General features: G+C 45.8%; 2 protein-coding genes across 3 annotated transcripts in view; both read left to right on the top strand.

The window, feature by feature from the left end:
- Window positions 1-46,823: 46,823 nt before the first annotated feature.
- On the top strand, window positions 46,824-106,030 carry Dsk (Drosulfakinin). Of its 2 annotated transcripts, none has more exons than XM_069330417.1 (3): window positions 46,824-46,904; window positions 96,345-96,492; window positions 104,140-106,030. In XM_069330417.1, the coding sequence occupies exons 2-3, from the start codon at window positions 96,370-96,372 to the stop codon at window positions 104,359-104,361; spliced, it is 345 nt and encodes a 114-aa protein (XP_069186518.1). In that variant the 5' UTR covers window positions 46,824-46,904; window positions 96,345-96,369; the 3' UTR covers window positions 104,362-106,030. The 2 variants fall into 2 exon arrangements, with proteins under 2 accessions (XP_069186518.1, XP_069186519.1); XM_069330418.1 differs by having other exon boundaries at window positions 46,872-46,904; window positions 96,348-96,492.
- A 37,303-nt stretch (window positions 106,031-143,333) lies between these two features.
- LOC138367990 (testis-specific expressed protein 55-like) overlaps window positions 143,334-144,179 on the top strand; it is a 6,125-nt gene continuing 5,279 nt past the window's right edge. Inside the window, exon 1 of the mRNA XM_069330280.1 lies at window positions 143,334-143,532. Within this exon, the coding sequence (XP_069186381.1) occupies window positions 143,334-143,532 (199 nt within the window). The remainder of the gene's footprint in view (window positions 143,533-144,179) is intronic.

Genomic DNA, 144,179 nt, shown 5'->3' with positions numbered 1-144,179 from the left:
TCTAGACAATATAATTCAACACCAAAGTGGAACAGTAGCAGTGTGGGCGTATATGCAGTGGGACCCTCCAAGCCTATAGTTACTGTGTCACCCAAGAACGTGACACCAAAGGGTACTGGAAGCTATGGAACATGTTTGTTCTGCAATGAGAAACATTCAATGTACCACTGCTCTAATTATCCTGATAGTGACGCCCGTGTTGAGCGACTCAAAGATTTGCAACATTGCACGAGGTGCCTCAGGAAACATAACATCAAGGATTGTGATACCCAATTACACCCTTGTAATTGGTGTAACAAAGGTCAACACCATGCAGCATTGTGCAGAGACACCAAAACAATGTCTCCAAACCCCAAGGTGGAAGATAGCATTCCCACCACAGTACAGTACTGCAAGGTGCAACAAACAAAGAGTGTCCAATCGGCAAAGTCTAAAGGTAATACGACTTTGCCTACTGCCCAAATTACCATCCTGAATAAGAGGGCCAAGGTCCATACCCGTGGGTTGTTTGACCATGGATCCCAGAGAACATTTGTCACTAAAAAGTTGGCAGATGAACTACAATTAAGGCCTGTAGCCCAGACGTCATTCAACATCTCAGGGTTTGTAACAGATGCAGGACCTCAAGTCTACCAGGTGGTACAACCATCAGTACGCTTAGGCAGGTACGTCTGTCGAGTACAAGCCATTGTGGTGGACAAAATACCAGTAGACCTACAAGTTCAAGGTCTGAGAGCAACAGCCAAATTCCTGAGAAATAGAGGAATAAAATTGGCAGATAATATTAAGTCTGATCACCTCACCGACTTCGGTCTCCTTGTAGGGACAGACTATTGTCATCGATTCATCGGTAGCCCTACTAAATATCAGGGTATAACCATGTTAAACTCTGCAGGAGGTAAATTACTCTCAGGCCCAGTATCAAGCCTGAGGAGACCTATGGCTGCAGATAAACAATACCAATAGAAATCTAAATTTGTCAGCTGATTATATTTCTCCAGTAGCATTATACTAAGGAGATAACAGCTGACTATAGTAACAGAGGTTGATGTTAGTATCATCATTTGAAGCTGAAGATGAGTTCATGAGGCCTCAGTGGCAAATCAGTGAACAGTAGCCTAAAACAGCTACAAGTCACTGCGACCAATGTCACTGAACCCACTGCAGTCTCAGAACCATACTTTACTTTAATGATGAGCTATTCAATCTTCTGAATCAATTAACTAAATTAAACCCCAATAAATTTGATGACTGATTTGATACATTTATTATTTAATCAAGATGTATTCCATGGGCCTCAGTGTTTATATATCAGTGACCAGTTACCTGAACAAACTTCAAGTTATATCTAATGTCACTGATCTCACTGCAGTCCCTGAATCATACTTGACTGTAGTACTTGATCACATTCAGTCTTCTGGGTTAAATAATATGTAATAAGGCTTGAATATTAGCCTTTCAAGAGTTAACAGGGAAATGAAATCGCATTAGACTTCTAACCCCTGCAACTCTAGTACGGGACATCCGTCCTGTACGAACAGACGCACAAATGTGTGATTACTAACTACTAACATCAAATTAATCAAATAATTTGAAGGAGGAGTATCGGTGTTCGGCTGTTCTAAATAGGACTTCGACCCGTGAGCAGCCCCTGGGGAATTATGTCGGAAAATCCGACACCATTTTATATCATACAGATAATAGCTGTATTACCAACAAGTTACCCATAGAAAACGTAACTTGTAGTGGAATTACCGTCTATAGAAAACGGGATATCATCACCACATACTATTATAAATCACCACCTATTATGGTGGGAATTATTCTTAAATACATTAGTCTTTGGACTTTACCATCATAAAAACATCTTATATAAATTAACTTAATTATCAATATTAAAGTAGAGTAAATGTGACCCTTCTATCACTTTCTGTCATGTGGACAATGTAAGCCAGGTGTCAGTGGGGAAGGAGGGCAGCCATTGTTGTGTCACATCCGAGACGCGTGGAGCAAATTCGGCTCCTATCATATCTGGACAATGTCGGCCAGGCGTCAATAGTATGGAGTGTTAGACGCAGCCATTGTTGAGACTAGACCAGAGGCTCACACGGGAGCAAATTCGGCTCCTGTTAATTTACTTGGACGTAGTGTTATGGAAACCAGAAGTGTACCATTATCAACACGCTGTCTACAAATCAAGTTAAGTGTTCTTTCCGAAACCCATTATCTTTCATTTATGGCCATTAATGTCATTATATAGGGTTGCCCGGTTAGAGCACGACATAGCCTCAAACTAAAGGTAATTAAGCCAGGTCTTTATTGTTCCATGTATAGTGTTTTCTCTGATATAGCGTGTCATATATAGGATTCTGGCTTCACAGCTAGCGCACTTTTGACAGGTCAAGACGAGGAAGCAAGGCTTTGTACATCAGTTACCTGGGTGATGAAAGCTACCTCAAAGAGGATAATTTGGTGTCTACACCCTAGTTATACCTGGTGGACTAACCTGCTGTACTATAAGATAAGGAACCTTTTCAATGTATGTAGTTACTGTAGTTTGATTGGCTGCATATATATTAATTTAATAACCCCCCCTAATGTGTAGAGGATCGATTTGTGAGATTAAGAGATTATTGCAGAAATACAGTCCACTTATCATTATACAAATTGCTATCGAAGTATATAAATTAACGTAAATATAAATTCATATAAATTAAACAAATATAAATCTCACAGGTCGGTTCCCACAGGGGGGGTATTGCTAGAACTTCATATACATCTAGGAACTAGTGTGGTTCGCCACCAGTTCATTGCTGAGTAAATTATATTATAAATCTTAACTGCTACAGATTCAAATATGTGAACTCAAATTGTGAATATTAATGATTATTAAATTACTGAGCAACAATCAAAGTAAACACATGAATTACCAATCATCATTTCTGGTAATAATCTATTCAATATAATGATTCTACAAAATTGTATAAGAATCAAATTAGGGGAATTAAATTTGTACGAAAGGAGTCTTAGCTTTAAGACGATTTCTATGACATCGTTTCGTCATTCGTCCTCGTGATCACAGGATCTCCACATAGAAGGAATTAGAGGTGAATAGCTCGAATTAAGAAAAAGCGACTCGATGACTCCTCACATACGGGCTGAAATTTAAAGAATATTAAGTAGCATTGGAATAGGCTACTTTTAAGCTCAATATTCATGAAATAGAAGAAATGTCGAATTGGTACTAACGTTGGATTTGGGGTCTTCTCACTATGTAACGACAGACTACTCACAAATATACAATCTTAGATGATGCATCAAGAAAGAAACCTATATTTAACGTGAGTGTATGGAATATTGAAGTCTGCCGATATCGCGTCTGCCAGTCCCAGACGTTCACTGCGTTGTACGCGTATTTGTGGGGTTTGGCTTTAATTGTAGACGCGTAATTGGCCTGCTGGGCACTATAGAGCACGTGGAGGAATAATTATTCACTATTAGTTGGGTATCAGCGTAATTCTTGCCGATAACTCCCAATCACCACGTGTCTCGCCACTCTTCACGCCAGGACCCTCCTCTCTCGCACACTGTCGTCTCCACAATGGCGTATCCGCCTTCCCCAACCCGGCTCTCGCATTCACCACAGAAATTATTAATCACGAATAATTATTTTCCGCGCGATTATGGATGAAATGCGTTAATGAGGACTGGGTTGCAATTATAGGGGTTTACATATTATCATATTCTCGTATTATGGTGTTAAACCAGAAATGGAGAAGATTTTAGTTTCCTCCATGGCATTCGCGCATGACAGAAAAAACTATTACTTGATAAAAATTGTAACTAATAACTCACGGTTTGAGATTATTGGGAGTTATATTATCCGTAAGTAATTATTACACAGAATACTGATGATTTTAGAGAACCACATTCAATTCTCTAACCCATTGGTAATAAACGTGTCTAACTAGACATTATCTGACGCAATGTTGCTACTCTATTTCATGAGATTTCTACCATTAATACGCAGATGCAATGGTTAGTTTATGTTGACACGACTGTTAGTAAAATTAGTAACTACTGTAGTTAGTATATAATGATAATGATTTATTATAATACAATAGTAGTGGATTAGTGTTGGAAATTTCTAACAGTGGTCTTGGCTCATGAAACGTTAGAAGATAGTCGAGGCTCATGAAACGTTAGAAGGTCGTCGTGGCTCATGAAACATTGGAAGGTGAGTGTGGCTTATGAAACATTAGATTGCGGGTGTGGCTCGTGAAGCATTATAAGGTGTCAGTGGCTCATGAAATATTATAAGGTTGGCGTGGCTCAAGAAACATTAGAAGGTGGAAGTGGCTCATGAATCAATAGAGGGTGGGCGTGGCTCATGGAACATTAGAAGGTGGGTGTGGCTCATGGAACATTAGAAGGTGGGTGTGGCTCTTGAAACATTAGAAGGTAGCTGTGGCTCATGAAAAATTAGAATCTGGGCGTGGCTCACGAAACATTAAAATGTGGTCGTGGTTCATGAAACATTAGGTGGTCGTGGCACATGAAACATTAGAAGGTGGTAGTAGCTCATAAAATATTAGGAGGTGGGCGTCGCTCATGAAACATTAGATTGTGGTCATGGCTCATAAAACATTAGAAGGTAGTCGTGGCTCATGAAATATTAGACGGTGGTCGTGGCTTATGAAATATTAGAAGGTGGGTGTGGTTCAAGAAACATTATAAGGCAGTCGTGGGTCATGAAACATTAAAAGGTAGTTGTGGCTCATGAAAAAAAATTGACGGTGGTTGTGCCTAATGAAACATTAGAAGGTGGGCGTGAGTAATGAGACATTAGAAGGTGGGCGTGGGTAATGAGACATTAGAAGGTGGGCGTGACTCATGAAACATTAGAAGGTGGGCGTGGGTAATGAGACATCAGAAGGTGGGCGTGAGTAATGAGACATTAGAAGGTGGGCGTGGGTAATGAGACATTAGAAGGTGGGAGTGGCTCATAAAACATTAGAAGGTGGGTTTAGCTCATTAAAAATTTGAATGGCGGCATGAGTCATGAAACATTAATATGTGGTCCTGGGTCATGAAACATTTAAAAGTGGTCGTGGCTCATGAAACATTAATAGATGGGATTGGCTCATGAAACATTAGAAGGTGGGCGTGGCTCAAGAAACATTAGCAGGTGAGTGTAGCTCATTAAAAGTTTGAATGTGGTCCTGGGTCATGAAACATTGAAAAGTGGTCGTGGCTCATGAAACATTAAAAGATGGGATTGGCTCATGAAACATTAGAAGGTGGGCGTGGCTAATGAAACATAAGGTGAGCATGGCTCATGAAACAATTTAAGGTGGTCGTGTTTGATGAAACATTAAAAGGTGGTCATTGCTCATGAAACACTAGAAGGTGGGCATGGCTCATGAAACATTCGAAGGTGGAGTGGCTCATGAAACACTAGAAGGTGGGCGTGGCTCATGAAACACTAGAAGGTGGGAGTGGCTCATGAAATATTAGGTGGGCGTGGCTCATGAAACATTTTATGGTGGTCGTGGGTCATGGAACATTGGAAGGTGGTCGTAACTCATGAAATATTAGAAGGTGGGCGTGGCTCATGAAACATTAGAAGATGGTCGTTGCTCATGAAACACTAGATAGTGGGCATGGCTCATGAAACACTACAGGGTGGGCGTGACTCACGAAACACTAGAAGGTGGACGTGGCTCATGAAACTCTAGAAGGTGGGCGTGGCTCATGAAACATTAGAAGGTGGTCGTGGCTCATGAAATATTAAAACGTGGTCGTGGCTCATGAAACACTAGATGGTTGGCGTGGCTCATTAAAAATTAGGAGGTGGGTGTGGCTCATGGAACATAAGAAGGTAGGCGTGGCACATGAAAAATTTGAATGTGCGCGTGGCTCATGAAACGTTAGGTGGGAGTGGTTCTTCAAACATTAGAAGGTGGGCGTGGCTCATGAAAAATTAGAATGCGGGCGTGGCTCATGAAATATTAGAAGGTGGGTGTGGCTCATGGAACTTTGGTAGGTGGCTGTGGCTTTTAAAACATTAGAAGGTAGGTATGGCTCATGAAAAAATAGAATCTGGGCGTGGCTCATGAAACATTAGAAGGTGGGTGTGTATCATGGAACATTTGAAGGTAGGAGTGGCTCATGAAAAATTAGAATGTGGGCGTGGCTCATGAAATATTAGGTGGGCGTGGCTCATGAAACACTAGAAGGTGGGCGTGACTTACGAAACACTAGGAGGTGGGCGTGGCTCATGAAACACTAGAAGGTGGGCGTAGCTTATTAAACATTACAATGTTGTAGTGGCTCATGAAATATAAAAAGGTGGTCGTGGTTCATGAAACATTAGAAGGTGGGAGTGGCTCATGAAAAATTAGAAGGTGGATGTGGCTCATGGAACATTAAAAGGTGGGCGTGGCACATAAAAAATTAGAATGTGGGCGTGGCTCATGAAATATTAGAAGGTGGTCGCGGCTCATGAAACACTAGGTGTGCGTGACTCATGAAACACTAGAAGGTGGGCGTGGCTCAAGAAACATTAGAAGGTTGTCGTGGTTCATGAAACATTACAATTTGGGCGTGGCTCATGAAAAATTATAAGGTGGTCGTTCCTCATAAAGATTAGAAGGTGGTCGTAGCTCATGACACATTAGAAGTTAGTCGTGGCTCATGAAACATTAGAAGGAGGGTGTGGCTCATGAAACATAAAAAGGTGGTCGTCACTAATGAAACATTAGAAGGTGGGCGTAGGTCATGAAAAATTAAAATTTGGTCGAGGACCATGAAACATTAAAAGGTGGTCGTGGTTCATGCAAAATTAAAAGGTGGTCGTGGCTTATGAAACATTAAAAGGTGGTCGTGTCTCATGAAATATTAGAAGGTGGTCGAGACTTATGAAACATTAAAAGGTGGGCGTGGCTCATGAAACATTAGAAGGTTTTCGTGGCTTATGAAACATTAAAAGGTGTTCGTGACTCAAGAAAGATTAAAAAAGTGGTCGTTGCTCATGAAACATTGAAAGGTGGTTGTGGCTCATGAAACAATAGAAGGTGTTACTGGCTCAAAAAATATTAGAAGGTGGGCGTGGCTCATGAAATATTGGAAGGTGGTCGTGACTCATGGAATATTAGAAGGTGGTCGTGACTCATGGAATATTAGAAGGTGTTCGTGGCTCATGAAACATTAAAAAGTGGTCGTAGCTCATGAAACATGAAAAGATGGTCGTGGCTAATGAAACATTAGGTGGGAGTGACTCATGGAAAATTAGGAGGTGGGTGTGGCTCATGGAACATTAGAAGGTGGGCGTGGAACATGAAAAATTTGAATGTGGGCGTGGCTCATGAAACGTTAGAAGGTGGGAGTGGTTCCTGAAACATTAGATGGTGGGAGTGGCTCATGAAAAATTAGAATGTGGGCTTGGCTCATGAAATATTAGATGGTCCGTGTGGCTCATGGAACATTAGAAGGTGGGTGTGCCTCAGGAAACTTTAGAATTTTGGCGTGGTTCATGAAAAATTAAAAGGTGGTCTTTCTTTATAAACATTAGAAGGTGGTCGTGGCTCATGAAACATTAGAAGGTCGCCATAGCGCACGAACCATTAGAAGGTGGTTGTGGCTCATGAACCATTAGGAGGAGTGTGTGGCTCATGAAACATAAAAAGGTGAGCGTCGCTAATGAAACATTAGAAGGTGGTCATGGTTCATGACACATTAAAAGATCGTCGAGGCTCATGAAACATTAAAAAGGTAGTCGGTGCTCATGAAACTTTAGAAGGTGTTATTATCTCATGAAATATTAGAAGGTGGGCGTGGCTCACGAAACATTAAAAGGTGGTCGTGGCTTATGAAACATTAAAAGTTGGTCGCAGCTCATGCAGCATTAATAGGTGGTCGTGGCTCATGAAACATTTAAAAGGTGGTCGTTGTTCACGAAACATTAAAAGGTGGTCGTGGCTCATGAAATATTCGAAGGTGGTCGTAGTTTATGAAACATTATAAGGGGGGCGTGGCTCATGAAATATTAGAAGGTGGTCGTGGCTTATGAAACATTAAAAGGTGGTCGTGGCTCATGAAACATTAAAAAGGTGGTCGTTGCTCATGGAACATTAAAAGGTGGTCGTGGCTCATGAAACATTAGGTGTTAGTATCTCATGAAATATTAGAAAGTAGGCGTGGATGACGAAAAATTAGGTGGTCGTGGCTCATGACACATTAGAAGGTGGTCGTGGCTCATGAAATATTAGAAGCTGGGCGTTGATCATGAAATATCAGAAGGTTGACGTGGTTCATGAAATATTAGAAGGTGGTCGTGGCTCATGAAACAATAGAAGGTGGTCGTGACTCGTGAAATATAAGAAGGTGGACGTGGCTCATGAAATATTAGAAGGTGTTCGTGGCTCATGAAACATTGGAATGTGTGCGTGACTCATAAAATATTAGAAGGAGGTCGTCGCTCATGAAACACTCGAAGGTGGGCTTTGCTCACGAAACACTAAAAGATGGGCGTGGATCACGAAACATTAGAAGGTGGGAGTGGCTCATGAAACATAAGAAGTTGGGCGTGGCACATGAAAAATTAGAATGTGGGCGTGGCTCATGAAACGTTAGAAGGTGGGAGTGGCTCTTGAAACATTAGAAGGAGGGAGTGACTCATGAAAAATTAGAATGTGGGCGTGGCTCATGAAATATTAGAAGGTGGGTGTGGCTCATGGAACATTGGAGGTGGGTATGGCTCTTGAAACATTAGAAGGTGGGTGTGGCTCATGGAACATTGGAGGTGGGTATGGCTCATGGAACATTAGAACGTGAGACTGGCTCATAAAAAATTAGAATGTGGGCGTGGTTCATGAAACATTAGAAGGTGGGTGTGGCTAATGAAACATTAGAAGGTAGGCATGGTTCATGAAATATTAAAATGTGGTCGTAGTTCATGAAACATTAGAAGGTGGTCGTGGCTCATGTACCATTAGAAGCTGGTCGTGGCTCATGAACCATTAGGAGGAGGGTGTAACTCATGAAACATAAAAAGTTGAGCGTCGCTAGTGAAACATTAGAAGGTGGGCGTGGCTCATGTAAAATTAATATGTGGTCGTGGTTCATGAAACATTAGAAGGTGGTCGTGGCTCATTAAACATTGAAAGGTGGTCGTGGCTCATGAAATATTGAAAGGTGGTCGTGGCTCATGAAACATTGAAAGGTGGTCGTGGCTCTTGCAACATTAAAAGATGGTCGTTGCTCATGAAACATTAAAAAGGTGGTCGTGGCTCATGAAACATTAAAAGTTGGTCGTAGCTTATGCAGCATTAAAAGGTGGTCGTGGCTAATGAAACATTTAAAAGGTGGTCGTTGTTCATGAAATATTAAAAGGTGGTCGTGGCTCATGAAATATTAGAAGGTGGTCGTAGCTTATGAAACATTAAAAGGTGGGCGTGGCTCATGAAATATTAGAAGGTGGTCGTGGCTTATGAAACATTAAAAGGAGGTCGTGGCTCATGAAACATTAGAGGGTGGTCGCTACTCATGAAACATTAAAAGGTGGTCATGGCTCATGAAACATTAAAAAGGTGGTCGTTGCTCATGAAACATTAAAAGGTGGTCGTGGCTTATGAAACATTAGAAGGTGTTAGTATCTCATGAAATATTAGAAGGTGGGCGTTGATCATGAAATATCAGAATGTGGGCGTGGCTCCCGAAATATTAGAAGGTGGTCGTGGCTCATGAAATATAAGAAGGTGGACGTGGCTCATGAAATATTAGGTGTTCGTGGCTCATGAAACATTGGAAGGTGTGCGTGACTCATGGAACATTAGAAGGTGGGAATGGCTCATGAAAAATTAGGAGGTAGGTGTGGCTCATGAGACATTGGAAGGTAGGCGTGGCACATGAAAAATTAGAATGTGTGCGTGGCTTATGAAATATTAAGTAGGCGTGGCTCATGAAACATTAGAAGGTGGGTGTGGCTCATGAAAAGTTTGAATCTGGGCGTGGCTCATGAAACATTAGAAGGTGGGTGTTACTCATGGAATATTGGAGGTGGGTGTGGCTCTTGAAACATTAGAAGGTGGGTGTGGCTCATGAAAAATTTGAATCTGGGAGTGGCTCATGAAACATTAGAAGGTGGGTGTGGCTCATGGAACATTAGAAGGTGGGAATGGCTCATGAAAAATTAGGAGGTAGGTGTGGCTCATGAGACATTGGAAAGTGGTCGTGGCTCATGAATCACTAGAAGGTGGGCGTGGCTCTTGAAACACTAGAAGGTGGGCGTGGCTCATGAAACACTAGAAGGTGGTCGTGGCTCATGAAACATTAGAAGGTTGTCGTTGCTCATGAAACATAAAATGATGGGAGTCGCTTATGAAACATTAGAAGGTTGGCGTTGCCCAAGAAAAATTAAAATGTGGTCGTGGTTCATGAAACATTAGAAGGTGGAGTGGCTCATGAAAAATTAGAAGGTGGTCGAGGCTCATGAATCACTTGAAGGTGGGCGTGGCTCTTGAAACACTAGAAGGTGGGCGTGGCTCATGAAACACTAGAAGGTGGTCGTGGCTCATGAAACATTTGAAGGTTGTCGTAGCTCATGAAACATAAAATGGTGGGAGTCGCTTATGAAACATTAGAAGGTTGGCGTTGCCCAAGAAAAATTAAAATGTGGTCGAGGTTCATGAAACATAAGAAGGTGGAGTGGCTCATGAAAAATTAGAAGGTGGGTGTGGCTGAAGGAACATTAGAAGGTGGGCGTGGCACATAAGAAATTAGAAGGTGGCCGTGGCTCATGAAACACTAGAAGGTATGCGTGGCTCATGAAACACTAGAAGATGGGCGTGGCTCACGAAACACTGGAAGGTGGGCGTGGCTCATGAAACACTGGAAGTTAGGCATGGCTCATGAAACATTAGAAGGTGCACGTGACTCATGAATTATTTGAAGGGGGGCGTGGCTCATAAAACATTAGAAGGTGGTCGTGGCTCATGAAACACTAGCAGGTGGGCGTGGCTCATGAAACACTAGAAGGTGGGAGTGACTCATGAAACACTTGAAGGTGGGCGTGGCTAATGAAACATTTGATGGTGGTCGTGGCTCATAAAATATTAGAAGGTGGGCGTGGCTCATGAAACACTAGCAGGTGGGCGTTGCTAATGAAACACTAGAAGGTGGGAATGACTCATGAAACACTTGAAGGTGGGCGTGGCTAATGAAACATTTGATGGTGGTCGTGGCTCATGAAACATTGGAAGGTGGGCGTGGCTCATGAAATATTAGAAGGTGGGCGTGGCTCATGAAACATTAGAAGGTGGTCGTAGCTCATGAAACATTAGATGGTGGGCGTGGCTCATAAAACACTAGAAGGTGGGCGTGGCTCACGAAACACTAGAAGGGGGTCGTTGCTCATGAAACATTAAAAGGTGGTCGTGGCTCATAAAATACTAGAAGGTGGGCGTGGCTCACGAAACACTAGAAGGTGGTCGTGGCTCATGAAACAATAGAAGGTGGTCGTGACTCGTGAAATATAAGAAGGTGGACGTGGCTCATGAAATATTAGAAGGTGTTCGTGGCTCATGAAACATTGGAATGTGTGCGTGACTCATAAAATATTAGAAGGAGGTCGTCGCTCATGAAACACTCGAAGGTGGGCTTTGCTCACGAAACACTAAAAGATGGGCGTGGATCACGAAACATTAGAAGGTGGGAGTGGCTCATGAAACATAAGAAGTTGGGCGTGGCACATGAAAAATTAGAATGTGGGCGTGGCTCATGAAACGTTAGAAGGTGGGAGTGGCTCTTGAAACATTAGAAGGAGGGAGTGACTCATGAAAAATTAGAATGTGGGCGTGGCTCATGAAATATTAGAAGGTGGGTGTGGCTCATGGAACATTGGAGGAGGGTATGGCTCTTGAAACATTAGAAGGTGGGTGTGGCTCATGGAACATTGGAGGTGGGTATGGCTCATGGAACATTAGAACGTGAGACTGGCTCATAAAAAATTAGAATGTGGGCGTGGTTCATGAAACATTAGAAGGTGGGTGTGGCTAATGAAACATTAGAAGGTAGGCATGGTTCATGAAAAATTAAAATGTGGTCGTAGTTCATGAAACATTAGAAGGTGGTCGTGGCTCATGTACCATTAGAAGCTGGTCGTGGCTCATGAACCATTAGGAGGAGGGTGTAACTCATGAAACATAAAAAGTTGAGCGTCGCTAGTGAAACATTAGAAGGTGGGCGTGGCTCATGTAAAATTAATATGTGGTCGTGGTTCATGAAACATTAGAAGGTGGTCGTGGCTCATTAAACATTGAAAGGTGGTCGTGGCTCATGAAATATTGAAAGGTGGTCGTGGCTCATGAAACATTGAAAGGTGGTCGTGGCTCTTGCAACATTAAAAGGTGGTCGTTGCTCATGAAACATTAAAAAGGTGGTCGTGGCTCATGAAACATTAAAAGTTGGTCGTAGCTTATGCAGCATTAAAAGGTGGTCGTGGCTAATGAAACATTTAAAAGGTGGTCGTTGTTCATGAAATATTAAAAGGTGGTCGTGGCTCATGAAATATTAGAAGGTGGTCGTAGCTTATGAAACATTAAAAGGTGGGCGTGGCTCATGAAATATTAGAAGGTGGTCGTGGCTTATGAAACATTAAAAGGAGGTCGTGGCTCATGAAACATTAGAGGGTGGTCGCTACTCATGAAACATTAAAAGGTGGTCATGGCTCATGAAACATTAAAAAGGTGGTCGTTGCTCATGAAACATTAAAAGGTGGTCGTACCTTATGAAACATTAGAAGGTGTTAGTATCTCATGAAATATTAGAAGGTGGGCGTTGATCATGAAATATCAGAATGTGGGCGTGGCTCCCGAAATATTAGAAGGTGGTCGTGGCTCATGAAATATAAGAAGGTGGACGTGGCTCATGAAATATTAGGTGTTCGTGGCTCATGAAACATTGGAAGGTGTGCGTGACTCATGGAACATTAGAAGGTGGGAATGGCTCATGAAAAATTAGGAGGTAGGTGTGGCTCATGAGACATTGGAAGGTAGGCGTGGCACATGAAAAATTAGAATGTGTGCGTGGCTTATGAAATATTAAGTAGGCGTGGCTCATGAAACATTAGAAGGTGGGTGTGGCTCATGAAAAGTTTGAATCTGGGCGTGGCTCATGAAACATTAGAAGGTGGGTGTTACTCATGGAATATTGGAGGTGGGTGTGGCTCTTGAAACATTAGAAGGTGGGTGTGGCTCATGAAAAATTTGAATCTGGGAGTGGCTCATGAAACATTAGAAGGTGGGTGTGGCTCATGGAACATTAGAAGGTGGGAATGGCTCATGAAAAATTAGGAGGTAGGTGTGGCTCATGAGACATTGGAAAGTGGTCGTGGCTCATGAATCACTAGAAGGTGGGCGTGGCTCTTGAAACACTAGAAGGTGGGCGTGGCTCATGAAACACTAGAAGGTGGTCGTGGCTCATGAAACATTAGAAGGTTGTCGTTGCTCATGAAACATAAAATGATGGGAGTCGCTTATGAAACATTAGAAGGTTGGCGTTGCCCAAGAAAAATTAAAATGTGGTCGTGGTTCATGAAACATTAGAAGGTGGAGTGGCTCATGAAAAATTAGAAGGTGGTCGAGGCTCATGAATCACTTGAAGGTGGGCGTGGCTCTTGAAACACTAGAAGGTGGGCGTGGCTCATGAAACACTAGAAGGTGGTCGTGGCTCATGAAACATTTGAAGGTTGTCGTAGCTCATGAAACATAAAATGGTGGGAGTCGCTTATGAAACATTAGAAGGTTGGCGTTGCCCAAGAAAAATTAAAATGTGGTCGAGGTTCATGAAACATAAGAAGGTGGAGTGGCTCATGAAAAATTAGAAGGTGGGTGTGGCTGAAGGAACATTAGAAGGTGGGCGTGGCACATAAGAAATTAGAAGGTGGCCGTGGCTCATGAAACACTAGAAGGTATGCGTGGCTCATGAAACACTAGAAGGTATGCGTGGCTCATGAAACACTAGAAGATGGGCGTGGCTCACGAAACACTGGAAGGTGGGCGTGGCTCATGAAACACTGGAAGGTAGGCATGGCTCATGAAACATTAGAAGGTGCACGTGACTCATGAATTATTTGAAGGGGGGCGTGGCTCATAAAACATTAGAAGGTGGTCGTGGCTCATGAAACACTAGCAGGTGGGCGTGGCTCATGAAACACTAGAAGGTGGGAGTGACTCATGAAACACTTGAAGGTGGGCGTGGCTAATGAAACATTTGATGGTGGTCGTGGCTCATAAAATATTAGAAGGTGGGCGTGGCTCATGAAACACTAGCAGGTGGGCGTTGCTAATGAAACACTAGAAGGTGGGAATGACTCATGAAACACTTGAAGGTGGGCGTGGCTAATGAAACATTTGATGGTGGTCGTGGCTCATGAAACATTGGAAGGTGGGCGTGGCTCATGAAATATTAGAAGGTGGGCGTGGCTCATGAAACATTAGAAGGTGGTCGTAGCTCATGAAACATTAGATGGTGGGCGTGGCTCATAAAACACTAGAAGGTGGGCGTGGCTCACGAAACACTAGAAGGGGGTCGTTGCTCATGAAACATTAAAAGGTGGTCGTGGCTCATAAAATACTAGAAGGTGGGCGTGGCTCACGAAACACTAGAAGGTGGTCGTGGCTCATGAAACATTAAAAGTGGTCGTGGCTCATGAAACATTAAAAGTGGTCGTGGCTCATGAAACATGAAAAATTGGTCGTGGCTCATGAAACATTAGAAGGTGGGAGTGGCTCATGAAATATTAGGAAGTGAATGTGTCTCATGAAAAATTAGAATGTGGGCTTGGTTCATGAAACATTAGAAGGTGGGTGTGGCTAATGAAACATTTGAAGGTGGTTGTGGGATATCTGGGGCTTGACTCAATTATTCAATTATTTACTTATTTGATTTAATAAACGAAGGACCACCCACTTTTGAGAAAAGAGGGAAAACTAATAAAAGTGATCATTAAAATAATACTAGAGAACCAGTGTCTATGGATAATTGTTAAAGGGATAATCACTTGAAATAATGAATGGACTGTATGATTAATTAATTAAAGTCAGAGCCTCAAACACCTACATTGGAGGAGGGGTGGGGGTATTGCTAGAACTTCATATACGTCTAGGAACTAGTGTGGTTCGCCACCAGTTCATTGCTGAGTAAATTATATTATAAATCTTAACTGCTACAGATTCAAATATGTGAACTCAAATTGTGAATATTAATGATTATTAAATTACTGAGCAACAATCAAAGTAAACACATGAATTACCAATCATCATTTCTGGTAATAATCTATTCAATATAATGATTCTACAAAATTGTATAAGAATCAAATTAGGGGAATTAAATTTGTACGAAAGGAGTCTTAGCTTTAAGACGATTTATATGATATCGTTTCGTCATTCGTCCTCGTGATCACAGGATCTCCACATAGAAGGAATTAGAGGTGAATAGCTCGAATTAAGAAAAAGCGACTCGATGACTCCTCACATACGGGCTGAAATTTAAAGAATATTAAGTAGCATTGGAATAGGCTACTTTTAAGCTCAATATTCATGAAATAGAAGAAATGTCGAATTGGTACTAACGTTGGATTTGGGGTCTTCTCACTATGTAACGACAGACTACTCACAAATATACAATCTTAGATGATGCATCAAGAAAGAAACCTATACTTAACGTGAGTGTATGGAATATTGAAGTCTGCCGATATCGCGTCTGCCAGTCCCAGACGTTCACTGCGTTGTACGCGTATTTGTGGGGTTTGGCTTTAATTGTAGACGCGTTATTGGCTGGATGGGCACTATAGAGCACGTGGAGGAATAATTATTCACTATTAGTTGGGTATCAGCGTAATTCTTGCTGATAACTCCCAATCACCACGTGTCTCGCCACTCTTCACGCCAGGACCCTCTTCTCTCGCACGCTGTCGTCTCCACAATGGCGTCGCCGCCTTCCCCAACCCGGCTCTCGCATTCACCACAGAAATTATTAATCACGAATAATTATTTTCCGCGCGATTATGGATGAAATGCGTTAATGAGGTCTGGGTTGCAATTATAGGGGTTTAAATATTATCATATTCTCGTTTTATGGTGTTAAACGAGAAATGGAGAAGATTTTAGTTTTCTCCATGGCATTTGCGTGTGACAGAAAAAAATAATACTTGATAACAATTGTAACTAATAAATCTCGGTTTGAGATTATTGGGAGTTATATTATCTGTAAGTAATTATTACACAGAATACTGATGATTTTAGAGAACCACATTCAATTCTCTAACCCATTGGTAATAAACGTGTCTAACTAGACATTATCTGACGCAATGTTGCTACTCTATTTCATGAGAATTCTAGCATTAATACATAGATGCAATGGTTAGTTTATGTTGACACGACTGTTAGTAAAATTAGTAACTACTGTAGTTAGTATATAATGATAATGATTTATTATAATACTATAGTAGTTTATTAGTGTTGGAAATTTCCAACATAACTCCGGGGGGAGAATTCTCGGGTCGCAGTGCAATGTTGAGTACTGACGTACCTATCCCGAAGTTAGTATTAATGTTAGTATGTTAGTACACACATAACGGATGTCCCGTAATTGTCAAGGACATACAAGAAATTTAAGTCTTGTAAAGGAAATCATGTTGAATGAAACATGGAATTGTGAATCATCTAAAGTTAATGACTAATAAAGCTTACAAAATACTCTGTGACTGGTGTCGCTATGACATGTAACGGTTATGTTATTAAGTCTTAAAGTTTTATAAACACTTAGATACTCTAGATGAAATAATGGTATAGTTGATAGCCTATACTAACAAATTAAGGATTAAATCATACAATTTAAAGTAACTGAGAATCCACTGTGAGGTGAATGTCTTGGGTCATTGTGACTTGTAACTGATTTGTTACTTGACATCACAACACAGCATCATCATGATTACTCAAATTGGATGGGAAATTATTTGCTCCTAGTCAGAGCTATAATAGGCTTGCAGTTTCCGTTTGCATTGTTGAGCAGCTGCTCTAGTGGGGCGGGTGCTCGGTGGAACTGAATTGAAATATTAGATGACATTATTATACAGCAAAGTATTATTGGGTCATTCAAGATCAAGGAGACTCTGACACTACGGTAAGGTCACTGTCTAGGGTCGCTGTGACTTGTAACTATTGAGTTACTAGACAATAACATCACGGAGCATCACGATCACCCCAAAATCAAATGATGAAATTTAATTTAATATGTACTGCCGTGCAGTAGTCATCCTGACTGATGGTATAACTAAGTTGCTAACTAGCTAAAACAGTGTAATATTAGAGAACTGAAAAGGTTTATTCATTAAAATCAAGGAAGATTCTGAGTCGACAGTGAGATTAGTAGCCGTCATTCTGACTTATGAGCTAATTGAATTGCAGCTCATAGGTTTGACACTGTAAACTCATTAATACATCCTCAACCTTTAAATGAAAATTGAGTTTATCAAATCAGTCTCTTTAAGTATAGTCAACTGTAATTAATTGTGAGTACAGACTAGGCTAGTACTCAGTTGACACTAACTAAAGTCCCTAAACCTACCTAAATAAATGGTTTAAATTTCTAACCTACCTAAGTAGAGGACTAAGCTAATTGTGATAACCCACTAATTCTTAGTGAAGTTACTCTAGCTAAATTGTGAGCAACAATGTACTCAAATTAACATTGGGAGCTGTATTGAACTCGTGAACAGGTTGAGCTATATTGAGCTCGTTAACATTGTGAGCTATATTGAGCTCGTTAACAGTTAACAGTGAGCTATATTGAGCTCGTTATTAACATGGTGAGCTATATTGAGCTCGAACTAACAGGGTGAGCTATATTGAGCTCGTTAACAGAGTTAACTGAGTGAGCTATAATGAGCTCGTTAACAGAGTGAGCTATATTGAGCTCGTTAACAGTTAACAGGGTGAGCTATATTGAGCTCGTTAACAGTTAACAGGGTGAGCTATATTGAGCTCGTTAACAGAGTGAGCTATATTGAGCTCCTTAACAGTTAACAGAGTGAGCTATATTGAGCTCGAACTAACGAGGTGGAGTATTGTAGCGTTCAATTATCATGGCGAGCAATATTGAGCTCGTATTCGCATGGGGAACAATAAAGCACTCAATTATTACGTTAATTCACAGGTGAGCTGTAAGATCAACTCGGGTTATTAGTGCAAGATCCTTGTTGAAGAATAGCTAAGCACAGAATCTAGGCAGATTCTCTGGTGAGCAGTGCTCGAATTAGCGCGGGGAGCATTGTATCGTTCAATTATCATGGCGAGCAGTTCTCGTATTAGCATGGGGAACATTAAAGCGCTCATTTGTTACGCTAACTCAGGGTGAGTTATATTGAACTCGAATTAACGAGGTGGAGCATTGTATCGTTCAATTATCATGGCGAGCAGTGCTCGTATTAGCATGGGGAACATTAAAGCGCTCAAATGTTACGTTAACTCAAAGGTGAGCTATATTGAGCTCATTAAGCATGTTAAGTAACAATGCTGATGTTTAATGATAATGCATTAAACAAAGGGAAACCTAAGGTTGCTGGAAATTAAATTACTGCCACGATTAATCCTATTCAAAGATAATTTGTAACATTTTCCCAACCTAAACGTTTCACGGGTTATTAGTTCTCTGTAGACTCACTTACTTATTGGTAAGTTTGCAAGTTTGTTCGTGCTGCGCTCCTACAATAATTAAGCAGAAACGAAAGAAAAACAACTCAAAAATTGATGCAAGTATTTATCACTAACTCTTAGTGCAGAAAACATTGTATTAATAAGGTTTTCTTGGCAAACCTTAAGCGCAGGTATTTTGGACCTTGGTCCCAGTGGATTTATAATTATAGAAGTTGCTTGATGACTTCATAGTATTGCTAAATTCAGGAAATGCTAGATGCATTGAGTGCTAGATTCTCTAGCCTAATATTATTAATTACCTAAGAAGTGCTAGATTCTCTAGCCTAATATTATCAATTACCTAGGGAGACTGAGTGTGGTCAATTATTACTTGTCGAGAATAATTCTAGGTCTGCAGTGGATTCAATGGCTCGGTCACTGTGACTTGTACTTGTTTAGGTACGGACCACTGGTTTTCCACTGAGAGCTATGAAACATCTCGGCGAGTACTAACTGTACTACATTCAATCTGGGTTTATTACTCAGCTGTGTTTCTCATTTTAGCTGGCTGCTGGAGAATTGATTTACTGCTCACTAATTTATTATTGTTAGCAGGTTTAGGCTTGTTCACATTAAGAACTTTACCGGTAAGTAAGTAGCCACCTGCAGATTGGAGCATATTTATGCCCAATCGTTTAACATGTCCAGTTATGAACTGGTAATAGTAGTCTGCTCCTACTAGTACATCTACATTGTTAAGGCGTTCAGACGTTAACTTGTTGTCAGCCAAATTAATTTCACGTTCCTGCAGGAAGTGGGCTGTGTACCCCAGACCCTTAATATTTAGGTCAAAAGGTATTTGATCTACAACAATGGCTTGGATAGCCTTGACATGACTACCTAGTCGTACAAGCGGTTGAACTACTGAGTTTTCATGGGTTCCTCGATTTATCATGAACCCTGACAAGTTTAAGTTTACCTGTCTGATAGGTTGTAAATTGAGTGCCTCTGCTGCCTTTTGAGTAATGAAAGTTCTTTGGGATCCTTGATCAAATAGCCCACGAGTGGTGATCTTGGCTCCTTTGTTCCTTACTTGAAGTTGGGCAGTAGGCAAAGTTGCATCCACTTGAGATGCTGGTGAAATTACGCTGTACACATCTCGCACCTTGCAGCACTGTACAGGTGTAGATTCACTACCTCCTATTCTAGGATTGCCATAATTTGTCCTAACTAATTTGCACAGTGCAGCATGATGCTTGCCCCTTCTACACCTATTGCAGGTGTTCAGTGGGGTGTCACAGCTATTAACATTATGTGATTTGAGACACCTAGTACATTTGTGTAACTGTTTGAGTCGTCTGACTCTTGTGTCTCTATTAGGGTAATTGGTACATTTGTACAGAGAATGTTTTTGATTGCAAAACAAGCATATTCCCCATCCTACAGCTCGTTTAGGGGTTACCGGTTTAGGTAAAGCAGTACCTGCAGGTTGTGATGGTTTTGTTGCTTGCATTTGCTTGTTATTTATTCTCTTGTGAGTACTTGGTATACTCTGGGGAGCAATTACTGGACTCTTGGGCGTGCTCTTTGGACTATTAGGTCTCTTAGGAGCACCTGTGGGGCTCTTGGGCCTTACTGATGAATCAGTGTTTGACTTATTGTTATTACATCGATTATTAGTACCTTTATTACTTAGTGATAGTGTCACTTTAGGAGTTCCAGGTAAGGAAACTGATGTGGGTACAGTTTCGGTGCATTCAGAAGAGGCATTAAGTGCCTGGTTTGCTGAATGATTGCTTATATTGCGCAAACCTGCAAATATATCCTGCATTGACAGGGTATTACCATTCTGGTATACCTATAATTTATTGAGAGTGTCACCAGACAATTTTCTTTGGATGATAATTTTAGTCATCCACTCAGCAGTTGGGTGATCCACCTCTTTACTGAAGGAATTTAACAGTGACTCAAGCTGAAAACTAAAGGCTTGTAAAGAGTCAACTGATTGTTCTGGTGGAGATAAATCTAGTAATTGGTGTACAAGGTTTATAACAGTCTTCTCATTGTTAGCACTTACTCTAGAAGGCTGGTGTGAGTAATTGTGACCATTACTTGTATTGCTCGAGGCTTCTTGCCTAGCCTCAGCTTTAATTACAGCTTCGGCTGCTGGAGCAGCATTAGCTTTATCATTTTCTGGTTCAGATTCACTGATTATTGCAGCTTCACTAAGAGTTTCATCTGCAGCTTCACTTGTTTCTCTGGGTTCCTGTGAGGAGCTAGTTAATTCAGTAGCCTCATGCATTGAATTTATAGAATCCAGGGAACATTGAGAAGAGCTGTCTGAAAATTGATCAGACTCTGTAAATAAATTATTACGTGAAGTTGTATTAGATGAGATGGTAGAAAATGAAGGTTGAACTTCAGTTGTTAATCCTGTGTAGTGATCAGTATTGATTAGAGGATTCTCCTCATTTTGAGGTAGCTCAAGTATTTCATCTGAGCTGGGTGCTTGCTTGGGTGTAGGTCTACTACAAAAATGTTCTATCCACTCAGTAGCATTTTGTGTCGCAAGCACTTTGTTATATTGATCTAACTTATCTTGTCTTGAATTATATTTTCATAGTCGGCAAGGTCAGATTCTATCAGACGCAATTCGTCTGGGTCAGTATTACTGCTAAGGAGTATGTTCCTATAAGACTCGATTATATCATTCACCTGGACATATTTTTGGCTAGCCACCTTTGTGGAAATGTTTAACTCGAAGAAGTCAACTGAGTTGGTTCCTAAACAGTTGTCACATTTGTCAAGTAGTCTTGATAGGTGATTTTGAAGACCTCTCAGGCCAATACAGGTTCTCCTTAATTGTTCAGGAGTAGCCATTCTGGCTGTAAGTTTGAGCCTTAAAGGGCTTATATAGCTACTTGGACAGCTATGGCACTTGCTCCTTTATGTAGAGCAGGTATAATTATTGACAGCCTGATATTTTCTTGAGGCTGATTGTAATTTACCTCATTTAGAGGTTAGCTACCTACCTAATAATAAGCAACTAAGATTTGAGTGGTACCTTGGTCTCACTACAGGTGTTCCTTAGCTTAGCTCAGCTCTTCAAAATCAGCCTTGGATGGGTAGTGAACTTACAGTAACACTCAAAGATGTACATAGAAATATGTAATAAAATATAATTACACAATAAATGGTTAATCCCACCCATTAGGGTCAGCACTACATAAATTAATAATGCACCAGCACTGTCTAACAGTACTAGTTAGGTAATAATCCTACCTATTAATGCAGCTAATGGTGTAGAATGAATTTGTACAAATCTTAGTACCGTGACAGTCTGAAATATCCTACCTCTGTTGAATTGACATAATAACTACAATAAATGTGGTGCAATAATGTGCAAATAGTGCTATGTTTTTGGATTTTGTAATTTTATATAATATATACACTGGTAGAAATTATGTGTATAAGAAATTAAATGAACACAAGATAATTAATTGTGTTTGGCAAGTATTCTACTGCCATAAATAATATTAACACCTGACTGTACTTCCTAATTGTGGAACATAATGTTATCAGGGTTAGTAATGATTAATTAGTATGAAATCAGCAATTTGTATTAGTATACTGGATCCTAAAATGTTAATGAATCCACTGACTTGAGTGAATCAGTAATTATGGATTGAATTTAGGCTATAATGGACAGTCTGCTGACAGCCGTAAATTGAAATATTTGTATAGCCCAAATGGTTAACACATAATTGGTGTTAGTGATTAATTAATATTCATCCGGTTCGAAGTCGACCAAAATGTGGGATATCTGGGGCTTGACTCAATTATTCAATTATTTACTTATTTGAATTAATAAACGAAGGACCACCCACTTTTGAGAAAAGAGGGAAAACTAATAAAAATGATCATTAAAATAATACTAGAGAACCAGTGTCTATGGATAATTGTTAAAGGGATAATCACTTGAAATAATGAATGGACTGTATGATTAATTAATTAAAGTCAGAGCCTCAAACACCTACATTGGAGGAGGGGGGGGGGGTATTGCTAGAACTTCATATACGTCTAGGAACTAGTGTGGTTCGCCACCAGGACCTAGATTCAGGAAGCTCTGTGTATTTCTTCGTAAGTGGGTTTGCTACGAAAGTTCCTAAGTGCGCCCTAAGAAGATGCTTAGGTGCGATTCAATAAGGTATACTTAGGAAGAAAATTGTTGGTTCACCTGCGTGCCGATAGAGGTCACTACTGTGTTTCGTTTGGCCAATCAGAGAGCAGCAACATTCTTCATATTAAAGATTTAGCGCTGGCTTATCGGAGCTCTACTGCCTCCTATTTACGTCGAATTTTCTTATAAAATTAGTATATTTCGAAGTAAAACAATGTTTTTTCAACTTCTACAGCCAGCACCGACATTGTAGTAAACAAATATGTTACATTTGTTGTTTACCTACGTAATTCTAAGAGATACTGTGTAGCTGTCCTTGTTGCTCGGAAGATGCGCTGACAATTATTGTATATATTTACTGAATTTACCCAAGGGCCACTAACTATCTAGTGACCTCGAAGAGGACAGAAAGCCGGCGGCTTGTTAAAGGGCCCGCCAATTGTCTTAATGATATTTTTTAGCTGGAATTTGGCATTTACGGCTTCAGCGGGTAGGCGGTTCCATGGGTTTATAGTCCTCTTGGTGGAAAAAAAAACATCTGTTTTCAGTCCTACTTGAGAGAACATACTCTCCAACACTATATCTGTGATTGTCCTGTTATCAGTGACTTCATACCAAATGGTATGAGGTATTTTGAGCTCTGTAATTACTTCATACACTCAGGAATATTGGAAGATATTCTTGTGCTGCACCCAGATTTTGCCAGTGGAGGCTAATAGATCAGCATTAAGTATTTTGTTCTCTCCTAATTCCATGTATGACTGGCCATCCTGTGAGGTGAGGATGTTGGGTGAGCTTGTAGCTGGTTTTTGATCTACACTGTGTGGTCCTTTATACAGAATAGGGAAGCAGCACATTGCTGTGTATACCTAAACATGTTTAAAAATACATTGTTTGAGAGGAGTTTTGTAGAAACTGGTAAGAGTAATTATAATATAATGTTTCCATGATTCAGTGCTTACCTCTTGTGAAAATTGCTTAGAGTTGTTTAGTCAGGGTTGATTTGTTTTTTGTATTGAGGCTGGTATTTTCTAAATTGATTCCATGTACAGTATGTCTAACCATCCTGTGAGATGGGAGTATTAGATAAATTTATAGCTAGTTTTTTATCTACACTGTGTAATATTCCATATAGACTACGGTAGCAGCACATTGCTGTGTATACCTAATCTTCTTAATAAAAAAAATCAGTAATAAAGATTTTAAATTATAGTTTGTATTACAAATACAGTACTGTATTATCCTTATTAAATCATGTTGACCATGGATCATTAAGATCTCATGTTGATATGTAATACAAGTCATATTTCTTTTGAACTGCTAATCATTCATTAAATTGTGCATTGTCTCAATTTTTCACTTCCTTGGATATACTGTACAGTACAAAAAGATAGGATAAAAATAAACCAGTAATATTTCTTTCATTATATTTTTCATTTAAATAACTGCATCAATATTTTTACAGCTGACAGGATTTGTTTTCCCATACAGGTGCATTATTTGTTAAAAAAAATTTGGTTTATTGTTACACACAATGGTGCTACATAGCCTTCCCAGCTTGGTGCCTTCTTTTAATACTTACTGATTAAAAAATAAATAATAAATACATTTTATTCAGGAAAAGTACATACAGTTGATTTACAAACATAATGATGGATTTATAGGCAGAGCTAGTACATACAATACCTAAAGCCACTAATACTCATAGCATTTCGGGCAAGGTGTGGGGGAAAAAAAACACAGAGTAAAACTTAATAGTAATCGGGATTAGGTATAAATTGTGTTGAAAGAAGGAATAAAAAATACAAAAAGGGGGTTAACATAGCATAAATCAGCAATTGCACATGTTGGTGAACAGCGTTGTTTAAAAAATAGCAAGACATGGGTTGACATTTAGGAGGTAAGTTAGGTTACATGGAGTTGATTTGGCAGTACTTGGTTTAACTCTTAAACTGGTTGAGAGAGGTACAGCCTTTGACATGATTCGGGAGGTCATTCCACATTCTGGGTCCCTTGATTTGTAGAGCACTTCTAGTTTGGTTACACACAGCCAAATTGAGTAACAGGAAGAGGTCTTGGACACAAATTTGTTCCATGCTAAATGTAGAGGAATCAGCTGAGTATTCCTCAAATAAAATAAGTTGCCTCAGCTTATAAGGTAAATAAAATAAGCATTTCTCAAATAAGTAGCTGCCTCACCTCACTGCCTTACTGCTACATAGCCTTCCCGGCATGGTGCCTTCTTTTGATAATTACTTGTTCCACACCCAAATTGTATAACAGGAAGAGGTCTTGGACCCCTACTTCCCTCTCTCTCTTTTTTAATAATCTATATAGTCATAATTATAGCTTTAAGTATTCAATGAATAAAGTTTTTGACATTTTTACCCTTTTCCTTACCTAACATCATTTGTGCAGCATATTTTTATTTTATGTCTCACCCAGATTTAATTTCAAAATAAAACCAAACTAAATAAATTTGAAATAGGTATGTATAGCTAAGGTACACCCTTACTACTAGGTGAACAGGTGCATTTGGTGATAGTAAATGATCCCATCAGGCAGGGCTCATCACCTTCTCTCATATTTCATGTTCACCAGTGTTTATTTACTTAATAACTACTGGTATTATATCTTGCTATTATAAAACTAATTCTACTATCATCAAACACATATTTGCTTCAAGTTTCAAGCAGAGAATGCATATATAACTAACACGAAGGATTCCTCTTCACTAGATTCACCAGCTATAATATTTTGGTCATGTTCCAATATCATAAATCGATCCCAGTGTTATGTAGTAGAGAAAAAATTACTTATATCCAGTTTACGTAAAGCTACGAGTGGTCGAAACCACACTTAAATCCCGGAATGAACTTACGAAGGTTTTTCCACTTAGGGTAGTTAATTGAATACGGACGTAGCCGCCACGAAGGCGCTAAGACGGAAAACGCTCTTAGCTAAGAGGAAAAACCTTCGTAAGTACCTTCCTGAATCCGGCCCCAGTTCATTGCTGAGTAAATTATATTATAAATCTTAACTGCTACAGATTCAAATATGTGAACTCAAATTGTGAATATTAATGATTATTAAATTACTGAGCAACAATCAAAGTAAACACATGAATTACCAATCATCATTTCTGGTAATAATCTATTCAATATAATGATTCTACAAAATTGTATAAGAATCAAATTAGGGGAATTAAATTTGTACGAAAGGAGTCTTAGCTTTAACACGATTTCTATGATATCGTTTCGTCATTCGTCCTCGTGATCACAGGATCTCCACATAGAAGGAATTAGAGGTGAATAGCTCGAATGAAGAAAAAGCGACTCGATGACTCCTCACATACGGGCTGAAATTTAAAGAATATTAAGTAGCATTGGAATAGGCTACTTTTAAGCTCAATATTCATGAAATAGAAGAAATGTCGAATTGGTACTAACGTTGGATTTGGGGTCTTCTCACTATGTAACGACAGACTACTCACAAATATACAATCTTAGATGATGCATCAAGAAAGAAACCTATACTTAACGTGAGTGTATGGAATATTGAAGTCTGCCGATATCGCGTCTGCCAGTCCCAGACGTTCACTGCGTTGTACGCGTATTTGTGGGGTTTGGCTTTAATTGTAGACGCGTTATTGGCTGGCTGGGCACTATAGAGCACGTGGAGGAATAATTATTCACTATTAGTTGGGTATCAGCGTAATTCTTGCCGATAACTCCCAATCACCACGTGTCTCGCCACTCTTCACGCCAGGACCCTCCTCTCTCGCACGCTGTCGTCTCCACAATGGCGTCGCCGCCTTCCCCAACCCGGCTCTCGAATTCACCACAGAAATTATTAATCACGAATAATTCTTTTCCGCGCGATTATGGATGAAATGCGTTAATGAGGACTGGGTTGCAATTATAGGGGTTTAAATATTATCATATTCTCGTATTATGGTGTTAAACGAGAAATGGAGAAGATTTTAGTTTTCTCCATGGCATTCGCGCATGACAGAAAAAACTATTACTTGATAACAATTGCAACTAATAACTCACGGTTTGAGATTATTGGGAGTTATATTATCCGTAAGTAATTATTACACGGAATACTGATGATTTTAGAGAACCACATTCAATTCTCTAACCCATTGGTAATAAACGTGTCTAACTAGACATTATCTGACGCAATGTTGCTACTCTATTATGAGAATTCTAGCATTAATACGCAGATGCAATGGTTACTTTATGTTGACACGACTGTTAGTAAAATTAGTAACTACTGTAGTTAGTATATAATGATAATGATTTATTATAATACAATAGTAGTGGATTAGTGTTGGAAATTTCTAACAGTGGTCTTGGCTCATGAAACGTTAGAAGATAGTCGAGGCTCATGAAACGTTAGAAGGTCGTCGTGGCTCATGAAACATTGGAAGGTGAGTGTGGCTCATGGAACATTAGAAGGTGGGTGTGGCTCGTGAAGCATTATAAGATGTCAGTGGCTCATGAAATATTATAAGGTTGGCGTGGCTCAAGAAACATTAGAAGGTGGAAGTGGCTCATGAATCAATAGAGGGTGGGCGTGGCTCATGGAACATTAGAAGGTGGGTGTGGCTCATGGAACATTAGAAGGTGGGTGTGGCTCTTGAAACCTTAGAAGGTAGGTGTGGCTCATGAAAAATTAGAATCTGGGCGTGGCTCACGAAACGTGGTCGTGGTTCATGAAACATTAGAAGGTGGTCGTGGCACATGAAACATTAGAAGGTGGTAGTAGCTCATAAAATGTTAGGAGGTGGGCGTCGCTCATGAAACATTAGATTGTGGTCATGGCTCATAAAACATTAGAAGGTAGTCGTGGCTCATGAAATATTAGAAGGTGGTCGTAGCTTATGAAATATTAGAAGGTGGGTGTGGTTCAAGAAACATAATAAGGCAGTCGTGGGTCATGAAACATTAAAAGGTAGTTGTGGCTCATGAAAAAAAAATTGACGGTGGTTGTGCCTAATGAAACATTAGAAGGTGGGCGTGAGTAATGAGACATTAGAAGGTGGGCGTGGGTAATGAGACATTAGAAGGTGGGCGTGGGTAATGAGACATTAGAAGGTGGGCGTGACTCATGAAACATTAGAAGGTGGGCGAGGGTAATGAGACATTAGAAGGTGGGCGTGAGTAATGAGACATTAGAAGGTGGGAGTGGCTCATGAAACATTATAAGGTGGGTTTAGCTCATTAAAAATTTGAATGGCGGCGTGAGTCATGAAACATTAATATGTGGTCCTGGGTCATGAAACATTTAAAAGTGGTCGTGGCTCATGAAACATTAATAGATGGGATTGGCTCATGAAACATTAGAAGGTGGGCGTGGCTCAAGAAACATTAGCAGGTGAGTGTAGCTCATTAAAAGTTTGAATGTGGTCCTGGGTCATGAAACATTGAAAAGTGGTCGTGGCTCATGAAACATTAAAAGATGGGATTGGCTCATGAAACATTAGAAGGTGGGCGTTGCTAATGAAACATAAGGTGAGCATGGCTCATGAAACAATTTAAGGTGGTCGTGTTTGATGAAACATTAAAAGGTGGTCATTGCTCATGAAACATTAGAAGTTGGTCGTGGCTCATGAAAAATTAGAAGTTGGTCGTGGCTCATAAAAATATAGTGTGTGGGCGTGGCTCATGAAACATAATAAGGTAGGAGTGGCTCATGAAAAATTAGAAGGTGAATGTGTCTCATGAAAAATAAGAATGTGGGTGTGGTTCATGAAACATTAGAAGGTGGGTGTGTCTCAAGAAATATTTAAAGGTGGCGTGGCTCTTGAAACATTTGAATGTTGTCGTGGCTCATGAAACATTAGAAGGTGGTCGTAGCTAATTAAACATTAGAAGGTGGGAGTGGCTTATGAAACATTAGAAGGTGGGAGTGACTCATGAAACATTAGAAGGTGGTCTTGGCTCATGAAATATTAGAAGGTGGGCATGGCTCATGAAACATTAGAAGTTGGTCGTGGCTCATGAAATATTAGAAGGTGGGCGTGGCTCATGAAACATTAGAAGGTGGTCGTGGCTCATGAAATATTAGGTGGGCGTGGCTCATGAAACATTAGAAGGTGGGCGTGGCTCGTGAAACATTAGAAGGTGGTCGTGGCTCGTGAAACATTAGAAAGTGTGCGTGGCTCATGAAATACAATGTTATCCCAGCTGTCAGCTGTCACTCAAGTCAGGTGCGGGTAGTACGAGACCCCCTGTACTGTCCGTAGTTGGCTGAGGACGGAAATGGAACTTCCAGACGACCAGGATCTTCAAGCAACATGAGGTAGTCGCCGGAATCTACAGCAACGAGATGTCACCAGGAAAGAACTATAGAACTTCTTTATAGAAAAGTTTCTTATAAAAAATCAATTATATTAATTTAGTAAACGGTGTTAACTCGGAACAATTAGTTCAACTTTTCATTTTCCATCTGATAAGTAAAGCACCTACACACCTTCGGAAAGTTCTCTGGAACAGTATTAAATGTTGAAAACTAGAACTAGTGAAATAGAGAAATACATCTAGAAAGAGAACATCTAGAAAATTGTTCATAGAAAATTACCCTGTCTCTTGATAAGTTGTGAGAGTGAACTGGTTTGAGAACCATCTAGTAGGGTCTCTAGAAACGTTGATCAGTGGGGAACTTTATCTAGATTTTTCTGGATCCTAGATACTGATAGTTATATATATATATATATATATATATATATATATATATATATATATATATATATATATATATATATATATATATATATATATATATATATATATATATATATATACCTTCCTTCAGTATCATTGTAACTATATACCTAGCCAGAGCTTGTCGACATGGGACGTCGACTTGGTAGCGTGTCCGAGCGGTGTTATACTCAAATTCTATGTCAGTTGAAACATAACCAATCACAGGCAAGTAGGCCTCTGACGTCATGCCAGACAGAGGAGCACCAGCCATTGCTCCCAGCAGCCTTAGTTCTCCTCACAGACTCAGAGTAGGTGGACCTCGGCTGGCTAGTTATACACCTGTTTGCCTCACTCAATAAATATACAGAAGCAACTACTGTGTCTACCTTCAACCCGAACAAGGCAAACGAATATATATATATATATATATATATATATATATATATATATATATATATATATATATATATATATATATATATATATATATATATGTATGTCGTACCTAGTAGCCAGAACGCACTTCTCAGCCTACTAATCAAGGCCCGATTTGCCTAATAAGCCAAGTTTTAACGAATTAATATATTTTCTCTATTTTTTTTCCTATGAAATGATAAAGCTACCCATTTCATTATGTATGAGGTCAATTTTTTTTTATTGGAGTTAAAATTAACGTAGACATATGACCGAACCTAACCAACCCTACCTAACCTAACCTAACATATCTTTATAGGTTAGGTTAGGTTAGGTAGCCGAAAAAGTTAGGTTAGGTTAGGTTAGGTAGGTTAGGTGGTCGAAAAACAATTAATTCATGAAAACTTGGCTTATTAGGCAAATCAGGCCTTGCATAGTAGGCTCAGAAGTACGTTTTGGCTACTAGGTACGACATATATATATATATATATATATATATATATATTATTATAATTTGTGTGTGTTGGTTGGTGTTGTCGTCGTTGATCCTTCTCTACGGACAACCCAACCCACAACTCGGTAGAGTGCTTATACCTCAGTAGGAGATCACCCTGGGCGCTTCTGGCTCTTGGAGAGGGGCTCAACGTCACACGTTTAGGGGATGCGGCTCCAATACTTAGCCGCTGTGACTCCCCATTCTCTCCTTAGTTGATATGATCTCCTCAATCCCCTCTAACTTACTAATCTTCCATCCTATCCTGTCCACAGCGGTGGTTCTTGGTTCTTTCTCTCTCTCTTCCTTTACTATTTCCTGGGAAGCCTCACTAGGACAAGGGCAAACACCAGCAAATTGTAATACATTTACTGGACAAAGCACATACACAATACATACACACATATAATAATAATGAATCCTTTGCTCTATACTATTACAATCAGGTTGCACTCCAACATCATCAGAACTCTATCATCATCTTATCAAGTGGTATCCTATCTTCTGGTTCACCACCTGATACTATCAACCTCCTCAAGTAGATCAAGTCTACATATACTGTTGCACTATCAACAAGAGAAATATATATATATATATATATATATATATATATATATATATATATATATATATATATATATATATATATATATATATATAAATGTGTACAATGAAAATCAGCATGTGAATGCAATAACATATATCAGCATAAATGTTCCTTGATACACCGCAATGATCAATCGATCACCCTATCAGTCCTAGAACACATACATCTGTAGGTAATCCAGCCTACGACTGTAACTCTAAACTTCAGTATAAAACACTCCTTGACATAAGAATGCAAACAGTCACCCACCTCTCACTGCGTCTTGCACACTAATGACAACCAAACACTCGATTACCTCCCTACAAGTAATCCACCAGAACTTCCCTTCCACCTCTGGAAGTTCACTACCCTGATATCTTCAGGTTCTTCCGTGCTTAACTACCAGGATCCTCTGCAGCTCCTCCAGGCTGTTACCATGAAGTTTTCCTTGAGTAACTATGGTGCTTCACTCTTCTGCTAGAGTCCTCCACAGCTCTCCTGGCTGCTACACCATGAAGTTCCCTCGAGCAACTATGGTGCTTCACCACCTCTACAGAAGCACGTGACACTCCTCTTCACTGCTTCTCCTCACAGCTCGAGGTCCTCTGCTCCACTACCTTGGAGTCTCATCAACTACTCCCTCTGTGCTGGCTTCGAAGTTCTCAGCAACTTCTTCCCCAAAGACAAACCACAGATTGTCTCGTCGAGGGCGCTCCTCCCTCTGACAGAGCCTGGTCAGGGCGATTCCACAGCCCACGAAAATGTCTCTGGGCGGCTTAATACTCTCCTCGTCGACCAGGACTTGAAACCACAACGTTCCCAGCTCGATTCTACAGCTGGTACGTCTACACACTTCTCTTCTCTTGGAGATATATCACTAGGGGTTCCTTTCTGACGGGAGCTCAAAAAGAGACCGGCTTTCCCCCTGCGATGTCTGGCCTCAAGTGAGGTCAAAGCCCTCCACAAGCGAGCCTCACGCCTCCAGCAAAATGTCCACATCTCCTAGCCAGTCATTTATCTGTTTTCTTCTTCACTGCCCATAATCTTAAATTGTTCATCATATCCAACCAGCTATTTTACATATGTGTTATCACCTCTATATTTCTTAGACCTTCTGGTTAGGTCAGGCTTGCTGAATAACTCTCAAGGGGGGAGACTCGTTTCTCCTGTAGGCTGATATATATATATATATATATATATATATATATATATATATATATATATATATATATATATATATATATATATATATATATATATATATATATATATATTATTAAATATGACCGAAAAAGTAAGATTAATAATTCTAACACGAATTTTCTCAATCTTTCGTACATTACGCTTCACTGTTGGAGGTAAATCAAAAATCAATTCTCCAAAATTCATTTTTATTTCTAGTCTGACGCGACACGGGCGCGTTTCGTAAAACTTATTACATTTTCAAAGACTTTAGTTCACAAATACACAACTGAATAGAACTTACGTATCTCCGATTTTATATCTACATTTGAGTGAGGTGGAAGGGGTGATGTGGCATTAACACAAGACAGAACAAAATGTGGTATTAATAGGGTATTAATTTCATCAACACAAGACAGAACAAGAGTATTAATAGGGTATTAATTTCATCAACACAAGACAGAACACGAAACAATGGATATTGAATAGAAGTGTTTGTAGAAAGCCTATTGGTCCATATTTCTTGATGCTTCTATATTGGAGCGGAGTCTTGAGGTGGGTAGAATATAGTTGTGCAATAATTGGCTGTTGATTGCTGGTGTTGACTTCTTGATGTGTAGTGCCTCACAAACGTCAAGCCGCCTGCTATCGCTGTATCTATCGATGATTTCTGTGTTGTTTACTAGGATTTCTCTGGCGATGGTTTGGTTGTGGGAAGAGATTATATGTTCCTTAATGGAGCCCTGTTGCTTATGCATCGTTAAACGCCTAGAAACAGATGTTGTTGTCTTGCCTATATACTGGGTTTTTTGGAGCTTACAGTCCCCAAGTGGGCATTTGAAGGCATAGACGACGTTAGTCTCTTTTAAAGCGTTCTGTTTTGTGTCTGGAGAGTTTCTCATGAGTAGGCTGGCCGTTTTTCTGGTTTTATAGTAAATCGTCAGTTGTATCCTCTGATTTTTGTCTGTAGGGATAACGTTTCTATTAACAATATCTTTCAGGACCCTTTCCTCCGTTTTATGAGCTGTAGAAAAGAAGTTCCTGTAAAATAGTCTAATAGGGGGTATAGGTGTTGTGTTAGTTGTTTCTTCAGAGGTTGCATGGCTTTTCACTTTCCTTCTTATGATGTCTTCGACGAAACCATTGGAGAAGCCGTTATTGACTAGGACCTGCCTTACCCTACAGAGTTCTTCGTCGACTTGCTTCCATTCTGAGCTGTGGCTGAGAGCACGGTCGACATATGCGTTAACAACACTCCTCTTGTACCTGTCTGGGCAGTCGCTGTTGGCATTTAGGCACATTCCTATGTTTGTTTCCTTAGTGTAGACTGCAGTGTGGAAACCTCCGCCCTTTTCCATGACTGTTACATCTAGAAAGGGCAGCTTCCCATCCTTTTCCATCTCGTAAGTGAAACGCAGCACGGAACTCTAGTCTAAACTCTATTTCTAGTCTAAACTAGACTAGAAATAAAAATGAATTTTGGAGAATTGATTTTTGATTTACCTCCAACAGTGAAGCGTAATGTACGAAAGATTGAGAAAATTCGTGTTAGAATTATTAATCTTACTTTTTCGGCTTGTTCGCATTTGTGTTCCTCACGTGTGCCCCAAAGAATGAGGTGATTTGGTAAAATGCTATGCCCAAGATTACTATCCGAGTGCCGGCGGTGGGGTGGTTCAAATAGCCTCGGCTATCACCTCATTATGTCCGGTCGTGATGGTCAAGTGGATTAAGGCGTCTTGTACATACCAGTTGCGTTGCTCCTGGGAGTATGGGTTCGAGTCACTTCTGGGGTGTGAGTTTTCAGTTGCATATTGTCCTGGGGACCATTCAGGCTTGTTCGCATTTGTGTTCCTCACGTGTGCCCCAAAGAATGAGGTGATTTGGTAAAATGCTATGCCCAAGATTACTATCCGAGTGCCGGCGGTGGGGTGGTTCAAATAGCCTCGGCTATCACCTCATTATGTCCGGTCGTGATGGTCAAGTGGATTAAGGCGTCTTGTACATACCAGTTGCGTTGCTCCTGGGAGTATGGGTTCGAGTCACTTCTGGGGTGTGAGTTTTCAGTTGCATATTGTCCTGGGGACCATTCAGGCTTGTTCGCATTTGTGTTCCTCACGTGTGCCCCAAAGAATGAGGTGATTTGGTAAAATGCTATGTCCAAGATTACTATCCGAGTGCGGGCGGTGGGGTGGTTCAAATAGCCTCGGCTATCACCTCATTATGTCCGGTCGTGATGGTCAAGTGGATTAAGGCGTCTTGTACATACCAGTTGCGTTGCTCCTGGGAGTATGGGTTCGAGTCACTTCTGGGGTGTGAGTTTTCAGTTGCATATTGTCCTGGGGACCATTCAGGCTTGTTCGCATATATATATATATATATATATATATATATATATATATATATATATATATATATATATATATATATATATATATATATATATATATATATATATATATATATTTGTGGTTTACTAGACAATAAGGGTGTGGTACACAGTCTGAAAAATGTATTCACCTGCTGTTGTTGTGGACTTAAGTATGAACTCTGAGATATTAGGAGTTTGAGGAACTCATATCCAGTGTGTTGTGTTGGTTAAGAGACATGTCTGTGGACATTGAATTTTTTTTAATAAAAATATTTTTGTGTATTTTATTTAGATTTTAAGGATCTGGATACGCTGTGGTGGGCAGTCGCCACAGGTGTGGAGTGGAACACGAGGACCCTGAAGGGTAGTGTTCTTTATTGGATTTTTTAAAATTGTTAATGACATTTTTTTTTTCTTTTTAATGTTTCTATGTGACGTGATGTGATGTGTTTGATCTTTATTCCAGGAGGAATACTGGGATAGCTGAAGGCTATCGAATTATTTTAGCTAGTGTAAGTTGTTAGGTATGGATCTTTACAGTTATTTGTTACTATATCAGGATAGGTATAGGATGTTTTGTCTTTCAGGTAGTTGGAAGGGTACGGGGCTGCATCCAAGTTGGACAGTCAGGATTATAAGGACGGTCTCTGTCCTTATGTTTTAGGTTTTATTGCTGTTGTTTTGTTATGTAGGCATGCATGCTGGGCACACCTTTTGGGGGTGCCATTATTGTTGTTGGAGGATTGGATATAATTAGTTAGGATTAGATAACTTCTTGTGTTTTTGAGGCATTGGGTTAATATATTGTTGGGTTAGAAATGTTGTTTTTGTTAATGGTTATGGTAGGGCAGGATTTCCGGATAAGAAAAGTGTGCTATAAATTTCTTTACACACAAATTTCTTAATTTCCGAGGAGGGGGAGTTGTAATGATCTGGTTTTCAGATCATTGGTTCTTCCCTCTCCCCTCCTTCCTTCTCCCTTTCTCCCATTTTCTCCCCTCCCCATGCCCGTCTTTCGTCTCCCCCTCTTCACCCCTCCCCCTTCGACCATTTGTCAAGGGCCAAGAGGTTGACCTGAGGGTGGTCTGGCTAATTGGCCCTCGTGGTACCTTGCTTCCCAACTCAATTCTCCCCACTCAGATTTCCCTCTCCATCCACCTCTCATTTCCCTCTCTTCCCCTCTCACTGGTTCCTTCCCCATACCAAGCGAGTCAAATGTCCCTACTCTTTATCTTGGAGGAGACAGGCTTGAACATAATATATCAGTTTGGTAAACATTGCTCGGAGGTGCACTAGGCTCCATAGAGGCGCCTTGTTCCCTTCGAATAGCTGGAGAGAGCTGACTCAATCTTCAAGAATTTCATGCATCCTTCCACGGCAGATCATGGAAGGTGATTGGCAGTAGATAAGTGCCAAGTCCTTATTGGCCATAGAGAGCCAGATCACAGGCCTAGTGTTAAATGGTTGGCCATTGCCAAAAGAATGGGTGGAACCCTAGGGTTATATTAGATGGTGGGAGGAGCAATCCTTTCCACCGGTAAGCTGGTAAAACAAAATTTTGGTAGTGTGTCTTGGGAGTGTGTTGGGAATAGGGACTCGGCCCGCATCCAAGGGGCTGAGGGCCGCCATCGACATCTTGGCCTCGTGCGGTTTTGAGGTACTATGCACTTGAGTATTCATGTCCCCAGTAGATATCCACTTTACCTCTGTAGGTCATAGAGTAGGGTATATGTTCCTTTGATTTCAATATATGTTTTAAATTTATTTAATTTAAATAAAGTATTAAATCAGTTTTGGTTGGTTATTAATCTCGGTCCCTTCTGTTATTAAAGTTTTGCAGTTTCTGTTTGGGTATATACATGTGTGGTATTTGGAAACCCCATGTTCTCCTCCATTTAATAGATATTAAAGTTGCCCGTGGATTTAAATAAGCAAAGTAAATTAAACAAACTATTTTCCAAATTTTATTACTGAAGTTCCCATTACCCGGGAGTTCCATGATTACTGATTCCTTGCCTTCCTGGGGGATCGGTGATAGACACATTCAGGTATGGATCAACGGGAAGGTGGTGGCAGTGTTTTAATGATTTTAAGTATAAGTTATAAATCAATAACCCCTATCCATGTGGTGTCCTCCTCATCTAATGCTCAGCTTATATTCGTGGCAGTCCAGTGAGGGGACATACTGGACTGTAACAGTGTTAAGCTGGAGTATTGGATGTAGGGAAAGAGTTGACTGAAGAAGAAGAAAGATTTATTCAAGGCGAGATTCAGGGTTATTACAATAAGAAGGTGGGCTTGGCTCATGAAACATTAGAAAGTGGTCGAGGCTCATGAAACATTAGAAGGAGGTCGTGGTTCATGAAACATTAGAAGGTGGTCGTAGCTCATGAAATATTAGAAGGTGGGCGTCACTGATGAAGTATTCGAAGGTAGGCGTGGCTCATGAAACATTATAAGGTGGGCGTGGCTCATGAAACACTAGAAGATGGGCGTGGCTCATGAAATATTAGAAAGTGGGCATGGCTCATGAAACATTAGAAGGTGGGCGTGGCTCATGAAATATTAGAAAGTGGGCATAGCTCATGAAACATTAAAAGGTGGGCATGGCTCATGAAACACTAGAAGGTGGGCGTGACTCATGAAACACTAGAAGGTGGGCGTGGCTCATGAAACACTAGAAGGTGGGCGTGGCTCATGAAACATTAGAAGGTGGTCGTGCCTCATGAATCATTGGAAGATGGGCGTGGCTCATGAAACATTAGAAAGTGGTCGAGGCTCATGAAACATTAGAATGTGGTCGTGGCTCATGAAACATTAGAAGGAGGTCGTGGTTCATGAAACATTAGAAGGAGGTCGTGGCTCATGAAACATTAGAAGGTGGTCGTGCCTCATGAATCATTAGAAGATGGGCGTGGCTCATGAAATATTAGAAAGTGGGCATGGCTCATGAAACATTAAAAAGTGGTCGTGGTCCATAAAACATTTGAAGGGGGTCGTGGCTCATGCAACATTAAAAGGAGGTCGTGGCTCACGAAATATTAGAAGGTGGGCGTTGCTCAGGAAACATTAGAAGATGGTCGTTCCTCATAAACATTAGAAGGTGGTCGTGGCTCATGCAACATTAGAAGGTGGGCGAGGCTCATGAAATATTAGAAAGTGGGCATGGCTCATGAAACACTAGAAGGTAGGCGTGGCTCATAAAACATTAGAAGGTTGTCGTGCCTCATGAAACATTAAAAGGTGTTCGTTGCTCATGAAACATTAAAAGGTGGTCGTGGCTCATGAAACATTAAAAAGTGGTCGTGGCTCATTAAACATTAAAAAGTGATCGTGGCTCATGAAACATTAAAAGGGGGTCGTGGCTCATGAAAAATTAGAAGTTGGGAGTGGCTCATGAAAAATTAGAAGGTGGGTGTGGCTCATGAAAAATTAGGATGTGGGCGTGGATCATGACACATTAGAATGTGGGTGTGGCTAATGAAACATCAGAAAGTTGTCGTGTCTCATGAAACATTAAAAGGTGGTCGTGGCCCATGAAACATTAAAAGTTGGGAGTGGCTCATGAAACATTAGAATTTATGAGTGGCTAATGATACATTAGAAGGTGGGCGTGACTCATAAAACATTAGAAGGTGGGTGTGGCTCATGAAACATTAGAAGGTGGGCGTAGTTAATGAAACATTAGAAGGTGGGTGTGTTACGGACCCGAGTCCAGCATCGGAGCACGGAGCAGTGACGACAACGCCATCTGAGTCCGCTCCTGAAACCCACTCCAAATGCACAACGCCATCTAGTGAGGACGGGATATACCGGCCACAGGTGCTGGATTCCCGTCTTAATCAGCTCATAACATAGCCGCTGCTGACCTCTGGTGATGTGGCGCTTAGACAGCAACGCCATCTATGGAATGAAGAGGTGGACGTTTGTGTCTAAGCCTGTAAGTGAGGTTCCCTAGAGCGTCCCAGTATTGATGACGTGTCTGATTGCAGAGTCGACCTGGGACTGCTGTATTGGATGATGGATTAGTCTACCCAAGGCAGCCAAGGTCTCTTCACGAGTCTGCTTTGAAGAAGCTGTGAGTCACCCCCGGACGAACTCTGTTGAGAGTATTAGCCTGCCTGTGGCGTGGCAGTGTTGGGAATCGCCTTATCCGGGGCTGGCTGGTGGAAAAGACTAGCCACTGTGGTGCTTAGTGAAGAGAGTGATCAGCCGGATCACACGAGGCTCCTGCCTAGGGCTCGCAACCCTAGTATCGGTCGTGGAGTGGCCTACACAGCGGAGCTGATCAGTACCTGCCAGCTACAGGCTGGATTGTGGTTGAAGGCCTCCACGACGAAGCACCCAGTGGGACTGTGATTTGGCTGGCCTTTGGCCAGGGTAGATTCGTTGTAGAATCATAGTGGATTCATCGCGGGTGTTACGGACCCGAGTCCAGCGTCCGAGCACGGAGCAGTGACGACAACGCCATCTGTGGGTCAGCTCCCGAAACCCCCTCCAAATGGACGACGCCATCTAGTGAGGACGAGATATACCGGCCACAGGGGCTGGTTTCCCGTCCTAATCAGCTCGTGACATAGCCGCTGCTGACCTCTGGTGAGGTGACGCTTAGACAGCAACGCCATCTACGGAGTGGATAGGTGGGCGTTTGTGTCTAAGCCTGTAAGTGAGGTGCCCTAGTGTGTCCCTAGTACTGATGACGTGTCTGGTTACAGAGTCGATCTGGGACTGCTGTATCCGATGATGGGCAGTCTACCCAAGGCAGCCATAGTCTCTCCACGTGTTTGCTGCAGAAGCTGTGAGTTGCTCCCGGACGAACACTGCTGAGAGTGTTAGCCTGCCTGTGACGTGGTAGAGTTGAGGAATCGTCGTACCTGGGGGTTGACTGGTGGAAGAGACTAGCCACTGTGGTGCTATAGAGAGGAGAGTGATCAGCGGAATCACACGAGGCTCCTGCCTAGGGCTCGCAACCCTAGTATCGGTCGTGGAGTGGCCTACTCAGCGGAGCTGATTGGAACCTGCCAGCTACAGGCTGGATTTGTGGTTGAAGGCCTCCACGACGGTGCACCCAGTGGGACTGTGATTTGGCTGGCCTGTGGCCAGGGTAGATTCGCCTAGAGAATCAAAGGATTCATCGTAAGGCCACGAGAAGAGAACCAGGGCTACTCATCTTGAGCACCGTAGAGCATCCCGTGTCTTTGGAGGAAGACCAGTTATTGTATTTAAGTGTAGTTATAGTCCCAGCGAGTGACTGTGAGATATTTATTTATGGTGGTGGTTAATATATATATTTAAATTGGTGTATTTGTATCCCTTTCCCTTTAATTTACTTGCGTTATGAAACACATCCCTTGAAAGCCACTACTAGCTTGGGGCCGGATACCCAAACGCTAATAACATCAGAGAAGAACCCGTTTGCGACCCAATAGGGCCGTAATAGTGGGCCACGGAAGAAGGAACCAGGGCAACCCAGAGTGAGCACCGTTGAGTATCCAGTGTCTTCGCAGGAAGACGAACCTGTACATAATCATGTAGTGATAACCCCCGTGTGTGACTGATATTTATTTATGGTGGTGGTAAATATATACATAAATTGGAACATTTGTATCCCTCCCCCTTTAATTTAACTTGCGTTACGAAACACACCCCTTGAAAGCCTCTACTAACTTGGGGCCGGATTCCCAAACTCTACTACCATCAGAGAAGAACCCGGTTGCGTCCCAGTAGGGCCGTAACAGGGTGTGGCTCATGAAACATAAAAAGGTGGATGTAGCTCATTAAAAATTTGAATGTTAGCGTGGGTCATGAAACATTAATATGTGGTCCTGGCTCATGGAACATTAAACGGTAGTCGTGGGTCATGAAACATTAGAAGGAGGTCGTGGCTCATGAAACATTAGAAAGTGGGCAAGGCTCATAAAACATTAAAAGGTGGGCATGGATCATGAAACACTAGAAGGTGGGCATGGTTCATAAAACATTAGAAGGAGGTCGTGGCTCATGAAATATTAGAAGGTGGTCATGGCTCATGAAAAAACTAGAAGGTGGTTGTGGCTAATGAAACATTAGAAGGAGAGTGTGGCTCATGAAACTTTAGAAGGCGGGCGTTGCTCATGAAACATTAGTAGGTGGACGTGGCTCATGAAACATTAGAAGGTGGTCGTGGCTCATGAAACATTAGAAGGTGGTCGTGGCTCATGAAAAATTAGAAAGTGGTCGTGGCTCATGAAACATTAGAAGGTGGTCGTAGCTCATGAAACATTAGAAGGTGGTCGTGGCGCATGAAAAATTAGAAAGTGGTCGTGGTTCATGAAACATTAGAAGGGGGGTCGTGGCTCATGAAACTTTAGAAGGAGGTCGTGGCTCATGAAACATTAGAAGGTGGTCGTGGCTCATGAAATATTAGAAGGTGGGCGTGGCCCATGAAACATTAGAAGGTGGAAGCGGCTCATGAAATATTAGAAGATGGTCGTGGCTCATGAAACATTAGAAGGAGGTCGTGGCTCATGAAACATTAACAGGAGGTCGTGGCTCATAAAAGATTAGAAGATGGTCGTGGCTCATGAAAAAATTAGAAGGTGGTTGTGGCTAATGAAACATTAGAAGGAGAGTGTGGCTCATGAAACTTTTGAAGGTGGGCACTGCTAATGAGACATTAGAAGGTGGGCGTGGCTCGTGAAATATTTGAAAGTGGGCGTGGCTCATGAAAGATTAGAGGGATAGCGTGGCTCATGAAACATTAGAAGGTGGGCGTGGCTCGTGAAATATTTGAAAGTGGGCGTGGCTCATGAAAGATTAGAGGGATAGCGTGGCTCATGAAACATTAGAAGGTGGGCGAGGCTCAAGAAATATTAGAAGGAAGTCGTGGTTCATGAAACATTAGAAGGTGGTCATGGCTCATAAATCATTAGAAGTTGGGCGTGGCTCATGAAACATTAGAAGGTGGGAGTGGCTCAGGAAACATTAGAAGGCGGGCGTTGCTCATGAAACATTAGAAGGTGGTCGTGGCTCATTAAACATTAGAAGGTGGGCTTGGCTCATGAAACGCTAGAAGGTGGGCATGGCTCATAAAACATAATAAAGTGGGCGTGGTTCATGAAATATTAGAAGGTGGGCGTGGCTCATAAAACATTAGGTGGGCGTGGCTCAAGAAATATTAGGTGGGCGTAGCTAATGAATATTAGGTGGGCGTGGCTCATGAATTATTAGAAGGTGGGCATGGATCATGAAACATTAGTAGGTGGTCATTGCTCATGAAACATTAGTAGGTGGGCGAGTCTCATGAAACATTAGAAGGTGGTCGTGGCTCATGAAAAATTAGAATGTGGTCGAGGCTCATGAAACATTAGAAGGAGGTCGTGGTTCATTAAACATTAGAAGGTGGTCGTGGCACATGAAACATTAGAAGGTGGGCTTGGCTCATGAAACACTAGAAGGTGGGCTTGGCTCATGAAACATTAAAAGGAGGTCGTGGCTCATGAAACATTAGAAGGTGGTCGTGGCTCATGAAACATTGGAAGGTGGGCGTGGCTCGTGAAATATTAGAAGGTGGGCGTGGCTCGTGAAATATTATAAGGTGGTCGTGGCTCATGAATCATTAGAAGGTGGTCGTGGCTCATGAAACATTAGAAGGTGGGCGTGGCTCGTGAAATATTAGAAGGTGGGCGTGGCTCGTGAAATATTAGAAGGTGGTCGTGGCTCATGAAACACTAGAAGGTGGGCTTGGCTCATGAAACATTAGAAGGTGGTCGTGGCTCATGAAACATTAGAAGGTGGTCGTGGCTCATGAAACATTAGAAGGTGGGCGTTGCACATGAAACATTAAAAGGTGGTCGTGGCTCATGAAACATAAGAAGGTGGGCATGGCTCATGAAACACTAGAAGGTGGGCATGGCTTATGAAACATTATAAAGAGGCGTGGTTCATGAAATATTAGGTGGGCGTGACTCATGTGACACTAGGCGGGCGTGGATCATGAAACAATAGAAGGTGGGCGTGGCTCTTGAAATATTAGGTGGGCGTGGCTCAGGAAATATTAGATGGGCGTGTCTCATGAAATATTGGTAGGTGGGCTTGGATCATTAAACATTAGAAGGTGGTCGAAGCTAATGAAACATTAGAAGGTGGTCGAAGCTAATGAAAGATTAGAAGGTGGGCGTGGCTCATGAAACACCAGAAGGTGGGCGTGGCTCATGAAACAGCAGAAGGTGGCCGTGGCTCACGAAACAGCAGAAGGTGGGCGTGGCTCACGAAACAGCAGAAGGTGGGCGTGGCTCACGAAACAGCAGAAGGTGGGCGTGGCTCATGAAACACCAGAAGGTGGGCGTGGCTCATGAAACACCAGAAGGTGGGCGTGGCTCCTGAAACACCAGAAGGTGGGCGTGGCTCATGAAACACCAGATGGTGGGCGTGGCTCATGAAACAGCAGAAGGTGGGCGTTGCTCATGAAACAGCAGAAGGTGGGCGTGGCTCATGAAACAGCAGAAGGTGGGCGTGGCTCATGAATCAGCAGAAGGTGGGCGTGGCTCATGAAACAGCAGAAGGTGGGCGTGGCTCATGAAACAGCAGAAGGTGGGCGTGGCTCATGATACACCAGAAGGTGGGCGTGGCTCATGAAACATTAGAAGGTGGGCGTGGCTCATGAAACATTAGGTGGGCGTGGCTCATGAAACACCAGAAGGTGGGCGTGGCTCATGAAACATTAGAAGATGGGCGTGGCTCATGAAACACCAGAAGGTGGGCGTTGCTCATGAAACAGCAGAAGGTGGGCGTGGCTCATGAAACACCAGAAGGTGGGCGTGGCTCATGAAACACCATAAGGTGGGCGTGGCTCATGAAACAGCAGAAGGTGGGCGTGGCTCATGAAACACCAGAAGGTGGGCGTGGCTCATGAAACAGCAGAAGGTGGGCGTGGCTCATGAAACACCAGAAGGTGGGCGTGGCTCATGAAACAGCAGAAGGTGGGCGTGGCTCATGAAACAGCAGAAGGTGGGCGTGGCTCATGAAACACCAAAAGGTGCGCGTGGGTCATGAAACAGCAGAAGGTGGGCGTGGGTCATGAAACAGCAGAAGGTGGGCGTGGCTCATGAAACACCAGAAGGTGGGCGTGGCTAATGAAACACCAGAAGGTGGGCGTGGCTCATGAAACAGCAGAAGGTGGGCGTGGCTCATGAAACAGCAGAAGGTGGGCGTGGCTCATGAAACAGCAGAAGGTGGGCGTGGCTCATGAAACAGCAGAAGGTGGGCGTGGCTCATGAAACAGCAGAAGGTGGGCGTGGCTCATGAAACAGCAGAAGGTGGGCGTGGCTCATGAAACAGCAGAAGGTGGGCGTGGCTCATGAAACACCAGAAGGTGGGCGTGGCTCTTGAAACACCAGAAGGTGGGCGTGGCTCATGAAACAGCAGAAGGTGGGCGTGGCTCATGAAACAGCAGAAGGTGGGCGTGGCTCATGAAACACCAAAAGGTGCGCGTGGGTCATGAAACAGCAGAAGGTGGGCGTGGGTCATGAAACAGCAGAAGGTGGGCGTGGCTCATGAAACACCAGAAGGTGGGCGTGGCTCATGAAACACCAGAAGGTGGGCGTGGCTCATGAAACAGCAGAAGGTGGGCGTGGCTCTTGAAACAGCAGAAGGTGGGCGTGGCTCATGAAACAGCAGAAGGTGGGCGTGGCTCATGAAACAGCAGAAGGTGGGCGTGGCTCATGAAACAGCAGAAGGTGGGCGTGGCTCATGAAACAGCAGAAGGTGGGCGTGGCTCATGAAACAGCAGAAGGTGGGCGTGGCTCATGAAACACCAGAAGGTGGGCGTGGCTCTTGAAACACCAGAAGGTGGGCGTGGCTCATGAAACACCAGAAGGTGGGCGTGGCTCATGAAACACCAGAAGGTGGGCGTGGCTCATGAAACATTAGAAGGTGGGCGTTGCTCATGAAACACCAGAAGGTGGGCGTGGCTCATGAAACACCAGAAGGTGGGCGTGGCTCATGAAACACCAGAAGGTGGGCGTGGCTCATGAAACAGCAGAAGGTGGGCGTGGCTCATGAAACATTAGAAGGTGGGCGTGGCTAATGAAACATAAGAAGGTGGGCGTGGCTCATGAAACAGCAGAAGGTGGGCGTGGCTCATGAAACAGCAGAAGGTGGGCGTGGCTCATGAAACAGCAGATGGTGGGCGTGCCTCATGAAACAGCAGAAGGTGGGCGTGGCTCATGAAACAGCAGAAGGTGGGCGTGGCTCATGAAACAGGAGAAGGTGGGCGTGGCTCATGAAACAGCAGAAGGTGGGCGTGGCTCATGAAACAGCAGAAGGTGGGCGTGGCTCATGAAACAGCAGAAGGTGGGCGTGGCTCATGAAACAGCAGAAGGTGGGCGTGTCTCATGAAACAGCAGAAGGTGGGCGTGGCTCATGAAACAGCAGAAGGTGGGCGTGGCTCATGAAACACCAGAAGGTGGGCGTGGCTCATGAAACAGCAGAAGGTGGGCGTGGCTCATGAAACAGGAGAAGGTGGGCGTGGCTCATGAAACAGCAGAAGGTGGGCGTGGCTCATGAAACAGCAGAAGGTGGGCGTGGCTCATGAAACAGGAGAAGGTGGGCGTGGGTCATGAAACAGCAGAAGGTGGGCGTGGCTCATGAAACACCAGAAGGTGGGCGTGGCTCATGAAACACCAGAAGGTGGGCGTGGCTCATGAAACAGCAGAAGGTGGGCGTGGCTCATGAAACAGCAGAAGGTGGGCGTGGCTCATGAAACACCAGAAGGTGGGCGTGGCTCATGAAACACCAGAAGGTGGGCGTGGCTCATGAAACAGCAGAAGGTGGGCGTGGCTCATGAAACAGCAGAAGGTGGGCGTGGCTCATGAAACACCAGAAGGTGGGCGTGGCTCATGAAACACCAGAAGGTGGGCGTGGCTCATGAAACACCAGAAGGTGGGCGTGGCTCATGAAACACCAGAAGGTGGGCGTGGCTCATGAAACATTAGAAGGTGGGCGTGGCTCATGAAACACCAGAAGGTGGGCGTGGCTCATGAAACACCAGAAGGTGGGCGTGGCTCATGAAACACCAGAAGGTGGGCGTGGCTCATGAAACAGCAGAAGGTGGGCGTGGCTCATGAAACATTAGAAGGTGGGCGTGGCTCATGAAACAGCAGAAGGTGTGCGTGGCTCATGAAACAGGAGAAGGTGGGCGTAGCTCTTGAAACAGCAGAAGGTGGGCGTGGCTCATGAAACAGCAGAAGGTGGGCGTGGCTCATGAAACACCAGAAGGTGGGCGTGGCTCATGAAACGGCAGAAGGTGGGCGTGGCTCATGAAACAGCAGAAGGTGGGCGTGGCTCATGAAACAGGAGAAGGTGGGCGTGGCTCATGAAACACCAGAAGGTGGGCGTGGCTCATGAAACAGCAGAAGGTGGGCGTGGCTCATGAAACACCAGAAGGTGGGCGTGGCTCATGAAACAGGAGAAGGTGGGCGTGGCTCATGAAACACCAGAAGGTGGGCGTGGCTCATGAAACACCAGAAGGTGGGCGTGGCTCATGAAACACCAGAAGGTGGGCGTGGCTCATGAAACAGCAGAAGGTGGGCGTGGCTCATGAAACAGCAGAAGGTGGGCGTGGCTCATGAAACAGCAGAAGGTGGGCGTGGCTCATGAAACAGCAGAAGGTGGGCGTGGCTCATGAAACAGGAGAAGGTGGGCGTGGCTCATGAAACAGCAGAAGGTGGGCGTGGCTCATGAAACAGCAGAAGGTGGGCGTGGCTCATGAAACAGCAGAAGGTGGGCGTGGCTCATGAAACAGCAGAAGGTGGGCGTGGCTCATGAAACAGCAGAAGGTGGGCGTGGCTCATGAAACAGGAGAAGGTGGGCGTGGCTCATGAAACACCAGAAGGTGGGCGTGGCTCATGAAACAGCAGAAGGTGGGCGTGGCTCATGAAACACCAGAAGGTGGGCGTGGCTCATGAAACAGGAGAAGGTGGGCGTGGCTCATGAAACACCAGAAGGTGGGCGTGGCTCATGAAACACCAGAAGGTGGGCGTGGCTTATGAAACACCAGAAGGTGGGCGTGGCTCATGAAACAGCAGAAGGTGGGCGTGGCTCATGAAACAGCAGAAGGTGGGCGTGGGGTTCAGAAACAGAATACACTCTTGGGTGGAAGTTAAGGAGAACAAATTATGTGAAAGATAAGGTGGGTGAGGAGTGATGACGTCACTGGTGGGGGTATATATACCGGTGGAGGAGAAGGTGAGCGGCCAGCACGGCGCCAGCACCCAGCACCTCCACACCCCGGTGAGACCTCCCGCCTCCTCTGCCGCCACCTGTGTCTCTCTTCCTGGCCGCCACCCGTGTCTGTCTTCCTGGCCGCCACCCGTGTCTGTCTTCCTGGCCGCCACCCGTGTCTGTCTTCCTGGCCGCCACCCGTGTCTCTCTTCCTCGCCGCTACCCGTGTGTCTCTTCCTGGCCGCCACCCGTGTCTGTCTTCCTCGCCGCTACCCGTGTGTCTCTTCCTGGCCGCCACCCGTGTCTGTCTTCCTGGCCGCTACCCGTGTGTCTCTTCCTGGCCGCCACCCGTGTCTGTCTTCCTGGCCGCCACCCGTGTCTCTCTTCCTCGCCGCCACCCGTGTCTCTCTTCCTCGCCGCCACCCGTGTCTGTCTTCTACACCAGTGTCTACCTTCTACACCCGTGTCTACCTTCTACACCCGTGTCTACCTTCTACACCCGTGTCTACCTTCTACACCCGTGTCTACCTTCTACACCCGTGTCTACCTTCTACCACCGTGTCTACCTTCTACACCCGTGTCTACCTTCTACACCAGTGTCTACCTTCTACACCCGTGTCTACCTTCTACACCAGTGTCTACCTTCTACACCAGTGTCTACCTTCTACACCAGTGTCTACCTTCTACACCAGTGTCTACCTTCTACACCAGTGTCTACCTTCTACACCCGTGTCTACCTTCTACACCAGTGTCTACCTTCTACACCAGTGTCTACCTTCTACACCAGTGTCTACCTTCTACACCCGTGTCTACCTTCTACACCCGTGTCTACCTTCTACACCAGTGTCTACCTTCTACACCCGTGTCTACCTTCTACCACCGTGTCTACCTTCTACACCCGTGTCTACCTTCTACACCAGTGTCTACCTTCTACACCCGTGTCTACCTTCTACACCAGTGTCTACCTTCTACACCCGTGTCTACCTTCTACACCAGTGTCTACCTTCTACACCAGTGTCTACCTTCTACACCAGTGTCTACCTTCTACACCAGTGTCTACCTTCTACACCAGTGTCTACCTTCTACACCAGTGTCTACCTTCTACACCAGTGTCTACCTTCTACACTAGTGTCTACCTTCTACACCAGTGGGTGAAGTTCACACAGTCTACCGTGTGAACACTGTACAGTGTACTCACCTAGTTGTGCTTGCGGGAGTTGAGCTTTGGCTCTTTGGTCCCGCCTCTCAACCGTCAATCAACTGATGTACAGATTCCTGAGCCTACTGGGCTCTATCATATCTACATTTAAAACTGTGTATGGAGTCAGCCTCCACCACATCACTGCCTAATGCATTCCATCCGTTAACTACTCTGACACTGAAAAAGTTCCTTCTAACGTCTCTGTGGCTCATGTGGGTACTCAGTTTCCACCTGTGTCCTCTTGTTCGCGTCCCACCATTGCTGAATAGTTTATCCTTGTCAACCCAGTCGATTCCCCTGAGGATTTGTAAGTAGTGATCATGTCCCCCCTTACTCTTCTGTCTTCCAGTGTTGAGAGGTGCATTTCCCGCAGCCTTTCCTCGTAACTCATGCCTCTTAGTTCTGGGACTAGTTTAGTGGCATACCTTTGAACTTTCTCCAGCTTCGTCTTGTGCTTCACAAGGTACGGGCTCCATGCCCGTACCTTGGGGCGCATATTCAAGGATTGGTCTTACATACGTGTTATAACAGATTCTGAATGATTCCTTACACAGGTTCCTGAACGCTGTTCTGATATTAGCCAGCCTCGCATGTGCCGCAGACGTTATTCTCTTTATGTGGGCTTCAGGAGACAGGTTTAGTGTGATATCAACTCCTTGATCTTTCTCTCTGTCTGTTTCATTAAGTACTTCATCTCCTATTCTGTATCCTGTGTCTGGCCTCCTGTTTCCACTGCCTAGTTTCATTACTTTGCATTTACTCGGGTTGAAAACAACAGCCATTTGTTGGACCATTCACTCAGTCTGTCTAGGTCATCTTGTAGCCTCCTACTATCAGCCTCTGTTTCAGTCCTCATAATTTTTGCATCATTAAAAACATTTAGAGAAACGAATCTATACGCTCTGGGAGATCATTTACACATATAAGAAACAGTATAGGTTCAAGGACTGACCCCTGTCGGGACTCCACTCGTAACGTTTCGCCAATTTGAGACCTTACCCCTCACACTGACTCGTTGTCTCCTGTTGCTTAGGTACTCCTTATTCCAATGGAGTACCTTCCCTTTCACTCCAGCCTGCATCTCCAGCTTTTTCACTAGCCTCTTGTGTGGTACTGTACCAAGGGCTTTCTGATAATCCAAAAACATGCAGTCTGCCCACCCTTCTCTTCCTTGCCTGATTTTTGTTGCCTGGTCGTAGAATTCAAGTAACCCTGTGAGGCAGGATTTGCCATCCCTGAACCCATGTTGATGCTGTGTTACAAAGTTCTTTCGCTCAAGGTGCTACACTAGCTTTCTTCGCACAATCTTCTCCATCAGCTTGCATGGTATGCAGGTTAGGGACAATGGCCTGTAGTTCAGTGCCTCCTGTCTATCCCCTTTTTTGTATATCGGGAAAACGTTAGCTGCTTCTCCAAATTTCTGGCAGTTCCCCTGTTGCCAGTGATTTGTTATACACTATGGAGAGTGGTAGGCACAGTTCTTCTGCTCCTTCCTTTAGTATCCAAGGGGAGATTCCATCTGGGCCTATAGCCTTTGTCACATCCAACTCTAGTAAACACTTCCTTACTTCCCCGCTGGTAATCTCAAACTCTTCCAGTGGTTCCTGGTTAACTATTCACTCTCTTATCTCTGGAATTTCTCCTTGCTCTAAGGTGAAGACCTCCTGGAATTTCTTATTCAGTTCCTCACACACTTCCTTGTCGTTTGTAGTGAATCCTTCTGCCCCTATCCTTAATTTCATAACCTGTTCCTTTACTGTTGTTTTTCTCCTGATGTGGCTGTGTAGCAATTTAGGCTGAATCTTTGTCTTGCTTGCGATGTCATTTTCGTATTGTCTTTCTGCCTCTCTTCTCATCCTGACATATTCATTCCTGGCATTCTGGTATCTTTCTCTGCTCTCCAATGTCCTGTTATTCCTATAGTTTCTCCATGCCCTTTTACTTTGCTGCTTAGCTAGCTTACATCTCTGATTAAACCATGGGTTTCTCATCTTCATTTCACTGTTTTCCTTTTGGACTGGGACAAACTAGTTTGCTGCTTCCTTGCACTTCTGCGTGATGTAGTCCATCATGTCTTGGGCCGTCTTTCCCCTGAGCTCTGTTTCCCATGCTATAACTGTTAGGAATTTTCTTATCTCCTCATAGTTTCCCTTTTGGAATGCCAGTCTTTTGTTTTCAGTATCCCTTCCAGAGTTCAATAACCCTTCTTCAATCAGGTACTCAAACGCCAGTACACTGTGGTCGCTCATTCCTACTGGGGCCTCAAAACAGATTTCTTTTATGTCGGAGTCGATCAGAGTGAAGACTAGGTCGAGTCTCGCTGGTTCGTCATTTCCTCTCATCTCTTGTGGGTTCTCCGTGTGAACACTGTACCGTGCTTACGGGGGTTGAGCTCTGGCTCTTTGGTCCCGCCTCTCAACTGCCAATCAACAATTGTACAGGTTCCTGAGCCTACTGGGCTCTATCATATATACATTTGAAGCTGTGTATGGAGACTGCCTCCACCATCACTTCCTAGTGCATTCTATTTGTCTACTACTTTGACACTAACAAAATTTTTCTAACGTCTCGGTGCCTCATTTGGGCACTCAATTTCCACCTGTGTCCCCAAGTGCGTGTGCCCCTTGTGTAAAATAGTCTGTCTTTATCAACCCATTCAATTCCTCTGAGAATCTTGTATGTGGTGATCATGTCACCTCTAACTCTTCTGTCTCCCAGTGACGTTAGGTTTAATTCCCGTAGTCTCTCCTCGTAGCTCATACCTCTCAGCTCGGGTACTAGTCTGGTGGCAAACCTTTGAACCTTTTCCAGTTTAGTTTTATGCTTGACTACGAATGGACTGCATGCTGGAGCCGCATGATCCAGGATTGGTCTGACATATGTTGCTAACTGTACCGTGTGAACACTGTACCGTGTGTGAACACTGTACCGTGTGTGAGCACTGTACCGTGTGAACACTGTACCGTGTGTGAACACTGTACCGTGTGTGAACACTGTACCGTGTGTGAAGTGTACCATGTGAACACTGTACTGTGTGTGAGCACTGTACCGTGTGAACACTGTACCGTGTGTGAACACTGTACCGTGTGTGAGCACTGTACCGTGTGAACACTGTACCGTGTGTGAACACTGTACCGTGTGTGAACACTGTACCGTGTGTGAACAGTGTACCATGTGAACACTGTACCGTGTGTGAGCACTGTACCGTGTGAACACTGTACCGTGTGTGAACACTGTACCGTGTGTGAACACTGTACCGTGTGTGAACACTGTACCGTGTGTGAGCACTGTACCGTGTGAACACTGTACCGTGTGTGAACACTGTACCGTGTGTGAGCACTGTACCGTGTGAACACTGTACCGTGTGTGAACACTGTACCGTGTGTGAACACTGTACCGTGTGTGAACACTGTACCGTGTGTGAGCACTGTACCGTGTGAACACTGTACCGTGTGAACACTGTACCGTGTGTGAACACTGTACCGTGTGTGAGCACTGTACCGTGTGAACACTGTACCGTGTGAACACTGTACCGTGTGTGAACACTGTACCGTGTGTGAACACTGTACCGTGTGTGAACACTGTACCGTGTGTGAACACTGTACCGTGTGTGAACACTGTACTGTGTGTGAACACTGTACCGTGTGAACACTGTACCGTGTGTGAACACTGTACCGTGTGTGAACACTGTACCGTGTGAACACTGTACTGTGTGTGAACACTGTACCGTGTGAACACTGTACCGTGTGAACACTGTACCGTGTGTGAACACTGTACTGTGTGTGAACACTGTACTGTGTGTGAACACTGTACTGTGTGTGAACACTGTACCGTGTGTGAACACTGTACTGTGTGTGAACACTGTACTGTGTGTGAACACTGTACCGTGTGTGAACACTGTACTGTGTGTGAACACTGTACTGTGTGTGAACACTGTACTGTGTGTGAACACTGTACTGTGTGTGAACACTGTACTGTGTGTGAACACTGTACTGTGTGTGAACACTGTACCGTGTGTGAACACTGTACTGTGTGTGAACACTGTACTGTGTGTGAACACTGTACCGTGTGAACACTGTACCGTGTGTGAACACTGTACTGTGTGTGAACACTGTACTGTGTGTGAACACTGTACTGTGTGTGAACACTGTACTGTGTGTGAACACTGTACTGTGTGTGAACACTGTACTGTGTGTGAACACTGTACCGTGTGAACACTGTACTGTGTGTGAACACTGTACTGTGTGTGAACACTGTACCGTGTGAACACTGTACCGTGTGAACACTGTACCGTGTGAACACTGTACTGTGTGTGAACACTGTACCGTGTGAACACTGTACTGTGTGTGAACACTGTACTGTGTGTGAACACTGTACCGTGTGAACACTGTACCGTGTGAACACTGTACCGTGTGTGAACACTGTACTGTGTGTGAACACTGTACTGTGTGTGAACACTGTACTGTGTGTGAACACTGTACTGTGTGTGAACACTGTACTGTGTGTGAACACTGTACTGTGTGTGAACACTGTACCGTGTGAACACTGTACCGTGTGAACACTGTACTGTGTGTGAACACTGTACTGTGTGTGAACACTGTACTGTGTGTGAACACTGTACTGTGTGTGAACACTGTACTGTGTGTGAACACTGTACTGTGTGTGAACACTGTACTGTGTGTGAACTCTGTACTGTGTGTGAACACTGTACCGTGTGAACACTGTACCGTGTGAACACTGTACCGTGTGTGAACACTGTACTGTGTGTGAACACTGTACTGTGTGTACACACTGTACTGTGTGTGAACACTGTACTGTGTGTGAACACTGTACTGTGTGTGAACACTGTACTGTGTGTGAACACTGTACCGTGTGAACACTGTACTGTGTGTGAACACTGTACTGTGTGTGAACACTGTACCGTGTGAACACTGTACCGTGTGAACACTGTACCGTGTGAACACTGTACTGTGTGTGAACACTGTACCGTGTGAACACTGTACTGTGTGTGAACACTGTACTGTGTGTGAACACTGTACCGTGTGAACACTGTACCGTGTGAACACTGTACCGTGTGTGAACACTGTACTGTGTGTGAACACTGTACTGTGTGTGAACACTGTACCGTGTGAACACTGTACCGTGTGTGAACACTGTACTGTGTGTGAACACTGTACTGTGTGTGAACACTGTACCGTGTGAACACTGTACTGTGTGTGAACACTGTACTGTGTGTGAACACTGTACTGTGTGTGAACACTGTACCGTGTGTGAACACTGTACCGTGTGAACACTGTACCGTGTGTGAACACTGTACTGTGTGTGAACACTGTACTGTGTGTGAACACTGTACCGTGTGAACACTGTACTGTGTGTGAACACTGTACTGTGTGTGAACACTGTACTGTGTGTGAACACTGTACCGTGTGTGAACACTGTACCGTGTGAACACTGTACCGTGTGTGAACACTGTACCGTGTGAACACTGTACCGTGTGAACACTGTACCGTGTGAACACTGTACCGTGTGTGAACACTGTACCGTGTGTGAACACTGTACCGTGTGTGAACACTGTACCGTGTGAACACTGTACTGTGTGTGAACACTGTACCGTGTGAACACTGTACCGTGTGTGAACACTGTACCGTGTGAACACTGTACCGTGTGTGAACACTGTACTGTGTGTGAACACTGTACTGTGTGTGAACACTGTACCGTGTGAACACTGTACTGTGTGTGAACACTGTACTGTGTGTGAACACTGTACTGTGTGTGAACACTGTACCGTGTGTGAACACTGTACCGTGTGAACACTGTACCGTGTGTGAACACTGTACTGTGTGTGAACACTGTACTGTGTGTGAACACTGTACCGTGTGAACACTGTACTGTGTGTGAACACTGTACTGTGTGTGAACACTGTACTGTGTGTGAACACTGTATCGTGTGTGAACACTGTACCGTGTGAACACTGTACCGTGTGTGAACACTGTACCGTGTGAACACTGTACCGTGTGAACACTGTACCGTGTGAACACTGTACCGTGTGTGAACACTGTACCGTGTGTGAACACTGTACCGTGTGTGAACACTGTACCGTGTGAACACTGTACTGTGTGTGAACACTGTACCGTGTGAACACTGTACCGTGTGTGAACACTGTACCGTGTGAACACTGTACCGTGTGTGAACACTGTACCGTGTGAACACTGTACCGTGTGAACACTGTACCGTGTGAACACTGTACCGTGTGAACACTGTACCGTGTGTGAACACTGTACCGTGTGTGAACACTGTACCGTGTGAACACTGTACCGTGTGAACACTGTACCGTGTGAACACTGTACCGTGTGAACACTGTACTGTGTGTGAACACTGTACCGTGTGAACACTGTACCGTGTGTGAACACTGTACCGTGTGAACACTGTACCGTGTGTGAACACTGTACCGTGTGTGAACACTGTACCGTGTGAACACTGTACCGTGTGAACACTGTACCGTGTGTGAACACTGTACCGTGTGAACACTGTACCGTGTGAACACTGTACCGTGTGTGAACACTGTACCGTGTGAACACTGTACCGTGTGAACACTGTACCGTGTGAACACTGTACCGTGTGAACACTGTACTGTGTGTGAACACTGTACCGTGTGAACACTGTACTGTGTGTGAACACTGTACCGTGTGAACACTGTACCGTGTGAACACTGTACCGTGTGAACACTGTACCGTGTGAACACTGTACCGTGTGTGAACACTGTACCGTGTGAACACTGTACCGTGTGAACACTGTACCGTGTGTGAACACTGTACCGTGTGAACACTGTACCGTGTGACTGTTATGGTTGTGGGATTTATTGTATAATGATATTAATCAAATTGAACAAACATATATAATGTTTATAATGGACGAGAGAGAGAGAGAGAGAGAGAGAGAGAGAGAGAGAGAGAGAGAGAGAGAGAGAGAGAGAGAGAGAGAGAGAGAGAGAGAGAGAGAGAGAGACAGAGAGAGAGAGAGAGAGAGAGAGAGAGAGACAAGGAGAGAGAGAGAGAGAGAGAGAGAGAGAGAGAGAGAGAGAGAGAGAGAGAGAGAGAGAGAGAGAGAGAGACAGAGAGAGAGAGAGAGGGAGAGAGAGACAGAGAGAGAGAGAGACAGAGAGAGAGAGAGAGAGAGAGAGAGAGAGACAGAGAGAGAGAGAGAGAGGAGAGAGAGAGACAGAGAGAGAGAGAGACAGAGAGAGAGAGAGAGAGACAGAGAGAGAGAGAGACAGAGAGAGTTCTCTTCTGGATAAATGTATTTAAAGGTTATAGAGCCATATTGTATGCGTTTTATTAGTAACAAAAATATCTGGTGACATTATTGAGACAGGTTGCAGTTAGGTTTTGTTGGAGAAAATGTATTTTGATGAGTGTTAGAAACCTGCTGTGACCGTCGCCAGGAGGCCATGGGGGTCACAGGAAGGAGGTGGTCGTTATAACACGACCACTGGGCGTGGTGTGAAGGGCTGTAGGGTCAGTAGTGTATGGGTGGGTGAGGCAGTGAGTGAGGCGGCTTCTCTCACTCGTCAACACCACACCAGCTCATTATTACCACGAGGGGCGAGTATATTGGGCAGCGTCACTCATCCTGTGAGTGGACACACCGCCATAGTGACAGTATTGGGCAGCGCCACTCATCCTGTGAGTGAACACACCACCATAGTGACAGTATTGGGCAGCGTCACTCATCCTGTGAGTGGACACACCACAATAGTGACAGTATTGGGCAGCGCCACTCATCCTGTGAGTGGACACACCGCCATAATGACAGTATTGGGCAGCGCCACTCATCCTGTGAGTGGACACACCACCATAGTGACAGTATTGGGCAGCGCCACTCATCCTGTGAGTGGACACACCACCATAGTGACAGAATTGGGCAGCGCCACTCATCCTGTGAGTGGACACACTGCCATAGTGACAGTATTGGGCAGCGCCACTCATCCTGTGAGTGAACACACCGCCATAGTGACAGTATTGGGCAGCGCCACTCATCCTGTGAGTGGACACACCGCCATAGTGACAGTATTGGGCAGTGCTACTCAGTCCTGTGAGTGAACACACCGCCATAGTGACAATATTGGCAGCGCCACTCATCCTGTGAGTGAACACACCGCCATAGTGACAGTATTGGGCAGCGCCACTCATCCTGTGAGTGGACACACCACCGTAGTGACAGTATTGGGCAGCGCCACTCATCCTGTGAGTGAACACACCGCCATAGTGACAGTATTGGGCAGCGCCACTCATCCTGTGAGTGGACACACCGCCATAGTGACAGTATTGGGCAGCGCCACTCATCCTGTGAGTGGACACACCGCCATAGTGACAGTATTGGGCAGCGCCACTCATCCTGTGAGTGGACACACCGCCATAGTGACAGTATTGGGCAGCGCCACTCATCCTGTGAGTGGACACACCGCCATAGTGACAGTATTGGGCAGCGCCACTCATCCTGTGAGTGGACACACCGCCATAATGACAGTATTGGGCAGCGAAACTCATCCTGTGAGTGGACACACCGCCATAGTGACAGTATTGGGCAGCGCCACTCATCCTGTGAGTGGACACACCGCCATAGTGACAGTATTGGCAGCGCCACTCATCCTGTGAGTGGACACACCGCCATAGTGACAGTATTGGGCAGCGCCACTCATCTTGTGAGTGGACACACCGCCATAGTGACAGTATTGGGCAGTGCTACTCATCCTGTGAGTGAACACACCGCCATAGTGACAATATTGGCAGCGCCACTCATCCTGTGAGTGAACACACCGCCATAGTGACAGTATTGGGCAGCGCCACTCATCCTGTGAGTGGACACACCACCGTAGTGACAGTATTGGGCAGCGCCACTCATCCTGTGAGTGAACACACCGCCATAGTGACAGTATTGGGCAGCGCCACTCATCCTGTGAGTGGACACACCGCCATAGTGACAGTATTGGGCAGCGCCACTCATCCTGTGAGTGGACACACCGCCATAGTGACAGTATTGGGCAGCGCCACTCATCCTGTGAGTGGACACACCGCCATAGTGACAGTATTGGGCAGCGCCACTCATCCTGTGAGTGGACACACCGCCATAGTGACAGTATTGGGCAGCGCCACTCATCCTGTGAGTGGACACACCGCCATAATGACAGTATTGGGCAGGCGCCACTCATCCTGTGAGTGGACACACCGCCATAGTGACAGTATTGGGCAGCGCCACTCATCCTGTGAGTGGACACACCGCCATAGTGACAGTATTGGCAGCGCCACTCATCCTGTGAGTGGACACACCGCCATAGTGACAGTATTGGGCAGCGCCACTCATCCTGTGAGTGGACACACCGCCATAGTGACAGTATTGGGCAACGCCACTCATCCTGTGAGTGGACACACCCCCATAGTGACAGTATTGGGCAACGCCACTCATCCTGTGAGTGGACACACCGCCATAGTGACAGTATTGGGCAGCGCCACTCATCCTGTGAGTGGACACACCGCCATAGCAGCATGTACAACACTCCCAATAGAAAGAAAACCCGCTGGGTTGTTCATCCTGTCACTTGCACCCAGACACCAGTGGGTCTGGAGGTCGTGAGAGACACATGTGTGTCAGTGGAGGTGTCACTGAAGTGTACAGAGACATGAAACATAGTGTCTTGTCAGAGGAGTGCACACAGAGGCGGTGATCCAGTACATAGTGAGCTCCTCTAGCGGTAGACCAGTTAAGAAGAATTTAAAGTTGGGAGGCAACATCAGCGCCATATTGTGGGACAGTAAACAACAGGACCACGTGGGGACAGTAAACAACAGGACCACGTGGGACAGTAAACAACAGGTCCACTTGGGGACAGTAAACAACAGGACCACGTGGGGACAGTAAACAACAGGACCACGTGGGGACAGTAAACAACAGGACCACGTGGGGACAGTAAACAACAGGACCACGTGGGGACAGTAAACAACAGGACCACGTGGGGACAGACAGCCGACCAGCAGAGGAGAGGACCGCCGACCCTCTCATATGGACACCACCTGAAACTGGCTTAGTGTGTGCTTGCTCGGAGTGAGCAGGTACTATCTCTAGGTCACCAATAAGGTGTACAGAGTGACTTAAGATGAGTAATTTAAACTATATCTGAAATATTTAGACCTACAGTTCCAGGTGGCTCATTTTGGGTAGACGTTTTTGACACCTATATGGGACAGACCCTCGTGACCCCCTCTCACCCCCTACCCCCTAGCCTCCCACACCCCCACACACACAAAACACCCCTTCCCCTCCCCCTATGCATAAACCCTCACAGTGGAACACCCACACCCACTACTTGCACTCATACAGACACCCCCACACACTCTCACCCAGCAAAAGTACAAACGCACACTCTGGTATTAGGCTGCCGCCGGTGAGAGATACAAGTTTTAGTGGGGTCTGCGGAGAAACGTCAAATAGTCGGGACATTAAAGGAGTATAGAGGCTAGATCATAGTATTTGGCCTCTCGCAGTGAGAAGCAAGCAGGGTGCAACATATCATAGGGAAATTGCAAGCGATAGAACGAAGAAACAAAATTGGAGCAAGTGACATCACCAGAAAATACACAGAGGAGCGACCGCGTGGAGCCTGACCTGACGGCCTCTGCGTAGGACGACCCGTGTAACTGCCTGGTTGTGCTTTCTGGGTGGTGACTGGTAAGTGCCCCTCTCTCTGAAGTCTTCAACAGTGTGCAAGGTTTATATAATACCATAAAGTAATCACATATAATGCATTTCATTTGGTAATAGAATAGCAATCTTGATAGGTTGGTAGAGAATGAGGAGGGAACCTCACTGTGAGCTCAACTTGGGAACTGAATTGTTGTGCTGTTAATACCTACATACACACAAGTCAGGGTCAAAAACTTGTCACTCAACTGTGACAAGTGAAGGGTTAGCGACCACCTCACTCCTCACTCCTACACTCCCCAAAATACCGCCCCTCCCCTTCCCGCCCTACACGTCAATTGGATACCATAGATTTAGTGACCTAAAATCTCCCTCCTCTCCCCCGCACTCCCCCCCCCTCTCTCTCTCTCTCTCTCTCTCTCTCCTCTCTCTCTCTCTCTCTCTCCTCTCTCTCTCTCTCTCTCTCTCTCTCTCCCCCCCCCCTCTCTCTCTCTCTCTCTCTCTCTCTCTCTCTCTCTCTATCTCTCTCTCTCTCTCTCTCTCTCTCTCTCTCTCTCTCTCTCTCTCCCCTCTCTCTCTCTCTCTCTCTCTCTCTCTCTCTCTCTCCTCTCTCTCTCTCTCTCTCTCTCTCTCTCTCTCTCTCTCCCCCCCCCCTCTCTCTCTCTCTCTCTCTCTCTCTCTCTCTCTCTCTCTCTCCTCTCTCTCTCTCTCTCTTGCCCTCGCCCTCTCCCTCTCTCCCTCCCCTCTCCCTCACCCTCCCCCTCTCTATCTCGCCCTCCTTCCCTCTCTCTCTCGCCCTCAATCCCTCTCTCTTGCCCTCCCTCTCTCACCCTTCCTCTCTTGCCCTCTCCCTCTCTCTCTTGCTCTCTTTCTCTCTCATTCTCTCTTGCTCTCTCTGGCTCTCTCTCTCTCTCTCTCTCTCTCTCTCTCTCTCTCTCTCTCTCTCTTGCTCCTCTCTCACTTGCTCTCTGACGTTTTTGCTCTTTGTCTGGCTGTCTGTCTGTCTGTCTGTCTCTCTCTCTCTCTCTCTCTCTCTCTCTCTCTCTCTCTCTCTCTCTCTCTCTCTCTCTCTCTCTCTCTCTCTCTCCCCCTCTTCCTTCCTCTCTGCCCTCGTTGCCTAACCCTACAAAACATATCAGGAAAAGGGACAAGATGGCAGGAGGACGCAACAGGGACACAGGGAATAGACAAAGTGACTAAATGAAGGAAATGTTAGCCCAAGTTTTGGAGGAATTCAGGAGGGAGATACATGAAATGAAGAATACAATTAACAACCTGCAAAGTGCACTGGCAGCAGCAAGGGAGGAGATCAAATCCCCCACTGAGAAAAATAATGAGACAGAGCATCAGATATTCAAAGGGAAGATGGAGTTTTTGCATTGGAAGGAAATGCCTCTGTACCTGAATCATTTGCAGAAATACTAAGAAAGAGCACAGAAGCAGTGGCCACAGCAAGGGAGGTAGCCATGCAAGCAGCTACCTCACAGGAAGCAGCAAGGTGTATCAGTCAGCTGCTGGAAAGAAAATGATCAGTGATTGCTGTAGACATTAAAAAACTGGAAGGATCCAATAGGCAAGAATGGAATAGCAAGGGCAGAGAGGCAGTAAATGGGATACTAAAGGGGTTAAGGATGGGAGGGGCTGAACAAAACATTGAGAAGGTTTTCAGGTTGGGCTGGTACAACAAGGACAGAGACCGCCTGGTGAAGAGAGTGTTTAAAAACGAGACCATAAAGGAGGTTATTCTAGAAAGGAAGAGTCATCTGCAGTATGTGGAGGAATACAAAAAAAATATTCCTCCAGAGGGATAGGATGAAGGAGGAAAGAGCCAGGGCACCAGAGGCAAGGAGGAAGCGCAGGGAGAGAGGAGCAAACCAGGAAATCACAGCCCCACACACAACAGTCCCAGAGACAAGAGGGGAACCCAAGACCAGCATCCCAGCAACACCAGAGGGGAGGGCGACACCACCACCCCCTTCTGCATAGAAACCCTCCCTTCCCCCTCACTTTACCTGCCCTCACCCAAATGCTCACTCAACTCTCCCTCCTCCGCCACCCCATTCCAACCCTGTCAACCCTCACCTATTCAAACCATGTCTCCCCTTCCCCCTTTACCCCCTCCCCCTTAATCCCATACCCTCCCTATCAATCCTCCCTCTTCACCCTGTATCCTCCATGTCCCCCCTACCTCCTTACCCCATACCCTACCTGTCCCCCCTTCCCTTGAACTCCCACCTTCAAACCCAGAACCCACTGTGACCCTGTTAACCACCTCACAGATCTTCACACCTATTGAACAGCTACCTCCATCAGCAGAATGTTCACCAAGAAGGGGACAAGAGAATGAACAGAAGAAAGTGAGCTTCAAGGCAATGTACACTAACACAGATGGGATTACGAATAAAACAAGTGAACTTGGAGAATGGGCACTAGTAGAAAACCAGGCCATAATAGCACTCACAGAAACAAAGCTAACGAAAACCATAACAAATGCAGTGTTTCCACAGGACTACTATGTAGTGAGGAAAGAGAGAAGGAGGAAGAGGAGGTGGTGGTGTAGCTTTGGTGATAAGAAAAGACTGGAGTTTTGAAGAGATGGTTGTTCAGGGCTGTGAAGATTTCAGTAACTACATATCAGGCACCATAGCAATTGGAGGACAAAAAATTATAGTAGTAGTCATATATAACCCCCCACCAAATGACAGAAGACCCAGACAGGAATATAATAGAAACAACTTGGCCACCATTAGTATAATAGAGAGAGCAGCTTCTGTAGTTATCAGGAACGGATCCAGACTACTAATCATGAAAGACTTCAACCATGGGAAGATAAATTGGGAGAACAGAGACCCACATGGAGGACCGGACACATGGAGAGCTAAGCTGCTGGATGTGGCAACAAGAAACTTTCTGAGCCAACACATCAAGGGACCGTCAAGAATGAGAGGAGGGGATGAACCAGCCTTGCTTGATCTGATATTTACCCTAAATGAGTCGGATATAAGGGAAGTTAAGTTGGAAGTTCCCTTGGGAATGAGTGACCATAGTGTATTGATCTTTGAGTACCTGGTAGAGCTTGGAATTATTTCCCCCCAAAAAAGAACTGGGCAACAAAGGGCTGGCGTACCGATAGGGAAATTATGAGATGAGAAAATTCCTAGGGGATATACCATGGGACACAGAACTCACAACTAAGTCCATACAAGACATGATGGACTATGTCACCCAAAAGTGTCAGGAGGCAGTGAACAGGTTTATCCCGGCCCGACAGGAAAAAAATGAGAAGCGAAAGAAGAACCTGTGGTTTAATAGGGAATGTATGAAAACAAAAAAACTGAACAAAAGGGCATGGAGGAACTTCCGTAATAACAGAACAGCAGAAAGTATAGAGAGATACCAGAGAACCAGGAACGAGTATGTTAGTGAGAGAAGAGAAGCAGAGAAAAAGTATGAAAATGATATAGCTAATAAAGCCAAGATCGAACGAAAGCTACTATGCAGTCACATCAGGAGGGAAAACAACAGTGAAGGAACAGGTGATGAAACTTAGAATGCAGAAGGACAGGTACACAGTGAGAATGACAAAGAGGTGTGTGAAGAACTCAACAAGAGGTTCCAGGAGGTCTTCACAATAGCACGAGGAGAGGTCACTGCGCTAGGAGATGTGGCAGTAAACCAGGCGGCCTTGGAAAGGTTCCAAGAGATGAGGTCAAGAAGCACTTGTTGGAGCTGGACCGGAGAAAGGCTTCACTGGACCAGACGGAATCTCACCATGGGTATTGAAAGATTGTGTAGGAGCGCTCTGTTGCCATTCTCCATAGTGCATAGTAAGTCACTGGAGACGGGAGACCTACCAGAAATATGGAGGACTGCTAATGTAGTCCCAATATACAAAAAGGGTGACAGACAAGAGGCACTGAACTACAGGCCAGTGTCCTTAACTTGTATACCATGCAAGGTGATGGAGAAGATCGTGAGAGAAAACCTAGTAACACATCTGGAGAGAAGAGACTTCGTGACAACCCATCAACATGGGTTCGTGGAGGGTAAATCTTGCCTTACAGGCTTAATAGAATTCTACAATCAGGTGACAAAGATTAAGCAAGAAAGAGAAGGATGGGCGGACTGCATTTTTTTGGATTGTCGGAAAGCCTTTGACACAGTACCCCATAAAAGGTTGATGCATAAGCTGGAGAAACAGGCAGGACTAACTGGTAGGGCGCTCTAGTGTATAAGGGAGTACCTAAGCAATAGGAAGCAGAGAGTTACGGTGAGGGGTGAGACCTCAGATTGGCGTGAAGTCACCAGTGGAGTCCCACAGGGCTCTGAACTTGGACTTATCTTGTTTCTGATATACGTAAAGGATCTCCTAGAGGGCATAGACTCATTCCTCTCAATGTTTACTGACGACGCCAAAATTATTAGAAGGATTAAGACAGAGGAGGACAGCTTGAGGCTTCAAGAAGACCTGGACAAGCTGCAGGAATGGTCGAACAAATGGTTGTTAGAGTTTAACCCAAGCAAATGCAATGTAATGAAGATAGGTGTAGGGAGCAGGAGACCAGATAAAAGGTATCATTTGGGAGATGAAATACTTCAAGAGTCTAGGAGAGAGAAAGACCTGGGGGTTGATATCACGCCAGATCTGTCCCCTGAAGCTCATATCAAGAGGATAACATCAGCAGCATATGCCAGGCTAACATAAGAACGGCCTTTAGAAGCTTGTGTAAGGAATCTTTCAGAACTTTGTATATCACATATGTCAGACCAATCCTGGAGTATGCGGCTCCAGCATGGAGTCCATATCTAGTCAAGCATAAGACTAAACTGGAAAAGGTTCAAAGGTTTGCCACCAGACTAGTACCCGAACTAATTGGTATGAGTTACGAGGAGAGACTACGGGAATTAATCCTCACGTCACTGGGAGACAGAAGAGTTAGAAGGAACATGATCATCACATACAAGATTCTCAGAGGAATTTATAGGGTAGATAAAGACAGGCAATTTACCACAAGGGGAACACACACTAGGGGACACAGGTTGAAATTTAGTGCCCAAATGAGCCATAGAGACGTTAGAAAGAATTTTTCAGTGTCAGAGTAGTAGACAAATGGAATGCATTAGGAAGTAATGTGGTGGAGGCTGACTCCATACTCAGCTTCAAGTGTAGATATGATAGAGCCCAATAGGCTCAGGAACCTGTACATTAGTTGATTGACAGTTGAAAGGCGGGACCAAAGAGCCAGAGCTCAACCCCTGCAAACACAACTAGGTGAGTACACACACACACACACACACACACACACACACACACACACACACACACACACACACACACACACACACACACACACACACACACACACACACACACACGCACACACACACAGGGACAAGGGAGAAAGAAGGATACTTCCTCTGACTGGGTTCCTAGGTGTTAAGGGGATTTCAGTAAAGAACTGATCACAATGCCAGCAGAGTGAGCTGGGGAAAGCCAAGAAAGAGATAAGATAACTGAGGGAAAGTTCGAATTCGACCCAGCACACGGTAAGTAACCTTCTGGAAACAGAGGATAAAGCAGGTAGAGAGCTTCTTCCAGCGAGACCCTCGTTTGCAGAAATGTTGCGAAATAACCCAGGTGCCAAGGCTGCTATAGAAGAAGCTATAAGAGCGGCTACATCCCAGGAAGCTACAATGTGCACGACTGAAATGCTGGAAAGAAAAAGATGTATTATAGTTGTAGGAGAACAGGAACCGGAAGGATCCAACCAGAAGGAGTGGAAAACGGAGGATCGAGTAAAAAAACAAAGATCTAGGAGATCCTGGATATGGTAGGGGCTAATGGCAACATAGAGAAGGTTTTCAGGCTGGGCAGTTACAAGCAGGAAAGGAAACGACTGATAAAGGTAGTGCTTACGAACGAGGCAACGAAAGAGGAGATCCTAGCAAGGAAGAGCATGCTAATGAGACTAGGGGGATACAAGGACGTTTTTTCTGCAGAAGGACATAACGAGGGAAGAGAGAAGGAGGGGCTGCAGAAGCAAGGAGGAGATGCAAGAGGAGGGATGGGAACGGGAGAGCCTCAGAACTTGGCGCAGTATCCTCAGAAACCTCAGAGAGGAATGAGAATCCCTTTACCAACAGGCCAGCATCCCCAGGGAGGAATATAACAGAAACCTCCCACAACACCACCCCATGATCATTCCTCCCCCAACCAGTAGAGACCTTCCCCAGACCAAGCCCCTCCCTGCTCCCCAACCCCAGGCCCCTCATGTTTCCCCCCATGCCCTCCTTCTCCAACCCCCCTCCCTTCCATCCCAGGCCCTCCCTGTTCCCACACCCCATGTCCTCCCCAGTATCCCCACCCCAAACTATTCCTCCTACCACACTCCCCCCCCTCCCTCACTGCTGCCCCACTCCAGGCTCCCCTTCCCTCCCTAACCCCTTACCTCCTGACCCCCCTTCCCTTCCCAACCCCTTACCTCCCGGCTCCCCTATTCCAGGCTTCCCATCATCCTCCAACCAATGACGTCCCCCCACTTTCACATGACCCTTCTCCTCCCCCATCCCAAGCCCAAATTGACCCCCAACCTCAGATCCCCTTCTGCTACACTACCTCAGACCTTTCTAGCTTCCCCAAACAGGATCCTCCCAGCCCAGGTCCACCTTCCTAGGCTCTCCCACCCTGGACACCCCTTGCCCTCCCTACTCCAGTGGAAACAACAGAAACTGGGGATGGAATGAAGAGAGTCAGTTTCAAGGTGATGTACTCGAACATAGATGTAATTACAAGCATGGCAAGTGAACTTAGGGAAAAAGCACAAGAAGGGAACCTGGATGTAATTGGAATCACAAAAACAAAACGCTCAGGAATTATAACAGATGCAGTGTTTTCCCAGGAATACACTGAAATAAGGAGAGAGAGACAAGGAAGGGGAGGAGGAGTGGCCGTAGTAATAAGAAATGAGTGGAGTTTCGAGGAGGTTAGTTATCCTGGGCTGTGAGGGGTTCAGAGACTACATGCCAGGTACCATGATGATAGGAGGACCAAGAGTAGAGGTAGCAGTGATATATAACCCTCCACCAAACGACAGAAGACCCAGGCAAGAGTATGACAGAAACAACATGGCAGCCAACACTATAACTGAGAGAGTAGCCACTGCTGCTTGTAGAAATAAATCCCATCTGCTCATCATGGGGAACTTCAATCATGGAAGGATAGACTGAGAAAACAAGGAACCGCATGGAGGTGAGGAAACATGGAGAGCTAAACTGCTGGAGGTGGCGACAAGAAACATTTAAGTCAGCATGTCAGGGGACCCACGAGAATGAGAGGCAATGATGAACCAGCGAGACTCGATCTAGTCTTCACTTTAAATGACTCCGACATAAGGTAAGTCTTTGCAGCCCCCTGTGGGAATGAGTGATCACAGAGTACTGATGTTTGAGTGTTTGGTCGAAGAGTTGTTAATGTACCCAAGAAAGGTGACAGAAAACAAAAGGCTGGCATTCTGAAAGGAAAACTATGATGATATAAGAAACTTCCTAACAGATATAACTTGGGATGCAGAATTGAGAGGAAAAACAGGTGCAAGGCATGATGGACTTCATCACACAGAAGTGTAAGGAGGCAGCAGACTAGTTTGTCCCAGTCCAAGAGGAAAAAATTAAGTGCAGCTGAGAAACCAATGGATTAATCAGAGATGTAGGCGAGCAAAGAAATTAAGTGCTAGGGCATGGACAAATTATAGACATAACAGGATACTAGAGAGCAGAGAGTGCCAGGAATGAATATGTTAGGGTGAGAAAAGAGACAGAAAGGCAATATGAAAATGACATAGCGAGCAAAGCCAAGAATCAACATAAGATATTGCACAGCCACATCAGGAGGCAAACAACAGTGAAAGAACAGGCAATGAAACTGAGGAATGGGGGCAGACAGATTCACTACAAAAGAATAGGAAGTGTGTGAGGAATTCAATAAGAAATTCCTGAAGGTCTTCAGACTAGAGCAAGGAGAAGTGCCAGAGATAAGAGAGAGAATAAATAACCAGGCACCAATAGAGGACTTTGGGATTACCTGTGGGGAAGTGAGGAAGCTAGAGTTCTTTTGCTAGAGTTGGATGTGACAAAGGCACCGGATGGAATCTCACCAGGGACACTAAAGTATGGAGCAGGAGCACTGTGTCTGCCACTCTCCATGGTATATAACTAATCACTGGTAACAGGGGAGCTGCCAAAAATTTGGAAGACAGCTAATGTAGTCCCGATATACAAAAAGGAGAATAGGCATGAGGCACTAAACTACAGGGCAGTGTCCCTAACCTGCATACCATGCAAGATGATGGAAAAGATTGTGCAAAAAAAGCATGTGGAACATCTGGAGCAAAAGAACTTTGTAACATAGCACCAACATGGGTTCAGGGATGGCAAGTCCTGCCTCACAAGATTAATTGAAGTCTACGATCAGACAACAAAGATCAGGCAAGAAAGAGAGGGGTGGGCAGACTGCGTATTTTTGGAGTGCAAGAGAGCCTTGATACAGTACCACACAAGAGACTAGAGCACAAGCTGGAGATGCAGGCAGGAGTGAAAGGGAAGGTACTCCATTGGATAAGGGAGTACCTAAGCAACAGAAGACAGCGAGTCACTGTGAGCGGTAAGGTCTCAGATTGGCGAAGTGTCATCAGTGAAGTCCCAAAGGGGTCAGTCCTTGGACCTATACTGTTTCTGATATATGTGAATGATCTCGCAGAGGGAATAGACTCGTTACTCTCAATGTTTCTTGAGGTTATCTTGAGATGATTTCGGGGCTTTAGTGTCCCCGCGGCCCGGTCTCCGACCAGGCCTCCACCCCCAGGAAGCAGCCCGTGACAGCTGACTAACTCCCAGGTACCTATTTACTGCTACAGCATCATGTTTGCTGATGATGTAAAAATTATGAGGAGGATTAAGTCCGAGGAAGATAGTATGAGGCTACAAGATGATCTAGACAAACTGAATGAATGGTCCAACAAATGGCTACTAGAGTTCAACCCGAGAAAATGTAAAATAATGAAGCTAGGCAGTGGAAATAGGAGGCCAGAAACAGGATACAGAATGGGTGATGACGTCCTTCATGAAACGGACAGAGAGAAAGATCTAGGAGTTGATATCACACCAAACCTGTCTCCTGAAGCCCATATAAAAAAATAACATCGGCGGTTTATGCACGGCTGGCTAACACCAGAACTGTCTTCAGGAACTTGTGTAAGGAATCATTTGGAACCTTGTATATCACATATGTAAGACCAATCCTGGAGTATGCGGCCCCAGCATGGAGCCCGTACCTTATCAAGCACAGGACCAAGCTGGAAAAAGTTCAAAGGTATGCCACTAGGCTAGTCCCAGAACTAAGAGGCATGAGTTACGAGGAAAGGCTGCATGAAATAAACGTAACGTCACTGGAAGATAGGAGAGCTCGGGGAGACATGATCATTATGTACAAAATTCTAAGAGGAATCGACAGGGTAGATAAAGATAAATTTTTAACATGGGGGAAACTCGAACAATGGGACACAGGTGGAAACTGAATGCCCAAATGCGCCACAGGGTCGTTAGAAAAATCTTTTTCATTGTCAGAGTAGTCCACAGATGGGATGCATTAGGAAGTGATGTGGTGGAGGCTGACACCATACACAGTTTCAAGTGTAGATATGTCTACTGAGCCCAGTAGGCTCAGGAATCTATACACCAGTTGATTGACGGTTGAGCGGCGGGACCAAAGAGCCAAAGCTCAACCCCCGGAAGCACAACTAGGTGAGTACAGCTGGGACTTGCTTAACTGTTTCAAGTGAACAGCTTCTAAAACAAGAAGATTAACATTTGTCAATCCTTAAAATCTTACGTAATTATGCGGGTGCAAAATGGGGGGCATCTTTTAATAACAGTATCTATATTTAACAAATAGTTTTCCTAACTCAAACAATGTGGGGTTTATTATTCTACAAATATTTATAATGTCTCTCAGGTGTTCAGTCTCGTAGGTAGTGGTCAAGGCGGTGTCCGTCACTCTCACCACAGATTCTGCAACTCCGCTGCTCAACTGTTGTTTCCATTCCAAATCTCCATGGATATTTGTATCCAAGACGGATTCTCGCTATTACTGATTCTCTCCCTCGTCCTCCTCCTCTTCGGCCATAATGATTGGGATTGCCAGCTGCAACCATGTTGTACCATCGTACAGATTCACTGGTTTGTGCTTCTATCCTCCTTTCCTCAGTTACCTTGTCTGATAATGTTGCCTGATAATACCTCTAATTTGTAGTAGAGTCTTGGGTATGAAGTATTCAATATGGTCTCCTTCAGCGCCTTCAGCAGCCAGCACATCTGCTCGTTCATTCCCACATATTCTAACATGGGAGGGGATCCACAGAAACTTGATGACTCTTCCCTGGATGGTTAGTACCCTCACAGTTCTCTTGATTTCAGCGACTATCGCAAGATTTCCTGCCCGATTTTTACTTTGGCTCTGTAGCGCTGCTTAAGAATCATTGCCGATCACTGCACCATTAGTGTTTCGTTCAAGGAATCTTAACGCCTTAACAATGGCAGTTAACTCCGTTTGTGTTGAAGAGGCATAGTTCTCAATACGGGCTTTCCCTTCATTTCCGCGTTGAAAGGCATTATTCCTTGTTACCGTGTATGCTGCACCAGCCCTGCCATTGACAGGGTTAGATGACCCATCAGTGTAGATTTGATCAAACTCATTTCCGGCTTCTTTGTAGATTTCCCCGAGATACTTGTGCCTCATTTCTTGTGGTATCATGTTGTACTTTTTCGTTGCCATTTCATTGATGATGATCCTGCATGAGTCATCCTCCCAGGGAGGTAATAACCTCTCTACAGGCAGGAGCTCACGGGCTTGCTCAAGCAGGTGAAGTTCTTAGAGGTATTAGACTGATCTGTGATGCCATGATGATCTGTGTACATAATTTTAAATTAAGCACAGCAAGAGGCCTCATGCCCATTCCAGATTATAGCTTTCAGTGTCCTGAGTCGATTATGAGTTGATTGAGCTCCTCTTTCTTCCCCTTGTTAGAGCCGACAGTGACGCCAAGGTACCGATAGTGGTCAACCCATTTAATTGTTACACCATTAATTTGTAGTTCTTCATTTTCTCCCCGCCTGTGATGAGAGTATTGCTTTTGTCTTGTTTGTGGAGAGAGTGAAACCGAGCTCAATACATTTCCTTCCAAGGAGTTCAATGGACTGTTTAATTTTTCTCAAGGTGGGAGCTTGAATTACGACATCATCTGCATATCCCACTTGTTGTGTTCCCTCCGGAACGGGCTTAAGACTCCGCCTTGGGGGGTCCTGAGTTCAATATTCATTATTCTTGAGACTGCTTCATTGAAGCAGACCTTGGCTTTCCTCCATGTGGAGGTAGTCTTTAATCCATTTCATGAGTCTCCCCTTGACACCCAGGCATGCCAGCTCGTCCTGGATCGCAATCCCATGTGCTTTGTCGAAGGTTCCATTAATGTCAACAAAAACAGAGTACCTAGCTGTGTCATTAGCCAAGTAATTAACTATACAGTTTGCTGTGCTTTGTTTTGTATATATTATATATATATATATATATATTATATATATTATATATATATATATATATATATATATATTATATATATATATATATATATATATATATATATATATATATATATATATATTATATATATATATATTTATATTATATATTATATAGTATATATTATATATTTATATATATATACAAGAAGGTTCATTGGGATTGTGAGGATACATAGCATAGTGATTACATTCTTGTAAGCGCAGCGTTTCGGGCAGGTCCTTAATCTAATAGAAAATTTTAAGTAGGTAAATACTAGCGAAATTTATAAAGGATAACAGCTACATTGCAAGAAAAAAAAATGAGATGAGAGAGATTTGAATGTATATTAAAGCACATAGGCAGCTCAGATGGATTGCATTGACAGTTTGACTGATAATTTAACAAAGATTAATAGGCACAATACAGCATACTTCTAGCACAGGTTTATTTATTTATTTATTTATTTATATACAAGAAGTTACATTGGGGGTTAACAGAGAATATAGAAAATAAGTTGAATTAACATTCTAGTAAAGCCACTAGCACGCATAGCGTTTCGGGCAAGTCCTTAAACTAAGAGAATTTTTTTTTGCTAAATTAACAGTAAAATTTATAAAAAATGTTAGCAGGTATTTTACAGATTTGGTTTACAGGTACAGATAATTTTAAGTAGAATAATTACAGTAAAATCGACAAAAAATATTTACAGGTAATTTGAAGAAATTTTTACACAAAAGCAGATCAGAATAATACACAATAAAAATAATACCCAATAAAAAAACACGGATTACTAGGTAGATGAGGATAGAATTTCCGGGTTATACATTGGTTCACTGAAGCACAATATGAGGATCATTACAAGGAGTAATGCGGTAGAATATGCACTTAATACAACAACCATGATAACAGATGATCTAAGATTACAATGGGGAGGACGATGGCTTAGGTACAAAGAATGGGGGACTGGGTAGCACTAGATACAGTGCGAAGATAAAGCACTAGGTGGAAAACTATGAAGATGAAATTAGGTACTTTTTGGTTTTATTTTTGAATAAAGCAAAAGTTGGACAGCTTGTCAAATCATTGCGGAGTGAGTTCCATAGACTGGGTCCCTTTATTTGCGTAGTGTGTTTACATAGATTAAGTTTGAGTCTGGAGATATCAGAGAGATATTTATGTCTGGTGTGGTGGGCATGTGTTCTAATACATATGTCCAGGAAGTGTTTCAGAACAGGGTTTGCACTAAGAAAAAGGGTTTTATAAATGTAATTTATACAAGAGAATGTATGGAGTGAATTTATGATTAGCATGTTTAGAGATTTGAACAGGGGGCTGTGTGTTGTCTGAAAGCAGAGTTAGTTATTGTCCTGATAGCAGGTTTTTGCTGGGTGATGATGGGCTTGAGGTAGTTTCCAGAGGTTGAACCCCAAGCACAGATACCATAAGTAAGATAAGGATAGATAAGTGCATAATAGAGTGGGAGCAGAGCAGAGCAGGATACATAATATCTGATCTTAGAGTTAGAAAGTATACCAAGTGTTTTAGAAACCTTTTTAAATAGGTGTTGAATGTGGGTGCTAAAGTTGAGTCTCTTCTCTAAGTATAGGCCAAGGAACTTTCCATCATTTTTATTGCTAATGTTAACATTATCTATCTGAAGCTGAACTGCATTTGTTGATTTGCTTCCAAATAAGATATAGTAGGTCTTTTTTATGTTTAGTGTGAGTTTGTTGGTTGACATCCACGAGTGGACTTTTTTAATTCATTGTTTACAACATTATTTAACATGAGTGGGTTGGGGTCAGAGTAGATGAGGGTAGTATCATCAACAAACAATATAGGTTTAAGCATGTTAGAGACATTAGGCAGATCATTGACGTATATAAGAAGCAGGAGAGGTCCTAGGATGCTGCCCTGTAGCACCCCTACGGTTAGTGGTAGAAGTGGGAGAGATTGTATCATTGATGGTTACATATTGGTGTCTGTGACTAAGATAGGATCGGATATAGTCCGGGGCAAGGCCTCGGAATCCATAATGGTGGAGTTTCAGTAAAGGGAGTTATGGTTAACAGTATCAAAAGCCTTTCTCGGGTCAATGAAGAGTCCAATTGGAAACTCACTTTTGTTAAGGACTGAGTAGATTAAGTCAAGCAGAATAATAATGGCATCGTTGGTACTCTTTTGGGAGCAGACGGCAAACTGACAAGGACTTAGTATATTGAATTTTACGAGATAGGAGTAGAGCTGTTTGTAAATAATTTTTTCAAATATTTTTGTTAATATGGGTAGATATGATATGGGTCTGTAATTATTTATGTCTGCCGTGTTACCTCCTTTATGAACTCACGTTACTCTTGCTTTTTTAAGGATATCAGGGACGGTATGACACTCTAGACATTTGTTGAGCAGCAGAGCTATAGGTGGCGCAAGGGCGTGGGAGGCGCTCTTGTATTCCATGGATGGTATTTCACTAATGTTCCCAGCTTTGGTTTTTAGTGAGTGAATGATGGACACAACATCTGTAGGGCTGATCGATGAGAGGAGAAGGGAGTTTGGGTAGCTGCCTGATAGATATGTGGTAACATATGTCTGGGTCTGTGGGATTTTTCGGGCAAGGTTAGCACTAATCGATGAAAAGAAACTATTAAATTCAGTTGCTGTTTCAAGATCTGTTGCAGGTGTATGTATAACCATCCTTGGAGATTTTTATCATATTATGTGAATGTTGTTTAGCTCCTAGGATGGTAGAGATGGCTCTCCATGTGCTATTCATGTTGCCTATCGCTTCCTTGAATCTATTCTCGTAATAGGAACGCTTTGCTCTTCTTATTATACTGGTAAGCACTGATGAGTACCTCTTAACTACTTCCTTTGCAACTAGGCCAATCCTAAGTTTTTTTCATATTCATGTTTCTTGTCGATTGCTTTAAGTATGCCATTAGTGAGCCAGGGATTATTTAACCTTTTGCCAGTTACTTGCTTGGTGAGGAGAGGACAGTAAGTATTGTGAAGGCTTAGAGTTTTGGAGAGGAAGAAGTTAGTTAAGGAATATATATCCTGTGTATTATTAAATTCAGATTCCCAGTTTATATTGTGGAGGGCATTTGTGAGATTGCCTATTGCTGCTTCACTGTGTAACCTAAAGGTAATTTTAGTATTAGCTGGTGGTGTTATGGTCATGTTCGCTACAAGGAAGGTAGGATAGTCGTCAGTTGTTCTGTCAGTGATTATACCTGATGTGAGGGAGCTGTTATGTTGGTCCATGAGTGATCCAAGGTAGTTATGGATGTTTGAGTGAATCGGGTGGGCCTGGTGATTGCGGAGATGAGCATACAGGAATTCATGCCGTTAAGGAAATAGTCTACTTGAGGGCTACCTTGTTGCCCCTAGGTCAATATTGAAATCACCTCCCCAGAACTATGTGACTTTTGTTGAGGTTGTTGTTTATGATAAGATTCCTTAAGTTGTCTGAGAATGCAGCTATGTTAGTATTGGGAAATCTATAGATGGCTCCAATAGTCAAGGAGGATTTAAGGGATTTAATTGAAAATTGAGCAAAAATATATTTACAGTAGTCATCTCTATCACTAATGACACTGTTGAAGATGAAGGTATCTTGGTAGTATATAGCTGTACCACCTCCTTTTTTGTTAGGTCTACAGTTGTGAATGGCTCTATAACCAGCTAGGTTGAAAAGTTGGGTATGGTCTTTACTTAGCCAGGTTTCTGTTAGAATAATGAACGATAGTTCAGTACCTAGTGCTGAGAGTAGTGCATTTATATCATCAAAATGTTTACCAAGTGATCTGACATTTTGGTTGAAGACTGATAGGCAAGTTTCGGAGTTTGTTTTTAGCCTGGTGTGCTGTGTAGTACCTACAGTGGTGATGATCAGTGTGTTGGTTAGTGTATATCTGAGATAGTAGATTTTGTTCAGGATCAATATCAGCTTGCATGTGGCTGCAATGCAGTCGAGGTACTGCATTGCAGTACCTCGATACTGATGTTATCCTCTTGATATGGTGTTATCCTTGATACTGATGTTATCCTCTTGATAACATCAGATACTGATGTTATCCTCTTGATAACATCAGATACTGATGTTATCCTCTTGATAACATCAGATACTGATGTTATCCTCTTGATAACATCAGATACTGATGTTATGCTCTTGATATGGGCTGCAGGGGACAGGTCTGGCGTGATGTCAACCCCCAAGTCTTTTTCTCTCTCTGACTCATGAAGAATTTCATTTCCCAGATGATACCTTGGATCTGGCCTCCTGCTCCCTAAATTCCCTACACTCCCTACACCTCCCTACACTCATTACATTACATTTGCTTGGGTTAAACTCTAACAACCATTTGTTCGAACATTCCTTCAGCTTGTCCAGGTCTTCTTGTAAACTCAAGCAGTCCTCCTCTGTCTTAATCCTTCTCATAATTTTGGCATCGTCAGCAAACATTGAGAGAAATTAATCTATACCATCCGGGAGATCATTTACATATGTTAAAAACAAGATAGGACCGAGTACAGAGCCCTGTGGGACTCCACTGGTGACTTCACGCCAATCTGAGGTCTCACCCCTCACCGTAACTCTCTGCTTCCTATTGCTTAGGTACTCCCTTATCCACTGGAGCACCTTACCTGCTACACCTGCCTGTCTCTCCAGCTTATATACCAGCCTCTTATGCGGTACTGTGTTAAAGGCTTTCCGACAATCCAAGAAAATGCAGTCCGCCCCAGGCTTCTCTTTCTTGCTTAGTCTTTGTCACCTGGTCATAGAAGTATATTAAGCCAGTCAGGCAAGATTTACCCTCCCTTAACCCATGTTGTCGATTTGTCACGAAGTTCCTTCTCTCCAAATGTGTTACTAGCTTTTGTCTCACGATCTTCTCCATCACCTTGCATGGTTTACAAATCAAGGACACTGACCTGTAGTTCAGTGCCTCTTGCCTGTCGCCCTTTTTGTATATTGGGACCACATTCGCTGTCTTCCATATTTCTGGTAGGTCTCCTGTCTCCAGTGACCTACTATACACTATAGAGAGTGGCAAGCAAAGTGCCTCTGCACACTCTTTCAGTGCGTCTGCACAATGCACATGGCGAGATCCCGTCTGGACCAACAGCCTTTCTAACATCCAGATCCAGCAGGTGTCTCCTCACTCGTAATTTCGAACCCTTCCAAGGCCGCCTGGTTTACTTCCCTTTCTGCTAGCACAGTGACCTCACCTTGTTCTATTGTGAAGACCTCTTGGAACTTCTTGTTGAGTTCTTCACACACCTCTTTATTATTCTCTGTATACCTGTCTTCGCCTGTTCTAAGTTTCATTACCTGTTCTTTCACTGTTGTTTTCCGTGACTATGGAGTAGCTTTGGTTCGGTCTTGGCTTTGTTTGCTATATCATTTTCATAATTTTTCTTTGCTTCTCTTCTCACCCTAACATACTCATTCCTGGTTCTCTAGTATCTCTTTTTGCTTTCTGATGTTCTGTTATTCTGGAAGTTCCTCCACGCTCTTTTGTTCAGTCCCTTTGCTTCCATACATGCCCTATTATACCATGGATTCTTCTTTTGCTTCTCGGATTTTTCCCTTTGGGACGGGATAAACCTGTTTACTGCCTCCTGACACTTTTGGGTAACATAGTCCATCATACCCTGTACAGACTTGTCTCTGAGGTCTGTGTCCCAAGGTATTTCCCTTAGGAAACGTCTCATCGCCTCATAGTTCCCCTTCGGGAAGCCAGTCTTTTGTTTCCTAGTTCTTTTTTGAGGGAGATAATTCCTAGCTCTACCAGGTACTCAAAGTTTAATACACTGTGGTCACTCATTCCCAAGGGCGCTTCCATCTTAACTTCCCTTATATCCCACTCATTTAGGGTAAATATCAGATCGAGCATGGCTGGTTCATCTTCTCCTTTCATTCTTGTTGGTTCCTTGATGTGCTGGCTTAGAAAGTGTCTTGTTGCCACATCCAGCAGCTTATCTCTTCATGTTTCTGGTCCGCCATGCAAATCCCTGTTCTCCCAGTCTATTTTTCCATGGTTGAAGTCAGCTATGATTAGTAGTCCAGATCCATTCCTGCTAGCAACAGAAGCTGCTCTCTCTATTATCTTATTGGTGGCCATGTTGTTTCTATCATATTCCTGTCTGGGTCTTCTGTCATTAGGTGGTGGATTATATATGACTACGATTATAATTTTTTTTCCTCCAGATGTTATGGTACCTGCTATGTAGTCACTGAAACCTTCAAAGCCCTGAATAACCATCTCCTCTAAGTCCCAGCCCTTTCATACCAGCAGAGCAACACCACCACCACCTCTTCCTTCTCTCTCTTTCCTCATAACATAATATTCCTGTGGGAACACTGCGTTTGTTATGGTTTTCGTTATCTTTGTTTCCGTGAGTGCTATTATGTCTGGGTTTTCCTCTAGTACCCATTCTCCAAGCTCATTTGCTTTGCTTGTAATTCCATCTATGTTAGTGTACAATGCCCTGAGGCTCATTTTCTTCTGTCCCTTCTCAAATCGCCTCCTTGGTGAATGTTCTGCTGGTGGGGGAAGCTGTTCATGGGTGTGAGGAATTGTGGCTTGGATAACATGGTCTCAGAGGATACTAGGGTGAGGGGCAGGGGGTCAAGTGAAGGGAGGGATAGGGAGGATAGGGGATGAAGGGGGAGGGAGGACTGAAAGGAAAAGGGGGGAGTGGGGACATGGCGGGAGGAGGGGAGGGGAAGCAGGGTGGGAATGGGGTGTGGGGGTAGAAAGATTTGTCTGAGCATTTGAATGGGAACAGGAAGAGTTTGGGGTAGGGGGGTTTTCTATGCAGAGGAGGATGGTGTGGTTGCCCTCCCCTCTGGTGTTACTGGGTAGCTGGTTGTGGGTTCCCCCCTCAACTCTGGGGATGATGTGTTGGGAGCTGTGAGTTCCTGGTTTTCCCCTCTCACCCTGCGCCTCTTCCTTCCTTCTGCTGTCATGGCTCTCTCCTACGTCGTCATGTCCCTCTGGAGGAATACTTTTTTTAAATCTCCCACATGTTGTAGGTGGCTTTTCCTTGTTAGAATCAACTCTTTTGTGTTCTCGTTTGCAAACACTATCTTTAACGCACGATCTCAGTCATTGTTGTACCAGCCTAGCCTGAAAACCTTCTCAATTCTATGCTCAGCCCCTTCCATCTCTAGTGTCTTCAGTATTTCTTTCACTGCTGCGTTGTCCTTATCATTCCACTTTGTCCTGTTGGAGCCTTCCTGCTCTTTAATACCCACAGCTACCACTGATCTTTTTCTTTCCAGCAGCTGGCTAGTGGAGCGTGCAGCTTCCTGTGAGGTGGCTGCTTTCATGGCCACCTCCATCATTGTGGACATTACTTCAGAGTTATTTTTTTCTAGTATTTCTGCAAATATTGCTTTTATATTGGCATCTCTTCCAGTATACTATTTCCACCTTCCCCCTGGATGATTATCTGAGTCTCAGCACCAACACTGTTCTCTTTGAGGGCTCTAATCTCCTCTTTTGCTGCTGTCAGCTCTCTTTTCAGGTTGCTTATTTCATTCTTCATTTCCTGACTCTCACTCTTGATATTCTCCACAAACTAGGCAAACATTTCCTTCATTTCATCACCTTGATTTTTCCCTCTTCCCCTGTTTCCTCTGGCAATCATGCTTGCCCCTGTTCCTGTCATGCTGTGATAGAATTTGTCAGGAGGCGGGCAAGAGCGGGGGTGGGTGGAGAGAGGAGGAGGGCAAGCGGGGTGAGAGAGAGGGGGGGGGGGGATAGAGCGAGATAAGGAGAGAGTGTGTGTGTGTTTGTAGGGGAGGGGATGCCTGGGAAACTGGGGGGGTGGGGGTGGGAGGGGGCGGAGATGTCACTTGAGGTCAGGTGGTCAGATGAGGAGTGTGTGCGCATGTAGGCAGAGAGGGGGGGAAGATGAAGGAGAGGGGAAGAGAGGAATTAGAGGGAGAGAGACGAAGAGGAGAGGAGAGAGAGGGAGGGTAGGGAGAGCGAGGGAGGGGAGGGGAGAGCGAGGGAGGAGAGGGAGAGAGGAGAGAGGGAGATCGGGAAAAAAGGAGAGAGGGAGAGAGAGAGAGAGGGAGAGAGGTAGCGAGAGGGAGTGAGGGGTAGAGAAGGGGGAGGGGTGAGAGAGGGGGAGAGTGTGTGTATGGGGGATGCGTGGGTACCTGGGGGGTGGAGATGGTCACTTCTGGTCAGGTGTGTGTGTGTGCCTGTATTTGCAGCCAGTCGTGGGTGGGGGGGAGTGGGAGGGGGGAAGAGTCTATTGGGTTAGTGATATGGGGGGTAAGAGAGGGGGTGGAATATGAGTGAGGTCTTATCCCCTTTCCACAAAAGGTGTTAATCCTTTCTACCCTGACTGAACGTTTGTGTGTGTGTGTGTGTGTGTGTGTGGTGTGTGTGTGTGTGTGTGTGTGTGTGTGTGTGTGCATACATACGTATGTGTGTCACGAGGTCCCGTAAGTGCTAACCTCTACCCAAAATGAGCCACTTTGAGATTTTAAATATACATGATATCCTGAACAAGAATTTGATAATATTTTACCTCACTCTGTACACCTGAATAATAGACCAGAGAGGGGTACCTACCAGTCAGCCTCCCGCAGATGAGTAATGATGCATGGATGACGGTGTGCTGTCGTCGCCTCCCACGTGGTGATTTACTAAGTTCCAGTAGATTGATGACGGCGGTTCTTCTCTATCTAACACAAATCTCTGGAGTCACTGTATCGTTGTGTTACAGTTCACTAATTTGCTGTACCACTGATCACTGGAGCCCAAATGTAAACAAAGCCTCGTGGCCCTCCCACGTGGCCTGTCTGGTGAATTCACTGTTTAACACAAATTTCTAGTGATAGCACAGTATTTTTCTTTCCTATTATCGGTGGTTATACACTTTTGTGATACCCCGAGATCTGTGATCTGTCACTGTAGCCTTAATTAACCCAATAATATTGGCGTTTATCGTAGAGTGCGACCCCACGACCCTCCCTCTATGGCTGACTCGACTCGAGTGTGTGTGTTGGGGAGTGTAGTGGTGGTGAGTGTGTGTGCGCGTTGGGGAGTGTAGTGTTGGTGTGTGTGTGTGCGCGTTGGGGAGTGTAGTGTTGGTGTGTGTGTGTGCGCGTTGGGGAGTGTAGTGTTGGTGTGTGTGTGTGCGCGTTGGGGAGTGTAGTGTTGGTGTGTGTGTGTTGGGGAGTGTGGTGGTGGTGAGTGTGTGTGTTGGGGAGTGTGGTGGTGGTGAGTGTGTGTGTTGGGGAGTGTGGTGGTGGTGAGTGTGTGTGTTGGGGAGTGTGGTGGTGGTGAGTGTGTGTGTTGGGGAGTGTGGTGGTGGTGAGTGTGTGTGTTGGGGAGTGTGGTGTGTTGGGGAGTGTGGTGCCACCACACTCCCTAACCACCACACTCACCCTGACACAACAGTGTGGGGAGGGGGCAATAGAGCCGGGGGGGGGGGGTGATGGCTCTTCACCATAACATAAACATTGCTCACTATAAACATTATGGTAAGAATGTGATCCACCTAACAGCTTAACAACCAGTTATAACAATTTGGACAATCTAATGATTGGTGACTTCCTTTGTGTCTGGCAGTAAACCCCGGTTCGGTCCTCGGTCAGGACCACACGTATGGGTCACGCTTCATTGCACCTGATATGTCCACCTAACAATAAATAGGTACCAGGGAGTTAGGGAACTGTTGTGGCTAGCAACCTGGGGAAGGTCAGTCGTCCGCTAGAGGGAGCTATTAGCCCCGTCAATGAGGAATTCAGTTTTAACAATTGTAAACAAATAAAAACCTGTGCCAAGACTTATTATCTACGAGAAGTGGGTTAAAAATTACTTTTAACAAATCCCACTTAAATCCTAATTTGCTGCTTGGATACATCTTAACAGCTTATAAATCCTCCCGGACCAAGCTGGTCAAACGACGTTCATATAACGATAAACTGACGTTGAAAACGTTGATTAGACGTTACTGGAACCTGTCCTGCTGGCTGGGACGGGGCAAGACAACGTCACTCAACACAGGGAGTGAAGACAGACATTAACCTGACACAGTCAATGTCAGGTTATATTCCACTAAGCACAACCGGGGCTTTACTTAACATTACTTTAACATTTTGTAGCAAAGAGCGATTATATGAGCTTTTTTTGATACCTTACTCGTTATACTTCATGTTAGGGCCAATATGGGTCGCCACCGGGTTCTTGATCTACGACCCAAAGTACTAGTATCCGACCCCAGGTCGGTAGTGGCTTTCAAGGAGTAGGCTTGGTAATGCGAGTAATAAAATGGGGGGGGGGGGTGCTGAATGAACACAACACTTCCATCTTTATCAGTATATTCACTAAACTTATCACCACTTTCCCAATACCGTAAATAGAAAATAGAAAACGAAATAATATTACTACACGTGGATATTTACACGGGTCACTCTCACATAGGACACTAAGCACTTCTCGATGTTAACGCGATGAAGCCTTTGTCAACTTCCGTGTATCCTCAACACACAGTACCGTCCTCAACCAGTACTGGGAAACACCCACGAGTCTACCCTTGCCACGGACCAGCCTGCCGACAGTACCACTAGGTGCCTCTAGTGAATGTCCACAATCATTCTCTAGCCAAGTGTTGGCAGAGAACTTCAGCCACTCGCTGATAGGGGCCACTACACAGACAAATACAGGGGTAGCTATGCCCTGGCAGGAGCCTCTGCGGTGGGCTAGTAACGCTCCTCAATAGCACCTCACTGTCGGTCGTGTCTCCCTCTAGCCAGTCCCGGGTTACGCCGACTCCTTTCACTGCCACTCCACTGGCAGCAAGCAGATGCCACACAGTTCCTCTTCGGCGGCGGCTCACTTAGTCGTCAAGCAGAATTAAGTATAGAGAGATATTAGGCTGCCCAGGGTAGACTGCTCTCCTCCGTACCACTGCAGCCCTACGTCGCCTCTGTGGGTACAGACACGTCACCAGTAAACTGGCCGGTACTGGTGGAACTAGGAAATACCACTTACGGACTCTGGCATTGACATGCAGCTCATATCACAAGAGATGTCGCTGATCTCTTGTCGCCACCTCACCAGAGGTCAGCCACAGCGACCCCTCTGGCTGACCAGGGCAGGAATCTTTAGCCTTTTTCAGGTATTAGACAGCCACCACCAGATGGCATTGTCCACATTACGTCCAATACTGTGGGGGTGTGGGAGCAGACTCACAGATGGCGCTGACGTCGCTACTCCATACTCCGACGATGTAGTCGGGTTCGTAACACTTTATAAGATTCTTATATAAACACGAGGCTGTAAGCTCTGTAGGGAGAGGAACCAAACTATGGTTACTGGCTGACAGTGTAACACCTGTCACTGCTGACGATGTATTCTGACAGTGTAACACGGACGAGGGGACCTCACACCCACTCATATATGGTGTGGAAACATCACCTGTGTTCAAAGTCAATAGTGTTATTTATCCTAAATCTTCTGCAGATAGATAAACACCTCTATAATATATCTAAAGTGAAAAGAACTGTGAATTTTTAATACACGTGATATCAGATTACGTAGGTGTGTATTTACCTAGTTGTGCTTGCGGGGGTTGAGCTCTGCTCTTTCGGCCCGCCTCTCAACTGTCAATCAACTGTTACTAACTACCATTTTTTCCCTCACCACACACACACCCCAGGAAGCAGCCCGTGACAGCTGACTAACTCCCAGGTACCTAGTTACTGCTAGGTAACAGGCGCATCTGGGTGAAAGAAACTCTGCCCATTGTTTCTCGCCGGCGCCGGGAATCGAACCTGCGACCACAGGATCACGCATAAAGCGTGCTGTCCAGTCAGCCACCGGCCCCTGTCTGCGAGGGGTGAAGTGTGGCCACACAGTGTGGTGGCCACACAGTGTGGTGGCCACACAGTGTGGTGGCCACACAGTGTGGTGGCCAGACAGTGTGGTGGCCAGACAGTGTGGTGGCCACACAGTGTGGTGGCCAGACAGTGTGGTGGCCACACTGTGTGGTGGCCACACAGTGTGGTGGCCACACAGTGTGGTGGCCAGACAGTGTGGCCACCTACACCTACTGGCTATCATGGTATTCCTTAGTTTAATGCACTTCGTCTCCACCTTATCTTCGTCAAACTCTTGTTTAGAAATGTGAATTAAGTGAAGTACAGCGACGTCTTCGTCTTGTTTATTGCAGTTATTGACCAATTTAACACTGTGGACGTTTATATAGAGGCGACCTTAGCAGGCGCCGCTGAAGCTACCATTTTGTTGCGGCTTTCAGGCGCGAGGGTTGGTGTAGTGTTGACCTTATGGGCGCCCTCGCGGCCCTGTTGTTGAAGAGTCTTCCCTGTTTATGTCCCTGTGTCCTGCGTCCTGTGTCCTGTGTCCTGTGTCCTGTGTCCTGCGTCCTGTGGCCTGTGTCCTGTGTCCTGTGTCCTGTGTCCTGTGGCCTGTGTTCTGTGTCCTGTGGCCTGTGTCCTGTGGCCTGTGGCCTGTGTTCTGTGTCCTGTGGCCTGTGTCCTGTGGCCTGTGTCCTGTGTCCTGTGGCCTGTGGCCTGTGTCCTGTATTCTGTGGCCTGTGTCCTGTATTCTGTGGCCTGTGTCCTGTGTCCTGTAGCCTGTGTCCTGTGTCCTGTGGCCTGTGGCCTGTGTCCTGTATTCTGTGGCCTGTGTCCTGTGGCCTGTGTCCTGTATTCTGTGGCCTGTGTCCTGTGGCCTGTGGCCTGTGTCGTCCTCCCAGCCACAAGTTTCATTCCTTGCACTTGAGTTAAACTTCAGTTGTCATTTCTTGGATCACCCAGTCAGGTCGTCTTGTAGATTCTTGATTATTCCTCCTCACAATGTTTCCCATAGTCACTGAGAGGCGTCACTCTGGCCCGCCGGGGACATTATCTCCAGGTATACACCGTAGGGACGGTGAGGGACGGTGAGGGACGGTGAGGGACGGCGCTGGAGGTCACATCTCCCGCCTCACACTGCACACTGACACATCTGGGAGGAACACTTGTGTGTCTGTGTGTGTGCTGGTGCTGTGTTGTTGTGGTGTGCCATCACAGTGAGTCGTCCACCACTCTGGCAGTGGTGGTGGTGGGTCGTCCATCACTCTGGCAGTGGTGTTGGGTCGTCCACCACAAAAACTACCACACTGAGGATAACTACGCCAACTGCCTCGTCGTTAAGTAGCTCCAACTTTCTGTTTCCTCCGAAGATGTAAGAAATTGTCCATAACGACCGCTAATTGGGACGAAGTAGGTAATTTGACAAAGTTGGTGTGTGAGAGGACGTTGTTGAGCATGGTGATGAAGCCCGCCTCTCTCCCAGTCATGCCTGCCATGTCCCCAGTCTGCCCCCAGCCTGCCAGCGCCTAATGGCCGGCTGGGGGCACTAAGGATGGTCCTACCAGTGTTGGGAGGACCACACCCACCACTGGACAGTTGGGCAGGTCGTGCAGGATAGGGAGGCCTGGCTCTGGAGCAGTAACGGTGAATGGTATGTTGGTTATACCCTAGAGCCTGGTTATACCACTTACAGCATGAGCTATGGGTGCACAGTACACTACTACTCACAGCATGAGCAGCAGGTGCACAGTACACTACCACTCACAGCATGAGCTACGGGTGCACAGTACACTACTACTCACAGCATGAGCAGCAGGTGCACAGTACACTACCACTCACAGCATGAGTTACGGGTGAACAGTACACTACCACTCACAGCATGAGTTACAGGTGCACAGTACACTACCACTCACAGCATGAGTTACAGGTGCACAGTACACTACCACTCACAGCATGAGTTACGGGTGCACAGTACACTACCACTCACAGCATGAGTTACGGGTGCACAGTACACTACCACTCACAGCATGAGCAGCAGGTGCACAGTACACTACCACTCACAGCATGAGCTATAGTCGTGGATAATTAATACATTAATTACAAAGACATGGTATATCAATGACAATAATTACGAGGTAATGGAGAGATTTAAACTGGCGTTCTGGTGATTCCCAGGCACCTGCCTTAACCGCCTGAGCCACGATGGTCCACCTGTGTACTATACGAGGCCCAGGAGAGATAAGGGTAGGTATAGACCTTCACTCTCCGACCCGCCACGATAATCAATAGTTCGAAATATGTACTTTTTTGTCTTTTTTGCTGGAAAGGTTGGACTCGTGCCGCTCTCCAGCCCCAGTCACCCCCGTGTTGTCGTCCCGGGGGCCGCCACCGCCTCGTTTGTGTATAATAAATTGTGTTTACTTCCTAAACGTTGTCAGTTGGCAGGAGACCATGCCTGCTGCAGGAGCCCCGGGCCCTCCCGCCTTCACCACCCACCGGGCACCACAACACCGGGCCCTCCCGCCCTCACCACCCACAGGACACCACAACACCCTCACCATCCACAAGGCACCACAACACCCTCACTACCCACAGGACACCACCCCACAATGATCATATATGCATATAGTCCACCGCCAAGCAGCACATGGTCAAATTAGGAGCTAGATAGTAAACGAGAAGGTCTTATAACAATAATGAGAGAGATTATAGCGAGAGCGGATAACGATAGTTCACGACTGTTGATAGTCGGTGACTTCAACTTGAAATCCATAGACTGGGAAGCATGTGAAGCTAAAACAGAAGATTTTTGGACCTGTAAATTTGTAGACCTCATCCTGGAAACATTCTTGTATCAACATGTTAAACAAGCTACGAGGATGAGGGAAGGGGACGTTCCCTCCATGCTAGATTTGATATTTACCAGGAAGGAGGAAGAAATATTTGACATTCAGTACCTTCCTCCCTTGGGTAAAAGTGACCATGTCTTTTTGGGAATAAAGTATACAATGCGTTATAATCTGGAAGAAAATAAGAAGGTTGATGCAATTGAAAAACCTAAATTTAGGAGAGGACATTATGGCAACCTTAGAATTTTTTTTAGTGAGTATAATTGGACAGACTTGTTGCTAGGCAAGGAAGTGAATGAGATGTATGTCAAGTTTTGTGAAATATATGATAAAGGCACAAAAAAAATTATACCAAAACAGAGATGCAGAACTAGGAAACAGGATTGGTTCAACAGAAATTGCGAGAGGGCCAGAGACCAAAAGATACAAAAATGGAATCAATACAGGAAGAGGCCGAACCCCCAAACATACCAGCGATACAAAGATGCGAGAAACAACTACACGGCAGTGAGGAGAGAGGCAGAAAGAAATTTTGAAAAAGGGATTGCAGACAAATATAAAACAGAACCAGGTCTATTCTATAAATTCATAAACAACAAATTGCAGGTAAAGGATAATATTCAGAGGTTGAAAATGGGAAATAGATTCACGGAAAGTGAAAAGGAAATGTGTGAAACATTAAACGAAAAGTTCCAAAGTGTGTTTGTACAAAATGAAATCTTCAGGGAACCAGATGCAATAAGAATTCCAGTGAACAACATAGAAGCACATAGAGGTGTCTAGAGACGAAGTGGAAAAAATGCTCAAGGAGCTAAATAAGAACAAAGCAGTTGGTCCAGATGGAGTTTCACCATGGATTCTGAGAGAATGTGCACCTGAGCTCAGCATTCCACTTCAACTGATTTTTCAGGCATCCCTGTTTACAGGAGTTGTAGCTGATGTGTGGAAAAAGGCTAACATAGTTCCAATCTACAAAAGTGGAAGCAGGGAAGACCCCCTTACTTATAAACCTGTATCATTGACATGTGTAATAGTCAAAATATTGGAAAAAATAATTAAAACTAAATGGGTAGAACACCTAGAGAGAAATGATATAATATCAGACAGACAGTATGGTTTTCGATCTGGAAGATCCTGTGTATCGAATTTACTCAGTTTCTATGATCGAGCAACAGAGATATTACAGGAAAGAGATGGTTGGGTTGACTGCATCAATCTGGACCTAAAAAAGGCTTTCGACAGAGTTCCACATAAGAGGTTGTTCTGGAAACTGAGAATATTGGAGGGGTGACAGGTAAGCTTCTAACATGGATGAAAAATTTTCTGACTGATAGAAAAATGAGGGCAGTGATCAGAGGCAATGTATCGGGACTGGAGAAATGTCACAAGTGGAGTACCACAGGGTTCAGTTCTTGCACCAGTGATGTTTATTGTCTACATAAATGATCTACCAGTTGGTATACAGAATTATATGAACATGTTTGCTGATGATGCTAAGATAATAGGAAGGATAAGGAACTTAGATGATTGTCATGCCCTTCAAGATGACCTGGACAAAATAAGTATATGGAGCACTTGGCAAATGGAATTTAATGTTAATAAATGCCATGTTATGGAATGTGGAATAGAAGAACATAGACCCCACACAACCTATATATTATGTGAGAAATCTTTAAAGAATTCTGATAAAGAAATAGATCTAGGAGTGGTTCTAGATAAAAAAAACTATCACCTGAGGACCACATAAAGAATATTGTGCGAGGAGCCTATGCCACGCTTTCTAACTTCAGAATTGCTTTTAAATACACGGATGGCGATATACTAAAGAAATTGTTCACGACTTTTGTTAGGCCAAAGCTAGAATATGCAGCTGTTGTGTGGTGCCCATATCTTAAGAAGCACATCAACAAACTGGAAAAGGTGCAAAGACATGCTACTAAGTGGCTCTCAGAACTGAAGGGCAAGAGCTACGAGGAGAAGTTAGAGGCATTCAATATGCCAAAACTAGTAGACAAGAAAAAGAGGTGATATGATCACTACATACAAAATAGTAACAGGAATTGATAAAATCGATAGGGAAGATTTCCTGAGACCTGGAACTTTAAGAACAAGAGGTCATAGATATAAACTAGCTAAACACAGATGCCGAACAAATATAAGAAAATTCACTTTCGCAAACAGAGTGGTAGACGGTTGGAACAAGTTAGGTGAGAAGGTGGTGGAGGCCAAGACCGTCAGTAGTTTCAAAGCGTTATATGACAAAGAGTGCTGGGAAGACGGGACACTACGAGAGTAGCTCTCGTCCTGTAACTACACTTCGGTAATTACACTTAGGTAATTACAACACCCTCACCACCCACAGGGCACCACAACACCCTCACCACCCACAGGACACCACAACACCCTCACCACCCACAAGGCACCACAACACCCTCACCACCCACAGGGCACCACAACACCCTCACCACCCACAAGGCACCACAACACCCTCACCACCCACAGGGCACCACAACACCCTCACCACCCACAGGGCACCACAACACCCTCACCACCCACAGGACACCACAACACCCTCACCACCCACAGGGCACCACAACACCCTCACCACCCACAGGGCACCACAACACCCTCACCACCCACAGGACACCACAACACCCTCACCACCCACAGGGCACCACAACACCCTCACCACCCACAGGGCACCACAACACCCTCACCACCCACAGGACACCACAACACCCTCACCACCCACAGGACACCACAACACCCTCACCACCCACAGGACACCACAACACCCTCACCACCCACAGGGCACCACAACACCCTCACCACCCACAAGGCACCACAACACCCTCACCACCCACAGGACACCACAACACCCTCACCACCCACAAGGCACCACAACACCCTCACCACCCACAAGGCACCACAACACCCTCACCACCCACAAGGCACCACAACACCCTCACCACCCACAGGACACCACAACACCCTCACCACCCACAGGACACCACAACACCCTCACCACCCACAGGGCACCACAACACCCTCACCACCCACAGGACACCACAACACCCTCACCACCCAGAGGACACCACAACACCCTCACCACCCACAGGGCACCACAACACCCTCACCACCCACAGGACACCACAACACCCTCACCACCCACAGGACACCACAACACCCTCACCACCCACAGGACACCACAACACCCTCACCACCCACAGGACACCACAACACCCTCACCACCCACAGGACACCACAACACCCTCACCACCCACAGGACACCACAACACCCTCACCACCCACAGGGCACCACAACACCCTCACCACCCACAGGACACCACAACACCCTCACCACCCACAGGACACCACAACACCCTCACCACCCACAGGACACCACAACACCCTCACCACCCACAGGACACCACAACACCCTCACCACCCACAGGGCACCACAACACCCTCACCACCCACAGGGCACCACAACACCACCTATCACGAGCTCTGGTTGCTCCTGGTTTATGAGCAAATGCTAGAGATAACAGCTCTCGTGCTGGTAGTTATCTATAGTATATGTAGTTTTTTGTTATTTTTTTTTACATGCAAAGCATGCAATTTAAATACAATAAAAACAACACAGAATACAGAACAGAACAAAGTAAAACAATAGACCACCGGCCAGAAGGGCCGACAGCAAAGCACAACAAAACACAAACACAATAAATGCATAGAAAAATACAGCATACAGCAAGGCACAAAACATAATACAATGGCAAACTAGCAATCACAGTAACATCACAAAACAAAACATACACCAAGAGGCGTAACAGGAAACATAACAGGACAAACACAATACATTCCAAACAAAACATAAAGAACAAACACGTACAACTGGTAAAGCAATATGAAAACACCAGGTCAAACGTACAGCACAGAAACAATACAGGAATAAAAACACACCAAACCATCCGCCCCGTAACAAACAAAGGGCGAGGCCAAAATAAACAATATTAATAAACAAGCAAACCATGCAAACCAGAAAACAAAACAGGTACAAACACAACAAAACACATGCACTGGCCTGAAGGACCGAGAATAACACACAACATAAAGCACATCAAGAAACATAACAAGACACTTCGCACAGCACCCAACAGCCAAGAATACCAACAAAAACAACAACTACAGTAATATGAAATCAGCGTACATATTTGCCCGGGAACATACCCGGTGGAAACCGCACATTGAACGCCTCCCAAAGCAGCCACGTTGTCCAGGAAGCGTGACCTATCACCGGGGCGCCATGCAAACCGGAACCTCGGAAACTAACACCCGCAGACGTGGAACCCACACGGTGTCCCTCCGGACCCCAGTAGCCGCCATCCGATCCCATACACCCAGAACCCGACCACCAGAAAAGTCCTCCGGCCGAGCAAGCAGCAGGAACTCGGCAACCCGGGCCTCCAGGTCTTCAAGGCACAACACCGCAGGAGGGGGCTCGACAGAGGGCTCAACAGAGGGCACCACCACAGGGGCACCAGCGGCCACGGGCACACCACCAGACGACTGCAGGGAATCACGGCGGTGCGTATCCTTACGTAAAGTCACCACCAGGCCACGCCCAGCACCAGCATCCTCACCATCCCTGGCAGCGGAAGCCACCACACCCCATAGCGGAGAGCCCCGGGCGAGGAAGACACAGGAGACACACCCGAGACACGGGCATCAGCACCAGCAGGCACATGAACCTCCGCCACCACCACCCATGGAGACAACGACTCAGCCGGAGCCACGCCGTCAACACTAGAAGACCCACAGTCACCGAAGTCCCCAACATCAGCCCAGGCCGTAGACGAACGCCTGGAACGTTTGGGCTCTGGCCGGATATCGTCAGAGCCGGAAGCAGATCCAGAGGCACGGGCACTACTAGCCGGACGAACCGACGTCCGACGCAGAACGGCAGCAGCCTCTACCACAGGGGGAAGCGGACCACACACAGCAGGAGGCTCCACAGCCACCCCATCACCCAGCACAGACGGCGAGGGTACAGGGACCAGGACAGACGCAGCAGAGGAAGAACCAGAAGACGAGGGGCCCGAGCAGACGGCAGACAGAAGAGGCCCAGGGACACCAGCCGGAACAGGCTGGTGAGGACACAACCACCGGAGGAGAGGCGACAACAACAGGGGGCGCAACAGGCGGAGCAACAGCTGAAACAGAGGGCACCTCCTCAGCCGAAGAGACGTCCACATCCACCAAATCATCCCCCACAGGAAGTGGCGGAAAATCTTCCTCACTGAAGAGATTCACTGGTGCAACGCCAGGCGCAGAACAGGCAGCAGCCTGATGGCCCAAAAGACCACAACGATAACACGTCTGCGGCTGGCGGCCGTAAAACACCCGAACGTTGTACTCCATAAGGCGCACAGAGGACGGAATATCCGCCCGGAGTCTCACGCCCAGGGGGGAGAGGGACCCCCATCGTAACGCCACGTCAGCACAGGCGGGCAGAGACACACCCGCCCCCAACCGGCCGAACTGGCAAACAACACCAACTGCTGGAGCGCCGATGCAACACGTCTGTCCCCTACCGAAGCTAGGGCCAGACTCCTCAATGTAGTTGGTAGTTGTGGAGCAGGTGTGTTCCCCAGGCAGTGTTGTGCAGCAGGTGTGTTCCCCCAGACAGTGTTGTGCAGCAGGTGTGTTCCCCCAGGCAGTGTTGTGCAGCAGGTGTGCTCCCCCAGGCAGTGTTGTGCAGCAGGTGTGCTCCCCAGGCAGTGTTGTGGAGCAGGTGTGTTCCCTCAGGCAGTGTTGTGGAGCAGGTGTGTTCCCCCAGGCAGTGTTGCGCAGCAGGTGTGCTCCCCAGGCAGTGTTGTGGAGCAGGTGTGTTCCCCCAGGCAGTGTTGTGCAGCAGGTGTGCTCCCCCAGACAGTGTTGTGCAGCCGGTGTGTTCCCCCAGGCAGTGTTGTGCAGCAGGTGTGCTCCCCCAGACAGTGTTGTGCAGCGGGTGTGCTCCCTCAGACAGTGTTGTGCAGCAAGTGTGTTCCCCCAGGCAGTGTTGTGCAGCAGGTGTGCTCCCCCAGGCAGTGTTGTGCAGCAGGTGTGTTCCCCAGACAGTGTTGTGCAGCAGGTGTGTTCCCCCAGGCAGTGTTGTGCAGCAGGTGTGCTCCCCCAGGCAGTGTTGTGCAGCAGGTGTGCTCCCCCAGGCAGTGTTGTGCAGCAGGTGTGTTCTCCCAGGCAGTGTTGTGCAGCAGGTGTGTTCCCCAGACAGTGTTGTGCTGCAGGTGTGTTCCCCAGACAGTGTTGTGCAGCAGGTGTGTACCCCCAGGCAGTGTTGTGCAGCAGGTGTGTTCCCCAGACAGTGTTGTGCAGCAGGTGTGTTCCCCCAGACAGTGTTGTGCAGCAGGTGTGTTCCCCCAGACAGTGTTGTGCAGCAGGTGTGTTCCCCCAGGCAGTGTTGTGCAGCAGGTGTGCTCCCCCAGGCAGTGTTGTGCAGCAGGTGTGCTCCCCAGGCAGTGTTGTGGAGCAGGTGTGTTCCCTCAGGCAGTGTTGTGGAGCAGGTGTGTTCCCCCAGGCAGTGTTGCGCAGCAGGTGTGCTCCCCAGGCAGTGTTGTGGAGCAGGTGTGTTCCCCCAGGCAGTGTTGTGCAGCAGGTGTGCTCCCCCAGACAGTGTTGTGCAGCCGGTGTGTTCCCCCAGGCAGTGTTGTGCAGCAGGTGTGCTCCCCCAGACAGTGTTGTGCAGCGGGTGTGCTCCCTCAGACAGTGTTGTGCAGCAAGTGTGTTCCCCCAGGCAGTGTTGTGCAGCAGGTGTGCTCCCCCAGGCAGTGTTGTGCAGCAGGTGTGTTCCCCAGACAGTGTTGTGCAGCAGGTGTGTTCCCCCAGGCAGTGTTGTGCAGCAGGTGTGCTCCCCCAGGCAGTGTTGTGCAGCAGGTGTGCTCCCCCAGGCAGTGTTGTGCAGCAGGTGTGTTCTCCCAGGCAGTGTTGTGCAGCAGGTGTGTTCCCCAGACAGTGTTGTGCTGCAGGTGTGTTCCCCAGACAGTGTTGTGCAGCAGGTGTGTACCCCCAGGCAGTGTTGTGCAGCAGGTGTGTTCCCCAGACAGTGTTGTGCAGCAGGTGTGTTCCCCCAGACAGTGTTGTGCAGCAGGTGTGTTCCCCCAGGCAGTGTTGTGCAGCAGGTGTGTTCCCCCAGGCAGTGTTGTGCAGCAGGTGTGTTCCCCCAGGCAGTGTTGTGCAGCAGGTGTGTTCCCCCAGGCAGTGTTGTGCAGCAGGTGTGTTCTCCCAGGCAGTGTTGTGCAGCAGGTGTGTTCTCCCAGGCAGTGTTGTGCAGCAGGTGTGTTCCCCCAGGCAGTGTTGTGCAGCAGGTGTGTTCCCCCAGGCAGTGTTGTGCAGCAGGTGTGTTCCCCAGACAGTGTTGTGCTGCAGGTGTGTTCCCCAGACAGTGTTGTGCAGCAGGTGTGTACCCCCAGGCAGTGTTGTGCAGCAGGTGTGTTCCCCAGACAGTGTTGTGCAGCAGGTGTGTTCCCCCAGACAGTGTTGTGCAGCAGGTGTGTTCCCCCAGGCAGTGTTGTGCAGCAGGTGTGTTCCCCCAGGCAGTGTTGTGCAGCAGGTGTGTTCCCCCAGGCAGTGTTGTGCAGCAGGTGTGTTCTCCCAGGCAGTGTTGTGCAGCAGGTGTGTTCTCCCAGGCAGTGTTGTGCAGCAGGTGTGTTCCCCCAGGCAGTGTTGTGGAGCAGGTGTGTTCCCCCAGGCAGTGTTGTGCAGCAGGTGTGCTCCCCCAGACAGTGTTGTGCAGCCGGTGTGTTCCCCCAGGCAGTGTTGTGCAGCAGGTGTGCTCCCCCAGACAGTGTTGTGCAGCGGGTGTGCTCCCTCAGACAGTGTTGTGCAGCAGGTGTGTTCCCCCAGGCAGTGTTGTGCAGCAGGTGTGCTCCCCCAGGCAGTGTTGTGCAGCAGGTGTGTTCCCCAGACAGTGTTGTGCAGCAGGTGTGTTCCCCCAGGCAGTGTTGTGCAGCAGGTGTGCTCCCCCAGGCAGTGTTGTGCAGCAGGTGTGCTCCCCCAGGCAGTGTTGTGCAGCAGGTGTGTTCTCCCAGGCAGTGTTGTACAGCAGGTGTGTTCCCCAGACAGTGTTGTGCTGCAGGTGTGTTCCCCAGACAGTGTTGTGCAGCAGGTGTGTACCCCCAGGCAGTGTTGTGCAGCAGGTGTGTTCCCCAGACAGTGTTGTGCAACAGGTGTGTTCCCCCAGACAGTGTTGTGCAGCAGGTGTGTTCCCCCAGGCAGTGTTGTGCAGCAGGTGTGTTCCCCCAGGCAGTGTTGTGCAGCAGGTGTGTTCCCCCAGGCAGTGTTGTGCAGCAGGTGTGTTCCCCCAGGCAGTGTTGTGCAGCAGGTGTGTTCTCCCAGGCAGTGTTGTGCAGCAGGTGTATTCCCCCAGGCAGTGTTGTGCAGCAGGTGTGTTCCCCAGACAGTGTTGTGCAGCAGGTGTGTTCCCCCAGGCAGTGTTGTGCAGCAGGTGTGTTCTCCCAGGCAGTGTTGTGCAGCAGGTGTGTTCCCCCAGGCAGTGTTGTGCAGCAGGTGTGTTCTCCCAGGCAGTGTTGTGCAGCAGGTGTGTTCTCCCAGGCAGTGTTGTGCAGCAGGTGTGTTCCCCCAGGCAGTGTTGTGCAGCAGGTGTGTTCCCCCAGGCAGTGTTGTGCAGCAGGTGTGTTCCCCAGACAGTGTTGTGCAGCAGGTGTGTTCTCCCAGGCAGTGTTGTGCAGCAGGTGTGTTCCCCCAGGCAGTGTTGTGCAGCAGGTGTATTCCCCCAGGCAGTGTTGTGCAGCAGGTGTGTTCCCCAGACAGTGTTGTGCAGCAGGTGTGTTCCCCCAGGCAGTGTTGTGCAGCAGGTGTGTTCTCCCAGGCAGTGTTGTGCAGCAGGTGTGTTCTCCCAGGCAGTGTTGTGCAGCAGGTGTGTTCTCCCAGGCAGTGTTGTGCAGCAGGTGTGTTCCCCCAGGCAGTGTTGTGCAGCAGGTGTGTTCCCCCAGTGTGTACAGGACCACATGCGTGTTTGTCAACAATGAAGATATTTGGTGTCCAGGTTCCTGTACCCGCAGGTGTGACCATACACACACAGTGGTAACCTGTACCCGCAGGTGTGACCATACACACACAGTGGTAACCTGTACCCGCAGGTGTGACCATACACACACACAGTGGTAACCTGTACCCGCAGGTGTGACCATACACACACAGTGGTAACCTGTACCCGCAGGCGTGACCATACACACACACAGTGGTAACCTGTACCCGCAGGTGTGACCATACACACACAGTGGTAACCTGTACCCGCAGGTGTGACCATACACACACAGTGGTAACCTGTACCCGCAGGTGTGACCATACACACACACAGTGGTAACCTGTACCCGCAGGTGTGACCATACACACACACAGTGGTAACCTGTACCCGCAGGCGTGACCATACACACACAGTGGTAACCTTTACCCGCAGGCGTGACCATACACACACACAGTGGTAACCTGTACCCGCAGGCGTGACCATACACACACACAGTGGTAACCTGTACCCGCAGGCGTGACCATACACACACACAGTGGTAACCTGTACCCGCAGGCGTGACCATACACACACAGTGGTAACCTGTACCCGCAGGCGTGACCATACACACACACAGTGGTAACCTGTACCCGCAGGCGTGACCATACACACACAGTGGTAACCTGTACCCGCAGGCGTGACCATACACACACACAGTGGTAACCTGTACCCGCAGGCGTGACCATACACACACAGTGGTAACCTGTACCCGCAGGCGTGACCATACACACACACAGTGGTAACCTGTACCCGCAGGTGTGACCACACACACACAGTGGTAACCTGTACCCGCAGGCATGACCATACACACACAGTGGTAACCTGTACCCGCAGGCGTGACCATACACACACACAGTGGTAACCTGTACCCGCAGGCGTGACCATACACACTCAGTGGTAACCTGTACCCGCAGGCGTGACCATACACACACAGTGGTAACCTGTACCCGCAGGCGTGACCATACACACACTCAGTGGTAACCTGTACCCGCAGGCGTGACCATACACACTCAGTGGTAACCTGTACCCGCAGGTGTGACCATACACACTCAGTGGTAACCTGTACCTGCAGGTGTAACCATACACACACACAGTGGTAACCTGTACCCGCAGGTGTGACCATACACACACACAGTGGTAACCTGTACCCGCAGGCGTGACCATACACACTCAGTGGTAACCTGTACCCGCAGGTGTGACCATACACACACACAGTGGTAACCTGTACCCGCAGGCGTGACCATACACACACACAGTGGTAACCTGTACCCGCAGGTGTGACCATACACACACAGTGGTAACCTGTACCCGCAGGTGTAACCATACACACACAGTGGTAACTTGTACCCGCAGGTGTGACCATACACACACAGTGGTAACCTGTACCCGCAGGCGTGACCATACACACACAGTGGTAACCTGTACCCGCAGGCGTGACCATACACACTCAGTAGTAACCTGTACCCGCAGGTGTGACCATACACACTCAGTAGTAACCTGTACCCGCAGGTGTGACCACACACACACAGTGGTAACCTGTACCCGCAGGCGTGACCATACACACACACAGTGGTAACCTGTACCCGCAGGCGTGACCATACACACACAGTGGTAACCTGTACCCGCAGGCGTGACCATACACACACACAGTGGTAACCTGTACCCGCAGGCGTGACCATACACACACACAGTGGTAACCTGTACCCGCAGGCGTGACCATACACACACAGTGGTAACCTGTACCCGCAGGTGTGACCACACACACACAGTGGTAACCTGTACCCGCAGGCGTGACCATACACACACACAGTGGTAACCTGTACCCGCAGGTGTAACCATACACACACAGTGGTAACCTGTACCCGCAGGTGTGACCATACACACACACAGTGGTAAGCTGTACCCGCAGGTGTAACCATACACACACACAGTGGTAACCAGCATATGTGCATCTTCTTCCCTCCTCAATGGACAGTCAACATGGGTGACACTCTGCAACATAATGTTCACGGGAGTGCATGTTTTTCTCTGTCACAAAGTTGACACATTGTGCACTCGACGTCTGAGTTCTGAGAGAGCTGCCAGATACGTCAGTATCCCAGACGTCTTGTGGTCACTATAACATTGCCGAGTTCTTGCTCTGTTTGTTGCATATATAAATGCCTCATGTGATGATCTCCAAAGGAATTTAATTCTCAAATCTTTTCTCTTTAGCAGCTGAAACATTCGCATATCAGTGATGAAGTGGACGAGCTGGAATGTGGCGGCGGTGATGGCGGCCATCTTGCTGACCCGGGCGGCGTCGGCGCCAGCCAGACCTTCCTCCCTGGCCAGAGTGTTAGCGCCAGTCGTCAGACACAGGGTATGGACACACCCCCAGTCACACACACAGGGTATGGACACACCCCCAGTCGTCAGACACAGGGTATGGACACACCCCCAGTCACACACACAGGGTATGGACACACCCCCAGTCACACACACAGGGTATGGACACACCTCCAGTCACACACACAGGGTATGGACACACCCCCAGTCACACACACAGGGTATGGACACACCCCCAGTCACACACACAGGGTATGGACACACCCCCAGTCACACACACAGGGTATGGACACACCCCCAGTCACACACACAGGGTATGGACACACCCCCAGTCACACACACAGGGTATGGACACACCCCCAGTCACACACACAGGGAATGGACACACCCCCAGTCACACACACAGGGTATGGACACACCCCTAGTCACACACACAGGGTATGGACACACCCCCAGTCACACACACAGGGTATGGACACACCCCCAGTCACACACACAGGGTATGGACACACCCCCAGTCACACACACAGGGTATGGACACACCCCCAGTCACACACACAGGGTATGGACACACCCCCAGTCACACACACAGGGTATGGACACACCCCCAGTCACACACACAGGGTATGGACACACCTCCAGTCACACACACAGGGTATGGACACACCCCCAGTCACACACACAGGGTATGGACACACCCCCAGTCACACACACAGGGTATGGACACACCCCCAGTCACACACACAGGGTATGGACACATCTCCAGTCACACACCACACACGGAACGTACACACCTGCAGTCACACACACACGGGACGTACACACCTGCAGTCACAAAAACACGGGACGTACACACCTGCAGTCACAAAAACACGTGACGTACACACCTGCAGTCACAAAAACACGGGACGTACACACCTATAGTCACACACACACGGGACGTACACACCTACAGTCACACACACGGGACGTACACACCTGCAGTCACAAAAACACGGGACGTACACACCTGCAGTCACAAAAACACGGGACGTACACACCTGCAGTCACAAAAACACGGGACGTACACACCTATAGTCACACACACACGGGACGTACACACCTACAGTCACACACACGGGACGTACACACCTGCAGTCACAAAAACACGGGACGTACACACCTGCAGTCACAAAAACACGGGACGTACACACCTGCAGTCACAAAAACACGGGCCGTACACACCTGCAGTCACAAAAACACGGGACGTACACACCTGCAGTCACACACACACGGGACGTACACACCTACAGTCACACACACACGGGACGTATACACCTACAGTCACACACACACGGGACGTACACACCTACAGTCACACACACACGGGACGTACACACCTACAGTCACACACACACACGGGACGTACACACCTACAGTCACACACACACACGGGACGTACACACCTACAGTCACACACACACGGGACGTACACACCTACAGTCACACACACACGGGACGTACACACCTACAGTCACACACACACACGGGACGTACACACCTACAGTCACACACACACACGGGACGTACACACCTACAGTCACACACACACACGAGACGTACACACCTACAGTCACACACACACGGGACGTACACACCTACAGTCACACACACACGGGACGTACACACCTACAGTCACACACACACGGGACGTACACACCTACAGTCACACACACACGGGACGTACACACCTACAGTCACACACACACGGGACGTACACACCTACAGTGTACGGACACACACCACACGGACACATGTATCAACACATGCCCACCACAGTCTTGTCAGCTACGGTCAATAACACACCTTAAGTCATGATACAAAATTTCACAAAAGGTCATGTTCTTAACTACCTGACACCTTAACTACCTGACACCTTAACTACCTGACACCTTAACTACCTGACACCTTAACTACCAGACACCTTAACTACCTGACACCTTAACTACCTGACACCTTAACTACCAGACACCTTAACTACCTGACACCTTAACTACCTGACACCTTAACTACCTGACACCTTAACTACCTGACACCTTAACTACCTGACACCTTAACTACCTGACACCTTAACTACCTGACACCTTAACTACCTGACACCTTAACTACCAGACACCTTAACTACCTGACACCTTAACTACCAGACACCTTAACTACCTGACACCTTAACTACCTGACACCTTAACTACCTGACACCTTAACTACCAGACACCTTAACTACCTGACACCTTAACTACCTGACACCTTAACTACCTGACACCTTAACTACCTGACACCTTAACTACCTGACACCTTAACTACCTGACACCTTAACTACCAGACACCTTAACTACCAGACACCTTAACTACCTGACACCTTAACTACCTGACACCTTAACTACCTGACACCTTAACTACCTGACACCTTAACTACCTGACACCTTAACTACCTGACACCTTAACTACCTGACACCTTAACTACCTGACACCTTAACTACCAGACACCTTAACTACCTGACACCTTAACTACCTGACACCTTAACTACTGTATGTATGTAGGATTTCAGCCCAGTTATCACTAGTCACTCTGTCACAGTTTAGGGGGCACTGTGTCACAGTATAGAGGGCACTGTGTCACAGTATAGGGGACACTGTGTCACAGTATAGGGGCACTGTGTCACAGTATAGAGGGGTACTGTGTCACAGTATAGGGGTACTGTGTCACAGTATAGAGGGCACTGTGTCACAGTATAGGGGGCACTGTGTCACAGTATAGGGGACACTGTGTCACAGTATAGGGGCACTGTGTCACAGTATAGAGGGCGCTGTGTCACAGTATAGGGTGCCACTGTGTCACAGTATAGAGGGGCACTGTGTCACAGTATAGGGGCACTGTGTCACAGTATAGAGGGCACTGTGTCACAGTATAGGGTGCCACTGTGTCACAGTATAGGGGACACTGTGTCACAGTATAGGGGCACTGTGTCACAGTATAAAGGGGCACTGTGTCACAGTATAGAGGGCACTGTGTCACAGTATAGAGGGCACTGTGTCACAGTATAGGGGGCACTGTGTCACAGTATAGGGGACACTGTGTCACAGTATAGGGGCACTGTGTCACAGTATAGAGGGCACTGTGTCACAGTATAGGGTGCCACTGTGTCACTGTATAGAGGGGCACTGTGTCACAGTATGGGGCACTGTGTCACAGTATAGAGAGCACTGTGTCACAGTATAGGGTGCCACTGTGTCACAGTATAGAGGGGCACTGTGTCACAGTATAGGGGCACTGTGTCACAGTATAGAGGGCACTGTGTCACAGTATAGGGTGCCACTGTGTCACAGTATAGAGGGGCACTGTGTCACAGTATAGAGGGGCACTGTGTCACAGTATAGAGGGGCACTGTATCACAGTATAGAGGGGCACTGTGTCACAGTATAGAGGGCACTGTGTCACAGTATAGAGGGGCACTGTGTCACAGTATAGAGGGGCACTGTGTCACAGTATAGGAGCACTGTGTCACAGTATAGGGGGCACTGTTTCACAGTATAGAGGGGCACTGTGTCACAGTATAGGGGCACTGTGTCACAGTATAGAGGGCACTATGTCACAGTATAGGGTGCCACTTTGTCACAGTATAGAGGGGCACTGTGTCACAGTATAGAGGGGCAGTGTGTCACAGTATAGAGAGGCACTGTGTCACAGTATAGAGGGGCACTGTGTCAAAGTATAGAGGGCACTGTGTCACAGTATAGAGGGGCACTGTGTCACTGTATAGAGGGCACTGTGTCACAGTATACGGGGCACTGTGTCAGAGTATAGAGGGCACTGTTATAGTATAGAGAGGCACTGTGTCACAGTATAGAGGACACTGTCACAGTATAGAGGGCACTGTGTCACAGTATAGAGGGCACTGTGTCACAGTATAGAGGTTACTGTCACAGTATAGGGGGGGCATTGTGTCACAGTATATGGGGGCACTGTGTCACAGTATAGAGGGCACTGTGTCACAGTATAGAGGACACTGTGTCACAGTATAGGGGCACTGTGTCACAGTATAGGGACACTGTGTCACAGTATAGAGGGCACTGTGTCACAGTATAGAGGGCACTGTGTCACAGTATAGAGGGCACTGTGTCACAGTATAGGGACACTGTGTCACAGTATAGAGGGCACTGTGTCACAGTATAGAGGGCACTGTGTCACAGTATAGGGTGCCACAGTGTCACAGTATAGAGGAGCACTGTATCACAGTATAGAGGGGCACTGTGTCACAGTATAGAGGAGCACTGTATCACAGTATAGAGGGGCACTGTGTCACAGTATAGAGGGCACTGTGTCACAGTATAGAGGGCACTGTGTCACAGTATAAAGGGGCACTGTGTCACAGTATAGAGGGCACTGTGTTACAGTATAGGGGGCACTGTGTCACAGTATAGAGGGCACTGTCACAGTATAGAGGGGCACTGTGTCACAGTATAGAGGGCACTGTCACAGTATAGAGGGCACTGTGTCACAGTATAGAGGGCACTGTGTCACAGTATAGAGGGCACTGTCACAGTATAGGGGGGGGCATTGTGTCACAGTATATGGGGGCACTGTGTCACAGTATAGAGTGGCACTGTGTCACAGAATAGAGGGCACTGTGTCACAGTATAGGGTGGCACTGTGTCACAGTATGGAGGGCACTGTGTCACAGTATAGGGTGCCACTGTGTCACAGTATAGAGGGTATTGTGTCACAGTATAGGGGTGCACTGTGTCACAGTATAGAGGGCACTGTGTCACAGTATAGAGGGCACTGTGTCACAGTATAGATTAGCACTGTGTCACAGTATAGAGGGCACTGTGTCACAGTATAGGGGGCACTGTGTCACAGTATAGAGGGCACTGTCACAGTATAGAGGGGCACTGTGTCACAGTATAAAGGGCACTGTCACAGTATAGAGGGCACTGTGTCACAGTATAGAGGGCACTGTGTCACAGTATAGAGGGCACTGTCACAGTATAGGGGGGGGGCATTGTGTCACAGTATAGAGGGTACTGTGTCACATTATAGGGGTGCACTGTGTCACAGTATAGAGGGCACTTTGATCACAGTATAGAGGCACTGTGTCGCAATATAGAGGGCACTGTGTCAAAGTATAGGGGACACTGTGTCACAGTATAGGGGCACTGTGTCACAGTATAGAGGGGCACTATGTCACAGTACTCACCTAGTTGTGTTTGCGGGGGTTGAGCTCTGGCTCTTTGGTCCCGCCTCTCAACCGTCAATCAACTGATGTACAGATTCCTGAGCCTACTGGGCTCTGTCATATCTACATTTGAAACTGTGTATGGAGTCAGCCTCCACCACATCACTTCCTAGTGCATTCCATTTACTAATTACTCTGACACTGAAAAAGTTCTTGCTAATGTGTCTGTGGCTCATTTGGGTACTCAGCTTCCACCTGTGTCCTTTTGTGCGTGTGCCACCCGTGTTAAATAATCCATCCTTGTCCACCCTGTCAATTCCCCTTAAAATTTTGTATGTGGTGATCATGTCTCCCCTAGCTCTTCTGTCTTCCAGCGACGTGAGGTGCAGTTCACGTAGTCTGTCCTCATAACTTATGCCTCTTAGTTCTGGGACTAACCTAGTGGCATACCTCTGAACTTTTTCCAGCTTCGTCTTGTGCTTGACTAGGTACGGACTCCATGCTGGGGCTGCATACTCCAGGATTGGCCTTACATATGTGGTATACAAGGTTCTGACGGATTCCTTACACAGGTTTCTGAAAGCAGTTCTGATGTTAGCCAGCCTCGCATAGGCCGCTGATGTTATTCTTTTGATGTGGGCTTCAGGAGACAGGTTTGGCGTGATATCAACTCCCAGGTCTTTCTCTCTGTCCGTTTCGTGAAGGACTTCATCTCCCATTCGGTATCCAGTGACTGGCCTCCTAGTTCCTCCTCTTAGTTTCATTACCTTACATTTACTTGGGTTGAACTTTAGTAGCCATTTGTCGGACCATTCCTTCAGTTTGTCTAGGTCATCTTGTAGCCTCATACTATCCTCCTCTGTCCTGATCCTCCTCATAATTTTCGCGTCATCAGCAAACATCGAGAGGAACGAATCTATACCCTCTGGAAGATCATTTACGTATATCAGAAACAGTATAGGTCCAAGGACTGATCCCTGTGGGACTCCACTGGTGACTCCCCGCCACTCCGAGACTTCAACTCTCACGGTGACTCGCTGTGTCCTGTTGCTTAGGTACTCTCTTATCCAGTGGAGTACCTTCCCTTTCACTCCTGCCTGCATCTCCAGCTTGTGCACTAGTCTCTTATGTGGTACTGTGTCAAAAGCTTTCTGGCAGTCCAGAAATATGCAGTCTGCCCAGCCCTCTCTCTCTTGCCTGATTTTTGTTGCCTGGTCATAGAACTCAATTAATCCTGTTAGGCATGATTTGCCATCTCTGAACCATGCTGGTGTTGTGTTACAAAGTTCTTTTTGCTCCAGATGTTCCACTAGCTTTTTTCGCACAATCTTTTCCATCATCTTGCATGGAATGCAAGTTAGGGACACTGGCCTGTAGCTCAGTGCCTCCTGCCTATCATCCTTCTTGTATATTGGGACTACATTGGCCGCCTTCCAAATTTTTGGCAGTTCGCCTGTTACCAGTGACTTGTTGTACACTATGGAGAGTGGTAGGTACCGAGCCTCTGCTCCTTCCTTAAGGATCCATGGTGAGATTCCATCCGGGCTTATAGCCTTTGTCACGTCCAAATCTAGCAGATGCTTCCTCACCTCCCCACTGGTAATCTCAGGAGGAACAGTATAGGAGGAACTGTGTCACAGTATAGATGGAGCACTGTGTCAAAGTATAGAGGGCACTGTCACAGTATAGGGGGCACTGTATCACAGTATAGAGGGGTACTGTGTCACAGTATAGGGAGCACTGTGTCACAGTACAGGGAACCACCGTGACACAGTATAGAGGGGCACTGTGTCACAGTACAGGGGACCACCGTGACACAGTATAGGGGGGCACTGTGTCACAGGACATGGGAGCACCGTGACACAGTATAGAGGGGCACTGTGTCACAGTACAGGGGAGCACCGTGACACAGTATAGAGGGGCACTGTGTCACAGTACAGGGGAGCACCGTGACACAGTATAGGGGGGGCACTGTGTCACAGTACAGGGGAGCACCGTGACACAGTATAGGGGGGCACTGTGTCACAGTACAGGGGAGCACCGTGTCACAGTATAGGGGGGCACTGTGTCACAGGACATGGGAGCACCGTGACACAGTATAGGGGGGCACTGTGTCACAGTACAGGGGAGCACCGTGTCACAGTATAGGGGGGCACTGTGTCACAGGACAGGGGAGCACCGTGTCACAGTATAGAGGGGCACTGTGTCACAGTACAGGGGAGCACCGTGTCACAGTATAGGGGGGCACTGTGTCACAGTACAGGGGAGCACCGTGTCACAGTATAGAGGGGCACTGTGTCACAGTACAGGGGAGCACCGTGACACAGTATAGGGGGGCACTGTGTCACAGGACAGGGGAGCACCGTGTCACAGTATAGAGGGGCACTGTGTCACAGTACAGGGGACCACCGTGACACAGTATAGGGGGCACAGCCCACCAGCCAGCACTAACTCTCCACTACCTGCAGCTGGAGGAGGGACGCCTCACCCCGGCGCTGGTGGAGGAGCTGGTGGCCGACTTCGAAGACCCGGAGCTGATGGACTTCCACGACGCAGCCGGCAAGCGCGAGTTCGACGAGTACGGCCACATGAGGTTCGGGAAGCGCGGCGGCGACTACGACGACTACGGCCACCTCCGCTTCGGCAGAAGCCTCCGTGGAGGCCAGCACGACCCCTCCATTCTCCACTAAACAGCCTCCATAACCGCAGGTTAACCTTAATCGTCGGACGACTCCATAATCCGGGATGAATCAGGGAGTGTTACTGTTTTATATGCAAATTACAGGTTGCCATTTGTATGTGGAAGATAACGGTCCGCGAGACACTCTTGGCACATGACGGGTCTCAACATCTAAGACGAGGGACTGAGTCAAGCGCTAGCCAGCCGCCGCTTCCTTATTATTTCCGGTGCTCGCAACGGTACTTAAGTCAAGACGTGTCACGACGCTTCATGACGCGTCACGACGCTTCATGACGCGTCACGACGCTCAAAGACATGTCACGACGCTTCATGACGTGCCACGACGCTTCATGACGCGTCACGACGCTTCATGACGTGTCACGACGCTTCATGACGTGTCACGACGCTTCATGACGTGTCACGACGCTTCATGACGTGTCACGACGCTCAAAGACGTGTCACGACGCTTCATGACGTGTCACGACGCTTCATGACGCGTCACGACGCTTCATGACGCGTCACGACGCTTCAAGACGTTCCACGACGCTTCATGACGTGTCACGACGCTCAAAGACGTGTCACGACGCTTCATGACGCGTCACGACGCTTCATGACGTGTCACGACGCTTCATGACGTGTCACGACGCTTCATGACGTGTCACGACGCTTCATGACGTGTCACGACGCTCAAAGACGTGTCACGACGCTTCATGACGTGTCACGACGCTTCATGACGCGTCACGACGCTTCATGACGCGTCACGACGCTTCAAGACGTGCCACGACGCTTCATGACGTGTCACGACGCTTCATGACGCGTCACGACGCTTCATGACGTGTCACGACGCTTCATGACGTGTCTCGACGCTTCATGACGTGCCACGACGCTTCATGACGTGTCACGACGCTTCATGACGTGTCACGACGCTTCATGACGTGCCACGACGCTTCATGACGTGTCACGACGCTTCATGACGTGTCACGACGCTCAAAGACGTGTCACGACGCTTCATGACGTGTCACGACGCTTCATGACGCGTCACGACGCTTCAAGACGTGCCACGACGCTTCATGACGCGTCACGACGCTTCATGACGTGTCACGACGCTTCATGACGTGTCTCGACGCTTCATGACGTGTCACGACGCTTCATGACGTGTCACGACGCTTCATGACGTGCCACGACGCTTCATGACGTGTCACGACGCTTCATGACGTGTCACGACGCTTCAAGACGTGCCACGACGCTTCATGACGTGTCATGACGCTTCATGACGTGTTACGACATGTCAATAACATGTCGTAACACGTGTCCATTAAACAAGCTACAAACACGTCAAGGCTTGGGATCTGACAGTTGACATGTCATTCCATGTACCTGGGCTCTAGGAGACTCGAACACTGGACTCCAAAAGTCCAGTGTTCCACCGAGTCTATTTCTGGGTTCGAGTCTCCTAGAGCACATGGGAGTCGAATGTTTATTTCCAGGGAAGTGTGATGACAATATATATGACATGTGTCATATTCCCAGGAAGGCCGGGTGTGGCATCAGTACTGTGTATCGTGTATCTTACAGTGACTGTGTATCGTGTATCTTACAGTGACTGTGTATCGTGTATCTTACAGTGACTGTGTATCGTGTATCTTACAGTGGCTGGCATATAAAGTGTGTAACCTGTCTGTCTGTATATTATTAGTCCCTTGTACTATATATACCTTATCTCATCTACTGACTATAGTAAATTATTGTCTCCTTTATTGACCAAAATAAGAATATAACAAGTAAGTAAATAATTATCAAGAGAAGGCACCAAGCCGGGGAGGCTCTGCAGCACCATCAAAATTGCGGGATATTCAAATGCCCTAAATATCACTAAGGATGCCAATACGAGAACAAAGTGCATAAGGCAAACAGCATCAAAGATATAAGATTCACCAAAGATACTATCAAGGGAAAATGACCGCGAGGGACGGTCGGGAAGCAAGACACACACGTCCTGGAAGTCAGGACACTCAAGAAGGATATGCAACAAGGATAAAAGAGGGGGCAATACAATTCGGACAATAAGGAGCAGGGTGGCGCTCCATTAAGTGTCCGTGAGTTAAGCGGGTATGACCAATACATAATCTTGCCAGAGCTGTTTCCCACCGCCGGTTACGGTGGCTGGAGGAAGGCCATGGGGACACACTACCCCATAAGAGCACATATCTTGTTACCAGTAACCATCGAGCCTGCCGACGGGTAAGGATGGAGGAATGAATAACTGGGTAGAAGTCGGAATAAGGAATACCTTTACGAGGGATGGGACAAATGCGGACAGCTTCCTTAGCGGCAGTGTCCACACGCTCATTTAAGGACACGCCAATATGGCTGGGAACTCAGTAAAACTCGACTGTCTTAAATCTGCTGGAGATAAGAAACAGCCAATATTGAATTTCGACGACCACAGGATGGACAGGATTAAAGAACTCCAGAGCCCTGAGGGTACTGTGAGAGTCCTACAACACCATAGGACGAATTACAGCGAGAAAGCAGTTGACGAAGAGCAAACAAAATTGCATAAAGTTCAGCCGTTAAGATGCTAGTCTCTGAAAGCAAGCGAGGACGCCTGACAGCTGAGTGGACAGCACTTCGGATTCGAAGTCCTGAGGTTCTGGGTTCGATCCCCGGTGGAGGCGGAGAAGAATGGGCAAAATGTTTCTTTCACCCTGATGCACCTGTTACCTAGCAGTAAATAAGTAACTGGTAGTTAAACAGCTCTTATGGGCTGCTTCTTGAGGGAGTGTGTAACAAAAAGGAGGCCAGGTCGATGACCGGGCTGCGGGGATACTAAGCCCCGAAATCATCTCAAGATAACCTCACATATAGGTGTAGTCACGAAACACAACGGAGTAGCCCACATTGTCAGCAGACTTCATCTGTGAAAACAGATGGAACAGCAGTGTGAGGAAAAGAGAGCAAGGAAAAGGCGTTTCAGAACTGTAGGAGAGGTAAAAGCTTTAGTCATGCAGGTCAAGGTTCTGCAAAAGTTAGGAAGAGGGACCCTCCATGGGGTCAAGAACGGAATGGCACGAGGAGAAACATTGGCAACACCAAACGAGAGGGAACCTTGCAAGCAAGACAACCGTACAGAAAAGGGAAGGTGGTGAAAGGGAACAAGGCCCCACACGAGGGGTAATGATCAAAGTACCACATAAGAAAGAGTGAGGGTGTTGTGGGGACCGCACAAAGTAGCAATGACAGTAGCAATCACCCCGATCCTGTAGAGACAGGATGCCGGTCTCAACATTCATGCTTTGAATAGGGTTGAATGAAAGGCACCAGAGCTAAGACTGAGCAATGGTGCGTATGATGAGGAGCATTAAGACGACAGTGGGTGGAGGGAGAGGCAGACGAGTAAGCAAGACAGCCATAATCGAGTTTCGACAGCTCAAGAGAGGGATGTAAAGTGAGGAGTATGCGCATATCAGCTCCCCAGTAAGCATGGGACAAATAAGTAAGTAATCATAAAAAGAAGGCACCAAACCAGGAAGGCTATGTAGCACCATCAAATGTGCGGAATAATCAGAGGGCGCTAAATATAAAAAAGGATGTCAATACGAGAACAGAAACACATAAGACGAACGATATCAAAAGTATCCGATTCACCAAGAATTCTATCGAGGGACAAGAGACCATGAGGGACGGTCGGAAAGCAAGACAAATGCTCGTCCTGAAAGTCAGGACATTCAACAAGGATATGCACGACCGTAAGAGGGACAATGCAATTTGGACAATAAGGAACAGGGCGGCGCTCCATTAAGTGTCAGTGAGTTAAGCGAGTATGGCCAATACACAACCTCACCAGAACCGTTTCCCATCGACGGTTACGGTGATAGGAGGACGGCCATGAGGACACACTACTCTTAAGAGTACGCAGTTTGTTACCAGTAACAGAAGACCAACAAACCTGCCAACGGGTAAGGATGGAGGAATGAATAACTGGTAAAAGTCGGAATAAGGAATAACTTTACTGGAGATGGGACAAGAGTGGACAGCTTCCCTAGCGGCAGCGTCTGCATGGCTGGGAACCCAGCTAAACTCAATTGACTTAAATTCACTGGAAATAAGAAACAGCCAATGCTGAATCTCGACGACCACTGGATGGACCGGATTAAAAGACTCAAGAGCCATGAGGGCACTACGAGAGTCAACGACAATTACAAAAGAAGATTGATAACAAGAAATCAGGAGACGAAGAGCATAGAGAATAGCATAAAGTTCTGCTATGAAGATGCTAGTCTTCAAAGGTAGATGACACATAATTTAGACCCATCAGTGAAGATGGAAACGGAGAGAGAGTGCGAAGAAAAGTGCTCAAGGAAAAGGCATTTTAGAACCGTAGGAGGGGCGAAAGCTTTAGTGATGTGGGTCAAGGATGTACAAAACTTCGGAAGGGGGACTCTACACGGGGGCAAGGAAGGAACAACACGAGGAGAAACATTGAAAATACGAACTGAAAGAGAACCCTGTAAGCGAGATAACCGGACAGAAAGAGGGAGGTGGTGAAGAGGAACAGGAACCACAAGAGGAGTAAAAGTTAGAGTACGACAGAGGTGAGAGGAAGGATGTTGCAAGGACCGCGCAAGATAGCGAAGACAGTAGCGATCCTGGCGGTCCTGGAGAGATAGAAGCCAGAGTCAACATACAAGCTGAGGGCGGGAGTCGAACGAAAGGCACCAGAGCTGAGGTGCAACCCAGTATGGTGCAAAGCATCAAGATGGTGAAGAGTAAAAGGGGAAGCAGATGATAAGCAGGGCAACCATAATCGAGTTTAAACAGGACGAGAGAGGAATGTAAAGCGAGGAGAGTGCGCCTGTCCGCTCCCCAAGAAGTATGGGCAATACCTTAGGGAGGGTAAGGGCCTTAGAGCATTCAACTCGGAGGTAAGAGATATGGGGCGACCAACACAAACGAGTGTCAAAGATTAACCCCAAAAGCTTAGTGGAATCCTTATACACGGGGATGACCATAAAGCGACAAAGAGGGACGAAGAACGACACGCTTCCGAGTAAAAGTCATAGCACAAGTCTTAGTTACAGAGAACTTGAAGCCATGATGAGTGGCCCAAGATGACATGGCATCAATCGTAAGTTGAAGCCACCGTTGAAGGAGTGGCGAATCATCACCCCGACAGCAAAGGGCAAGATCGTTGACATAGAGAGCGAAGAAGACGCCAGAAGGAAGAGAGGAAAGAAGACCATTGAGGGCAACCAGAAAAACAGTAGTGCTGAGAACACTACCTTGTGGCACACCTTCGTATTGCTGAAAAGTGGCAGAAAGAGTGGTACCAAGCCTCACCCGAAAGGAACGACGAGAGAAGAAGCTTTGGAGAAAGAGAGGGAGATTACGACGAAGGCCAAAAGAATGAAGTTGGGACAGAATATGATATCGCCAAGTGGTGTCATAAGCCTTTTCCATGGTAAAATGGACGGCAACAACGTAGGTCTTCGCAGCAAAAGCACTATGAATATAGACCGTCAAGTTCTTCAGGACATCTGTTATGCTGCGGCACTTGCGAAAACCAAATTGAGAAGGGGAGAGGTGGTGATAGTGTTCTAAGAACCACATCAGACTAACGTTAACCATACGTTCAAAGAGTTTTCAGATGCAACTCGTGATGGCAATAGGGTGGAAATCCTTAGGGGATGCACATCTCAGTAAATACTGAGACTAGAACCGCAGAGGGCCAGGGCAGACTGAAGTTCAGAGAGAGAGAAGGGAGATTGGGAAGTCTAAGATGACTGCAGAAATCTAAAGGACGAGATTCAAGAACAGATTTATGAAGAAGGAAAGATTGAGGAAGATGAGAACCGGAGCTAACAGAAGAAAAGTGGGAACCCAATTCGGTTGCGACCTGCAATGGGTCCGCCACAAGAGTACCATGGAAGTAAAGGACCGGCGAGACATCGGGAACGAACTTACCCATTATCTTGCGGATACGCTTCCAGATCTGTGGCAGAGGAGTTTCGGACGTAATGGTGGAGCACAGGAGACGAGGAAGACCAGGAAGGAGGGAAGGAAGAAAACACCAGACGGAGAACCAGGAAGATGACCCTCTGGCCCAGAATGCAAAGAAGCAGACGGAGCACACGAGGTGGAGCTATTGGTGTCCAAGGCCTCGAAACGGTTGCGAAACTGAAAAAGTGGGAGAGGGTGAGAAGAAGGAGAACGCAACACATGAGCATAAGACATACCAGAAAAAGAGGAAAGACGGTGCACCTGGTGCCTAGCCTTAGGAAAAGAGAAATGATCACGATGCCTCAAATTGAGGATGACTTCTTAAAATTTGAAATGCACACATGCGTGGGAGAAGGCATGGTGTACGTCACCGCAATTGATGCAAAGAATTTGGGAATAAGGGCACTCCACCTTGGAATGACTTGAGGTTCCACACAAGGGAAAGAGAGACACCTCACTTGTGCACCTGAAGGGACCATGCCCAAATCTCCAGCACCTGCTGCAGAGGCGAGGAGAGCAGGATGTACTCGTGAATGAAGCATCTGGAACCAGGAAGAATAACTGAAGAGGGAAGGGACCTACCATGAAACATGACCTTCACAACGCGAAGAGGCGATGACGACGACCACGAAGGGGTCGAGTGAAGTTATCCACCTGGAGGATAGAATGGCCTAGGGCTTCAAGGCTATACTTAATATCCTCGTGGCAGTCTTTAAGTTCCCAGTCACCAGTCGCAACATGGTTCGTTAGATGATTTGTGCCAATACTGGCATTCAACCAGGCATTTTTGGAGATCTGATCAGGGGAGTCTCCCCAATGCAGGACAACGAAGCCAGGGGGGGCAGCCGCTTCCTGAGAAAGAGCTGCAACAACACAGGTACCTGTACGGGTGTGGCTAAAGTTGATCAACGTATTCACCAAATCAACAACGTGCTTATGGAGAAATAAATCATTAGGACGAGTGGGGGTCAACATGGCTAAGGGGAGGAATTAAGCACGAGTGAGTGCGGAGGTGACGACGCCGAGTACACCCAGTAATCCCAGGGCCGGATGAGTGCTAGAGTGCAGCGAGCCAAGCAAGTTTCCAGGGTCGGATGAGTGTCAGGGTGCTGCGAGCCTAGCAAGTTCCCAGAGCCGGATGAGTGCCAGGTGTTAAGACCCCATGTAGTCTGAGTGGAATGCGTCTACCCTATGAGAGTTATTCTACTTTCCGGACCTGAGAGTATGAGGTCTGAGAAAGAAAATATATAATAAACGTCAATGAGTAATTTAAAAATTAGTGACTTGAAATGAAATGTCGATACTAGGTGACGTGAAGTGACGCTAGCACGACGTCGTGACCTCACTTGAGCCACAGCAGTCGTCAGAAGTGGTCGTACTTCGTTGATTCTCCTGGAAGGCGGAAGAATATAGTTCCCTGTGTTAGTGGTGGAGTGAAGGCTACTTGTGTGCAAGTGTGAGGAAGCTGTTGGGGACATAGTACATCATTTCTCTGTGATTTGGATATATTAGAGGCGACCTGGAAGTGAGTGTTGATCGCACCTTTGTAGAACTCTAATTATGAGCTCCTTCAAGAGGAAGGGAGTAGGGGAGCTACACGTTTCCTTTGTGGAATCGGTGGAGAAGCGTCACTGACGTTGGAGCAGGACTTCATTGTGCAACGATTGGGAGAACTGCAGAAGTGCCTTTCCTGATATTTTGTAGGACCTAGAGTTATACATTGGTAGTGCGCCTCTAGGAGCAGAACAGAGGTTCATGGTGGACACATGATTGTATAAGGGGAATGCTTGAATGCTTACTGGCATGTAAGACACAGTGTAAGGCATGTAAGAGAGATTAATTTCATCTTTTGTTGGGGGATACTTATGTAGATGTTTCATGTATTTCAGCCCCAAGCAGAGTTTCATACATTTTTAAGGTTGAGGATACATTATAGTTGTGACAGGATTTCAGCCAAGATTTGTGCAGCCACTTGATATGGTTAGTTGGTGAGGCCAGGATATGATATTGGAGTGCTACCGGGTTGTAGCAGTTTAGAGTGTTGTATGGTCATATATATTATCATATGTTTTTATTATGTACGTTTATTTATGTATGAAATGTTTCATATATTAGCTGGCTTTTGCTCTTGTCCTATTGTCCTGATGAGGTTTTCCAGAAAACGAGAGAGAGAGAGAGAGAGAGAGAGAGAGAGAGAGAGAGAGAGAGAGAGAGAGAGAGAGAGAGAGAGAGAGAGAGAGAGAGAGAGAGAGAGAGAGAGAGAGAGAGAGACGGAGAGAGAGAGAGAGAGAGAGAGAGAGAGAGAGAGAGAGAGAGAGAGAGAGAGAGAGAGAGAGAGAGAGAGAGAGAGAGAGAGAGAGAGACGGAGAGAGAGAGAGAGAGAGAGAGAGAGAGAGAGAGAGAGAGAGAGAGAGAGAGAGAGAGAGAGAGAGAGAGAGAGAGAGAGAGAGAGAGAGAGAGAGAGGAGGGGGGGATCACAGCTGTGGATAGGGTGACAGTAGGCACTAATTCACAAAACGGGGGATTTAGGAGTTCATTCCAAACAAGGAGAGAGTGGGGAGTCATGGTGGCTCGAGTAGGGTGTGTGTACTCACAAGCAATGAGGTGTAGGTGGCTGGTGATTTAGATGAAATTTTCCTCTGGGAAATTTTATCTTCAGGTGGGAGGTTATGTGAGGAGATGGTTCACCAGCTCACTTACAATAGTGCTCTAATGCCTGTGGGAGCCAGTACACTTGTTAAGTGCACTTGTTAAGTGGGCGGACTTAAGTTTGGTAACCAGCAACCGAAACATCTAGTGTTTGGGCTCATGTGAGAGCCCTAGTCATCAGCAGTCCAGAAATGTTACCCTGGCCGGAATAACACGTCTGTGGACAGTGCTAGAGCTGATAGCATCATCTTATTGTATGGCATGAAGCGAGACTCCACTTTGCGCGGGAACAGCTAGGCCGCAGGCGTGGGGTGAGCTGTGGGCCTCCCGCGCTCGCTAGCCACTTGAGTCGTTGTCATTTAAACAGCCGCCATCTTAGTAAACATCTTGAGCCGCAATGTTGGTCGGCCATCTTGGAGCTGCCCTAGGGTCTATGCTATACCGTCGCTGATTGGATGAGAGGGGTAGACCGCTGTATGCCTTCCTCCCATTGGTTATTTTGAACCCAGCTACCACTTTGTCAAGACGCTTCCTGTACCCAAGTCGGCCAAATTGAAATATAGGGCGCCGTGGTGGCTGGACTACTCAACTGCTCCACTTCCTGCTTCACCAATGACAGCGGTCGTCACAGAATCCGGCCGAAGTCGTCGTTTGGAGGGTAGAAAGACATTGTGTACAGTGGGTAGAGGTATAGTGATCTGGGATCGTGGGGAATGTGCATACGAGCAGTAACGGACTCGTAGATCCCATACCAGTGATGATTAGACTTGCTAGTGCTCTGTAGCAGTCGATGGGAATGGGGAAATTCGTGTCAGTGTTAAGGCAGATTTCCCATGTTTGTGTGAGACGCTATCGTTGTGCGCGTCACCTGGGTACGAACGCTTCACTTCACCGGTGGGTCGAGGGTGCGAACTCAGCCGTGTTGAGTGGGAGGGGTTCGAGTGTGCGCCAATTGTATGAAAAAATACCACGTAAGGTACTACCGCCGCCTACCACTGCCCTGAGCGAGCCAGCCACCTGTAGCGGGCTGCCTGATGTATGGCAATGGTGTGTAAGCCGGCAGTATGAATGAGTAAGTACTTATGTGTGTATTTCTGGTGATCAGTTAGTCTCTAAAAGCTTGAATTCGAGGTCAAGTGTTCCGTCACATTGTCACGCAGCACCTGTGGAGGTGGAGTGAAGTGTGGGCGAGGAGATAATCACCCTTGTTGTCATCTTGTCAGTCCAGAGGGACTTACGTCTGGTGTACACAGACGGACCGTGTGTGTGTGTATGTGGGTACACAAGGGAACAGAGTATACATAGATTAGCCAAGGACTGAGAGGATGTCCATGTAATAATTATATTATTCCATTGTGGAAATTTAATCATTTTTGATCGTCCATGGGACGGAGTGATATCATTTCCATGTGTGGTCTTGCAGGTGTGGAATTCCAACACTTAGCGCTCAGGTATGTGTAACGCCAGTGATTCCTGACAATGATTATTGTGGAGTGTACCACAGTGTGGTCTTAATTTCTAGTATTGTTCCCAGGGCCGTGACAAGTGTGATTTATATATATATATATTGTGGTCGCAGTATTAATTAACGTAATTTTGGTAGAATTTGGTGAGTGACGAGGCTGGCTGGAGAGACCGCCATCGCTCTATCGAGTAACGTAACTCTCGAGAGTGTTTATCGGCATGCGTGACCGATAAATCACTCACCCATGTGATTTAAGGAGTGCGAGATCTCCTTAGTGTTCCCAATAACGTTTGATAGCTGTAGGCTACATGTGTCAGCAGTAATTACATATATATATATATATATATATATATATATATATATATATATATATATATATATATATATATATATATATATATATATAATCATAGTGTCATGGTGCCCAGTGTTATTGTGTTATTTACTGTGTGGTGACTGAAATATATTGACATATGTTCTAGGGGTTATTGAGAGCACTGGGGTCATTTGCAACAGTAAGTAAGTAAGTGTGTGCAGTATTCTAATACTTGGAAATTAGAGTACTTGTCGTGTGTGTTATTGCAAAGGGGTTGTTATTTGATGGTGATTGTTGCTAGTGTTGAGCATCACCGTATGTGATTGCAGTTCAGTAAAGTCATTGTGGGGCAGTGTTCGAGAGGGTTCATGTCCTGTAAGTTATTTTACTAGGTTCTGCAGTATTGTCATTGCAACCGGATTGTAACATAAATCACTGTGATTTGTTAGTGTGATTTGTCATTGTCGTGGGTGAACTCGGCTGTAGACGAGTACTTGGGTACACATATATTCTCCTGTTTATCTGGTAGGACATCGAAGTCCAGTATTCAGTGAGGTGATTGCAAGGCAATTAATATAACGTAACCAAGGGAGCGCTCATTGCTTTAAGAGGATTTGTTCTTCGACAATTTGAGTAACGTAGAATACGTTTGGGTTAATTTACTTTCCTGCAAGCTGCTACGGTAGTCTCGAGGTGCCTAGCCATCAGCCAGATAAGAATTAGAGTATTGTCTGTCGTAATTAACGGTCAGTGGGCCGGGTAATTGACGTGTTTCAGGAAGTCAAAGTAATTAACCTCGATCCTTGTTTGATCGACTCACACGAAGGCTACATTGTTCCATTAACGTAACGTCGTTATTTATCTGCCCGGAAGTACCGGCACTTGATTGACTCGTGGGAGGAGTAACGTCATTTTAGAATAACGTAAACGTGGTGCTAATTACTGTTATTAGCCTCCTGATTTGGTCTGAGTATGGAAGGCTCAGACGGAATTCATACCTTAATGTAAATTGCTGAGCCAGTGTGAAAGGTTGTGTATTTTAATTGATTAATTATTGATCTTGAGGATAGTAATTAATTACTCTAAAGGTAATCACGAGTGATTGCCGTTCTCTTAGCACTTTGGACATTGTAAATCAGAGTTTACCACCGCTGAGTGATTAGTAACCGATTAACGTAAATTAACGTAACTAGTAAAGAGATTAATCAGCTGTCTGGTAGTACAGGGATTAATGGGATTTTCTCACTGAATGCTCGACGGGTAGAGTGTTGTGTAATTTCCGCGTTACTAGTGACAGTTGTAAGAGTTATTAAATTAACGTAAATGTTATTGTGTTATTAACGTAAATGTTATTGTGTTATTAACGTAATTCAATTGTTATTGATTGTTGATCGTCCGTGGGACGGAGTGTTAACGTAAGGATTAATTTGAGGAAGAGTGCTGGAGTTGCCAGTGAACCCATTAGTTATTGTTGTCATTGAAAAACTACTGATTTGATTGCATTGCAACCGCTATTGCAGGTGTAGACTGCACTGAGGCGTAGAACAGTTAGGAGGTTACTGGAGACGTGTTTCAGAACCTACTATGTCATTTGTTGTAATTGTGATTATAGATCTGTTAGTTCTTGTTTCTTGTTGATTCCTCTGTGGTCACGCTTATGTTCGAGTTAGTTCATTATGCAGTCCGAGGGGCTGGTGTCTAGCTGTCATTGATAGTGTCACAGGAAGGATTTCGAGTAACGTCATTGACATTTCTTTTTGTTTTGTTGCAGTAGTTAGTACTTTATTGAATAAACTAAGTTGTTATGGTTAACACTGTCTTTTCGTTACACCCCACACATTATTATTGTTATGCAAATGTTCTTCACACTCGACTAATAAAATTGAGACTGATTCTGAGCTTTGGACCAAATATACGGCACCACACAACAATAAATTATTGTTGTGAGAGCCCTTAACCTACTCGTTAGATTCGCTAGTCAGCATACTCGTTAGGCCACTGAGGTCCATTGAACCACATCTCTGCTTTGGTTAATTACCGTAAAGTCAAGCCTCAGGAGAGATAGTCAGGTGGATTCTCCTTGGTGGGTACTTATCTCAGTTTGTACACTGCTGACAACTCTCGTATTTCATCAATGCAGTTACTCGCATAAGGAATTTTACTGTTAACATTTCTCCCCCACTGTAGCACTGTCTCATTATCTGACCATAGCACTGTTTGTTCAAAGTGGATGTTGCTTAAGGCCTTGATCAGATAATGAGCCAATCTTACTCATTACAGTAGGGCTGTTAACTCTAGTTGTGGCAAATGACCGTTTCTTCAACGGTACCATCCTAGCTTTTGACATGAGCATATTTGCTTGCCCATTTGATACCAGGTAAGCTACTGTGAGAGTTTTTAAGTAACTTGTGAGAAGTTTGGAATAAAATGAAATTGGTATAAGGAATTGAGCTCGGAAAATTTCTAAGAATTTTCTTTATTCTTTAACCTTTATTCCTGTCGTGATATTCAATTAGGTCGCCTGAGGAAGGACTTGCTTAGCTAACACACCAGTGTAGTAAGCAGCTCATTCCTCACTTTGGGACCATGTATGAACAAGAGACTAGGCGCGAGCAAACGCCGAGACCCCAATGAAAATTGAAATCCCCTCCACTAGGCCGACGACCTTCGCCATTCGCCGAAGCGAATCTAACGAGTAGGTTCTGGGCTCTCACAACAATAATTTATTGTTGTGTGGTGCTGTATATTTGACCCAAAGCTCAGAATTAGTCTCAATTTTATTAGTCGAGTGTGAAGAACATTTGCATAACATTAATAATGTGTGGGGGTGTAACGAAAAGACAGTGTTAACCATAACAACTTAGTTTATTCAATAAAGTACTAACTACTGCAACAAAACAAAGAGAAATGTCAATGACGTTACTCGAAATCCTTCCTGTGACACTATCAATGACAGCTAGACACCAGCCCCTCGGACTGCATAATGAACTAACTCGAACATAAGCGTGACCACAGAGGAATCAACAAGAAACAAGAACTAACAGATCTATAATCACAATTACAACAAATGACACAGTAGGTTCTGAAACACGTCTCCAGTAACCTCCTAACTGTTCTACGCCTCAGTGCAGTCTACACCTGCAATGGCGGTTGCAATGCAATCAATCAGTAGTTTTTCAATGACAACAATAACTAATGGGTTCACTGGCAACTCCAGCACCCTTCCTCAAATTAATCCTTACGTTAACACTCCGTCCCACGGACGATCAACAATCAATAACAATTGATTTACGTTAATAACACAATAACATTTACGTTAAATACAAAATAACATTTACGTTAATTTACTAACTCTTACAACTGTCACTAGTAACGCGGAAATTACACAACACTCTACCCGTCGAGCATTCAGTGAGAAAATCCCATTAATCCCTGTACTACCAGACAGCTGATTAATCTCTTTACTAGTTACGTTAATTTACGTTAATCGGTTACTAATCACTCAGCGATGGTAAACTCTGATTTACAATGTCCAAAGTGCTAAGAGAACGGCAATCACTCGTGATTACCTTTAGAGTAATTAATTACTATCCTCAAGATCAATAATTAATCAATTAAAATACGCAACCTTTCACACTGGCTCAGCAATTTACATTAAGGTATGAATTCCGTCTGAGCCTTCCATACTCAGACCAAATCAGGAGGCTAATAACAGTAATTAGCACCACGTTTACGTTATTCTAAAATGACGTTACTCTTCCCAAAAGTCAATCAAGTGACGGTACTTCCGGGCAGATAAATAACGACGTTACGTTAATGGAACAATGTAGCCTTCGTGTGAGTCGATCAAACAAGGATCGAGGTTAATTACTTTGACTTCCTGAAACACGTCAATTACCCGGCCCACTGACCGTTAATTACGACAGACAATACTCTAATTCTTATCTGGCTGATGGCTAGGCACCTCGAGACTACCGTAGCAGCTTGCAGGAAAGTAAATTAACCCAAACGTATTCTACGTTACTCAAATTGTCGAAGAACAAATCCTCTTAAAGCAATGAGCGCTCCCTTGGTTACGTTATATTAATTGCCTTGCAATCACCTCACTGAATACTGGACTTCGATGTCCTACCAGATAAACAGGAGAATATATGTGTACCCAAGTACTCGTCTACAGCCGAGTTCACCCACGACAATGACAAATCACACTAACAAATCACAGTGATTTATGTTACAATCCGGTTGCAATGACAATACTGCAGAACCTAGTAAAATAACCTACAGGACATGAACCCTCTCGAACACTGCCCCACAATGACTTTACTGAACTGCAATCACATACGGTGATGCTCAACACTAGCAACAATCACCATCAAATAACAACCCCTTTGCAATAGCACACACGACAAGTACTCTAATTTCCAAGTATTAGAATACTGCACACACTTACTTACTTACTGTTGCAAATGACCCCAGTACTCTCAATAACCCCTAGAACATAGGTCAATATATTTCAATCACCACACAGTAAATAACACAATAACACTGGGCACCATGACACTATGATTATATATGTATATATATATATATATATATATATATATATATATATATAATTACTGCTGACACATGTAGCCTACAGCTATCAAACGTTATTGGGAACACTAAGGAGATCTCGCACTCCTTAAATCACATGGGTGAGTGATTTATCGGTCATGCATGCCGATAAACACTCTCGAGAGTTACCTTACTCGATAGAGCGATGGCGGTCTCTCCAGCCAGCCTCGTCACTCACCAAATTCTACCAAAATTACGTTAATTAATACTGCAACCACAATATATATATATATATATATATAAATCACACTTGTCACGGCCTTGGGAATAATACTAGAAATTAAGACCACACTGTGGTACACTCCACAATAATCATTGCCAGGAATCACTGGCGTTACACATACCTGAGCGCTCAGTGTTGGAATTCCACACCTGCAAGACCACACATGGAAATGATATCACTCCGTCCCACGGACGATCAAAAATGATTAAATTACCACAATGGAATAATATAATTATTACATGGACATCCTCTCAGTCCTTGGCTAATCTATGTATACTCTGTTCCCTTGTGTACCCACATACACACACACACGGTCCGTCTGTGTACACCAGACGTAAGTCCCTCTGGACTGACAAGATGACAACAAGGGTGATTATCTCCTCGCCCACACTTCACTCCACCTCCACAGGTGCTGCGTGACAATGTGACGGAACACTTGACCTCGAATTCAAGCTTTTAGAGACTAACTGATCACCAGAAATACACACATAAGTACTTACTCATTCATACTGCCGGCTTACACACCATTGCCATACATCAGGCAGCCCGCTACAGGTGGCTGGCTCGCTCAGGGCAGTGGTAGGCGGCGGTAGTACCTTACGTGGTATTTTTTCATACAATTGGCGCGCACTCGAACCCCTCCCACTCAACACGGCTGAGTTCGCACCCTCGACCCACCGGTGAAGTGAAGCGTTCGTACCCAGGTGACGCGCACAACGATAGCGTCTCACACAAACATGGGAAATCTGCCTTAACACTGACACGAATTTCCCCATTCCCATCGACTGCTACAGAGCACTAGCAAGTCTAATCATCACTGGTATGGGATCTACGAGTCCGTTACTGCTCGTATGCACATTCCCCACGATCCCAGATCACTATACCTCTACCCACTGTACACAATGTCTTTCTCCCCTCCAAACGACGACTTCGGCCGGATTCTGTGACTACCGCTGTCATTGGTGAAGCAGGAAGTGGAGCAGTTGAGTAGTCCAGCCACCACGGCGCCCTATACTTCAATTTGGCCGACTTGGGTACAGGAAGCGTCTTGACAAGGTGGCAGCTGGGTTCAGAATGATGCTTACACCGGCGATCCCCGCGTCCTCCTCGAAATAACCAATTGGAGGACGGCATACAGCGACCTACCCCTCTCATCCAATCAGCGACGGTGTAGCATAGACCCTAGGGTAGCTCCAAGATGCCCGACCAACATGGCGGCTCAAGATGTTTACTAAGATGGCGGCTGTTTCCATGACAACGACTCAAGTGGCTAGCGAGCGCGGGAGGCCCACAGCTCACCCCACGCCTGCGGCCTAGCTGTTCCCGCGCAAAGTGGAGTCTCGCTTCATGCCATACAATAAGATGATGCTATCAGCTCTAGCACTGTCCACAGACGTGTTATTCCGGCCAGGGTAACATTTCTGGACTGCTGATGACTGGGGCTCTCACATGAGCCCAAACACTAGATGTTTCGGTTGCTGGTTACCAAACTTAAGTCTGCCCACTTAACAAGTGCACTTAACAAGTGTACTGGCTCCCACAGGCATAAGAGCACTATTGTAAGTGAGCTGGTGAACCATCTCCTCACATAACCTCCCACCAGAAGATAAAATTTCCCAGAGGAAAATTTCATCTAAATCACCAGCCACTTACACTTGTGCTCTTAAGTGCACGGCGGCTGGGTGGTGGTGATTCATCCGTTTTCTGTTGACGTCGGTGGCGGGCGGGACAAGATGTGACGTCACTGGCTCGTCCAGGGTGGTACTTCCTGACCGTAGTGCGGTCGTGCTCAGGTTCTGGGTCCAGGTTAAGCCGGCTCGACGCCTCGCAGCTTCCCTTCCTCAGTCCCTTCACACTCTCGCCCCACAGGTCTATGTCATACTGGACACAATGGGTAGCACACTGGGATGGACTTACCAATGAAGTACAGACTCAACACCTTCCCTACCCTACCGACACAATCCCGACAGTTAGCAGACTGTCATGACTTCCAGGTGACAGGGTCTTTCTTCCTGTCTGTCTGTCACTCTCAGACCGGGTTGCTCTACCGACTCAGTTGACTGGGCTGAGACCTCTTCAGCAGCTGTCAAACCTCGCCCCTCACTGAGCACTGGGTCACTGACCTGCTCGTTCATCAATCTCTCAGCGACCGTTCGTTTGTCTGAGCGATCTTCTAACAGCCTGAAAGATTGGTCCAGAATATCCACTTCACTTGTGGGAACCACAGCTACCTTAGCCTCACCACTGGTAACATCAAGCAGACGTTTACTCTCCTGAGTGGTGTTAACCCTCGCGGGCCGGGCTGGCTGACAGGTCGTGGCGGGATCACGGCGGCGGCCGTGTGACATCGCCGTCAGCTGGTGAGACCCATCTGAGTCCCTCTGAATCAGTTCTCGTTTTCTGTGCAATAGGGAGTGGAGGATGGCTCCAGTTTCCTTTCACCTGCTGACTCTCTTCTTCTGTCTGGGCGGCGGTGATCTCTACTCGACCGGCCGGCTGACGCTTGGTGTCAACGCCAGCGGGTTTAATCTTCCTCTCACCTGTTCCTGTTTCCTCTGGGTCATTTCCACAGGACAGACCCACCTGGACCTATCATAAGTCCATACACTGCCTTTCTACTTAGCGCAGCTTTGATCTTACTTTTGATATATGGGGTGTCTACCAACACGGACACTTCTTCCATGTCCTTACCAGTGCCATCTGGGTACTGGACACGGAGGGTTCGACCTGTTCTACTCTCAGGCTCAACCAAACTGCTCCTGACCATGTTAACTGTAGCACCCCGGTCTCGAAAGACACTCGTCCATTGCCCATTAACTCTTCCTCTAGTTAACTCGAGTGTGTGTCTTAGGGCATTACCTCCCACGGTACTCATGCCTGTAACTTGCACCTTGGTCACCTTCTTAGTCTTAAGCCTAGTGTTGCTCGGGCACTTAGCTGCTCGGTGACCTGCCATGTTGCATGTGAAGCACCTGGGTCCCTTAACCTTGGGTTTCTGTTGGTGTCCCTTAGACTTACTTTCTTTAGGTTTGGCTCCCTTACATGGAGCTTGAGTAAACCTTTCAACTTTCGTCACACATCGATCTAGGTATGCTGTTACGTACTCCTAGCAGAATACGTATATAAATTTAAAATAAATTTTATTTTATTTTATTATTGCATGTATATGTACACACATTGTGTTTTTTGGTAAATTGTCGTATGGTGTGGCAGCGTCAGTGGACAAGAGCGCGGTTGCCTTTGCACACGTCTATTACCTGATTGATACGGGAAAGCTGGACCTGTTCAGTTGAGAGTTCCAGATGTCACTTTTATTTAGTTAGGAAATGGTTCATATACTGTAATTAAACAGGTGGCATTATACTTATATATTTTGTAAGTAACTATTATCTGTAATTTGCATTCTTGTGTGTTTTGAGAACAAGTGGTTGTTCAATTAGTTTTAAATATTAAAAAGTCCTTAGTTTCCATCCCTCATCCTGGGATGAGGCAGACGGGAGGTGAGAATGTGGGTAGCGACAGAGCGAGAGTTCAGTAGCTTCGGGGAACCAGGAGGAGTAACATGTGGGAGGAGTAACATGTCTGTTACTTTTTGTTGTGCCATATCATATCATATTTTATTATACTATAGTAGGAGAATGACAATATCTTTATTTGTTGTATAAGTTAATTTAACCATCTGTGTTTTTATATTATACTGTCTTGAATATATATCTATATAATATTTTGTATCTATAATTCAGTCCTAAAGGAAGAGTTTTATTTATGTGCTCATTACTTATCAAGGGGTTATACTGGTGACGCGCTTTAGAGAGCAGCAGTGGTATCCCTAGACGTAATTAAAGTTTGGCTGCTGTAGGGTCACGAGCCGTAACGAACGATAGGTAACAAAGAGTTATGGGGGCCTGTCCGGGAGATATTGTTCCCACTTAACCTTAATTATGCTAATCTAACCTTGCCTTCCTAGGTACCATTGTGTCAAGTGTCTGTGTGTTTCTTAAGAACTATTCCATGTGCCAAGCAAGCCTTCCTGTGTGTCAAGTAACAACGTTTCACGATTTTGAGGTAAGTCATCCTATATATTTTGTTTGTGCAGTGAGGCCAAGCGAATTTTCAGTGTGGTGACAATTTTACAGTGAAGTGTAAGTGCAGTGCCATTGTTTTAATTATTTTTGTGAATCAAGTGCCAAGTGTTAGTAACGATGGAGGAGAAAGTTGCCGCGTTGGTGGCTCACCCAGTCTTTGAAGGGATTCAGAGCCTTAAAAAGACTGAGTTAATACAAATGGCAAATCAGTTGGATTTGACCGCCAACAATAGAATGGTTAAAGCCCAAATATTGAAAGTCATTGTGACACATTTTGTTGAGAATGGAGAGTTAGATGAAGAAATTCTAGAAGAGTTAAAAGAGGAGTCGAGTGATCAGATGACATTAAAGCGTCTTGAGTTAGAAGCGCAAATAGCCAATGCTAAGCTTGAAGCTCAAAAAGAACAGAGAATATTAGAGGCTGAAGCTCGTCAAAGAGAGATTGAAGCTCAACAGCAACAGCAAATATTAGAGGTTGAAGCTCAGCGGAGGGAGCTTGAGACTAGACGTTTAGAAATTGAGGCACAGTTGCAAATAGAAGCCACAAAAAAGCAACAAGCCGAGGAACAAACTAGGCAATTAGAGATTCAACAACAAATGGCTGACACTAACTTCAGGCTTGAAACACAGCGTATGGCAGCTGGGCATGGAAATACTAGTAATGTTTCAATAAATAGTGATAATAATCCCATCAGGACGCATAAGTATATAGAGTTACCAAAGTTCAATGAGGAGGATCCTGAGGTTTTCTTTGCACATTTTTATAAAATTGCCATCAGTATGAACTGGCCAAGGGATCAGTGGGTAGCCATTATGCAGTCTCAATTTAAGGGGCGTAGTCAGGAGGTTTTCACATCCCTACCTGACGCTCATAGTTTTGATTACGAATTTGTAAAGAAAAGCATCTTAAATGCTTATCAATTAAATCCAGAGGCACACAGGCAAAAGTTTAGAAATCTAAGGAGGACAAGTGATCAGACAATAGCAGATTTTACTCGTCAGAAGACGAATTTTTGTAACAGATGGTTAAAGTCACTTTCAGTCACTGATTTTGATGCTTTAAAGAATCTTCTTATAATGGAAGAAGTATTGTCATGTCTCCCAGACCAGTTGTCTACTTTTATGGCAGAACAAAAGAATGTAACAGACATTTATGAGCTGTCAAAGCTCGCGGATGAGCATGAGTTGTTGACTAAGGCCCAGTTTACAGCCACTTCACCTAAGTCTAGTCGTAGAGTAAATTATAATGCTCACCGAACTCCTTATCAGAATCCATCCAGTCCTAGTACTCCAGTTACTCCCATGAGCTCTTCTCTTACAAAACCTAACCCTGCTACTTCATTGTCAGGAATGTCAAATAATAATAAGGTTATTTCTAAACCTACAGTTGGTTCTACCAGTGTGTCCACTGTAAGGTCCTGTTCCCATTGTAAGAGAAAAGGCCATGGAATTCATTCATGTTTTATATTGCACCCTGAGTTACGACCAACTGGTCTCATTTATTGCAGAGGTGTGCAAAATAAACTTACTAATAAACATGTAACTGTAAACCCCAATTGGGTGAAACAGTATTCACCATATATGTCTTCAGGTGAAGTCTTGTGTATTAATGGGAATTGGAAGCCAGTGGTTATTCTTCGTGATACAGGTGCTTCCCAAACCATAATTTCATCCAGTATTCTTTCTGATGTTGAAAAGAGAGATACTGGAAAGTTTGTTGTTCTTCAGAGTGTTGCAGGATGTAAAACTGTACCTCTAATAGACATTAATTTCAGATCCACCATTACACCAAGTTTATGCACTGTGGGTGTTAGTACACAGTTGCCCATCCCAGGTGTGGATGTTATATTGGGTAATGATGTGGCCATAAATCATGTTGTGGGTGAGATTGATCCCCGTTTGTGTAAGCAGCCAGTTGCAGACCATGTTTATTCTGCCTGTGCTGAAGTTAGTTCTATGAATGAACCTGTTGTAGAAGATGGTTTTGTCCATTCTACCTGTGCTGATGTCAGTACTAATATAAATCCAGTTGTCAGTTCTGATGATGTTACTCAAGCATTTGTTCCAGTAACCAGTACCCCTTCAGTGGAGAAGTGGGATGTGGTTGTTCCAGATTCCTGTGTGGCCGATTTAGTTGTTGAGAGTAAGCCTGATACTATGACTCTGCTTTATTCCAATAAATTGGGAAAGGATGTCCATGTACCATTGTCTTGCCCGCTCACTACGAACGTTGTGCCAGGAGTTGAGAGAAACTTAAAAGCCACGACTCTGTATTCCAGCCAAGTGAATGGTTTAGGACAAGATGTTGGGTTGGCAGAAGTATTCCCGCTCACTCCAAGTTTAGAATCAGTTGTCGAGAGTAAGTCTGTTGTAGAGGCCCCGCCTCACCCTAGTCAAGGTGATATAATAGGGGAGGAGGTCAAACTACCTGTTACTTGCCCGCTCGCTTCAGATTCCCTTCATTTATGTGCTTTGAGTAGAACTGACCCTAAGATTTCAGAGAGAAGCAAGGAGACAGTCTGTACTGTAGATCCAGTTTTGGAGAGTGTGGGAAAGCAGCCAGAGGATCAGCTTCTGTTGAGTAGATGGAGACCCATTGAGCCTCCTTCTTCAGTTGTCTGTGAGGATGTGACCCAGCTTGGTAGTGATATTATTGATTGTGAGCAGAGAGTACTCCAAGCAGCTCCAGAAGTCATGGGAGGAAATTTTGGTAAAATCATTAAGAGTGGTAAAGTAGCAGTTGGATCTAAGTTGCGGAGTTGTGATTCTTATTCTATGTGGAGTAAGTATTTCTCATTGTGTACATTGAGTCAGAGTGTGTGTAGGATGTTGACATCTACTTTTATTCTGCAGGAGCCATTTTCTTGTGAAGTAATGGACTGTGGGACATCTTTGTCAAGCCTTGTGGTGGAGCAGAGAGAGTTTACTCAAGTAGGTTGTGCATCCAGTTCTGAGGAAGTGGTGAGTTATACTAGAGCAGTGTCTCTATATTCAGATCCAGTTAATTTTAATGTACGAGTGATAAAAGTGTATGTTCCACTCAAGTGTGGTGTTGACTTTCAGAGTCATATTGGAGTTGATTTTCAGAATCATATTGTGGGTGAAGGATTAAATCATACTGGGGAGCAGATGTTTGAGGCTCCAGGTGTGTATTTCAAGTTGGAGGATAAGGTTATCCTACCTAGAGTTAATCATTGTGAAGGGTTACAGATTATCCTTGGGCGTTTCCCAGGTAATCTGCTGTTCATCTTCAAGATGTTAAGACCCTTAAACCTCTTGGTTGATTGGTTGTCATCAGACGTAAATCACTTGGGAAGTGATGGTGAGGGTTGTAAAGTTTTCGGCATGTTTTATTTAGTCTTTTGGAAGACTAGACGGTTGATGAAAGTGTGTATTGTGTTCAAGTTCACCATCAGAGGGTGTGAACTTGTCTTGAGAGTTATGAGTGAGATATGGTGCCTAGGCATATGCCTGTTTTCTTTCACTGATCGTTATGACAGAGTTATGAGGAAATTGATTTCTGTGTTCCTTATGGATCATCTGAGTCAGTTCGATCAGGTTGTCTTTGCACTTATCTTGGGTTGTATTTCTTGGTTTGAAGGTCAAAGGTTTGCTAAGTCGGTGTCTTGTGTTTCGGAAGGCTCTATGAATGGGAAAGTTTTATGCATAATTGTGAGGTTTAATGCTAATTTCTCTAATTTTAGTATCCATTGGGCGAGAGTATGTGTTCCACAGAGGATCAAGAGTGATGAAGAGCAGATGTCTGTGTCAGAGCATACCCAGGAGAAGTCCCAAATCTACTTAACATCCAGTCAGCTTCACTTAAGCATTCCAGCTCCAGAAAAAGGGAGTAATGGAAAATGGAGTCTGTCTTGGAAAACTTCACCATGTGGAAAAGGGATCACATGGAAATACGGAACTGATCTTAGAGAAATAGTAGAAACATATGAAAAGGAAAATTGCCATGATAACTGTGTGAATGCAGCTACCTTTATTGAAAATTCTATTCATGCTACTAATGATACTGTTGTAGATAGGAGTGTGAAATATGATCTGCAACAAAGTGAAATAAATGAGATAGTACCTTGGAGAGATAAATTTGCATACTCCAGTGACACATATGTAGAACATAGTCATAAGACTGAAATTTCTGAGTTTCCTGTAAGACTATATTTGGAGTGTTTTCATTTTTGTCCAGAAATGTGTTCTTATTACTTATACATGTTTGGTGTAATTAATACCATAAATCTCAAGTGTCATACATTTTACTTTGAAAAAAATGCCATTGATCTTCAATCTATTGCATTTTTTTTCTTGGAGGTGGAAGTGTTACGTACTCCTAGCAGAATACGTATATAAATTTAAAATAAATTTATTTTATTTTATCATTGCATGTATATGTACACACATTGTGTTTTTTGGTAAATTGTCGTATGGTGTGGCAGCGTCAGTGGACAAGAGCGCGGTTGCCTTTGCACACGTCTATTACCTGATTGATACGGGAAAGCTGGACCTGTTCAGTTGAGAGTTCCAGATGTCACTTTTATTTAGTTAGGAAATGGTTCATATACTGTAATTAAACAGGTGGCATTATACTTATATATTTTGTAAGTAACTATTATCTGTAATTTGCATTCTTGTGTGTTTTGAGAACAAGTGGTTGTTCAATTAGTTTTAAATATTAAAAAGTCCTTAGTTTCCATCCCTCATCCTGGGATGAGGCAGACGGGAGGTGAGAATGTGGGTAGCGACAGAGCGAGAGTTCAGTAGCTTCGGGGAACCAGGAGGAGTAACATGTGGGAGGAGTAACATGTCTGTTACTTTTTGTTGTGCCATATCATATCATATTTTATTATACTATAGTAGGAGAATGACAATATCTTTATTTGTTGTATAAGTTAACTTAACCATCTGTGTTTTTATATTATACTGTCTTGAATATATATCTATATAATATTTTGTATCTATTCTTCAGTCCTAAAGGAAGAGTTTTATTTATGTGCTCATTACTTATCAAGGGGTTATACTGGTGACGCGCTTTAGAGAGCAGCAGTGGTATCCCTAGACGTAATTAAAGTTTGGCTGCTGTAGGGTCACGAGCCGTAACGAACGATAGGTAACATATGCATCCCTAGGATCGATCTTCTCCTCACTTGGCAATAGAGGAGGTATCTCTACTTCCAGCGCCTGTACCTCTGAGCTTGGCGCGGCAGGAGGGGCTTGACTCCCCGTCCTTGCCTGGGATTGCACTCTTGCAATTTCCAATCTAGTCAATCTCTCGTGGTGGGCATTCCACATTATGGCCACGAACTTGGCCTTATTAACTCCTTGCAGTTTAAAACCATCAGCTTGAACTGCTAGGTACTGTAAAGTCATTTCCTCCTGGGGTTGTTCAGTCTCCATCCTGAGAGGTTGTTCTGGTATCTGATTGACTACTTCTAACGAAACGTTTCTCTGGCTCAAGGAATCAGTCCTTAGCCTAGGCTGGGGTCGCGACTCCCCTTCCTTCTTCTGGGGGGGGGGGGGACTCAATCCCACAACCCCTGACATACCGACTATACCACGGTCGGCTAGGGGAACTCCCTTGTCCCCTAGATCATTTCTGTTTGCTCTTTCTAGACGTAGACGCCGTACATAGGCATTATGGTCCTCAACAGACTGCCGACATTCCTCATCTGTCGGCAGTCTGCACGCTGTCAGCACGCCATACCTAGTCACATACAGATCTATGTACTTATCCCTATAATCCTCATCCATTCTGTGTGTGTGGTGTGTGTGTACCTAATCGTGCTAACCAACAACATACACACCCACAGCAATATTGTTCTGCAATGTTCTGCACACCTTTCTTCCTAGGCTTCTCGACTTGATTAGTCTTACTTTTCTGATTATGAATAAAAAGTCTACGGCCCCAAGTTGGGCGCCATGATGTGAGAGTTTTTATGTAACTTGTGAGAAGTTTGGAATAAAATGAAATTGGTATAAGGAATTGAGCTCGGAAAATTTCTAAGAATTTTCTTTATTCTTTAACCTTTATTCCTGTCGTGATATTCAATTAGGTCGCCTGAGGAAGGACTTGCTTAGCTAACACACCAGTGTAGTAAGCAGCTCATTCCTCACTTTGGGACCATGTATGAACAAGAGACTAGGCGCGAGCAAACGCCGAGACCCCAATGAAAATTGAAATCCCCTCCACTAGGCCGACGACCTTCGCCATTCGCCGAAGCGAATCTAACGAGTAGGTCAAGGGCTCTCACAACAATAATTTATTGTTGTGTGGTGCTGTATATTTGACCCAAAGCTCAGAATCAGTCTCAATTTTATTAGTCGAGTGTGAAGAACATTTGCATAACAATAATAATGTGTGGGGTGTAACGAAAAGACAGTGTTAACCATAACAACTTAGTTTATTCAATAAAGTACTAACTACTGCAACAAAACAAAAAGAAATGTCAATGACGTTACTCGAAATCCTTCCTGTGACACTATCAATGACAGCTTGACACCAGCCCCTCGGACTGCATAATGAACTAACTCGAACATAAGCGTGACCACAGAGGAATCAACAAGAAACAAGAACTAACAGATCTATAATCACAATTACAACAAATGACACAGTAGGTTCTGAAACACGTCTCCAGTAACCTCCTAACTGTTCTACGCCTCAGTGCAGTCTACACCTGCAATGGCGGTTGCAATGCAATCAATCAGTAGTTTTTCAATGACAACAATAACTAATGGGTTCACCGGCAACTCCAGCACCCTTCCTCAAATTAATCCTTACGTTAACACTCCGTCCCACGGACGATCAACAATTAATAACAATTGATTTACGTTAATAACACAATAACATTTACGTTAAATACAAAATAACATTTACGTTAATTTAATAACTTTTACAACTGTCACTAGTAACGCGGAAATTACACAACACTCTACCCGTCGAGCATTCAGTGAGAAAATCCCATTAATCCCTGTACTACCAGACAGCTGATTAATCTCTTTACTAGTTACGTTAATTTACGTTAATCGGTTACTAATTACTCAGCGATGGTAAACTCTGATTTACAATGTCCAAAGTGCTAAGAGAACGGCAATCACTCGTGATTACCTTTAGAGTAATTAATTACTATCCTCAAGATCAATAATTAATCAATTAAAATACGCAACCTTTCACACTGGCTCAGCAATTTACATTAAGGTATGAATTCCGTCTGAGCCTTCCATACTCAGACCAAATCAGGAGGCTAATAACAGTAATTAGCACCACGTTTACGTTATTCTAAAATGACGTTACTCTTCCCAAAAGTCAATCAAGTGACGGTACTTCCGGGCAGATAAATAACGACGTTACGTTAATGGAACAATGTAGCCTTCGTGTGAGTCGATCAAACAAGGATCGAGGTTAATTACTTTGACTTCCTGAAACACGTCAATTACCCGGCCCACTGACCGTTAATTACGACAGACAATACTCTAATTCTTATCTGGCTGATGGCTAGGCTCCTCGAGACTACCGTAGCAGCTTGCAGGAAAGTAAATTAACCCAAACGTATTCTACGTTACTCAAATTGTCGAAGAACAAATCCTCTTAAAGCAATGAGCGCTCCCTTGGTTACGTTATATTAATTGCCTTGCAATCACCTCACTGAATACTGGACTTCGATGTCCTACCAGATAAACAGGAGAATATATGTGTACCCAAGTACTCGTCTACAGCCGAGTTCACCCACGACAATGACAAATCACACTAACAAATCACAGTGATTTATGTTACAATCCGGTTGCAATGACAATACTGCAGAACCTAGTAAAATAACCTACAGGACATGAACCCTCTCGAACACTGCCCCACAATGACTTTACTGAACTGCAATCACATACGGTGATGCTCAACACTAGCAACAATCACCATCAAATAACAACCCCTTTGCAATAGCACACACGACAAGTACTCTAATTTCCAAGTATTAGAATACTGCACACACTTACTTACTTACTGTTGCAAATGACCCCAGTGCTCTCAATAACCCCTAGAACATAGGTCAATATATTTCAATCACCACACAGTAAATAACACAATAACACTGGGCACCATGACACTACGATTATATATATAAATATATATATATATATGAATGAAAACTCACACCCCAGAAGTGACTCGAACCCATACTCCCAGAAGCAACGCAACTGGTAACTACAGGGCGCCTTAATCCGCTTGACCATCACGGCCGTCAAAAGGAAGTGATAGCCGAGGCTATTTGAGCCACTTCCCCGACGGCAACTCGGATGGTAATCTTGGGCATAGCATTTCACCAAATCACCTCATTCTTTGGGGCACACGTGAGGAACACAAATGCGAACAAGCCTGAATGGTCCCCAGGACTATATGCGAATGAAAACTCACACCCCAGAAGTGACTCGAACCCATACTCCCAGAAGCAACGCAACTGGTAACTACAGGGCGCCTTAATCCGCTTGACCATCACGGCCGTCAAAAGGAAGTGATAGCCGAGGCTATTTGAGCCACTTCCCCGACGGCAACTCGGATGGTAATCTTGGGCATAGCATTTCACCAAATCACCTCATTCTTTGGGGCACACGTGAGGAACACAAATGCGAACAAGCCTGAATGGTCCCCACGACTATATGCGAATGAAAACTCACACCCCAGAAGTGACTCGAACCCATACTCCCAGAAGCAACGCAACTGGTAACTACAGGGCGCCTTAATCGGCTATCACTTCCTTTTGACGGCCGTGATGGTCAAGCGGATTAAGGCGCCCTGTAGTTACCAGTTGCGTTGCTTCTGGGAGTATGGGTTCGAGTCACTTCTGGGGTGTGAGTTTTCATTCGCATATAGTCCTGGGGACCATTCAGGCTTGTTCGCATTTGTGTTCCTCACGTGTGCCCCAAAGAATGAGGTGATTTGGTGAAATGCTATGCCCAAGATTACCATCCGAGTTGCCGTCGGGGAAGTGGCTCAAATAGCCTCGGCTATCACTTCCTTTTGACGGCCGTGATGGTCAAGCGGATTAAGGCGCCCTGTAGTTACCAGTTGCGTTGCTTCTGGGAGTATGGGTTCGAGTCACTTCTGGGGTGTGAGTTTTCATTCGCATATAGTCCTGGGGACCATTCAGGCTTGTTCGCATATATATATATATATATATATATATATATATATATATATATATATATATATATATATATATATATATATATATATATATATATATATATATTTAGTTAGTGCTGACACATGTAGCCTACAGCTATCAAACGTTATTGGGAACACTAAGGAGATCTCGCACTCCTTAAATCACATGGGTGAGTGATTTATCGGTCACGCATGCCGATAAACACTCTCGAGAGTTACCTTACTCGATAGAGCGATGGCGGTCTCTCCAGCCAGCCTCGTCACTCACCAAATTCTACCAAGAAATTACTAGAAAAGAACTAGAATACTAGAAATTAAGACCACGCTGTGGTACACTCCACAATAATCATTGCCAGGAATCACTGGAGTTACACATACCTGAGCGCTCAGTGTTGGAATTCCACACCTGGAAGACCACACATGGAAATGATATCACTCCGTCCCACGGACGATCAAAAATGATTAAATTACCACAATGGAATAATATAATTATTACATGGACATCCTCTCAGTCCTTGGCTAATCTATGTATACTCTGTTCCCTTGTGTACCCACATACACACACACACGGTCCGTCTGTGTACACCAGACGTAAGTCCCTCTGGACTGACAAGATGACAACAAGGGTGATTATCTCCTCGCCCACACTTCACTCCACCTCCACAGGTGCTGCGTGACAATGTGACGGAACACTTGACCTCGAATTCAAGCTTTTAGAGACTAACTGATCACCAGAAATACACACATAGGTACTTACTCATTCATACTGCTGGCTTACACACCATTCCCATACATCAGGCAGCCCGCTACAGGTGGCTGGCTCGCTCAGGGCAGTGGTAGGCGGCGGTAGTACGTTACGTGGTATTTTTTCGTACAATTGGCGCACACTCGAACCCCTCCCACTAAACACGGCTGAGTTCGCACCCTCAACCCACCGGTGAAGTGAAGCGTTCGTACCCAGGTGACGCGCACAACGATAGCGTCTCACACAAACATGGGAAATCTGCCATAACACTGACACGAATTTTCCCATTCCCATCGACTGCTACAGAGCACTAGCAAGTCTAATCATCACTGGTATGGGATCTACAAGTCCGTTACTGCTCGTATGCACATTCTCAACGATCCCAGATCACTGTACCTCTACCCACTGTACACAATGTCTTTCTCCCCTCCAAACGACGACTTCGGCCGGATTCTGTGACTACCGCTGTCATTGGTGAAGCAGGAAGTGGAGCAGTTGAGTAGTCCAGCCACCACGGCGCCCTATACTTCAATTTGGCCGACTTGGGTACAGGAAGCATCTTGACAAGGTGGCAGCTGGGTTCAGAATGATGCTTACACCGGCGATCCCCGCGTCCTCCTCGAAATAACCAATTGGAGGACGGCATACAGCGACCTACCCCTCTCATCCAATCAGCGACGGTGTAGCATAGCCCCTAGGGCAGCTCCAAGATTGCCGACCAACATGGCGGCTCAAGATGTTTACTAAGATGGCGGCTGTTTCCATGACAACGACTCAAGTGGCTAGCGAGCGCGGGAGGCCCACAGCTCACCCCACGCCTGCGGCCTAGCTGTTCCCGCGCAAAGTGGAGTCTCGCTTCATGCCATACAATAAGATGATGCTATCAGCTCTAGCACTGTCCACAGACGTGTTACTCCGGCCAGGGTAACATTTCTGGACTGCTGATGACTGGGGCTCTCACATGAGCCCAAACACTAGATGTTTTGGTTGCTGGTTACCAAACTTAACAAGTTTGCCCACTTTAACCGCCCACTTAACAAGTGCACTTAACAAGTGTACTGGCTCTCACAGGCATAAGAGCACTATTGTAAGTGAGCTGGTGAACCATATCCTCACAGCTACTGTGCCATAACCCTTTTCTGAGGCATCACAGAACACATGTAGCTTAATTGGTTGATTTTCATTTATTGTGTTCCAAGGGAACTTGACAGACTCTAAGATACCTAGATCCTTCAGTAGCCCCTGCCACTGTTCTTGTAAGTCAGGTGTTAGAGGATCATCCCAGCCTATCTTCTGTTGCCAGCATTCCTGCATTATCAACTTCCCATTTATCAAGATTGGACTTTATAGTCGCAAGGAGGTCAAAGGGTTTGCTGACTTGGGATAGTAGTTTTCTCATTGTTCATTGTTAGAATGGTGGTATCTGGTTTTACCGATTTGATGGTCAACTGATCTGGAATTATATCCCATTCTACATCTAGAACCTTTGTCTTCTGGGGTACCTTGTAGCTGGGAAATTTTGCTTCGATCAGTTTATTTAAATTAGTATTGTTGGAGACCCTCGACTGAAGAGGCATATTTGCTCCCAACAACTCTCGATTGGCCTCGCCATATATGTTCAACAGTTTACTTTCGCTGCTGTTAGTTCCTTGGGAATTGTCCACATACAGGTTGTTGCTAATTTCAGTTTTATTTGGGCTATTAGACTTCTTCAAGTGCGTGTCTAAGGTTGTGTGAAGCAGAAACAGAGAAGAAGTAGTAACAAACAAAACTGACACAAACCTTTAGGTGATTAATTCACTGTTTGGATCATTGGTATCCTACATCCATAGGAACTTTTAGCAGTTACGGTCTTCTTCCTGGAGACCTACCATAAGGAATGCCTTACTGATATTGGCAGTGTATGCATAAGTCCCAATGTGGAATTTTAACAGCACATCCTACAGCCACTGTGTCAGGCTAGTGCCAATTTGAAGGCAGTCATTCAATGAAACACTATTCTGCCTTTTCTTGGCTCTGCTGATAAATACTATCCTTAGTGGGGTAGTAGCTGAATTCTTCAGTATGGGATGGTGTGACAGATAATGTCCTTCCTTAGGGTTATCATTTGTTACAACCTCGATGAATTTGTTATTGTTACATTATCGACATCGTCGCCGGAGTATGGAGAAGCGACTTCTGCGCCATCTATGGGTCTGTACTCCAATTCCCTGGTATTTGGTGCAACTCAGACAACGCCATCTGTTGGTGGTGGGGTGGCAAAGGTGAAAGGGTCCGGTTTCCTGCCTCAGTTAGAAAATGAGGTCGATAAGTATGACCTCTGGTGATTGGTGTATTGATCTAGATTGTGGCTACAATTTACAATGTGAATTTCCCCGTGGAAGGGTGTTATCCTAGGGTCACCCTAGGATATTGTTGGATATTGTAGGTCACTTTACACATGCTAGACAGACAGTATACTGTGTGTCTAGCTAATGACATTTTATGTTAACAGTGGTTTGGACTGTGAAAACAATTATGCACCGAGTGCATAATTGTTTTTGCCTAATGTTGTATTAACATTTTAAGGTACATCTGCATCTGTGCAACTACCATAAGAAAGTAACTAAAAGAAGTCACCAAACTGGAAAGACCATGCACTATCTATATCGTTATATACACAAAACGCACTAAATATTACTCGAGAGTCCAATGCGAGAACAAAAGGGCATGAACGAAATAAAAGGTATCGGTTTCTCCCATGATTCTACCAATGGGACAATGACCCCTTGAGATAACAGGCAAGCAAGACAATTGATCACCCAAAAAATTGGGTCACTCTACAAGGAAGTGCACGACTGTACATGGGACAATGCAGTATAGACATAAGGGAACAGAGAGCTGTTCCATTAAGTGACAATAAGTTTAACGGGGTGTGACCGTTATACAACCTAGCCAAAGCCGTTTCCATCGTCTATTACAGTGGAAGGATGCAACAGGGAGGCCAAGGGGAAAGTTCAATCCCCTTGGACGTGTCGCATATTAAGAGAAAGTAGTTTATTACCTGTAATACCAGCCCAACGGTTGCGGATTGCAGCATGGACGGCTAGAAAAATGAATTAATTTTCAGGAAATGTTGCTAGCATGAATGTTCTTAGCAGCGGTGACAGAGAGGTAATTCTAAGGAACTCCATAAGGCTGGGGACTACTACATTGTGGCCTAAATTACCACACGATTCAAAGGGGTGATAATTAAAAAAAAGAATACAAGCAGACACTCCCGGTGATGCCACCATCACTAACACCATAATAATGCCACCATCCACAGTAAGGGATCACCCGGACTCATATTTAATTGTGGGGGAGAAGTATCATGTTATTGACTCAGGAACTACAGGCTCAGTCACTCACCTGTGGTCATGTGCTCACACCCAAACTGAGCTACAGGTGACTCAGTCTTCCCCTCACGTTACTCTGGTGTCCTCTCAAACAGCTCTCCTCTTATCTCTATTTATTTTAATAATTAGAGATAACCGCCATTATTGTATATTTAACCTGCCATTATTTTACCGGCAGGTCGAGGTTTTCAACTTTCTTTCTCAATGAAAACCTCTCAGGGAACAAGGGGAATCAAATTTTTTAATAAACATTTAATAAAGGAAATATATTACATAAAAATTATGCCTTGGACGGGGGTCCTCCACTCACATCTCGCCTCTAGGCCATAGCCTCATCCATCTTATACATAATATAGTGTGAAATGTCTTTGCACATATATCTCAGGCTAACATACTAAATGCTTTCTCTAGTAATATAAACATATCCAGGCTGTGATCATCACCTAGCATGAGCAGACATATTATCCTAATAAATCAATACGAACATCTAAAAGTATAGCATCTGATAACAGCACTATAAATTCTTCATTGAGGTGCTCTGCATATCTGTTACATACACCAACAAATCTAAATACAGTTTCCCGTTATGACAAATTATGTCTAACACTAGACTGCTCCTCTCGTCTAGAATAATCTTGCATGATATGGATCTTGTAATCACCTAACATTGGAATACTTGGATAAATGAAAACAAACAAACACTCACCTCTGTTCACTGCAACACGTATACAATTACAATGGAATCTCCCAAACAATGAAATAAAGATGAGAAATGATTCCTGTCTGATCACTCCTCCTCTACTCAGGGTGGTTCTTCTCTGACGAATTATTCTCCACAGGTCAATAGCAGCACCACCAAGTGACTGGTCATCAAATGAAGCTTCTCTCGGCTACCACACACGATCCTGTGGAAAAATAACAAAGAGCGGCATCAAAACTCCCCACGCATCACTGTGGTAGATCTGGCCGTCACGTTGCTGTTACGGCCCTCTTGGGTCGCAACTGGGTTCGTACTCTGATGTTATTAGAGGAAGGGTATCCGACCCCAAGCCAGTAGTGGCTTTCAAGGGATGTGATCCACAATGCAAGTAAATTAAAAGGGGAAGGGAAATAAAGTCAAAAACTTAATATAATATAATGATCACCGTCACCAATAAATATATATAAAGTTTTACACGGGGGGGGGGGGGGGTATAAACACTATAATACACTGTCGTCTTCTTCTGAAGACCCTGGATCCTCTCGGTGCCAAGCTCTCGGTGCTCTCGTGGCCTCACGACGAATCCTTAGAGAAGCTGAGTCTACCCCGGCCACAGGTCAGCCAAAACACTGTTCCACTGGGGGCACCGCCGTGGAGGCCGTCAACCACAAGTCCAGCAGATGGCTGGCAGGTTCCGAATCAGCAACGCTGGTCAGGCCACTCCACGAGCGATACTAGGGTAGCGCCCTAGTCAGGAGCCTCGTGTGATACCACAGATCACTCCCCTTTCCGCAATACCCTAGTGGTTAAGCGTCTCCACCAGCCAGTCCCGGGTATGACAATCCTTCAACTGCCGCTTCACAGGCAGGGTAACACCACAGTGTTCATCCGGGAGGCGACTCACAGCTGCTGCAGCAAAACACTTGGTGTCGAGACGGCTGCCTTGGGTAGACTGACTCAACTTCCATTACAGCAGTCCCAGGTCGACTCTGTAATCAGACACGTCATCAGTAACAGGGACACACTAAAGCACCTCACTTACGGGCTCAGACCCAAACGCCCACCTATCCACTCCATAGATGGCGTTGTCGTCTGAGCACCACCTCACCAGAGGTCAGCAGCGGCTGTGTTGTGAGCTGAACAGGACTGGAAACTGGCCCTCGTAGCCAGTACGCCTCGTCCTCACCAGGTGTCGTCGTCCATTTGGAGGGGGTTTCGGGAGCTGATCCACAGATGGCGCGGTCGTCACTGCTCCGTGCTCGGACGCTGGATTCGGGTCCGTAACAGTTGCCAAGTGGACTCCCCCGCAGCGGGCGAAGCCACACTGATCTCTCTCACCTACTCAGTCATTAACCAACCGCCAGCAAGCGAGCACCCGTTGTCCTTGCCACTATCATGCTATCATCTCTCGATTCCCTAATATTGGTTTTTAATCACTATAAACATGGTTTATTAAGGTCACTGAGCATTACTATGATTGCCTGAACACTCCTCACCGTACATGGTAAACTGTGGCAAACAAAAAGCTCTTACCACAAAACTCACGATGCAACGACCATTGTCTCCAAAAATCCAGATGTTGACACATCAAGATGTCACCAGAAATTGAGGTTGACACCACAATAAGGTTGACACTGCCAGAGATAAGAAACAACCAGTAATAGAGTTTGACCACCACAGGATGGAGAGGGTAAAAGACTCCAGAGCCATGAGGGCCCTGAGAGTCCACCACAATGACAAAACCGTTGATAAAGCGAAAGCATATATTTGTAACGTGATGTTACTGGTTCTCTGGGAAACACGCCACTTGCAGATTGGAACGGAAAAAAACAAATGAGTAGTCAGCAATGTCAGCAAACTTGGACCCATTAGTAAAGAGGGCAATGGAATGTGAAAGGAAAACTGTTCAAAGAAAACGCTTTTCAATACAGAAGGGTGAGTATAACACCCTGACCATATATATCAAGGTGTCGCAAAATATCACAAGTGGGAGCCTTAATAGAGGCAAAGTAAGAATGACACGAGGGAAGACGTTGCCAATGCGAACAGAATCTTGCAAATGAATCCCCCTTGCAAGAAAAGGAAAATGGCAAGAGGGAATGGGTCCTTCGTGAGGAGCAAGGGTCAAAGCATCGCACAAGAAGAAGTGGGAATGTTGCTAGGATAGCACGATGTAGTGATCTCCCTAATCCAGAAGAGAGAGGATACGACACCTTCATACTGTTGAAAAAAGTTTAGGAAAGAATCACCAAACCTCACTCGAAACAAGCGACAAAGAGAGTATGTTATGAAGGGAAAGTGAGAGACTACTTACGTTACTGCTTGCAATCAATATATGTCATGGCCCTCACGGTGATCAATATACTATAATAAAAAATCTTGAATGACACTCGCGGCCCCTCCCAGCGAGGTATTAAGTAACTAGGCGGGTGATCCAACACTGATGACCCCCCTATAAAAATCTTACGTTAAAACTTGTCTCTCCAGACAAAAAACAATAACAAAAGTTACACTAATTGAATTTAAAACAATTACGTTAATCGACCATTTACAGTGGTCATGATTTTCTGTCCTGCTGAACTTGGGAGTCGACTGCTAGCAGCCGTGGAGTGGGGACGTTTATCGACTCTCCGTGGCTGTTGGGGTCGTTTGCCATTTTGGTCGCCAGGTGGTGTGGGCGTCTCTGCCCTCCTGGTTTTGCTGCCTGCCTGGCTGCGTGTTGACGTGGCGGTTCTGACATGGGGGGCCATCTTCCTCCTGTTGTATGTGTAAATTCCGTGGGGCTGGAGTTCACGTGTAAGGCTGGATATCCGACCATAGAGTTGGTGATGTGTGATGTGCTTCGTATCCTGGTGGAGGCTATCTAGGGGTATTGAGCTTGTTACTGCCCACCGGGTGGTTGTCATGTTCGTGAGGGAGGAGGAGTACCGAGACTTCCTCCGTCGGTACGAGGGCGTACATTGCCGTTGCCAGATGCTGCCAGCTCTGTGGCGATCTCGGACCGCAGTGGTGCCCTGACTTATATCAGTGTCCACGGTGCACCCCTGGAGTTCCCTGAAGACCTCCTCCGGCGCTACTTCGGGAGGTATGATGCAGTTGTTAGTGTACGGGTGAACATGCTTTCCTCAAGGAGATATGCTGGGCGGCGGATGAACATCCGTACCTTAAGTATGCGCCTGTGGTCGGATATCCCGGCTTCTGTCCGGCTGCTGTGTTACTACATCCGGGTGTTTTATGCCTGGCAGCCCCGTACTTGTTTTCGATGTGGCCAGCTGGGGTATCAAGCTGCCGGGTGCTTTGAGGCCCCTGCTGCTCCGGTCAACTTGTTCAGAGAGGAGGATTTCCCGCCGCTCCCTCAGGGTGTGGATTCCGGAGATGAGGAGGTGCGGGTCCCGTTCGCTGCTGCTGCGGCCCCCCCCCCTGTGTCGCCCGACTAGCCCCGGTGGTTGCTGTTCCTCCTCCGGGTGATGTGGTGCCGTCGGTTGGTCTACCTGCTCCCGCACTGTTTTCACTGTTCCCGAGGACCTTCCTGGTGCACCATGTGCGAAGGCCCCTTCTTCTCCCGCGTCTTCAGCTGCTACGCCTGGCCCTATATCCGTGCCTCAGGTCCCGGATGTGTTGGGTGCTGGGGTGGATCCAGCGCTTCCTCCTGTCCCTGGCCTGGTACCCCAGGGACAGGAGGATGCTGCCGTTCTGCGTCGTGCTTCGGTTCCGCCGGCTTGTGTTGCCCACGTCTCTGAGTCAGCCTCCGGGTCTGACGATGTGCGGCCTGAGCCTAAGCATTCCCGGCATTCCTCTCAAGCGTAGGCTGACATTGGCGAATTCGGCGATAGTGGATCTTCCGGCGACGGCAGGGTGGCTCCGGGTGTGTTGCATACCACGGTGGTGGCAGAGGTGTATTTGCCTGAGGATGCTCTTGCCGGTGTTTCGGCAGCCGCTTCAGGTATGGTGTCTGTGGCTCCTGCTTCAGGGGCGTCGCCTGCGTCGGATGGCTCCAGTTCTCCGTAGAAGGTGGTTCCCCCTGCTAAGGTTCGTGGTGAGCGGGGTGGCATGGTGGTGGTGTTGAGAAAAGATGCTCGCTCTGAGTGTTCTGTGACCCCTTCATCGTTCCTCGTTTCCTCGGCAAGGGTCTTGCCGCCTCTTCCGTCTCCAGCCGTCTCTTCCGTGTCTCCTGTGGTCTCAGTGGAGGTGCTACCATCTCGTCGACCGTCCCCTGCTCCTGTGCGTACGACGGCCAGGCAGTCTCAGCGACCCTCGTCCGCTTCTTCGGAGTCGTCTGCTTCCTCGCAGGGCGCGGTTGGCGCTCCCCGGCCTCGTTATGTGACTTGTGTCAGTGACCTTAAGCGTTGGCCGTTGCCGCCTGATCTGGATGTTCCGGATTCGTAACCCTTCCGACCTTGAGGATTTGATTTGGGAGGCTTACAAGAAGAAGTATCCTTACGATCTTTTCCCTGAAAAGCACACTTTTGCCTCTTGAGGACTGTTCCTCGCATATGATTTCTTTATATTTTGTGTATCCTTTTGTGTGCATGGCTGTGGGGTGCGGGTGGGGCGTGTGAGTGTGTGGGTGGGTTGGGTTATGCTTCCCGGTTCCTGCGTGCTCTGGTTTATGTTGTGTTTTTTTGTATGGCTTATGTGTAGATGTGCGGTTCCTGTGCGTTGGTGTGTCCGGTTGTGGATGTCGTGTGCGCTTCTTTATGTCATATTGCGTGCCCTTCAGGCTGTTGGCGTGTTTCGGCCACGGTTTATGCTCTTTGTTATGTTTTGCCTTTATATTTCGCCTCCAGTTTGTTATGGGAGGTCTGTTTCCTTTATTGTTATTATCTTTCCTTTTGTATGTTTATCGTTTTGTGCTGGTGCCTCTCCGTCTGTGTTTGAGGTGTTGGTAGGCTTATTATGTGTACGTTATGTTCTGGTGTTTCCCCCTGTGCTTATATTCCGCTGTGTTTATCTTTTGTTGTGTTTTTTGTATGCGCTTTTGTGTGTTTTGTGGTCAGCCCATCCGGCTGGTCTTCTCTTGATTTGTTCCTTTGTCCGTGTACATATGTGTACTTTGTACTTTGTGCTTGTGTTCTATGTTCTATTTGTTTCTGCTTTTATTGTAACTTATGCGCATGCTTGCATGTAAAAATATTTTTTTTTTTTTTACAGCGGTCAGCAACAATTCAGTTTACGTTAACACAATCCTATCTCAACGACACTCACATGACAACAATAACTCGAAAGCCCTCTAATTACATCACACTTGAGACGTCAGGCATTCAGTGAGTAATTCCCAATTAATGACTGACACACCGACAGCCTATTAATTCAGACGAGTAATGATAGACACTGCTGTCACCCACTTGACAGGTGTCTTTCCGGTCTTACGACAAAATTACCTTAACGAGGGTTCTATTACTCTACTACACAAGGCTACTCTACACCCTGTATAAACAACAACAGCAACACTGTGTGAATTCACCAGGTGGCGGGTGCTAATAACCTTTAATCAGCTACTCTAGTGCTTAATCTCCAGCCCCCAGACAGATACGATCAGTCCAACGAATTATGACAGCTATGACAGCTCAGTTGACTTCGCCTATGAAAGGTAGTCAACCCCTTACATTAATCAATCACTTAATTAACGATGGGCAGTGTTTGCGATGGGCAGCCCTATTCCAACTGTCGTGAGGATAAACTCCATAGGATTGGAGTTTACTGGCCGTGCTGGTAACCCGCTGGTGGACTTGGTCTTGAGTCCCGAGTCCCGGTCCAGGACGTATATGGTGTCGAGCTGGTCACTGCTCGATGTGTCATCATCAAGTTCGTGGGTGAGGCAGTGTACCGTGATTTTCTCCGGAGGTACGAGGGGCGTACTTTTGTCGTCGGATGTTCCTCCTGACCATGTCTCTGGCCCTGCCGCTCCCGTGGACCTTCCTGGTAATCCCTGTGAGGCATCGCCGCCTGCTTCCTCGTCTTCGGATGAGAAACCTGGCCCTGCATCCTCACCTCAGGTCCCTACTGTGCTGGGTGCTGGGGTGGATGCGGAGCCTCCTGCTGTGTGTGATCCGGTTCCTCCTGTGGTCGAGGCTGCTGCCATTCTGCGTCGGGCGTCAGTTCGTCCGGCTAGTGGTGCCCGTGTTTCTGGATCTGCTTCCGGCTCTGACAATATCCGAGCGGAGCCCAAACGTTTCAGGCGTTCGTCTACTGCCTGGGCAGATATTGGGGACTTCAGTGACTGTGGGTCTTCAGGTGTTGACGGCGTGGCTCCGGATGAGTCGTTGTCTCTGCGGTTGGTGGTGGTGGAGGTTCATGTGCCTGCTGGTGCTGATGCCCGTGTCTCGGGTGTGTCTCCTGTGTCTTCCCCGCCCGGGGGCTCTCCGCAGTGGGGTGTGGTTGCTTCCGCTGCCAGGGATGGTGAGGATGCTGGTGCTGGGCGTGGCCTGGTGGTGACTTTACGAAAGGATGTGCACCGCTATGGTTCACTGCAGTCATCTGGTGGTGTGCCC

The sequence above is a fragment of the Procambarus clarkii genome, chromosome 24 (genome assembly GCF_040958095.1).
Source record: "Procambarus clarkii isolate CNS0578487 chromosome 24, FALCON_Pclarkii_2.0, whole genome shotgun sequence".
Lineage (NCBI taxonomy): Eukaryota > Metazoa > Arthropoda > Malacostraca > Decapoda > Cambaridae > Procambarus > Procambarus clarkii.
Note: the sequence above shows the minus strand (reverse complement) of the source record. Positions and strands in the feature narration are given on the sequence as shown.

Excerpts from the sequence above, each read along its gene's own strand:
- Dsk (XM_069330417.1), top strand. The coding sequence starts at position 96,370 with ATGAAGTGGACGAGCTGGAATGTGGCGGCGGTGATGGCGGCCATCTTG. Across the intron at positions 96,493-104,139 it reads CGCCAGTCGTCAGACACAGG|CTGGAGGAGGGACGCCTCAC; the intron begins GTATGGACACAC and ends CACTACCTGCAG.